General features: G+C 46.3%; 4 protein-coding genes across 11 annotated transcripts; 2 read left to right on the forward strand and 2 right to left on the reverse strand.

Moving 5' to 3' along the window:
- The first annotated feature begins 1,521 nt into the window (after window positions 1-1,521).
- On the forward strand, window positions 1,522-27,873 carry LDHB (lactate dehydrogenase B). Of its 6 annotated transcripts, none has more exons than XM_083402329.1 (11): window positions 1,522-1,613; window positions 4,313-4,386; window positions 9,460-9,659; window positions 10,401-10,481; window positions 14,807-14,938; window positions 18,016-18,133; window positions 20,306-20,479; window positions 21,698-21,871; window positions 24,325-24,442; window positions 25,501-25,624; window positions 27,474-27,873. In XM_083402329.1, exons 3-11 carry the CDS (start codon window positions 9,546-9,548, stop codon window positions 27,639-27,641), a joined length of 1,203 nt encoding a protein of 400 aa, XP_083258455.1. In that variant the 5' UTR covers window positions 1,522-1,613; window positions 4,313-4,386; window positions 9,460-9,545; the 3' UTR covers window positions 27,642-27,873. The 6 variants fall into 6 exon arrangements, with proteins under 6 accessions (XP_083258455.1, XP_083258456.1, XP_083258457.1 ...); XM_083402330.1 differs by having other exon boundaries at window positions 9,581-9,659; XM_083402332.1 differs by lacking the exon at window positions 1,522-1,613 and adding an exon at window positions 3,763-3,908 and having other exon boundaries at window positions 9,581-9,659.
- Window positions 27,874-30,728: 2,855 nt separating this feature from the next.
- LOC310659234 (uncharacterized protein) lies at window positions 30,729-33,812 on the reverse strand. Its single transcript, XM_083402490.1, has 2 exons — window positions 33,570-33,812; window positions 30,729-31,582 (listed from the first exon to the last, which is right to left on the reverse strand). Exons 1-2 carry the CDS (start codon window positions 33,760-33,762, stop codon window positions 31,236-31,238), a joined length of 540 nt encoding a protein of 179 aa, XP_083258616.1. The 5' UTR covers window positions 33,763-33,812; the 3' UTR covers window positions 30,729-31,235.
- Window positions 33,813-45,233: 11,421 nt separating this feature from the next.
- GYS2 (glycogen synthase 2) lies at window positions 45,234-101,358 on the forward strand. Of its 2 annotated transcripts, XM_083402040.1 has the most exons (17): window positions 45,234-45,494; window positions 45,579-45,825; window positions 55,897-56,078; window positions 58,220-58,411; window positions 59,330-59,515; window positions 77,421-77,565; window positions 82,157-82,274; window positions 85,932-86,052; window positions 87,426-87,532; window positions 91,032-91,091; window positions 91,376-91,454; window positions 92,003-92,116; window positions 94,120-94,246; window positions 95,695-95,790; window positions 96,983-97,146; window positions 99,057-99,137; window positions 100,751-101,358. In XM_083402040.1, the coding sequence occupies exons 2-17, from the start codon at window positions 45,705-45,707 to the stop codon at window positions 100,970-100,972; spliced, it is 2,115 nt and encodes a 704-aa protein (XP_083258166.1). In that variant the 5' UTR covers window positions 45,234-45,494; window positions 45,579-45,704; the 3' UTR covers window positions 100,973-101,358. The 2 variants fall into 2 exon arrangements, with proteins under 2 accessions (XP_083258166.1, XP_083258165.1); XM_083402039.1 differs by having other exon boundaries at window positions 45,234-45,825; window positions 92,003-92,119; window positions 94,123-94,246.
- A 5,263-nt stretch (window positions 101,359-106,621) lies between these two features.
- On the reverse strand, window positions 106,622-115,793 carry SPX (spexin hormone). 2 transcript variants are annotated; one of them, XM_083402546.1, is made up of 6 exons: window positions 115,666-115,793; window positions 112,750-112,830; window positions 112,068-112,125; window positions 109,028-109,090; window positions 108,815-108,901; window positions 106,622-107,473 (listed from the first exon to the last, which is right to left on the reverse strand). In XM_083402546.1, the coding sequence occupies exons 1-6, from the start codon at window positions 115,669-115,671 to the stop codon at window positions 107,415-107,417; spliced, it is 354 nt and encodes a 117-aa protein (XP_083258672.1). In that variant the 5' UTR covers window positions 115,672-115,793; the 3' UTR covers window positions 106,622-107,414. The 2 variants fall into 2 exon arrangements, with proteins under 2 accessions (XP_083258672.1, XP_083258671.1); XM_083402545.1 differs by having other exon boundaries at window positions 106,622-107,476.
- Between the last annotated feature and the right edge of the window lie 9,673 nt (window positions 115,794-125,466).

The raw sequence follows: 125,466 nt of genomic DNA on the forward strand, positions 1-125,466 counted from the left end.
TGGACTGCAAGAAGAGCAAACCTATCCATTCTGAAGGAAATCAGCCCTGAGTGCTCACTGGAGGGACAGATCCTGAAGCTGAGGCTCCAATACTTTGGCCACCTCATGAGAAGAGAGGACTCCCTGGAAAAGACCCTGATGTTGGGAAGGAGAAGGGGTGACAGATGGTTGGATAGTGTTCGCGAAGCTAACAGCATGAGTTTGACCAAACTGCAGGAGGCAGTGGAAGACAGGTGTGCCTGGCATGCTCTGGTCCATGGGGTAACGAAGAGTCGGACACGACTAAACACTAAACAACGACAAGTTTCCGAGCACAATTCAAAGTGTTGGTGCTAACCTTTAAAGTCCTAAACGGCCTTGATCCAGTATACCTGAAAGAGCATTACCACCCCATTGTTCCACCCAGACACTGAGGTCCAGCTCCGAGGGTCTTCTGCCAGTTCCCTCACAGTGAGAAGTGAGGTTACAGGGAACAAGGCAGAGGGCCTTCTCGGCAGTGTTGCCCGCCCTGTGGAATGCCCTCCTATTAGATGTCAAGGAGATAAACAACTATTTGACTTTTATAAGACATTTGAAGGCAGCCCTGTATAGGGAAGTTGTTAATGTTTGATGTTTTATTGTGTTTTTAATAATTAGTTGAGTGGCTGGGGGAACCCCATCAGATGGGTGGCAGTTCCCGGTATGCTCCACAAAGGACCTTACAGTCCATAAATAGCAACACTCTAGAGGTCCCAGGCCCTAAGGAAGTTAGATTGGCTTCAACCAGAGCCAGGGCCTTTTCAACACTGGCTCCGGCCTGGTGGAACGCTCTCCCATAAGACCAGGGCCCTCCGGGATCTGATTTCTTTCCACAGGGCCTGTAAGACAGAGCTGTTCCGCCTGGCCTTTGGCTTAGAATCAATTTGATTCCCTCCCCCTCTTTCTTTTTTCCTTTCTCCTCCTGTGAAGAGGCTGCATTTTAATATTTTAATGTTGTATTTTAATGTTGTTTTTTAAGTTGTATTTTAATCAACTTGTATTTATTATTGGTTGTTAGCCGCCCTGAGCCCGGTCTTGGCTGGGGAGGGCGGGGTATAAATAAAAATTATTATTATTATATTATATACTAAAAATATTATTATTAGTAGCAGCAGTAGTCTAAAACAAGATACTGAACTAGACAGACTATATTGCTAAGGCCACTTCAAGTGATTCTTATACTTATGATTCATAAAAAGCATTCAGCTTGGCTTGTTTTCTCCTAATTTGGACCAATATCCAAGTGAAACCTGGCTAGCAGAATTGGTTGGTAGCAGTGTAGCACTGCTAGGAATTCCACCACAAGTGGGGTCACCAAGCTTTGCATGCCCCCAGATTTCCCATGGGTGACGCAGAACACGGGTTTGGATTTTGCTCAGAATCTGGTTCATCACCTTGTTTGTCACCAGGAAGGAATTTCCCCCCTTACAGTCAGATTGCTTAATGACTCGGCACTGCCTTCACGGAAATTCTTGCTTGAGTCATCTACATGCATCTTGCTTCAAGGCACCGTACTGATTCTTGCTCTCTGCTTGCAGCACACACCAGGGCTGGACAGACCACCATGCCAAGGACTCTGCAGAGCACATAGTGGTGTAAGTAAAACAAAAGGTCAAAAGCTCTTGCAGGTCCTGTTGGCCTTGAAGTTATCTCCACCTAACCAGCTGTCTTAAGCATGCGGAATATATATTTCCAGTTGAATGCGGTATTGTGTTCTCAGTTGTTTTCTGGGTTTTCCTTCCCATTGAACCTGTGTTTTGTTTTTTTCTAGTTCTATAAGCATTTTTATCTGTTACACATCACTTTTGCTATCTTTTCTGTGTGTTCATATCAATAAAAAATTAAAAATATACGAGGAAGTGCAATAAAGGAAAGGACATCTGGGCTTGTGCAGAGTGCTTCTGCTGCAGCACTGAACATCTGCCATATGTCACCTACACACCTGGACGCGAGGCACAGAGAAAATGATAGGTGTCTCCCAAATTCGGGAATCTTAACTTTTTCAGAATCAAGCTCTGCCTGCTCAACCTCTCATGACAGCATTCTTAAGAAAAGTATAAAAAAGGATTAAAAACAAAGCAAAATCCACCCAAAACGGTTGAAAGCCTTTGGAGATACTCCCAAATCGATTGCCTACGTAGATGTGCCATACCTGCTCCGAGTTTTGCTGTTGTGAGCAAAGACTCCAGCCAAACTGGAACATGAACTAGTTTTGCAGTGCGAAATTTGTGCCCGCTGGGGTTCTTGCAGTGGTGTTTATTCTCTCGAAGAATTCCCTGCATCCTGACGGCTGGTGCCAGGATTCTAATTTGAAGGACATTTGGGATACTTAGCAGTGCGGCTCCTCTGGGTAACAGGATACTTATCCCCTGTATTGTAGATCGCCAAGAGGCTGGGCAGCTGGGTGGGGGTCAGCCAGGCTTGGGGGAGAAACTTGCACAAGTTTTCCCTCTGCATATCATCTGTTTTCTTACTGCATGAAATATTGGCATATAAGAATGGGGGGGGGGAGGACTGAAACAGAACTGTGTACAATACCAGTTTGGTGGCACATGATTCAGTGGAAGAGCTCCCACGCATATTAAAAGTCCCAACTTCAGTCTCAAACAACTAACTTTCATAGGTGCAACCTTTTTCTCTGACTTGCTTTGATGTCAAGACACCTGTTGATTTCAATCTGTTGCATAGATATTAAAAAGGCCCACTTTCCCCCAAAAGGCCCTAGATCTGGAAGGTTGCAGAGGGGCATGTGGAAACAGGCATGTACAGCAGGGACTGGTAACTTTTTTCAGCCAGGTGGTTGGATCCTGGGTTCCTTTGCCTCCCCCCCATGCCAACCTGTCAGTCACCTGGCATCACCTTGGCTTCAGGTAGCCCGTTTTCCTTTACAGCATGCCTTGCGTTCCAGCCAAGCTGCAAAGGGAAGGCCCAAGCTGATCCAAGCAGTGGTTAAAAGTTACCACCAATCAGCTGATCAGCGTGGACTTTTAGTTTGGATTACCGCACTACACTCTGCGTGGTGCTCCCCTTGTAAACAACTTGAAAATTTCAACTGGTGCAAAATGCTGCTGCCAGATTAGCGGCTAGCATTTAATTTAGAACTCGTACAACCCGTTTGTTCCTGGACTCAATTCAAGGTGCTCACACTGAATAAATAAGCCCGTTGTAGCACAAATGGAAGACTCCAGTGTGGTGTAGTGGTTAAGAGTGGTGGACTTGTAATCTGGGGAACTGGGTTCGCGTCTCCGCTCCTCCACATGCAGCTGCTGGGTGACCTTGGGCCAGTCACACTTCTTTGAAGTCTCTCAGCCCCACTCACCTCACAGAGTGTTTGTTGTGGGGGAGGAAGGGAAAGTAGATTGTTAGCCGCTTTGAGACTCCTTCGGGTAGTGATAAAGCGGGATATCAAATCCAAGCTCCTCCTCTTCTTCTTCTTGTGGCATCTTAAAGATTTATTGCCACGAAAGTTTCTGTATCCTTCAAAGCTCAAGCTATAGCAAAAAGCTGCTAAATAGTATTTTAAACTGCCACAAGACTCTTCCTAGTTCCTACCTCCAGAGGGACTAGCTGCATTGTTAGACTAGTTTCTGCAAAAGCGACGTGAAGCGGGAGTCCTGTAGCATCTCTGAAGCCCGCAGCCTTATTATGGCGCTCCATGTGGGAACTGTAGATCTGGGATGTCTGCGCCCTTAGGAAACTACATTTCCCATGATTCCCCACTGCTAAAGCAGTACTGCACAATATTGCTGCAACTATATGGCGCAGGCGAGTTCATGAGACGCAGCCTGCGAAAACCGACGTCATAAATTAAGGCGTCTTAAGGCACACACAAGATGTTTGTCTGCAACAGCCGCAGGCGGAGATCTTGCAGGCCGCTTCTGGCTTTGCCGGTGAGAAAAGGCCGGAATAAATAAAAATGAGCCAGAACAACAAGCTGCATTGTATGATCTGATAGGGGGGTGCTGATGGCGTGAGCAGAGGCCCGATGACCTCCCCGTCCTCCTGGGTGCAAACACCCACGTGGTCGTTTCTCTCCTCTTTTTGGGGGGCAAGGCGCAGGTGGAAGAAAGGAAGGAATTTGGAGGAAGGAGGAGGAGGAGGGCCGAGGCTGCGCGCACCAGCTTCACCCTTGGCGCGCCGTCCTTGAAGAGGATTGCGCGAGCCGAGGGGGCGGGCGGGGCTCTGGTTTCCAATCACAAAAGCGTAACCCGAGGAAAGCGACGCGGAGCGGCTCCGGATCCGCCTCCTTCCCCTTGCCCGGCTGACATTGTCTTCTTTCCCCTCCTCCATCCAGGCTGTGCCTCAGCTGCGCTCCTCGTCTTCTTGCTGCTGCTAAGCCGGTCCTAGGCGCACAAACAAACCCCGGAGGTGGGTATCACATAGCAAACGCACCGATCCTCTGTTTTGTTGGTTTTTTTTGGTGGGGGGGAGGGGTGGCCCTCCATCCCCCCCCCATCCCCCCAAAAGCCTTTGGTAATGGAAGATGGACTCGAGCGCTTCAAATGGGTGGGGAGGGATCGGTTAGGGGAGATCTTTCCTGCGCATCGTGGCCTGGCGCTCGCGTGTGCGTGTATGCATGTGAGAAAGGGGGGTTGGAGGTAGATCTCTTGCCCTCCGGGGTCTTGAGCCACCTCCCCCTCCCCATCTTTTCCTCCCGCTTTGCATCGTGCGTCCCCCTCATTTCTAAAGGTCAATGCGGTTGCAAAAATATATATAGCCCTTATCTCCCCAGAACGCATCAAGGACTTACAAAAAGCAAAAATGATTGATGCAAAGTAAAAAGCGAGTAGTTTTTTCCTTTGCGTTGGAAAGAGGCTCCGGGTGGACTATCTTGCCCTGCCTTTTCTTTCCGCCCAGAGGAGCGGTGGCCTAGTGGTTAGAGGCGCAATCTACCCACCTCCCACTCCGCCTTTTCCTTTTGATCCCCGAGACAGGCTTGTTGCATTTTAAAGGTTTGCGAATTGCATTTTTAATTCTTCCTGATAGAGGATTTCGGGCCGGCCTTGGCTCAGCGGAGGAGGAGGAAGGGAGGCCGGGCCACAGATGCAACCATCGCGGAAGACGCGGGGGAGGAAAAGAAAACTTGTTGCGCATCGCGGCGCCTCCCCCCCCCCCTTTCCTCGTGCCTTCGCATGTGCTCTGCCAAAGAGTTGCAACAGCAGAATCTCCCTGGGTGCTCGAAATGGCCCTGCCAACTTGGGGTGGGATGCGCGCGTTCAAAACGGGGAGCATCCGCTATGGGAGGCTGCTCATCCCTTTTTGCAAGAGGGAAGAAGCCCCCCAAAAAATGAAGGAGCGCAAAGGCATCACGTGCCTAGGCAGGAGGGCAGCGAAATGCGCACACCCCCTGCCTTTTCTTAGCAGAATCGGGTGAGGCAGGCGAGGAAAACGCTTCCCGCTCAGCGCCCGGGCCGGGCCGCATCCTGCCCGACTTGCCCAGGCCAGGATCAGGATTCTGCGCGCCCTGGAGCCTGCGCGATGCAGCCTGCAAGGCGCGCGCGTCCTGTGAGAACGGGTGGCCACGTGAATCTGGAACGAAGCTGCGTGTTGTGGCTACCATAGGTCCTGAAACAAGTAGCTGGGATAGAGCCCAACTGCGCTGTCCTTCTGTCCATGATTCTGCTAGTTTTGCAGCCTGAATGGAGGTTTATCTTATACTGGGGGGGGGGGGGTGGAGGATTTTTGGGGGGTATATATGACCCCTGTACATTTGTAGTACGGTCCAGAGTTCTATAACTCAGAGCAAGGGATGTCAATGTGGTGCCCTCCAGATTATTATTATTATTATTATTCATTTATTTATTTCTACCCTGCCTCCCTCCCATAGGGACTCCAGGCAGCTTACAGATAAAAATAAGAGCAGCTAAAAAAACACAGTCATATGTGGATCGAATTAAAACTATGCAATCTATTAAAAACATACAGATAATTTCAGAAAAAACAGCATGGCGCAATCCCGTTGGTTAAGATCAGTCTGTTCCCAAAAGCCGGTTGGAGTAAAACGTTTTCCACTCCCTGCAAGAAAACGGCAAGGGGGGAGCTGGCAAGATTTTTACTCTGCTGGCTGGGGCTGTTGGGGGGTGGAGTAGAAATGCACAAAAACAGGGAAGGGGATAAGAGAGGTGGGAAATGATGCAGGAATAATACTTATTGTTATCGAGCATAAAACTTAGGAATGAGGAAGGAACGAGAGCCGCTAGACGAGAGGAAGATAAGGAATGAGGCATCCCTTTGAGGCCTAGTTATTTTCACCTGGCTGAGAGAGACCCTAGGCAGTGGCTGTCAGTGGCTACTAGCAACAATGGCTGCTCTCTCCTGTCCCAGTAATAATAATAATAATAATAATAATAATAATTTTTATTTATATCCCGCCCTCCACAGCCGAAGCCGGGCTCAGGGTGGCTAACAACACTAAAATAGTGCAACATTATAAAACATAAAAAATTAATTAAAATCAAATTCAAAATTGATGGCAACCATAAACTAAAGTTTTGTAAAGATTGCCAAAGGAGGGAGTCAGGCTGCACCCTGACCAAAGGCCTGGTGGAACAGATCTGTCTTGCAGGCCCTGCGGAAAGATGTCAAGTCCTGCAGGGCCCTTGTCTCTTGTGACAGAGCGTTCCACCAGGTTGGAGCTGCAGCCGAAAAAGCCCTGGCTCTAGTTGAGGCCAGCCTAACCTCTCTGTGGCCAGGGACCATCAAGATGTTTTTATTTGAAGACCGTAAGTTTCTCTGTGGGGCATACCAGGAGAGGCGGTCCCGTGGGTACGAGGGTCCTAGGCCGTATAGGGCTTTGAAGGTTAAAACCAGCACCTTAAACCTGATCCTGTACTCCACCGGGAGCCAGTGCAGCTGCTATAGCACCGGGTGAATGTGATCTCGCAGCGAAGATCCCGTAAGGAGTCTCGCCGTGGCATTCTGCACCCGCTGGAGTTTCTGGGTCAGTCTCAAGGGCAGCCCCACGTAGAGCGAGTTACAATAATCCAGTCTGGAGGTGACCGTCACGTGGATCACAGTGGCTAGGTCAGGGCGAGAGAGGTAAGGAGCCAACTGCTTAGCTTGGCGGAGATGAAAAAATGCCGCCTTTTTGGTGGCAGTACTGCTTTTGAATACCTTAGAGACACGTGCGCATCATCCTGTACTCCTCATTCCTCATGTGTCGGCCGCTGGCTGCCTTACCTTGAGTCCTGCCATTGGCCCGTCTCGTTCAGAGCTGCCTATACCAGCCCGTCTCAGCCTTGGGCCCTTGGATGTTCTTGGACTACAAATCCCATCATCCCTAGCTAGCAGGACCCCAGTGGTCAGGGATGATGGGAGTTGTAGTCCAATTCCTGCACGGGCGGGCGTTGAACTAGATGACCCTCAGGGTCCCTACAATTCTATGAAAAAAGCTGGTGTGCACCGTTGGATTTCAACTGGTGGGTCTTGGACCAAGAGATGGGACCTCCATCTCTGGGTTAAGGGGAATACTGTTTCTGCAAAGGCTGAAGACTACCAGCCTATGCCAAGGGCAGACATGGGGGAGGGGGGCAATTCGGTTTCCGAGCACAATTCAAAGTGTTGGTGCTGACCTTGAAAGCCCTAAACGGCCTCGGTCCTGTATACCTGAAGGAGCGTCTCCACCCCCATCGTTCTGCCCAGACACTGAGATCCAGTGCCAAGGGCCTTCTGGCGGTTCCCTCACTGCGAGAAGCCAAGTTATAGGGAGGCAGACAGAGGGCCTTCTCGGTAGTGGCACCCGCCCTGTGGAACGCCCTCCCACCAGATGTCAAGGAGATAAACAACTATCTGACTTTTAGAAGACACCTGAAGGCAGCCTTGTTTAGGGAAACTTTTAATGTTTAATAGGTTATTGTATTTTAATATTCTGTTGGAAGCCGCCCAGAGTGGCTGGGGAAACCCAGCCAGATGGGCAGGGTATAACTAATAAATTATTATTATTATTATTATTTACAGCCTATGGGGTACATTCGCTCATAGGCAATCTTCAGAGGGCTGCTTGCCAGTGGTGGAGGGGAACAGAGGGGGGAAATTGGGTGGATCAACAAAGGCCGCCGTTTGTACAGCAGGCCACATCCCACCCATGCAAAAATTAGAGCAGGCTTCTTCAACCTCGGCCCTCCAGCTATTTTGAGACTACAATTCCCATCATCCCTGACCACTGGTCCTGCTAGCTAGGGATGATGGGAGTTGTAGGCCAGAAACATCTGGAGGGCCGAGGTTGAGGAAGCCTGAATTTGACGGTTCTACACAAGCACAGATCTCCACCAAGCCAAGAGGGATGGCTCTCTGCCATGGATGCTATAGTTGAGATTCCTGCATTGCAGGGGGTTGGACTAGATGACCCTAGGGTCCCTTCCAACCCTACAATTCTGACACAGTTCAGGGACACATCCCAGTCAGGCAGAAACATTCGAGGAGGGTGCATGGCCGGGCTGCTGAGAGGGGTGGCCTGTGGGAGAAGGGGGTGGGTCCTGAGGGCCAGACAGAGATGCTTGGAGGGCCACATTTAAGAATAATTTGGCCCCTAGGCTGAGGTTCCCCCACCATTGCTCTCCACTGGCTGGCAGTGGTTCTCCAGGGTTTGGGATGAGGGTCTTAACCTGGAGATGCTGGGGGTCAAACCTATGAGTTTGAATGCAAAATACGTGCTCTACCATTGAGTTCCACCCCCTGGTCATAGTTTCCAGGACCACCCCCCCTTCCCACCCCCCTGAGAGCCTCTGAACTGCATCCTATGCAACATGGAGATCAGAAATCGGCCTGGCTAGTTCAGCTGGTCAGAGCATGGTGTTGATAATGGCAAGGTTGCAGGTTCGATCCCCATTTGATACAGCAATAATAATAATAATAATAATAATAATAATTTATTATTTATACCCACCCATCTGGCTGGGTTGCCACAGCCACTCTGGGCGGCTTCCAACGCACATAAAAATAATAATAAAACATCAAAAAATTAATAGTAACAATCAGATCCTACATAAAAAGCCACAATGGCTTTAAAATAAACAACTTATATCAAATAAAGCAATACTCAACAATCCATTAGGATCCAATACGAAACAGTAAAATTAAACATCAATTAATAATCTAGCCGTTTACACTTATCAATTACAATAAAGAATTACTAATCTATAATCAATAAAATAACAGCAGATCACAATGCACAAATGCCACAAAAGATACAAAATCATGCAAAAGGGTCAAGTTGAGCAACAAGGACACACAACTTATAAAATTATTTTTTTTAAAAAGAATGGAAGTCAGCATATTCTAGGGGGGCGGGTTGGACTAGATGACCCGCAGGGTCTCTTCCAACTATTGCTTGGGTTCACGGGGGGCTCCCTTCCTGCTGCCTGTGGTGGAAAGCGTGCAGGAGATATACGCAGCCTTTGACTTCTCCCCCCTTCCCCGTTCCTGTTTTGTCTGTTATTGTAGACTGTAAGCCTTTCTGGGCAGGGACCTTGTCAGCTGCTTATGTTGCCAGCATGTCTTTGGTGCGTTAGAGCCAGTGGCAGTTCAGTATGAGTGACTTCACTTGCTTTCTTTACGTGTTCAGCACGTATAGCAACGGCAGCGGCAGTGATAGTGACAGCGACGGCAACAGTTGGCCTCCGTATCGGAGCCCTCAAGAGAAGGTAAGCAGGAGGGCAGAGCAGCTTTGTAGTTGCCGTATTTCTCGCTCCATAAGACGCACCTAGTTTTTAGAGGAGGAAAACAAGAAAAAAAATATGTTCTGAATGAAACAGTGGGTGTATGATTTTTGTGGTTCACGCTGTGGCCACAGACATGGTATGTGATTTGACGGTGAGTTGGGGGTAGCCCAATGCAAAAATCCTGAGGATCCACGTGGATCCGTGGTTTCTAACCACGTTTTTGCCCCACGAAACAGTGGATGCTTGATTTTTTTGGTAGAGGCTGTAAGCCATAAACATACTATGTGATCTGATGGTGAATTTGGGGTGACCCAGTGCAAAAATCCTGAGGATCCATGTGGATCCGTGCTTTGTAACCACATTTTTGCACCATTGCGGCCCCACTAAACAGTGGATGCGTGATTTTTTTGGTGCAGGCTGTAGCCATGGACAAGCTATGTGATCTGATGGTGAATTTGGGGTGACCCAGTGCAAAAATCCTGAGGATCCATGTGCTTTTACCCCCCCCCCCCCCGGCAGCCTCCTTTATCTCTGGAGTCCCTTATCTCCCTCCCTGATCGCTTGCCGATCAGGTGCTCAGCGGCTTTGTTTCAACACCCCCTTCCATATATATATATAGAGAGAGAGAGAGGGCACAATCTGCTTTTTGCCCCTGGGCAATTCAGTTCCAGGGACCACGCATTCACTCCAGAAGATGCACAGACATTTCCCCTTACTTTTTAGGAGGAAAAAATCAGGGCCACAGGAGAGGAAGCTCCTCCTACTCAGCACTCTGCCCGCCCTCTGCCAGATCGCAGCGGAATAGTAAGTTTGTTTGCAGACTAGTAACATTCGGGGGCTGATTTGTAATGCTGATGCAACTTTTTAAAAAGCAATCTTTACTGAACAGCATAGGTCTATTTAGTTAGTTTAATTAATTTATGTGCTGCTTCATATTTCAACAAATATATACCCCAAGGACTGCCTCTCACCATATGAACTAACCCAGATTCTGTGTTCATCCTCTGAGGCCCTTTCTTGTGTGCCGCCTTCACGAGAGGTCCGGAGGGTGGCAACACGAGAACGGGCCTTTTTTGTGGTGGCTCCCTGATTGTGGAATGCTCTCCCCAGGGAGGTTTCGCCTGGTACCTTCCTTACATATTTATAGGCGCCAGGCGAAAACGTTCCTCTTCTACCAGGCCATTGGCCTTTAACTAACGTATTTTTTGCTCTATAAGACGCACCCGACCATAAGATGCACCTAGTTTTTGGAGGAGGAAAACAAGAAAAAAAATATTCTGAATCCCAGAAGCCAGAACACTGCGCAACGATCCCTCTTGCTGTTCTGGCTTCAGCAATAGCTGCGCAGCCTGCATTCGCTCCATAAGACGCACACACATTTCCCCTTACTTTTTAGGAGGGGGAAAGTGCATCTTATAGAGGGAAAAATATGGTATTTATTCCTGTATTGCAGGGGGTTGGACTAGATGGCTCTTGGGGTCCCTTCCAACTCTACAATTCTATCAGTGGCCTTTTAGAAGTGGGTGGGAAGGGTTTGATTTATTCCCCCCTCCCAATGTATTTATATGGGCTTTGTGTGTTTGTTTTTGCTTGGTTGTTAGTAAGTCACTTTGGGTTGCCTTGGGCAAGATAAAGCGACTAGCAGTTAAATATGACAGAATTTGAATGAATGAATGAATGAATGAATTTTATTATTTCGGTCACAGACCAGTTCCAGCCCACATACAAAATCAAGGAAGTCATAAAACACGATAGGGATACATTTGAATTTGCAATTAGGTATAACAAGGACAATACAGATATAGCAACAGTTTAAATATATATAAATTAAAACATAGTCACTAACATATAACCTAAAATTATCATTTAAAACCTTTATGATAGCACAGCTTGTTCCCTCAGTTTTATGGCAATCGCACAGAATTTGGCTACCCTTAACGTGATCTCAGGATCCTTGTCCTCTACCAGGGATTTTAGACGCTGAAGTTCAGATTCATTTGGAGATTTTTGCATAGCAGGGGTAATAAATCCCGAGCTTATATCCCCGTAGAAACGGCAGCGTAACAAGGTATGAGAGACCGTTTCTACCTTATGACAGAATTTATGCAACCAAACCTCTGAAAAGCAATAAAAGTGGTGGAAGAGAATGGAAAACAAAAAAAAATGAGCTGGTTAAGTCTGGATATAATGGGCTAAGGACTTGGGCCATTTTATCGATACGGCAGCGTGGGAAAAGCTGTGGAAAGTAGATTTGAAAATTATGGCGTGTTATACATTAAAGGAAAACTACATGAAAATGATATATGGGTGATACCTAACTCCGAGTAAATTAGCCAAGATGTATAAGACCAGGTTTCCTCAACCTCGGCCCTCCAGATGTTTTTGGCCTACAACTCCCATGATCCCTAGCTAGCAGGACCAGTGGTCAGGGATGATGGGAATTGTAGTCTCAAAACATCTGGAGGGCCGAGCTTGAGGAAGCCTGTATAAGACTGTCAAATAAATTCTGGAAGTGGCAGCAGGCAGAAAGGACCTTTTTTAAAAAATATGCAGCGGACTTGTAAAAAAGCAACTGGCTTTTGGGAAATGATACATAATGAATTTTAAAAGATGTTTAAAATTGTTATTCCCCAAGAAAGCCTGAAGCATTCTTAACAGGAAAAGTAGGATGAGAGGTCCCCCCAAAAGATGGTCAAATTGTTTATGTGTGTGACCACAGCAGCCAGAGTTCTGTACATGCAGAAATGGGAAGAAAACGAGGTTCAAAGAAAAGAGGACCGGATTTTGAAGAACTATGTGGAGGTGGAGAGATTGACGGTGAAAATAGGAGACCAAAACGAAGAAAGGTGTATGGAAGAATGGAAATTCCTTTCGGACTATTTAAAACAGTATTCTAGCCAAATGAACGGCGAAAATAAGAGATCAAAACAAAGAAAGGTGTATGTCCCACGGAGGACCTTGCGGTCTTCAAATAAAAACATCTTGGAGATCCCCGGGCCACAGGGAGGTTAGGCTGGCCTCAACCAGAGCCAGGGCTTTTTCGGCTGTGGCCCCAATCTGGTGAAATGCTCTGTCACAAGAGACTAGGGCCCTGTGGGACTTGACATCTTTCCGCAGGGCCTGCAAGACAGAGCTGTTCCACCAGGCCTTTGGCCAAGGCACAGTCTAACCCCCTCTCTCCTTCTGTAATCCTCATAGAACTCTAGCCCAATGGTTGCCATTAATTTGATTCTGAATTGATTTTAGAATGTATTTCAATTAATTGACTGTGATTTTATGTAAACTGTGCTATTTTTATTGTTGTTAGCCGCTCTGTGCCCGGCTTATTATTATTATTGTTATTATTATGGAAGAATGGAAATTCCTTTCGGACTATTTAAAACAGTATTCTAGCCAAATCAAATTGTGAGCAGGTCTTGAAGTACAGTGGTGCCATGGAAGCTGAACGGAATCCGTTCTGGAAGTCCGTTTGACTTCCAAAATGTCTGGGAACCAAGGCGCAGCTTCCAATTGGCTGCAGGAAGTTCCTGCAGCCAATCGGAAGCCATGGAAGTCGCGTCGGATGTTCGGGTTCCAAAGAACGTTTGGAAACCAGAACAATCGCTTCCGGTTTTCAATCGTTTGGGCGCCAAAACGTTCGACTCCCAAGGCGTTTGAAAACCAAGGTACGACTGTATAAGCAAGGGAAGAATACTCAGGATGCAATGCCACTGTATTCTGCTCTGGTCAGACCTCACCTGGAGTACTGTGTCCAGTTCTGGGCACCACAGTTCAAGAAGGACACTGACAATCTGGAACGTGTCCAGAGGAGGGCAACCAAAATGGTCAAAGGCCTGGAAATGATGCCTTATGAGGAACGGCTAAGGGAGCTGGGCATGTTTAGCCTGGAGAAGAGGAGGTTAAGGGGTGATATGATAGCCATGTTGAAATATATAAAAGGATGTCATATAGAGGAGGGAGAAAGGTTGTTTTCTGCTGCTCCAGAGAAGCGGACACGGAGCAATGGATCCAAACTACAAGAAAGAAGATTCCACCTAAACATTAGGAAGAACTTCCTGACAGTAAGAGCTGTTCGACAGTGGAATTTGCTGCCAAGGAGTGTGGTGGAGTCTCCTTCTTTGGAGGTCTTTAAGCAGAGGCTTGACAACCATATGTCAGGAGTGCTCTGATGGTGTTTCCTGCTTGGCAGGGGGTTGGACTCGATGGCCCTTGTGGTCTCTTCCAACTCTATGATTCTAAGTACCGTGTATAAGGCAGCAGGAAATTGTCAGTGGAGAAACATGACTGTAAGGATGGGAAGCCGAATTGCTAAGGAAAGGGTGTAAATTAGATTGTGTGGTGTGCTAGCCTGCCTCCTTCCCTAGTAATTTCTTGGAGAAGTTTTAAAACATTCCTTATTTGTACAGGCATTAAATGGGTGAAGGTTTCTGTCCAAGGCAACCCTGAAATTATTAGTTTGAGAGCAGGTGGTTGCTTTCAGGAGTTGTAAACTTTTTGTTTTTTTATAGAAGTTTTAATTGTGTTGATAGGTTTACCACCTTGGGCTCCTTGAGGAAGTTGTGAGTTTTAAATCAAATTAATAGTTGTGTAATTAAGGCTTTGCATCTCCTAATGCCTTTTAAGCACCTCTGTACCGGTGCAAATTAATGGCAATGCCTCGAAGAAGTATTTGGTGGGCAAAAAAAAAAAAAAAAAATCCATGGGCCAGCCATCATCTCTCACCCTGACCTACCTTACAGTGTCATCATGAGAATAAAATGGATCGAGGGAAGAAGACCTGTGCAGAACACTGACCTTGACGGGAAGACAGAACTGAAATGAAATGGGGAGGTACTTAAATGAAAAGGAACAGCTGAGACTCCACAATTTGTGGCGTTTTGCAGCCGCACGTTGAGAAACTGCTGGCAGGTGTTGCAGATTAGTAGGGCAAACGTAAATGGGTAGAAATGAATTAGTCTGGAGGCCACGTGCTGTGTTTTGTCAGTCTCAAGCTAATCCTGTTTATTTCTCCACTGCATTTTGGTAGGAGCTGGAGTCTTCTTTTGAAAGCACTCGAGGACCTTGCTTTGGTTGTTTTGAAGAAGCTGGAAATTGACCTTTGTTCTATCTGGTTTCTCCTTTTTTTGCAGCAAAAAATGGCTTCGCTCAAGGACAAACTGATCACACCCGTGACGCAGCCGGCCACCAAGCCAAACAACAAAGTCACCGTGGTAGGAGTCGGTCAAGTTGGGATGGCTTGTGCCATCAGTGTCCTGGAAAAGGTCAGTGTGTGTGTGTGTGTGTGTGTGTGTATGTGTATGTGTGTCTGTGTTTGGGTGGCATAAATGACCAGACCTAAGTGCAATTAGGGACATGGGTGGTGTTGTGGGTTGAACCACAGAGCCTAGGACATGCTGATCAGAAGGTCGGCGGTTCAAATCCCCGTGACGGGGTGAGCTCCCGTTGCTCGGTCCCATCTCCTGCCAACCTAGCAGTTCGAAAGCAAGTCAAAGTGCAAGTAGATAAATAGGTACCGCTCTGGCGGGAAGGTAAACGGCGTTTCCGTGCGCTGCTCTGGTTCGCCAGAAGCGGCTTAGTCATGCTGGCCACATGACCCGGAAGCTGTACACCGGCTCCCTCGGCCAATAAAGCGAGATGAGCGCCGCAACCCTAGAGTCACGACTGGACCTAATGGTCAGGGGTCCCTTTACCTTTTTAAGTGCAATTAGGACTCCCCCACCAAAAAAATAATAATAATCTGGTTAATAGGTTCTTCCATGCAAGTGGTACCCATGGGCAGAGGGATGATGGAAACGGTCCTCCAGGAACATCTAGAGGAGGAAGATGCAGGTTCTCCGGTTAGGAATGCAGGCAGCTGCTTTGTGCAGAGTTGGACCATGGGTTCATCTAGTTCATTTGCACTGTCGGCAGCAGCCTTCCAGGATCTCAGATGAGGACCATTCCCAGTCCTACCTGGAGAATCTTGGGACCATGCAAAACAGACGCTCCATCATCTTCCCTTTAAGTCAACTTCATTGTAAGAGACAAATGCAGGGGTCAGCAAACTTTTTCAGCAGTGGGGCCGGTCCACTGTCCCTCAGACCTTGTGGGGAGCCGGACTATATTTTGAAAAAAAATATATGAACGAATTCCTATGCACCACAAATAACCCAGAGATGCATTTTAAATAAAAGGACACATTCTACTCATGTAAAAACATGCTGATTCCAGGACTATCCGTGGGCCAGATTTAGAAGGCGTTTGGGCTGGATCCGGCCCCCGGGCCTTAGTTTGCCTACCCATGGAGTATTGGTTAGTCAAAGAGGGCTGACATGGTGACATCTAGGCGTTGGCAGGCTCCCGGCTCCCACCAGCTCCAGCAAGCATGACCAATGGTTAGGGAAGATTGGAGCGGGGAGTCCAGAACCATCTGGTTACTCTGTTACCCTGTTGCAGCAAAAGGGGAATGTGATGGATGGGCTTCTTTAGCGATATAACAGACAGTGTGAAGAACATGCGGGTTCCTCCTGTTGCAGCTCGACTACAACTCCCATCGTCCTTGGTGGCTGGGCTCTGATGGGAGTTGTGGCGCCCCATCCTTGGCTTTGTAAGCTCCAAGGGCTAGAATCCACATGATTCGATTCCAGGACTTGGGATAGCTCAGTTGGTAGAGCACGAGAGTCTCGGGGTCGTGAGTTAAATCCCCATGTTGGGCAAAAGATTCCTGCATTATTGCAGTGGGTTGCAGTATATGACCCTTGTGGTCCCAATTCTGTGACTCTATGAATATATACAGTGGTACCTCACAAGACGAATCCTCGCAAGACGAAAAACTCGCAAGACGAAAGAGTTTTTTTGTTTTTTGAGTTGCTTCGCAAGACGAATTTCCCTATGGGCTTGCTTCGCAAGACGAAAACGTCTTGCGCCTTTTTCTTAAAACCGTCAATGCATTCCTATGGGAAACCGTCAATGCATTTCCTATGGGAAACCGTGCTTCGCAAGACGAAAAAATTCACAAGACGAAAAAACTCGCAGAACGAATTAATTTCGTCTTGCGAGGCACCACTGTATAGAGATGCATGAAGTCTATTCTCTTGGTGCTATTTTTTTTTTGTAATTAAAACATTCAGTTGGACAACTCAGTGGGCTACCAAATTTGCACAAATTTGACCAGGCTGAGAAGAGGCTCTGTTCTGTACGGCTCCTTCCCTGATGATCATATGTGCACGGAGTCCCTTTTCACGTTAGCTGACCAAGGTGTCAAGGGCAGCAGTCATGGGCATCTGCGGCAGGAGAGCAAACCCTGGATTTAACTTAGCCTAAAGGGAATCAGGTCAGGACTGGTACCACTTTTTTGCTGGTACAATATTACATTACATTATATTACAGTCATACAGACAGGTTACAGACGCTTCAGGTTGTGTTTTTTCAGGTTACGGACCGCCGAAACCCGGAAGTACTAGAACGGGTTACTTCTGGGTTTCGGTGCTCATGCATGCACATAAGCACTAAATCACGCTTTGCGTATACGCAGAAGCGCCAAATCTCAACCCATGCATGCGCAGGCGCGGGTTGCGAACGCATATCCCGCATGGATCACGTTTGCAACCTGAGCATCCACTGTATAAATATTTCTCCTCTCTATAACGCAAGAAGGCTTGGGTGCTGTTTGGCTGCAGGATGGACTTACTCTAGACCTGTGATTAGAAATATTGGAAGCGCACAAACACTGTCCCTTGCGTGAGATAAATAATTATACAGTGGTGCCTCGCAAGACGAAAAGAATCCGTTCCGCGAGTCTCTTCGTCTTGCGGTTTTTTTCGTCTTGCGAAGCAAGCCCATTAGCGGATTAGCACTATTAGCGGTTTAGCGGCTATTAGCGGCTATTAAAGGCTTAAGGGATTAGCGGATTAGCTGCTAAAAGGCTATTAGCGGCTTAGATCAGCTGATAAGCGGCTTAGATCAGCTGTTAAGCGGCTTAGCGAACAGCTGTTAAGCGGCTTAGGGGCTTGGGGAAAATGGGGGGAAGGGGAAAAAAAACCCAGGAATCGCAAGACATTTTCGTCTTGCGAAGCAAGCCCATAGCAAATTCATTTTGCGAAGCACCTCCAAAACGGAAAACCCATTCGTCTAGCGGGTTTTCCATCTTGCGAGGCATTCGTCTTGCGGGGCACCACTGTACAACCTTGCATAAATATCTGAAGGCAGTCCAAGGGAAGGATCGGACACTTTAAATGTATGATGTTCCGCTGTGGTGTTGTGTTTCTGTATATTATGTTGGGAGTCTCCCAGAGCGGGTGGGGTACATCATCATTCATATACTTAACACTTGTGGTTTTTCCCCCACCTTCCCTGCCAGGGTCTCTGTGATGAGCTTGCATTGGTTGATGTCCTGGAAGACAAACTGAAGGGAGAAATGATGGATCTTCAGCATGGAAGCTTATTTCTTAAGACACATAAGATCATAGCGGGCAAGGGTAGGTTTTATATTATATCTTACTGCCTTGTGAGCCCGGTGGGGGAGAGCCAGACTTATGTCCTTGCTCAACAGGTCACATTGGGAAACAGATGTTTGAAATCCGCTTTCCCTGAGCTACTGAAGAGTGGAAGGCCACAACTTGCCTGGTAGCCATAGGTGATCAGAAATTCCACGCAGGCGAGCGAGGAGGAACAGACCACTGTCCTCCAACAGTCTCCTTCATGGAAGGCAGGGTTGTTGTTTTTAACTACCTCCTAAGAGGCTAGCAACTTGTGTTTCTATGCCGGTTTCAGAGGAGGGGGCTGGCTCCCCATCCCTCGAGACCAGCAATGCAGAACTTCTGTGAACTTGTTTGTAAGCTGATACAGGGACTATGAATCTCAACGTACAGGCGACCTTTGTCTATAGCCAGGACATGCAGTTATGCAGTCCATTATAACATTCATTATTCTTGTGGGTGGAAAGGAGGGCCTCAGACCTTTCAACGCCTGTTCGCCTGCTTCTTTTATATCCTGGGCAAGCTCCTGCACAGAGTCCAGGCTGATGTATGTAGAGTCTCCCTGCTGTCTTCTGTATCCTGTCAGCAACCTGGTGAAGTAGCTTGAGAGATAGCAAAGGCGTCTGTTTTTCCACAGGCTTTCCCCGGTGCACAAGACTGGACTGTTTGTAGTTTTCATTTGCTCGAAAACCCTGCTTTTATATGCTTTTATACCACTGCTTGCCTGGTTTTCAATATAAACGACCGAGGCCACAAAGATCTTGAAGACCGCTTCTTTCCTTATGGTCGCTCCTGGGTGTTAAGATCAGGAGATGGATGACGAGGCCTGCTCGTCTTTTTGGAATGAGACAGTCTCTCACCAGGTTAGCTTGAAAGGATCTCACACACCAAGATGGATTTTGAAGGGATCTCACACAGCCTCCAAAGCTGTTGCCCGCCTTTATTGTTGTGTTCAGCAAAAGTATACAACAATGTATCAGAAGCAAACAAAGAAAGTACAGTACATCACGCCACTCTCAGACCATGTTACGTGGACCAATCGCTACATTAGCATGGACTGTTCACGCGTTGTCCATGCTTTAAGCAGCATCTTGCTTTGCCCTGTAATAAACTTTTGCCCATGCGCTTATGCATAAGCAACCATTTTCCCACAGATGGAGCCACCTTCATCCGCTGGGATGTGGAATTCCCACCCCCATAGAGGTGCGCCCGGCACCTTAATTGTGTAACTTCTGGCATATGCAGAAGACACACCTGTTTACTCTGCCCTTTGACACTCAAGATGTGTGTTTTTAGGGCTCCACCTATTCCTGGAACTGCAGCATATTCAAACTTTTTAAATTTAATGATAACCCACCTTGGGACCTACTGGTAAAGGGCCGATAATAAATGTAATGATAACACATGTTTATTATTTTTATTTTGTACGCACTTCGATTAATTTTTTTAGTATTTACCTGTAAAGTGGTTTATAAATGCTTGTAAATAAATAGTGTTTGTTGTGGGGGAGGAAGGGAAAGGAGAATGTTAGCCGCTTTGAGACTTCTTCGGGTAGCGATAAAGCAGGATATCAAATCCAAACTCTTAAGGGACGCGGGTGGCGCTGTGGGTTAAACCACAGAGCCTAGGACTTGCCGATCAGAAGGTCGGCGGTTCGAATCCCCGCGACGGGGTGAGCTCCCGTTGCTCAGTCCCAGCTCCTGCCAACCTAGCAGTTCGAAAGCACGTCAAAGTGCAAGTAAATAAATAGGTACCGCTCCAGCGGGAAGGTAAACGGCGTTTCCGTGTGCTGCTCTGGTTTGCCAGAAGTGGCTTAGTCATGCTGGCCACATGATCTGGAAGCTGTACGCCGGCTCCCTCGGCCAGTAAAGCAAGATGAGCGCCGCAACCCCAGAGTCGGCACGACTGGACCTGACGGTGAGCGGTCCCTTTACCTTTAAATAAATAGTGGCTTGTCCCAAAGTGTCCTAATGAACTTCAGGGCTGAGTGGGAATTTCAACCTGCCTTCCCCTTGGTTCCCATTTGACACCCAGCTGTTGGGCCTCCAGATGTTGTTGAACTCCATCTCCCATCAGTTGGGGATGATGGGAGCTGTCATCTGACAGCTTCTGGAAGGCCGCAGAACTTTGCCCTGCCTCCTGATAACTTCTCGGTTACATTTTTGCCTGCAGATTACGCGGTCACTGCTAATTCCAAGGTTGTCGTGGTGACCGCCGGAGTCCGCCAGCAGGAAGGGGAGTCCCGCCTCGACTTGGTCCAGAGGAACGTGAATGTCTTCAAGTTCATTATCCCACAGGTTGTGAAACATAGTCCGGACTGCATCATCCTGGTGGTTTCGAACCCAGGTAAATTGGGCTAGCAGTTAGCGCAGCCCCCGTAGCTAGATCATGGCCTTTTCTATGTCTGAAATGTTTCTTGCACTCACTGCCAGTCTAGTTCCAGAGCCTGGTTGCAATCCAGACAAATCCAGATGCCGCTTCAGTAAACAAGAAATAAATTTGGATCCTGGCATCTTTGCTTAAGCCAGCCTTCCCTCACCTCGTGCTCTGCTGGTTTTTTGTGTTACAACTCCCCATCAATTTGCGGCAAACGTGGAAGGGGCAAGGTTGTGGTGGAAGGCTTGCTTAAAATTCTTTGCGTTGATTATCGACAGGAGTGGCGCTGTGGTCTAAACCACTGAGCCTCTTGGGCTAGCCAATCAGAAGGTTGGTGGTTTGAATCCCCGTGACGGGGTGAGCTCCCTTTGCTCTGTTCCAGCTCCTGCCAACCTAGCAGTTCGAAAGCACACCAGTGCAAGTAGATAAATAGGTATTGCTGTGGCAGGAAGGTGAATGGCATTTCCGTGCACTCTGGTTTCCGTCACTGTGTGCCGTTGTGCCAGAAGCGATTTACTCATGCTGGCCACATGACCTGGAAAGCTGTCTGTGGACAAACGCCAGCTCCCTCGGCCTGAAAGCGAGATGAGTACTGCACCCCATAGTCGCCTTTGACTGGACTTAACCATCCAGGGGTCCTTTACCTTTTACCTTTTTATGAGAGTGTGGCACTGGCTCGTTCCTGGGACATTCCGCATCTTGAGCATCAGTGAAGGCAAGGGAAGTCACCTAACCACTCTTGGCACCCTTAGCAAACTACAGCTTCCAGGATTAGAATCATAGAGTTGGAAGAGACCACAAGGGCCATCGAGTCCAACCCCCTGCCAAGCAGGAAACACCATCAGAGCACTCCTGACATATGGTTGTCAAGCCTCTGCTTAAAGACCTCCAAAGAAGGAGACTCCACCACACTCCTTGGCAGCAAATTCCACTGTCGAACAGCTCTTACTGTCAGGAAGTTCTTCCTAATGTTTAGGTGGAATCTTCTTTCTTGTAGTTTGGATCCATTGCTCCGTGTCCGCTTCTCTGGAGCAGCAGAAAACAACCTTTCTCCCTCCTCTTTCTTTGTGGGAAGCCGTATCTGTTTAAAGTGGTCTCATAGCGCTTTAAACGTGCAGTGCAGATGGGGCCAGAGAGTTGACTCTTGAGTGCACCAGCCCCTCATCCTCTCTCTCCTCCTTTCCCCAGTGGATATCCTCACCTATGTGACGTGGAAACTGAGCGGCCTGCCTAAGCACCGCGTCATCGGCAGCGGTTGCAACCTCGATTCGGCTCGGTTCCGTTTCCTGATGGCCGAAAAGCTGGGCGTCCATCCCACCAGCTGTCACGGTTGGATCCTGGGAGAACACGGCGATTCCAGCGGTGAGCAGCGTTGTCCAAAACCTGCAGTGATCCCGTAGGGCAGCATTCTGCAACCTTGGGTCCCCAAGTGTGGGGGACTACAACTCCCATCACCCACAACCTGTTTGGCCCAGTGATCAGGGATAATGGGAGTTGTAGTCCAACAGCAGCATCCGGCAACCCAAGAAAAGAAGAACACTGCTGGGTTGGGGGACATTTGAAGCTGCTGTATATGGAGTCATAGAATCATAGAGTTGGAAGAGACCACAAGGGCCATCGAGTCCAACCCCCTGCCAAGTCTTTCTAGACTAGCTCTGTACTCCCAGCTGCTTTGGGAGGGGAAGAGAGGTGGTCCATCTTTGTGACTTGTTCCAACCTTTCTCAACCTGTGGGTCCCCAGATGTCTTGGGACTACAACTCCCATCGCCCCTAGCTAGCAAGGCCAGAGCTCAGGGATGATGGGAGTTGTAGTCCAACAACATCTGGGGACCCGCAGGTTGAGAACCACTGTGTTAACACAGTTCACAGAGGGTTGGAAACTAGAGCTTCAGGCTATATTGAAGTCGAGGCTCCATCCCTTCCTGGTTCTGGCCCTGATCCAAGCAGGCGATTTCACAAGCTCGCCCCCTCCTCCGAGGTACAGTCATGTGTGGCTAATTGGCACTCCTGAAAGCTTTCTCCTGACTGCTCTTGCAGGCGATGGGGGCAAAAGGTGAGATCCAGCCAGGAAATCAGTAAACAAGTGTGGAGTCCTCCAGCCTTGTGGCTACCATATCTTGAGACCTCGTGGTCACTGGTTTTGTGAGGGGCTTCCAGAAGAGGGTCCCACTTCCCCTGCCGCAAGGAGACCTCAAAGGTCCAGGCAAGGCTGAAATCCTTTAACAAGAAGTGCCAGAGATTTAAAGCGTGTCCCCCCCTTAATTTTTTATTTCATGCGGAAAGGCCATAGCTCAGTGTTTGAGGAGGTCCCGGTTTCATTCCTTAGCATCTCCTGTTAAACGTTGCCAGGTGATGCGAAGGACTCTTCCCTGGCGAGCTGTTGCGAATCACGGGAGACGATAGCTGAGCTTATAAATCATACTTTCCTGTGCTTATTTATGGAGCAGATCTGCACATCTCTCCTTTCCTGCCCAAAGCAGTTAACATGGAGCAAGGAAAGCAAACAACCCCATTGTTGAAAATAGTTCAAACACGGCTGTGAGAGATGAAATCAACTATAGCGGGGGAAGCGTTCTACTCAGGAGCGGAGATCCCTTTCTAAGGAAGTTTTTTTTCCTAGTTGGCCTTCTTGAGTTCCCGGTCCCTTCTGTCTTGTACAGACACACATGCGTGCCTTTGGACAGCAGCCAGAATGAATAAAGTATTGTTTATTTGAATGGTACAGAACATAGGAAGATGGCATTGAAGTCAGAGCGTTGACCTTAGCTCAGCATTGCCTCGCTGTGTGGCTGTGGCTCTACAGGATTACAAACACGGCATTCCCAGTCCTACCTGGGATCTTCTGGATGCAAAGCAGAGGCTCCGCCTCTGAGCTATAAGCCCCAGTATATGTGAACATAGGAAGGGAGCTGTCTTATAGTGAGTCAGACCATTGGTCTGTCTAGCCCAGGGGCTTTAGACGGGACATACCCAGCCCAATAGGATATAGAACCGTAGAATTGTAGGGTTGGAAGGGACCCCGAGGGTCATCTAGTCCAACCCCCTGCAATGCAGGAATCTCATCCATGGCAGATGGCCACCCAATCTCTGCTTGAAAACCTCCAAGGAAGGAGAGTCCACCACCTCACGAGGAGACCGTTCCACTGTCAAAACAGGTCTTGCTGTCAAAAAGTTCTTCCTGGCGTATAGCCAGGATCTTCTTTCTCGTAACTTGCATCCGTTGGTTTGGGTCCTACCTTCTGGAGCAGAAGAAAACAAGCTTGCTCCCTCTTCCATGCGACAGACCTTGAGATATTTGAAGATGGCTATCGTATCTCGCAGTGTCTTCCCCAGCCATTCTGGGCGGCTTCCAACAAAATATTAAAATACAATAGTCTGTTAAACAATAAAAGTTTCCCTAAACAGGGAACCTGGGACGTGGGTGGCGCTGTGGGTTAAACCACTGAGCCTAGGACTTGCAGATCAGAAGGTTGGTGGTTCGAATCCCCGCGATGGGGTGAGCTCCCGTTGCTCGGTCTCAGCTCCTGCCAACCTAGCAGTTCGAAAGCACGTCAAAAATGCAAGTAGATAAATAGGTACCACTCCGGCGGGAAGGTAAACGGCATTTCCGTGCGCTGCTCTGGTTCACCAGAAGCGGCTTAGTAATGCTGGCCACATGACCTGGAAGCTGTATGCCGGCTCCCTCGGCCAATAAAGCAAGATGAGCGCCGCAACCCCAGAGTCGGCCATGACTGGACCTAATGGTCAGGGGTCCCTTTACCTTTAAACAGGGAACCTACCACCTATCATAACCTGGGCTCTTCTTGTCGTTGCAGTGGCTGTCTGGAGTGGGGTTAACGTCGCAGGTGTTTCTCTCCAGCAGCTAAACCCTGACATGGGGACTGACCAAGATCCAGAGGGCTGGAAGAAAGTTCACAAGGAGGTGGTTGACAGGTATGGTGCGTTGGGGATGACCGAGGTTGGCAGATCAGTCTTTATGAGGGTTGCCTTCTTGAACATCTGTGTATGAGGGATCTGGGTAAAATACAGCCTCAGCAAACTTGAAACTTCCTAAATCTATGGTCAGTACATTTATCACCAAAACTGTGAGCGGTTGTTGACTTCTCTGGAGTACATAATCAGGCAAAATTGTTAATTCAGAGTGATACCTCCTGGTTCCCCCGGCATGGAGAGAAGCAGTACGGGTTGTCTGGGAATGACTGCTTAGTTGTTGCTTTGCAATGAGTTTTTAAAGGGGTGGTGGTCAGGATAGAGACTCTGTAGATGTTGGTGGTGCCCAAGACTGTCACCTGCTAGCTCCAGGCCTGATACGAAGTGGGTTCTGAGCCTGGTTGGAATGAGGCCACATGTTTCTAGTGGAGATTTGGTTGTTCATATTTCAGACATGCACCATTCAAAATTTCGTGCCTACTAATGCATTTAAATCTGGAGTTTCATGCACATACATACCCCACACCTTCAATTAGAGCAGAGGTGGATCTGGAGCTGGGCAGCGGGCTGAATCTTTTTATCTCCCCCACCCTCCTGCCACTAGAGAGAGGAGTTGCCCAGCTGCCAGTCACCTGACATCCTAACAACGCCCTCAAAATGTGCAGGCAGAGACACTGTGCTTTGCAAGCCCTGCCAACCAGCTGATTGTCGGGGTTTGCAAAGCACTTTCAGGTGGAAGCCCCCTTATAGCCCTACCTCCTCTTTACCTGCCCTTCACAGGTGAGGAGCAGGTGGCTGTGGCTTGGCCAAAACAGCCTTGCAAGCCAGACGGGGAGAACTGACAAGCCTAATTTGTTTCATAGGACAGAGGTTCCAACCTCTGTACTAGAGTGTCTCCTCCTTTAGCAGGAATTTTCCTGGTGCTAGTTCCCCCCAGAATTAGAAATGCCATCATTTCTCTTTCTTCTTTCTTGCCATGACCACGCTTCGCTGTTTCCTTGCTATCTTTTGCAACCACTTTACGTGGTCTAACTGGGCTTTCTGCGATGTGTTTTTGGTAGTGCCTATGAAGTGATCAAGCTGAAAGGCTACACCAACTGGGCCATTGGCTTGAGTGTTGCTGACCTACTGGAGACTATCTTCGGGAACCTTTGCCGAGTTCATCCAGTGTCCACCATGGTAAAGGTAAGGAACGTTAATAGCTTGGTTGTGTTTCTGCCCTTTGCTATATTTCGTCCCTGCTTCCAGATGGGAAATAGAGAAATGGGGATGAACAGTTCCCCCTCCTCCTTTTCATTCCTGGGTGCTCAGTGCAGTAGATTTGGAGAATGCAAGACTGTGTTTGCAGAACAGTGTAGGTCGTAACAGCTGCGTCACTTGCAGGGCAAGCAAGGTTAGGTTCACCAGGGGCAAGGATTGGGTATACTCAGTAGATGGGAGTGGTGGTCCTGAATGCATCCCTTTGCCCTCTTCCATATTACTTCTGTATCAGTTTGTTGGAGGGAAGCGCCGTGGGCTTGTTAGAGGCAGAGGAACGGTGGGGACAATCAGCTGGGGAAACCCCAAAGGAAGACGGCTCTGAGCCCAGGGAGTGGTGGTGGGACCACAATGAGTGGTCAGAGGGGAAAAAGGGAGAAGGCTGGGAAGAGGACGTGTCGGAAGCTGAAAAGGTAACAGGGCTTAGTGAGGTGGGAGAGTCTGTGGCAGAGAGAAGTCCAGAATCGGAGGCAGAAGCTGAAGCAGTAGGGTGGCCAGGAGACAGAGATGAGTCAGGTTGGTGAAGAGTCATGGGTGCCCTCAACCCTGTCCTCCCAGAACCAGAAGAGGGCTGAAATGAGTGGAACTGTAGCAGAATGCACACAGGCTCAGTCTCTGATTGCTTGGAGAAAGCCCTGGAGAGGACTTAGGTGGCCATGGGGAGGTGGGGACTTTCAGTCTAGTCAACCGATTCATGGGACCAGACCTACCAGGGATGAGCTGTTGTGCTCATTAGGGCTGACACTCCACCAAGTCCATGGCGATTGTTCTTTTGCTAATAGAGTTAACTCCAATTTTGAATGGTGCAATTTACTGCCGGCTCGCTCTTTGACAGGATGTCGCTAGTGCATGGATATGGGAAAGGGTTTGCGACAATCAACCGGTATATAAATGTGAAACAAACAAATGGAAGAAAGGTCTCTTAGCTTAGGGTCACAACTGCCATATCAGCCCAAGCTGATGAAAGCCGTTTCCGGCTACGGAAGCCACCTGAGCCTTCCCACTCAGGGCCAAGAGCAAAGGCTGCTCATGTTAAGAAGGATTTCCCAGTTTCCGTGCTCCACCTTAAGAGAAAATTTAGGAAAAATGAAGTACCGGAGGTATATTACCCCGGTTAAATTGAGCAATAAAGCCTGCTGGAAATGTAAATTAAAGGATGGGGATCTCTACCACAAGTGGTGGGAGTGTGAAAAGATGAAAAAGTTTTGGGATTTAATATATAATGAACTGAAGAAACTTTTAAAGTATGCATTCCCTAAAAAAACCGGAAGCTTTTCTATTAGGGATAATAGGGGAGGAGGTAAAAAAGGAGGATCGTAAACTATTTCAGTAGCAGCTAGGATCCTCGTGGCTCAAAAGTGGAAATTACAGGAGACCCCAACGGTAATGGAATAGCAGACTAAATTTTTTGAGTATACAGAATTAGCTAAAATGACTTATAAAATTCGAGACCAAAAAGGGACAAAGTTTGAAGAAGAGTGGGGTAAATTTGTTGCATACATAAGAATTAACTGTAGAAGTCTAAAAACTGTAGCAGGGTTAACATAAATCCTGTGATGTGTATAGAAGGTAAATAAGAATCTGCAAGAGAAGATATATACTAAGAAAACCGAAGCAGGGAAGGAAGTCTGGGGGTGAATTTACGCAGTGTAGATAAGATGACATAAAATGATGACTGTAAAAGATTAAGTTTTATTTATGTTTGTGAAAAAGCATTTTTTTTTTTTTAAAGAGGGATTTCCTAGTTTCCAACTTCTCTCTTAAATCTTCCTTGCAGGGCATGTATGGCATTGAAAACGAAGTCTTCCTGAGTCTGCCGTGTGTGCTGGGGTCTGTCGGCTTGACCAGCGTGATCAACCAGAAGCTGAAGGATGATGAGGTGGCCCAGCTCCAGAAGAGTGCCACCACGTTGTGGAACGTCCAGAAGGACATCAAGGACCTGTAGGCTTAGAAGGGCCACCTTCCCACCAGTAGCAGCAGCAGCAAGAATGATAACCAACGTTCAAAGTTGGACCCCGCAATTTTGCGCGAGCCTCTCTAGCATATCTCCGTAGCTGAGCTTCCAGTAATCAACCCCAAAACCGTACAAGTTTTCACCCACCACGGTTAAGATGTGTGCTTGGTGTAACGCAGACCTTTTCAAACTAAATAAAACCAGCTCTTTTGTGTGTGCTCTATTCTTGCAGTGGGTGCTCATTTTTTAAAAAATAATAATACAAAACCTCAGCATTCAGATTCTATGTATGTGATGACGGGGTTGGGGGATAGAATTCTCCAAACATCTACAATCTGCCAGCTTTGCATTTATTATTATTATTATTCGGATGATTAATATTACAAGAAGATGCTAATTTTCTGCTTTTCTATAGGGTTTTATGTGACTAACTCATATGAGTACAGTGGTACCTCTGGTTACGTACTTAATTTGTTCTGGAGGTCCATTCTTAACCTGAAACTGTTCTTAACACGAGGTACCACTTTAGCTAATGGGGGCTGCAGCTGCACTGCCACTGTGCAATTTCTGTTCTCATCCTAAAGCAAAGTTCTTAACCCGAGGTACTATTTCTGGGTTAGCAGAGTCTGTAACCTGAAGCGTCTGTAACCTGAGGTACCACTGTAGACCTGTTGAAATCAACAGACTTTGGTTAAGTTAATTGACATTTCTGAAAAAGATTACTTTGCATTCAGGGAATGTCCCTAATTCACCAAGAGTTTGAGGCCTGCTGGCTACTCTCACTTGGTTTAGCCGGCCAGTTTCTAGGAACCACAGGTGAGAACTGAGTTCAGGGTGGGGACCAAAGGTGGACAAACTGCCCCCAAAGGAACACAATGTGTCCCCCAGCAGAGGCGGCTCTCCCCTCTAACACCCCATAAAACCCACACCGTACAAAGCCCTAAACACCCTAGGCCAGGCACCCCCAAACTCGGCCCTCCAGCTGTTTTGGAACATCCCTGACCACGGGTCCTGTTAGCTAGGGATGATGGGAATTGTAGTCCCAAAACCGCTGGAGGGTCGAGTTTGGGGATGCCTGGCCTAGGACTAGCTTAAGTCAGGAAGAGGAGTAAGTTTAAAAAGTGAAGGACCATATTATCTCTTAAGGCACTGGCCAGATCACTGATCTTCTGGAGAAGCCCTACTCATTTGTTTAGTTTCCATGTGAACTCTGGGCACCAGTATTTCAGAACACTTACCCCATTGATAGCAAATCGGCACCTACAATTCTGCTGTTTCACTTCCTGCTGAAAACATGTGTTTCTCATGAGTTTTTAGAGAACTAATTTGATTCAGTGATGGTCATTTGCTTTGTATTTTATAATCCTGTGCTAATCTGATGGTTCCGTTATGCAGTGACCTATTTTTATGAGTTGGTGCTTTGTAAATTGTCTCAAAGATGAATCTTATTTCACTAAGATCCAGTAGCATATGAAGCAGAGAGGAAAACTTGACAGCCAGTGCATGTTAAGAAGTACAATCTGAGTCATTTCCTCCAGGATCTATAAATCCTCTCTCGGACCCTGTTTTGAAAAGGCCTGTCCGAACCTCAACAATGGTGAATTTCTGCCTTGTTCACTGCAGATAAAAGGGATTCACAAATACTTTATTAGCCAGTGACAAAACTCCTGGATAGATAAAACAGAATTGGCAGGTGGGGTGGGATACAGTTGTATTTACAAACTGGGAAAGAGGCTGTGGCTCAATAGTAGAGCATGTTTTGCATGCAAAAGTGCCCAGGTTCAGCACATCTCCAGATAGGGAGATGCCCGAAACCTTGGGAGAGCCAGCCAGAGTTTTGATTCCTGCATTGCAGGGTGTTGGACCTCATTCTGTATACAATGTGGACATGACTGAACCAGATGGGCCCATGGTCTGATTTGCTAAAGCATCCTTTTATGCTCCTGGAAGGAGGGCAAAAGTCTGAGGGAAGCAAGTGTACATCATGGTGAAACCAGTATTCCCACTTTGCCTCATTGTAGATGAAAATTAAGTCACAACACTGGCCATTTTCACACCCATATTTTGACACAGATACACATTTTATTGTCAGAAAACAAACGTGCAGCTTTTGTGCCATGTTAATAGCACACAAAAAAGCATTGTTGACGAGACGGCAAACTTGAACATTGGTTGTGCTGAGGCCTAGTTCCCACTGAGGGTAAATTTAAGTCTTGACTACGGGTCCATGGGGTCACGAAGAGTCGGACATGACTAAATGACTCAACAACAACAATGGCAATACAGTTTGAATCTTTCTCCTCCCAAAATAATGGCCTCCACACTGAATATTTGTTATCACAAAAGGGGTCCAGCTTAACTTTCCCCCCGACGTTCTCATTTTCTTACAGGAGGAACTGTTTTTGTTATGAGGAAGTTTTGACACATAAGCTTCCACAAGTGGTCTGACATTGTGCAGCCCGGACAAAGGTTTTTCACCTCAGTGAGAACTAAGCCTAAGTTACAAAAAATACAGTGAATACAAGTAAATTCAAATGCAGTCTTCTTGGGTTTACATGGTAAATGGTGGGGCTGGACTCTGCTCTCCAAACTTCTTGAGTTTTACTACCAGGCCTGAGACAAGGCCTTAGGGAGGGGTTTTCACTTTGGTTCTGCAATTGAACGCTACATAAATTTTATGAAATAAATAATTCACCAATGCTTAACAAATGCCATTTTTCTCTGCCGTCCTTTTTTGTGACGCTACTCACTGGTACGTTGTAATGGCACCTCTTTCTGCGCCTGTGGCACTTCTATCAAGGCATGGGGACTGGCACCTCATTTTTTAAATCAAAAAGGAGGCATAAAGGTATAGAATGAAGGGTCGCCATTTGTCCTGCTTTAGAGAAGACAGTTGTCCATCAACGACTTCTTTGAATAGAAATTCAGGACTTCTTACTATACTAGGAAATGTTACCTGTGTAACCTCACCTGTGTAACTTCTCACTTAAGTGAGAAGAATTGTATTTCTATTTAAATCACATTAATTCCCCCCCCCTTCTAATTTTGCACATATAAATTATATATAAATTAACCTATAATTTAACTCATTCAGATTTTGTGCATAGCTGTGGTGATGCATTTTCTCTCTCCTTTTTTGGTGGTGTATAAATAGCCACCCAAGCAGAGCATCCCCTTCAGGAAAAACAACACATACTCTGGAAGGTTTTGGTCTATTTTAAAAGCAGGACAATAGCCTCCTTCATAAAGAAAAGACACATGGCATGTAATTAGAAGGACTTCTAAGTCTTTTTACCTGACAAAAAAAAAATTGTTCCTTTTATGAGAAGAGGCACCGAAGCAGAAGCATATACATTTTTGAAAGCGGGGGATGTTTAATAACCTCAGCCAGGGCTGAATATATTCTGGATTATTCTTAGGGCCAGAATTTGTAGTTTGCCTGATTTGTTGGTTTCAACAGTGTGTTTTTTTGTTTTGTGTTTTTTTAAGGGCTCTTTGTGGGTGCCTGAAATCGTTTCCCGAACCCAGTTATTGATATCTGTGCTACAAATGCCTGGCCCCAGGAATGGATTTGCCTTGCAAAGCTTAACAATCTTCTCCCCACATCTCCCCACACAGCTCTATCATCCTGTCCAGTTTGGGTTTCAGCAGGGACTGCAGCATTTTGCTGCTGCTGCTGCTCTGGGTGCCCAGTCCCCTGGTATTGGCATCCAAGACACCCCCCTGCCGTTTCCCGAATCGCAGTCCGAAAGGGTTGAAATTGAATTTGCTCCTGGTGAAGCGGAGCCTGCAAGAGATCTGGCTCTCCGTATCGCTCTCTTGGATGAGGTAGCAAAGACTGGACGGGTCTGCCGGGTTGAGAACCTCAGGGCCTCGGGCAGCGTGATAAGAATTCCTCTTGGCTTGGAAATCGTTGGCTGGATCTGCTGCATCTAGGAGGAAACTCGGGAACAATTAGCCTGTAGTGGTATTAGTGGTTGAGTGGAATGACCCCAGTTTAGTAATTCCATGGTTGTAAGATCTGGACAAACAGTGGCGTAGCGTGGGTTGTCAGCACCCGGGGCAAGGCAAGTAATTTGCGCCCCCCCCCCCGCTGCACTGTCCCTCCCCCAGATAGTCCCTCGCTCTCTCTCCGCACCGCACGCCTGGCACCCTCCCCTCCACAGTGGGCGGCGACCCGGCGGCTCGGATTGGGTTCGCACAGCCAGCACTGCAGTGAGAGAGAGAGAGTGAGCCAGGTAGGGGCAGAGAGCTGCGAGTGCGAGCACGCACCCCCCAGATGTTGCGCCCGGTGCGGCCGGCCCCCCCTGCACCCCCCACGCTACGCCACTGCAAACAGAGGATCCACTTATGTGGTCTAGCTTGCCAAAAAGGTCCAGCCTTGTTAGGCAAAACAGTTGGCCAAGCACAGGTGACTTGGGGCATAGCGTGGGTTGCTGGCACCCGGGCTGGGGCAAGTGTTGTGCTCCCTGGTGGACTGGGCAGCAGTCAGTCCCTTCACCAGTCAGCGTCTAATGAAGGGAGTCTCTCCTTGCAAACTAGCCGCAACCTGGGATCACAGAATTGTGAAGCCAGGAGCGCTGTTGTGTCGGATCCTGTCTCTGCAGTGCAGCACCCTGGGCAACTCATGTGGCTCTGGCAGTGCTTTCCTGCCTTCCTCTTCCTCCCTCCTGGGTGGGCAGCGCTGGTGCCCTCCCCTCCCCCCTCTTGGACAGACCAGGGATGGGGTGGACATGGGTGTCCCTTTGCCAGGCATGAGGAGAAGGAGGCACCACTACTGGCCCAGTCCCAAAGGCCCAGGCGCAGCTTGTCTCCCCACAGCTCTGGCCTCGATGAGGGAGCCTATCAGGGGGCACACTACATGCTGCACCACTGACCATAGGAGCTAATAGCTGGGGAATGTTCCGGAAGGAGAGAATGGATTCCAATTTGGGCAAACCCACTCATCTCTAAAAGTAAAGGTAAAGGGGACCCCTAACCATTAGGTCCAGTCGTGACTGACTCTGGGGTTGCGGTGCTCATCTCGCTTTATTGGCCAAGGGAGCCGGCATACAGCTTCCGGGCCATGTGGCCAGCATGACTAAGCCGCTTCTGGAAAACCAGAGCAGCGCACAGAAATGTTGTTTGCCTTCCCGCCGGAGCGGTACCTATTTATCTACTTGCACTTTGACGTGCTTTCGAACTGCTAGGTTGGCAGGAGCTGGGACTGAGCAACAGGAGCTCACCCCGTTGCGGGGATTCGAACCGCCGACCTTCTGATCTTCAAGTCCTAGGCTCTGTGGTTTAACCCACAGCGCCACCCGCATCCTAGTCCCACATTTAAGATGGCTGCCCAGCGCGTGACCAGCTTGCCATGACCTGAACTGGCAAGAGATCAGAATAAGCTGACTTTTGTCTAGAAGCTGCTATGCCCTTAGGGTTAGGGTTAGATCAGGCACCCCCAAACCTCGGCCCTCCAGATTTTTGGACTACAATTCCCATCACCCCTGACCACTGGTCCTGTTAGCAAGGGATCATGGGAGTTGTAGGGATCATGGGAGTTGTAGGCCAAAACATCTGAAAGGCCACAGGTTGGGGGTGCCTGAGTTAGATGGTCGAGAGAATAGAAACACCTAAACATTAGGAAGAATTTCCTGACAGTAAGAGCTGTTCGACAGTGGAATTTGCTGCCAAGGAGTGTGGTGGAGTCTCCTTCTTTGGAGGTCTTTAAGCAGAGGCTTGACAACCATATGTCAGGAGTGCTCTGATGGTGTTTCCTGCTTGGCAGGGGGTTGGACTCGATGGCCCTTGTGGTCTCTTCCAACTCTATGATTCTATGATTCTATGATTCTAGAACAACCACAACCCGGGAATAAAAGAACCAGCGGAGAGACAAGGTAGGCAGAACAGACAGGTGGATAAATAAGATGAAAGCCATACCTGAAAAATCAACCTGCAGGATGGACCTGATGTCCCCGTGAACAGGTTTTCCCCAAGTCCCATTCTGACCGATGACTGCCAGCAGGAACGACAAAAGCAAAAGCCTGATCATGTCACAGTCCTGATTCGTAAGGGTCGGCGGAGTGAGGAAAGGCGAGAAGACAGAAGGCGAGTTAGTGACAAGCCTCTTCATCTTACCGCATTTTGCAAAGGAGAAGAGTCGCGGCTCAGTGGTGGGTCATCGGCTCTGTCAGTCAATCCCTGGCATCTCCAGTTAAGGCTGGGAAAGACTACCTCCGTGAAACTCTGCAGAGATGCTGCCAGCCAGAGCAAACAATACTGACCCAGATGGACCAATGATCTGACTTGGTAGAAGGCAGCTTCCTGGGTTCCTCTGGGTTCTGATCTTTAACCAAGGAACTCAGAGCCATGTACAGGGAGAATCTGGGTATACACCATGGTATTCTCACAATGATTCTGTGCTATAGGTCAATCTGGCAAAAGCTTGTTTTTGTTTTGTTTTTGTTACAGTTAGTATTATTTATACATGATGTCTTTGTTTTTATTTTATTTTATTGCATTCCATTCTTTTTCCTCCCTTCCCCTCCCTTACCTTTGTTTGTTAACATTGCAAAAAAGGGTTTTTTTAAAAAAACAACAACAACAACTGGCAGACATTCTATGAGTTCACAGCTAAGCAAAGATTTGAACCGGAGTCTGTTATATATTATACTCTTTTCACTATACTGGTCTGGTGCTCATAAGTTTTCAAAACTTTCCCAGTCTTACTTAATTGTCATCTGGAAAGTAGCTAATTCCAACGAACCATTAAGACACCTTGAATTCTCTCTCTGTTGTGTGTGTGTTTGAGTAGTTTTGGAAAGGCAGGTTATAGACCATAACAAATAAATAGCAATGCTCAGTGCTTTTTTCCCCTCTAAAAAAATGTTTAGGGGTACTCTCCATTTTCCTACTTATATTGAAATACTGCCCCTCAATGAGGCCAAACTTAGATTTGCAAAATGTTTAGGGGTATGCGTCCCCCCAGAAAAAGCACTGGCAATGCTTACAGACCTTTATCATGAAAAATGCTTTTCCCGCCGCATCTATCTCATTCATATCTGCAGTCATTCATTCTCATTATGTCTTTAGTTTTTGCATTTTACAAGCGGCAAACAGATCGTGAAATGCTAGACAAGGTACACACAAGTAAAGTGATGCATTACTGTATTTCTCTGACAGAACTTTTCCTAAAGCTCTTTCTAACTGACTCGGGTGTGAATTTGAATGAATGAATGAAAACAAATAAATAAAGCTAGGGAAAAGGGCAAGAAAGAATGGGAGAAATAGACAGAAAGGTTGCACTACAATGGTAAACAAAGTGCAATGAGAAAATCTCGAGGAAGGAAAGAAAAGGTTTTGACAGAATGGACTGCAACAGAAAGTCTGGCAGAAAGGGAAGTTCTAGTAAAGTTAGAAAATGCAAGAGACGTGAAATGTTATAGAATATATGCAATTTCAGGACTGGCACCTTGCCTCTGGAGTCATTCTATAAACTCCTCTGGAGATCTCAGCGAATGCATGAAATAACATTCAGGAACTAATTCTGCCTTGAGAATTTTTGCAGTTGGTCCTTATGGATGCCAGATTCTTAGCCCTTCAGAGTACAAAGAACTCACCTTAGTCAACGAGTATCTGCCTCTCTCCGCTTCTCTCTCTCGAAGCAGCAGCCCTCTGTGAAGAAGACTGTTTTGCCCATCCTCTTTTTGTAGGCTCCATGAAGCTGTGAGGTTCACACCAACCATGATTTAATAGCAAGAATAAAGTGGAACCCTCTTTTGCTCCCACAAAACAATCCAGAAACTGATCATCATCATAACAACAGTGCCGCCTGCTGAACAGTGTTTGCAGTGCAGTAAAACTCTGGCCGTGTTCTCGGGCTCAGCTGAGAATTCAGCTATAAGTTTGAACAGAACAGGACCAGGACCCTCATCCTAGAGAGGGCCAGTGTGGTGTAGTGGTTAAGAGCGGTAGTCACGTAATCTGGGGAACCGGGTTCGTGTCTCCACTCCTCCACATGCAGCTGCTGGGTGACCTTGGGCCAGTCACACTTCTTTGAAGTCTCTCAGCCCCACTCACCTCACAGAGTGTTTGTTGTGGGGGAGGAAGGGAAAAGGAGATTGTTAGCCGCTTTGAGACTCCTGAAGGGGAGTGAAAGGCGGGATATCAAATCCAAACTCCTCCTCCTCCTCCTCTTCTTCTTCTTCTTCTTCTTCTTCTTCTTCTTCTTCTTCTTCTATGCAAACTTATTGTCCATGCTTAAACTCATGTGTAGACGCATCTCCTCCTCCTCCTCCTCCTCCTCCTTGTCTTCCATAAACACGGTTTTAACAATGAGTCCATAAGTGACTGTGGAGGCCAATTCTGGATCCACACGTCCTTCCACAGTGGGGACATTGGTTCCCCTATCAAAAATGACCTTGTGACGTACCAGCACACATTGGATAAGGGGCATATTTTGAAGCTAGCAGGGACTGAAGGACCCTGTTCTGCCCGCTGACTTGTTCCTGCACAAGCTATCAAAGGGCTCATGGACACATATATTCTTTTCTTTTTTTAAAATTCATTTTCACTTTTAGCATTTATCATCATACATAAATCATAATCATTTTACAAATAGGATTCTCAGAATCTCCAAACTTCCCTCCTTGGTTTCCCCAGATATTCTTTTCAAACTGCATCGTTGTCATATTCTCCATATTTTCCGAAAACTCAATTTTTATCATCGTTCTCTCTTCATTGCAAGTGTTTTCAAAATCCTGCCCATGTTTTCAATTGTTTAAAGTGTTCTTTTAAGTCTTTTTTAAAATTCGCCATTCTTTGTCAAATTTATTGTCCTCTTAATCTCTGATTTTCCCAGTCATTTTCGCCAATTTGGCATAGTCCATCATCTTTACCTGCCATCCTTCTTTTGTAGGTAGATTGTCCTCATTCCATCTTTGGGCAAGTAGCATCCACACAGCTGTTGTAGCATACATAAATAGTCTCTTCTGATCCTTAGGTATTTCTGGACCTAATATTCCTAGTAAGAAAGCTGCAGGTGTTGTTGTTTTTTACAAAAGTAATTTTAAACATTTTTTCCAACTCATTATAAATCATTTCCCAATATACCTTTGCTTTTTTACATCTCCACCACATGTGGCAAAATGTGCCTTCTTTCTCTTTATACTTCCAACATGTATCTGTAGCGGTTCTATACATTTTAGCTAGTTTAGTAGGAGTTAGGTACCAGCGATACATCGTTTTCCTATACTTCTCTTTCAGCGTACAGATAAAGGTAAAGGGACCCCTGAACATTAGGTCCAGTCGTGACCGACTCTGGGGTTGCGACGCTCATCTCGCTTTATTGGCCGAGGGAGCCGGCGTACAGCTTCCAGGTCATGTGGCCAGCATGACTAAGCCGCTTCTGGCGAACCAGAGCAGCGCACGGAAACACCATTTACCTTCCCGCTGGAGCGGTACCTATTTATCTACTTGTACTTTGCCGTGCTTTTGAACTGCTAGGTTGGCAGGAGCAGGGACCAAGCAACGGGAGCTCACCCCGTCGCGGGGATTTGAACCGCCGACCTTCTGACCGGCAAGTTCTAGGCTCTGTGGTTTAACCCACAGCGCCACCCGCGTCCCGTGCTTTCAGCGTACAACATGCTGTGAATTTTAAATCTTCCCTCCATAACTTTTCCCATGATGCCAATTGTATAGTATATCCAATATCCCTTGCCCACATGGACACATATAGTCTCACCCTTCAGCATCATTAAATAGGACCTGAATGCACCTGCAGACAGAAGGTCCCAGGATCATTTCCCAGTGTCTCCAGGTAGAGCTTGGAATGGACCCAGCCTGGAATCCTGAGAGCCACTGCCAGTCAATGTAGGTGGTGTTGAGATTTCTATTCCACCTTAAGGAGCAGAGGTGTGGAACTGTTGCATGTCACATGTCTGTTTACATTCCAGCACAGTATGCTGAGAACTTCCATTGTGTGTATGTTGTTGTTTAGTCATTTAGTCATGTCCGACTCTTCGTGACCCCATGGACCAGAGCACGCCAGGCAGGCCTGTCTTCCACTGCCTCCCGCAGTTTGGTCAGACTCATGTTGGTAGCTTCAAGAACACTGTCCAACCATCTCATCCTCTGTCGTCCCCTTCTCCTTGTGCCCTCCATCTTGCCCAACATCAGGGTCTTTTCCAGGGAGTCTTCTCTTCTCATGAGGTGGCCAAAGTATCGGAGCCTCAGCTTCAGGATCTGTCCTTCCAGTGAGCACTCAGGGCTGATTTCCTTCGGAATGGATAGGTTTGATCTTCTTGCAGTCCATGGTGCTCAAGAGTCTCCTCCAGCACCATAATTCAAAAGCATCAATTCTTCGGCGATCAGCCTTATTCATGGTCCAGCTCTCACTTCCATACATCACTACTGGGAAAACCATAGCTTTAACATTGTGTGTATAGCTTTTGTTTTTCCTGTCCCTCTGAGAAGACATAGAGAGAGACGACGCGTTTCTTTGTCCTGATTTATGATTAATAAATCTGTAGTTGTAGTATGCATTCACAAGCCTCACGCCTATTCTGTGTGCGCAGCTCAATCTGCTGATAGTGTGCCCTGGCTTTGAAGCCCAGGTCGCTGATTTACGTCGGAGCAGAGGCCAGTGGGTCTTCACAGCGGGACGGCTGGAAGGAAATGACTCAGCTGGGGCTAGCCAGCTGGCCTTGCGACCCTCCGCATGCCGACAGGTGGTCCTGAACTGAGTGGACTAATGGTCTGGATCGGTCCAAGGCAGCATCCTTTGTTCCTAAGGTTTGATCGCAGTTCAGAGTGTTTCTGCAAAAGAACCCTTCTCCCCTGTTTCTCGGTTCATCTTCTTGCAGACGACACCTGCCAGGACACTGTCAAGGAAGTTTTGGTCCAGAATGCACCATTAGCATTTAATAAAAAAAATCCTTTGTATCCATCTCTAGCTTTCCCCCTCCTTCTCCCTTCCCTGGTTTCTTGTTTGATGTCCTGCCAGAAGAATTGCCCCAGATATCTCAAAACCTTGCTCACCTTTTTGTGACGTATTCATTGGTGCCAACATTTTGCCCTATTGTGGCTTTTGAACGTTCTCTCTCTCTCTCTCTTTCTCTAGTGAATCAACATGGATGGCTACTTATGGTTTTTTTGTGCTTCGTGATGAAATTGCTGCCACAGATCTTCTAAAAGTCCTGTTCCTATCAGAGAATTCCATAGGAAAGTCATCACCGATGGCGCTAGATGCACGTGGGTGATGTAAAAGGAATGCAACTTGGGAGTGGTGAAAGGGAGAGAATTAGGCTGACATCGAAAGCGGCTTGGTATAAATCTGTAGAAGTCGTTTTTTCTGCCAGCCATCCTCCTGCAGCACGTATCTCAAGGCTCATAGGAACATCGGAATAAGATGCTTGGTCCATCTACACTGACTGGCAGAAGAAATTCTCCATGATTTTGGCCCTCCCTGGAGAGGTCAGGAATTGACTCTGGAAGTCTCTGCATGCAAAGCTGCGACCCTATCACTGAGCTACACCTGATCCTTCCCCTATAATTCAGGACTAGAGAGGTTGCAAAACTCCAGTGGTAAGGCAATAGGTTTAAATGGGTGTGTAGTGACCTCTGCTGGTATGCCGAGGCAATGAAAACCCTTGATGTGTTTTCTTGTTTTTATTTCTTTATTTCTTTTTTTTCCCCTTTAAAAAATTTATTAATGTTCTTATGTCACATATGTATATATTTGTTGTTGTTGTTTAGTCGTTCAGTCGTGTCCGACTCTTCGTGACCCCATGGACCAGAGCACGCCAGGCACTCCTGTCTTCCACTGCCTCCCACAGTTTGGTCAAACTCATGTTGGTAGCTTCGAGAACACTGTCTAACCATCTCGTCCTCTGTCATCCCCTTCTCCTTGTGCCCTCCATCTTTCCCAACATCAGGGTCTTTTCCAGTGAGTCTTCTCTTCTCATGAGGTGGCCAAAGTATTGGAGCCTCAGCTTCACGATCTGTCCTTCCAGTGAGCACTCAGGGCTGATTTCCTTAAGAATGGATGCATTTGATCTTCTTGCAGTCCATGGGACTCTCAAGAATTTCCTCCAGCAGCATAATTCAAAAGCGTCAATTCTTCGGCGATCAGCCTTCTTTATGGTCCAATGTATATATTATCATATTACATTACAGGGCATATTATAATATAATTTCCAACATGTATACAAAGTTTATATACCAAATTTATGTACCTAAAGAAAGAACAAAGAAAAAACAAAGACAGAAAGCCATTTCAAAATAATATTTGTACCAACACTACGGACTTCCTATCAATCTCATTGTATATTCCTTTTTTACAAATGAACGTACTCTTATTATTGTATATTTCTTTACATTTTATCTAATACATTCCTATATCAATATGTACCCTTAATCTTGTTTCTTAATCTTGTTTCTTGAGTTGAGTTGATGTGTTTTCTTATGAATTTTGCATCAAGGGTACTTGTGTGACCTCCTTTATAGTGAGGATGGTAATATGGCACACTGAGCAAGGACAAAATTGGTGCCCCCCCCCCACTTGGAGTAGATACCTACATAAATAAATATAGGTTGCATTATTATTATTATTAGCCCTGTGCGGGGCAACCGCTTGCACCACCCTAAAACTGGAGTGGGCTGTCTGGCCTAAGAGGAAGAATAACCCCAAAAAGGGAGGCCGAGGGCATAAATAATAAATAAGATTATGATGATTATTATTATTGATGTCTGCTTGGGCTTTTCCCACCAGTATAACCATCCTTGGGAGGGGAGGGGAGAGAGCCAGGTAGCTAATACTATACATCTTCCCCCTGCCCCAACCAACATGGATGATAGCATCTTCATGTAGGGAATTTTCTTGATGGAAATGCTATGGGACCCTGTGTAGCCTAGTGGTTAGAGTGTTGGGCTCGGAGCTGGGAGACCAGGGCTTGAATTCCCACTCGGCCATAAAGCTCATGGGGTGGCCTTGGACCAGTCACAGTCTCTCAGCCTAACCTACCCCGCAGGGTTGTTGTGAGGGAAAATAATAATAATAATAATAATAATAATAATAATAATAATAATAATAATTATTATTATTATTATTATTATTATTATTATTATTATTATTTTATTATACCGCCCTACACCCGGAGGTCTCAGGGTGGTTCACAGAAAAGATCAACATAAAAACCACAAAATATATAATCAAAATAAAAACAACAACCCAATACCCCCCCCCCCGAGCCACATTTTCATAGAATCATAGAATCATAGAGTTGGAAGAGACCACAAGGGCCATCGAGTCCAACCCCCTGCCAAGCAGGAAACACCATCAGAGCACTCCTGACATATAGTTGTCAAGCCTCTGCTTAAAGACCTCCAAAGAAGGAGACTCCACCACACTCCTTGGCAGCAAATTCCACTGTCCAACAGCTCTTACTGTCAGGAAGCTCTTCCTAATGTTTAGGTGGAATCTTCTTTCTTGTAGTTTGGATCCATTGTTCCGTGTCCGCTTCTCTGGAGCAGCAGAAAACAACCTTTCTCCCTCCTCTATGTGACATCCTTTTATATATTTGAAGATGGCTATCATATCACCCCTTAACCTCCTCTCCAGGCTAAACATGCCCAGCTCCCTTAGCCGTTCCTCATAAGGCATCGTTTCCAGGCCTTTGACCATTTTGGTTGCTCTCCTCTGGACATGTTCCAGTTTGTCAGTGTCCTTCTTGAACTGTGGTGCCCAGAACTGGACACAGTACTCCAGGTGAGGTCTGACCAGAGCAGAATACAGTGGCACTATTACTTCCCTTGATCTAGATGCTATACTCTTATTGATCCTATTGATTTTAAAAGGGTGTAGGATCTCAATCAGGTCAACCAAAGGCCTGGTTAAAAAGGAACGATTTTGCCTGGTGCCTAAAACTGTATATTGAAGGCGCCAGGTGAACTTCCCTGGGGAGAGCATTCCACAGACAGGGAGCCACTGCAGAGAAGGCCCTGTTCTCGTTTTGCCACCCTCTGGACCTCTCGAGGAGGAGGCACATGAAGAAGGGCCTCAGAAGATTATCTCAGGGTCTGGGTAGGTTCATATGGAAAGAGGTGGTCCTTGAGGTATTGTGGTCCTGAGTCATTTAAGGCTTTATAGATCAAAACCAACACTTTGAATTGGGCCCGGAAACTAACTGGTAGCCAGTGCAGCTGGACCAGGATCGGTGTAATATGCTCAAACCGTCTTGCTCCAGTGAGCAACCCAACTGCTAAATTTTGCACTATCTGAAGTTTCCAAACTGTCTTCAGAGGAAATGAGAAGGAGGAGATCCATATTTGCTATCTTGTGTTTTTAAAAAAATAATATTTATTAAATATTTTATAATTATAAAAGGAAAGACAATAAAGAAAAACAATACATAGATTCAACAAACAATACGTCAACAATAAAAAAGAATACAATACAACAATACAACATAAAGAAAACAAAAACATTTAAACACACATCCAAATTTCATATCTATATCTTTCATTTGCTTATTTCCTCGACTTCCTTGCACCTCCCTTTTTTGTATTCTAGTTCAAATTTGCTAATTCAACAAATCCTTTCCCTCTTCTTCAATTTTTGTTCTATTATTTATCCTAACACAATTTAACCTTAACTTTTCCACTTTAACACATTAACAATTAATATTCATATAATTCTTAATAACACTTCTGCTAAAACCATATAACTTCATTCCAATATTCTCATATTTGCTATCTTGAGCTCCTTGGGTAATAAATACATAAAAGAAAATAGAAAGAAAGGTTTAGCCCCACAGACCCAACGTCATTTACCAAATCCAGTCCAATCCTCTCCCTCTCCTCTCACCTCTTCATATGTTTTTATTTATTTATTATTGAGGATCAGGAGATACAGTCATTGATTTCTAATTTGTGTCCTAAATATATGCACACTTAAAAACAAAACAAAAAACTATACTATGTTGAGAGTCAAAGAAAATATTATTTTACACCCATAGTCCGCTAGAGGGACCCCTCTTCATTTAGCTTGCGAGTTGTGGATGATCTAAGATAGGGTTGCCAAATTTCAAAAAGTGAAAATCTGGACACAAAGGTTTTTGAGCTTTTTGTGCATAATCTCAAAAAAGAGAGAAGTTTTTGAACTATTTTAAAGGAAATTCACCAAAATCTACACCTGGATTTTCCTGGACATTCTAGTGATTCCCACCCGGACACTGCTTCCGACGGCCGGATCCTGGCAATGTATGGCAATGTATCTAAGATGGCTTTTGCCAACCTGGTTTCCTCCAGATGTTGTAGACGACAACTCCTATCAGTCTGAATTGTAGTACAAAACATCTGGAGGGAACCAAGGCTGGTGAAGACTTGGTTTCAGAGATGGTACTCTTCCATCTCAGTTTTATTCCGGCTCTCACTGTCTGTGTCATACCTTTCTGTGTGTCCTGATCTCCAGACAACAACGGGACTGTTTCCTGTTGCAGTGGTTTACAAGAAAACTGTGTCCAGTTCTGGGCACCACAGTTCAAGAAGGACACTGACAAACTGGAACGTGTCCAGGGGAGGGCAACCAAAATGGTCAAAGGCCTGGAAACGATGCCTTATGAGGAATGGCTAAGGGAGCTGGGCATGTTTAGCCTGGAGAAGAAGAGGTTAAGGGGTGATATGATAGCCATGTTCAAATATATAAAAGGATGTCACGTAGAGGAGGGAGAAAGGTTGTTTTCTGCTGCTCCAGAGAAGCGGACACGGAGCAATGGATCCAAACTACAAGAAAGAAGATTCCACCTAAACATTAGGAAGAACTTCCTGACAGTAAGAGCTGTTGGACAGTGGAATTTGCTGCCAAGGAGTGTGGTGGAGTCTCCTTCTTTGGAGGTCTTTAAGCAGAGGCTTGACAACCATATGTCAGGAGTGCTCTGATGGTGTTTCCTGCTTGGCAGGGGGTTGGACTCGATGGCCCTTGTGGTCTCTTCCAACTCTATGATTCTATGATTCTATTCTATGATTCTATGAAAACACTGTATCTATGATGTTAGCTCCTTTGCACCCTGATAAACATGCTGTAATTCATTGCACACCCTCCAACATTCCTCAGATGAAAATTAGGACATTTCTCACTCACTCCCTACTGACCATCCTCGATCCCCTATTTTTTTCCCATCCTCCCACCATGCAGAGAACATTTCCTATCAAAAAAAGGGACGAGTGCCACCATCACGACATCAATGAGATACAGCAAACACACCCTCCACCGTCCTGAGAAAAATCCCTAAATCCTGATTTTATTTTATTCTTCAGTAGATTTACAAAAAGAAAAGCACACAAAATTGGCGCCCCCTAAGCACACACCAATAAATACACTTTAGAAAGGGGTAAGCTTAGATGGGGATGCACAAAGCATTAAAAAAAAAAAGGAGACTCCTTGTGTTCCACTTTCCTCTCCCTTTCTTCTCGCGCAGGGAGGCCCTGTGCCCCAGGGCTGGTGTGTCACGCGGGGCTGTTTCTCGCGGTCCGCAGCCTCTCCTCCTCACCTGTTCTCCAGTAGCCTTGTCTTTTGCTCCATGCTATGTCTACCATGGGACGCGGGTGGCGTTGTGGTCTAAACCACAGAGCCTAGGGCTTGCCGATCAGAAGGTCGGCGGTTCGAATCCCCGCAATGGGGTGAACTCCTGTTGCTCGGTCCCAGCTCTTGCCAACCTAGCAGTTTGAAAGCACATCAAAGCGCAAGTAGATAAATAGGTACCACTCTGGCGGGAAGGTAAACGGCGTTTCCATGCACTGCTCTGGTTCGCCAGAAGTTGCTTAGTCATTCTGGTCACATGACCCGGAAGCTCGGCCAGTAAAGCGAGATGAGCGCCACAACCCCAGAGTCATCCGCGACTGGACCTAAGGGTCAGGGGTGCCTTTACCTTTACCTATATCTACCATAAGCAGGATAAATCATGCCAAGATGGCAAATATATTTGTATCAGCTTGATTTGCAAAATGCATGCAAATCCTGCTTGCCTCAGCTTGAGATGTAGGTTTACCTTTGATGGCTGAAGTGCAGACGAAAACAAAGAAAGTAATACAATAATTTGGAACTGTGTGTGAAAAAATAGTAGAAATAGTAGAAATAATAATACAATGAGTCTAATCGGAAGTCAAATGTGTTTATTTTGTTTTGTTTCCCCCCCTTTCTTTCTTTTTTCCTTTCCCTCCCCTTTTTCTTCTTCCTTTTCTCTTTTTTTTTTTTTGTGTGCCTCCTTTCTTGGTCTTCCTCTTTTTGATTTGTTAAGAAGGAGATAAAGAGATAAAAGTGTAATATGAAAACTTCAGTAAGTCAAAAGTGATGGTGTGTAATTTTTCTATTACTATTTATATATTGTTAAAATCGGTGAATTGTAATGAATTGATGTAACAATTGCTGTGGTTTTCCCCTTTGCTATTGTTGAATTCTAAATAAAGTATTATTCTTCTCTTAAAAAAATAAAAAATAAAAAAATGGTCGCTGAAGTGCAGAACATCCACACCTCTGGGAAGAGTTTCGATCTGGGATTTCTCCACGTGCCTCTCTGGAAATTTGGGCAGGGCTCCAACTGGGTGGCTTGAAGGCAGGCACTTCCCCCCCAAGGGATTGGCTTAAGGCAATTCACAGCCCTTTGGCTTATTCCTGAGTCTGGGGGCTTTCAGGAATGCTGAGCGATGAGTCCGGTGGCAATTCTTTACTCCTGATCTGGGGCCTATTCTTGCCCTCGCCGGACAGCTTGGATTTCCCCCCCTCCCCCTTCCAGCCAGCAATAACAGCAGCAGAAGCAGAAGCCTCTTCGGACAAGCCTGGGGGATTTTGCTGAGCCAATTTAAAGGCTGGTGGGTCAGGCCATTTTCATTAGCCGTCAAGCTCTCTGGGCAAGTTTCGCTTCTTCTTGAAACCTCTTTGGGCTTTGTTTTCAGGCGGTGCTAAACAAGGAGATCCTCCCAGCAGCAGGAGGAAAATATCATCATTTTTAAAAAAGAGGCATAAAGGCTGTAAGGACTGAGTTGTGCCGTGTAACCCAAGCAATAGCCACAGCATCACCAATGCCTCTGGTACGATCGCTCTCCGTCACCTCTCTCAATGGGCTTCCTCAGTGGGAAGACGAAGATCTCCCAGTGGAGGATTTATTACTTTTCGAAGTGGCTTGGGAAGTGACTAATAAAGGTTTGTACTCCTCCTCTTCTTCTTCATCTACCTGTGAGCTACAGGTAATTTTACTTCTGGTTGCCTTAGTGCTGGAATCCGGGGAGGTAGAATTGGGGTTCCAATCTTTATTTGCTTGTCTTTAAAAAGGGTCCCAGACCTCATTGTTACCTATCCAATGATGGACAATATAGTATCACGAAACCATGAAAATTAAACCCAAACTGCCAAATAGAATGCATAAATCAACAAGAGCATTTCAAACACCGTGGTTAAAAGCACAGCGCAGCAGAGCAGAAACCTTTCAGATTCCAGCTTGAAGCCTCATCCTCATATGCTTTTAATTAAGGTATTGGAAAAACAAAGTTTATATATTCCGGGCTGAAGCTGCAACCCTACATGTTATAAATTAAGGGTTGGAGAAACACAGTTAAAATGTTAATTAAGGTTTTTATTCATTAGGAACTGGAGAAGCCAAATGTTATTTTAAGAGTAGTCCGTCCTTTCGTAAAGATAAGAAGTCAAGGAACAGGTGTGTATTTATTTGAAGAGAGCGTGACATGAGATGGGCACATGTAACTAACTGTACGTGGTGCCCACTGTGAATCGCTATGTGTTGCAGTTTTTGCAAGCAGGTTAGAGCTTTAACCCGCTTGAACATTCTCGCTCAATCCATGAGATTCTCAGCAGAAATATATTTCGTTCATTCCCAGAGTGTAGCAGAGCTGGTAAATTTTGAACAAATTGGAGTACGAATTGGAAATCACCACCATTTAAAAGAAAGAAAGAAACTGAGAACATTGCAGACGCCTTCCCTGAAATTTTACCTTCTAGATGTTTGTGGACATACCTTGAAACAATTTCCCATCTTGGTGATCCATTTTCAAGTAATAAGTATCGAATGCATTACTTTAGTGTTTATTCCCTTCCTTCACTTATATGAAAAGGAACCACATTGCCCATGATTGGGAAGACTAGAAAACATTCAAATCTGGTGAATATTTTACTGAGGCTCCTGCCTTCCTCCATTCCCCAATTTGTTTCAATTCTAGCACAAAGGTAACTTTCTACTCTGCTTGTGTGGGATGCTAGAATTTGGAAACAGGTTCAGATGCTGGTTGCTTTTGATACTGTTAAGATCTGCTATTAACATAGAAGTATATGTCTGTTAGGAGTCTGACTGCACTTATTTTGTCCTCCTAAATTTATTTGGCTAGATTTCCACTGTTAACACGATTGCTTTCACTGTGTCGCCACATTAAGACACTTACCTATTTGCATCCATTAATCCGTGTCTGCATTTCAGAGTTGGAGTGATTGTTGAATTTGAAATGGTGGGGAGAACCAGTTCAGACAACCATTTGTTATGCAGCAAGGTCCGCTTCAGGGTGACTTTTCAGTTAAAACTTTGGCACGGAAAGTAGGGATGGGGGAAGAAATCCAATTTGGGTTGCGTTTAAAGGTGAACCTCCCCGATTTGCACGTTCCGAAACACTACAAAAAAACTGAAGCCTGATGATCCTTGGACATTTGCACTTCTTATTTGTAATATGTAATGTGAACAAAAGGAGCTTGTGCAAAAAAAAAAAAAAAATGTATATATTCGTGAACACAGTATAGAAAAATGCATTATATTAGGGGGAATTGCTTTGCAGAAATGTGTAAATTGCATACAAAAATGTGTCTCTTAGGAGTGAAATCACACTAAAATGACAATGAATTTTCGTGAGGATTTTTTGGGGGGTGAAATGGGATGTGGGAATGTGGAGAACAGAAGAGTGGGGAAATGAGAAACTAAGAGGAACCGAAATTGACAGGTATGCGCATCCCTCGTGGCAAGCGGGTCTTTGGAATTGCCATATATAGGAACTCTCTGTGACTCACCATATTTCAAAGGTTTTCAGAGAAGCAATGATCCACAATTCTTACATGTGCTAGAGAATTTGCATAGCAACCTAACCAAAAATTCAGTGTAAGCCTTTACTATGATTAGAAAAAGATGTGCAATTTGTGCCCTTCGAATAGTTGCTAAGCTTAAAAACGATGTTCTCTTGAAGCATTTCCCTTCTTTCTGAAGGATAAAAGTAGCTGCTCCCAATCTTGCCATCATCTACAATTCTGCTTTGCCACTTAATCTCATTTTTCTTGGATGCTTAGAATTAGAAGTGAAACAAATTTATTCCCCCAATTTTCCCAAATTTGTTTCCCTGATTTCTCCTGTTTCCCAAAATGTTTTGTGCTGCTAAACCTCCATATTTCCCCTGAATATTTCACATTTTGGGGCATATCATTTGATACCTATAGTATTTGGCATTGTATTTTACTTCAAAAATTGAGAACATTGGAGAACAGTCATATAGGTTCTGACAGATGACATGCAACTGTATTTAATATTTCACCACAGATGGCCAGGGAGCTGCATGCAATACAACCACAAGGATTTGAATTTATAAACTCCAAACTCAGAATGGCAAAAATTGCAAGTGTTGGCGAGCTTAGAATATTCGCAAATGATAATTTCAGCACTAGTTTGAATGGGTTTGGCCTCCGGGTTGCTAATGGGTGATGAAGGGTAAGTTTGAAGGGCTTGTTTTTGCTTCAACCTTTGAGTGAATCAAACCTGGTTTTGCATCCTAGAGAGACACCCAAATTATATCACACTCGAGACACGCAAGCTGAATTTTGCATCGTCTCAGTACAATTGGGTTGCCTCTATCTTTTTTTCCTGGTGGAGACCTGTGTTCTTTTTTTAAATGTAACAGATGCTACTAGGAGCCATTCTGGTGCAGCATACTGGGCAGAGACCCGAGTTCAAATCCGTGCTGTGACACAAAAGCGTAATAGGTAAACCCTGGGCTGTGAGAATAAATGATGGGCTCCATGGGCATTTCTTCCAGCTCCTTAGAAAGGTTATAAAGAAATGTGCTCTTTATGATGTAGCTGCATGTTTCAAAGGCCAGGGCATTGTTTGTATTCCACAAAACATGCAGAGCCCAGCTGGGGAACGACCCCCCCTCCAATGGTGTAGTGTAAATGAGTTACAATGAGTAAATGATTGACCTCCCCTCTTGTTCTCTGTGTGTGGCTAAAGGTAAAGATTTCAGCTGAGAGAGTCATTTGTAAAAACTGAAATCTTAACCCGCAGGAGGACAAATATTAGGCTGGTCTCTGAAAACACATTGTCGAGGGTTGAAATTCTTCTCAGTAGTGCTGGAGACCGAAAAACAACATGAAAACGTATTGGGGACTTACGATGCTCTTTGTGATCATAGAATCATTGAACTGTAGAATTCATCTCATCCAACCCCCTGAAATGCAGGAATATAAGTGTTAATATATAGATAATAAGTGGCAATATATATTGGTTGAGCAGGTAACGATCAAGCACACAGGCAACTTGACAGCAGTGCAGTAAGCCTGCAATTTTCACTCATTTAACTTGCGCTCATTCAGCTTTACGTACTTGGCGATTTTTAAAAAATCAGAGTGGGTGGAAAGGGTCAGGCATCTGTGGCGGGAAGACATTAGCAATCTCACCTCCCATTGCACCCAATGTGTTTTGACTATAGGCAATTTTCGCTTCAGGCGTGACCGCTGAGCAAGTTGCGGGCTTACTGTACATACTGTATGTTGAGCAAAAGCAACAAGCCATGTATATAAGGAAAAAACGAGAGGTTGGACTTACCCATGTTATATGTAGGAGAAGAGGAGCAGAATTTGTTTACCTGATCAGGAATCAGTGAATCTGCCATCGCTATGAACTGCGCCATTGGCATAGACATGTTTGGGATCGAGCTTACTTGATGGTGGATTTTGGTGGTTTCCTTTTAAACTTGCCATAAATGAGAGGCCTTTAGCAGCATTGGTGGGTGTCTCCCATTAAATCACTGAGCTGAATGGGGCTTGTGGGTATGTTATAGAGGCTGCAGTGGGGCACTGTAAAATGCTGGTGAATTTTCATGAGGACTTGCTTTTTTTAAGTGATGCATAATTTAGGACAACTGGAAAGAGCTCTCCTAATTTCTGCATCACTTTTTTTTAAAAAAAGCAAGTCCTCATGAAAATCCATCAGCATTTTATAGTGTGGAGTTCTCCTAAATCACACATCTTTGTATTCAACTTTTACCCTAGATGCACATCTTTGTGAAGCAATTTTTCCTTACACGATGCATTTTTGCACGCTGTTTTCACCAACCTGTGCATTTCTTTCTGCACACTTTACCCTAGTATATCCATTTTTGTGGCCTGTTACTTCCTCAGCAATTTGACTTCACCCTGGAGGCATACTCCATTGTCTCACATTTAAAGGAGAACGTACCAAATTCACTCTTTCCAGAACAATTCACAACCGAAATACATCCTTGGAAATTCAGTTTTCTGAATTTTGCTGTGCGGTTCCTCAGCCAAGTAGTGTGCACCAAAAAAGACATAGATTGTGGAAAAGTGTGCATTAAAATGTATATAACTAATGAAGATGACATCCAAAAATGTGTTGTGTTGGGGAAAGTCTGCTTTGTATATTTATCATGGCCTTTTAGCCAAGAAGGCTTTCAGAGTGGCTTGCAAAAATCACTTCTGCAGGCTCACCTGCAGACACAGCACATGAGGAAAAAAGCAACAGGAGGGAGGAGGATAAAGCAAGCTCAAATTCATAACGTTACACTTGCTTAATGCTACGCTGATGTCCTTGGTCGTTCTGGCTGCCACAATCAACAACATTCCCCCTGCCCCAAGGCCAATACAATAATATTTACTTTAAAAGGTGCCTACCGATTTCCAAATGCCATGAACTACAAATAGAGGGGCAGAAGTGATTTTGCAGGGATAAGTTTCAAGAAACAGGAACTATTGCTTTGGGAAGAATAAGGGCAGCTGAGGCTCGTGAGATTCCTTCCCAGTCTCATTTCTGGGCATTCCACGTGCTGGGATGACCAAGGCCGGTTTTATCATCTTAGGGATGCTGAGCTCTGGGGCTGCATTTGGATTACTAACCCTGGCTGGGCACATGGGCTATATAAGACGACAGAAGCTGATCCACCAGGCACAGCGGGTGTGGAATGCGTCAGCAGAAAAATCATGGCGAGAGGAGCAAGGAGACATAACTGTTTGCCTGACCTGCTCTGCATTGCCACACGCCAGGCTTTGGGAGGGCGGTGGTTTAAATCATCTCGCTTCACGATATCCGTGGATGTTAGCTGTGGTAGCTAAATGGAACATCCAGGTTAAGGGGCACTTGTGTTGTTTAGTCGTGTCCGACTCTTCGTGACCCCATGGACCAGAGCATGCCAGGCACTCCTGTCTTCCACTGCCTCCCGCAGTTTGGTCAAACTCATGCTGGTAGCTTCAAGAACACTATCCAACCATCTCGTCCTCTGTCGTCCCCTTCTCCTTGTGCCCTCCATCTTTCCCAACATCAGGGTCTTTTCCAGGGAGTCTTCTCTTCTCATGAGGTGGCCAAAGTATTGGAGCCACAGCTTCACAATCTGTCCTTTCAGTGAGCGCTCAGGGCTGATTTCCTTCAGAATGGATAGGTGTGATCTTCTTGCAGTTCACAGGACTCTCAAGAGTCTCCTCCAGCACCATAATTCAAAAGCATCAATTCTTCGGCGATCAGCCTTCTTTATAGTCCAGCTCTCACTTCCATACATCACTACTGGGAAAACCATAGCTTTAACTATACAGACCTTTGTTGGCAAGGTGATGTCTCTGCTTTTTAAGATGCTGTCTAGGTTTGTCATTGCTTCATGGAGGTAGACCACTGGAAATGAGCTGCCCTGCTCATTAGGCCTGACACTCAGCCAAGTCTGTGGAGGTTATGTTTAGTTAACTTCATCTTTGAACTGTGTGATTACTGGCTGGTACATTACTGTGTGATTACTGGCTGGTGCAATAGAATGGCTGGGGCAGGTTTCACAGGGGGGGATGTATTGGGACACCCAATCTCAGTGATCACGGGCAGGAGGAGGAGTTACGCTAAGACCAGACCATGTCATTACCGTGGAGGCAGGTTTAGTCGTTATTTGAGGACTATCCCTGCCTCCAGGTCTGGTCCTGACCGGAAGGATACTGGAATCAGCAAGGGAAACCCACATGACCTGAAAGTGTTGCTGTGCAATGCCAGGTCAATGATGAATAAAACCACTGCTATCCACGACCTGATTGTGGATGGAGGATTTGACCTGGCATGTGTGACAGAGACCTGGTTGGATGAAGCAGATGGGCCTGTCCTTGCCACTGCTTGCCCACCGGGTTTCTCTTACGCACAGCAACCCAGGTCATGTGGGTGGGGAGGGGGGGTTGCAGTGATTTTTAGGAAGTCATTAGTCTGCAGCAGGCGTCCTATTGGGAAGACCCAGTTCTCTGAGTGCATGTTCTGGAAGTTGGGCAATAGGGGCAGTACAGGATTCCTATTGGTGTACCGACCTCCCCGCTGCACCAAGGATTCCCTGCCCGAGCTGCTTCAGGTCGTGGCGGATTTTCTCCTGGAGACATCTAGCTTGGTTGTCCTGGGGCATTTTAACATCCATGCCGACACAACCTTACAAGGGGCCGCTCGGGACTTCGTGGAAAGCATGGCCTCCATGGGGCTGTCCCTGAATAAGTTTGGCCCAACTCATAGCAACGGACATGCTTTAGACTTGGTGTTTACCTCTACGGATGTTGGTGATCTGATATTAACTAAAAGCGAAACAAAAGAAGTGCCACGGTCAGATCACTTCCTGGTGCAACTGGACTTCTCCGCGACCCTTCCCCTCTGCAGGGAGGTGGGACCGATTCGGATGGTCTGCCCCCACCACTTAATGGATCCAATTGGCTTCCAGAGAGTGGTAGGGGATGTTTTATCCTAAGTTGATGGCCTTTCAGCTGATTCCCTGGTGGCCCGCTAGAATGCGGCGTTAACCAGGGCTATTGAGTGTCTGGCTCCGAAGCGCCCACTCCGATTGCATGGAGCCCGGACAGCCCCGTGGTTTTCCCCGGAGCTGAGGGCGATGAAACAATCGTTGAGACGGCTAGAGAGCCAGTGGCGGAAAACTCATTCTGAATCAGACTGGACACGGGCTAGAGCTCAACGTCGAGCCTACCAAGTGGCAATGGCGACGGCGAATAGGGCCTTCTTTGCCGCGTCCATTGCATCTGCAGAAAACAGCAGCAAGAGACTTTTTCAGGTGGTTCATAATCTATCGGAACCACCTGCACCACCGGGGCCTGGTAGGGACCCCAAGATCTCCTGCAATGCTTTTGCAAAGTTTTTTGCTGATAAAGTCGCTCAGATTCAGAAGGAGGTAGACTCCACCGTGGGAGCAGGGCCAGGGCGGGAGAGTGCTAGAGTTCTGTCTAGTCCTGTTGTTGTTGTTGTTGTTTTAGTCATTTAGTCGTGTCCGACTCTTCATGACCCCATGGACTAGAGCACGCCAGGCACTCCTGTCTTCCACTGCCTCCTGCAGTTTGGTCAAACTCAAGCTGGTAGCTTCAAGAACACTATCCAGCCATCTCGTCCTCTGTCGTCCCCTTCTCCTTGTGCCCTCCATCTTTCCCAACATCAGGGTCTTTTCCAGGGAGTCTTCTCTTCTCATGAGGTGGCCAAAGTATTGGAGCCTCAGCTTCAGGATCTGTCCTTCCAGTGAGCACTCAGGGCTGATTTACTTAAGAATGGATGCGTTTGATCTTCTTACAGTCCATGGGACTCTCAAGAGTCTCCTCCAGCACCATAATTCAAAAGCATCAATTCTTCGGCGATCAGCCTTCTTTATGGTCCAGCTCTCACTTCCATACATCACTACTGGGAAAACCATAGCTTTTACTATACGGACCTTTGTTGGCAAGGTGACGTCTCTGCTTTTTACATGGGATCAATTCCAATCTGTTACCTCCGAGGATGTGGACAGGCTGCTTGGACAAGTGAAACCGACCACCTGTCTCCTTGATCCTTGCCCATCCTGGCTAATAAAAGCGAGCCGGGAAGGGCTGGGCGATAGGCTTTGCAGGGTCGTGAATGCTTCCCTCTGTGAGGGAGCCTTCCCAGACTAGCTGGCTGTCATTAAACCGCTTCTTAAAAAACATCTTTAGACCCAACCAATTTGGCCAACTATCGCCCAGTCTCAAATTTACCATTCTTGGGCAACGTGATTGAGCGGTGGTTGCCAAACAACTCCAAGCACGCCTGGAGGATGCGGAACATTTGGATCCCTTCCAATCAGGATTCAGGCCTCACCATGGGACTGAAACTGCCTTGGTCGTGCTGGTTGATGATCTCTGGCGGGCTAGGGACAAAGGTGAGAGCTGTTTCCTAGTTCTGCTGGATCTCTCACCTTGACACCATCGACCATAACATCCTTCTGGACCGTCTAGAGGGGCTGCGAGCTGGGGGCACTGTTATACGGTGGTTCCGCTCCTTTCTCCTGGGCCGTGTCCAGACAGTGGTGGGGGGGATGAGTGTTCAGACCCCTGGGCTCTCACTTGTGGGGTGCCTCAGGGTTCCGTCCTCTCCCCCATGCTTTTTAATATCTATATGAAGCCGCTGGGAGAGATCATCAGGGGGTTTGGGCTGGGTGTTCATCAGTATGCAGATGACACCCAGCTCTACCTCTCCTTTAAATCAGAACCAGTGAAGCCGGTGAAGGTCCTGTGTGAGTGCCTGGAGGCTGTTGGAGGATGGATGGTGGCTAACAGATTGAGGTTGAATCCTGACAAGACAGAAGTACTGTTTTTGGGGGACAGGGGGGGCGGGTGTGGGGGATTCCCTGGTCCTGAATGGGGTAACTGTGCCCCTGAAGGACCAGGTGCGCAGCCTGGGAGTCATTTTGGACTCACAACTGTCCATGGAGGCACAGGTTAATTCTGTGTCCAGGACAGCTGTCTATCAGCTCCACCTGGTACGCAGGCTAAGACCCTACCTGCCCGCAGACTGTCTTGCATGGTGGTGCAAGCTCTGGTTATCTCCCGTTTGGACTACGGCAACACGCTCTACGTGGGGCTACCTTTGAAGGTGACCCAGAAACTTCAATTAATCCAGAATGCGGCAGCTAGACTGGTGACTGGGAGTGGCCGCCGGGACCACATAACACCGGTTCTGAGAGATCTGCATTGGCTCCCAGTACGTTTCCGAGCACAATTCAAAGTGTTGGTGCTGACCTTTAAAGCCCTAAACGGCCTCAGTCCTGTATACCTGAAGGAGTGTCTCCACCCCCATCGTTCAGCCCGGACACTGAGATCCAGTGCCGAGGGCCTTCTGGCGGTTCCCTCATTGCGAGAAGTAAGGTTACAGGGAACCAGACAGAGGGCCTTCTCGGTAGTGGCGCCTGCCCTGTGGAACGCCCTCCCAGCAGATGTCAAGGCAATAAACAACTTTTAAAAGACAACTCAAGGCAGCCCTCTTTAGGGAAGTTTTTAATGTCTGATGCTGTACTGTTTTTAATATTCAGTTGGAAGCTGTCCAGAGTGGCTGGGGAAACCCAGCCAGATGGGCGGGGTATAAATAAATTATTATTATTATTATTATTATTATTATTATTATTATTCCTACGACAATTGCTTTGCTGGAGAACTGCATTGCCAAACTCACGAGTAGTGTGAATTTAAAGGATATCCGTCTTTTAGCTGACATATAGTTTTGGAATGTGCAAATTTGGTAGCTTCGACTTTAAATGCAAATTGAATTGAATTTCTCCCCTGTCCCTACATGCTGTGCCCAAGTTTAAACTGGAAAGTCACCCCCCAGGCAGACCTGGGCACATAATACATGGTTGTCTGAACTGGATCTCCCAACGATGGCAAATGGAATCATCATTCCAACTCTGCAGGAAAGGATTAGTCGGTGCAAATAGGATGCAAAAGCAATAGTGTTAACAAAGGAAATCTGGCCAGATATAATTAGGACAATGTAAGTATAGTCTCACCCATAACAGGCCGCTTAGACCTGCGGGAGGTGAATGTGAGGGCTACTCCTTTCAGAACATAAAACTATAGAATTCTGGAGTTGGAAGGGACCCTGAGGGTCATCTAGTCCAACCCCCTGCAATGCAGGAATCTCAGCTAAAGCATCCATGACAGATGGCCGTCCAACCAATATAAGCTTTGCTTCTCCTCTCACAGTTGGTGGCATCTACACCGTGATCCAGACAAAAGCCAAAATCACGTTGGACGAATGGGGGGAAAACTACTTCCTCATCGGCCCTTATTTTGAGCACAACGTGAAGACCCAGGTGGAAGTCTGCGAACCTCCCAACGGAGCCGTGAAAAAGGCAATGGAATCCATGAGGACCAGCGGGTGCCAGGTAAACGGGATTTCTCTCCTTTTGTTTCCTGAGGCAACTAAGCTGACTCACTTGGAGATTAGCTGGTTCCACTAATGCTCTTGTCTTTCTGCCTGACATACTGGTCTCGGTCAAAGTCGATTCATTCCAGGTTATTTTTGAGAAAGGGACCCGTTTATCCAATTACACGTTTTAAGAGTGCATTTATCTGGAAGTCTGCTTAATGGGATTTCGGCCTTTGGCTTTCCAGTCCCCAAATAATGCAGTCAGATTTCTGTAGACACAAAATGACCTTATCTATGCCTGGCTGGATAAGCATGTAATTCTATCTGTCTATCATCTATCTATCTATCTATCTATCTAATCTATCATCTATCTATCTATCATCAGTAACTTTTTAAATTTAAAAATCTTCATAGTGTAAAATAAATTAGAAAAGTCGAGAAGGTACATGCAGTTTCATTTTAATGATCTCTTTCAATGAAATTATAAAATGTGCTTAATTGCAATTATTGCTGAAGTGTTAACATCTTGCCTTCTAATAATATTTTAAAGAGCTTAATATATTATATGAAGCATAATGTATATTTATGTGCGTGCATGCAATTTTCTCAATAAAAAAATTTAAAGGTACGTTTTTATGCAATCTAAGAAAGATATCCTTGGAAGTCATGAGGCAGAAGGAGGTATGCAAACATAATGGATAAATAAATTGTTAAACTGAGCAGGGAAGGTTGGGCTGGAATTACTTGCCGTTGTTCACCACCCAGTAAACTTCGTGGCTCAGCCTTGGTGTGAACAGTAAGGCATTAAAGACAAAGCGAGTTTATTCAATCCACATAAATAAATGCGAGGGCCTCTCACACTGCAGGAGAGTTGCAACAGCAGTGTGTTAACCCAGGGGAGTTGCCAGGCATTGTACGGCTGCCTTTTGTGATTGTGTAATCGTGGCAAAGGGATCGAAGAGTAGACCTGAAATTTGTTCCAGTGTGGTGCTTGTTTTGCTCATATGAGCCAAACTTCTAAGGAGCATAGTTCCCAAAGGCATGTTTTTATGGCTGCGCCAATGGTGTTTGCAATCCATTGAGGGCAGAGTTGAGCATTCGTATTGCAGTTGCTGCATCCATGCTGTTCGTAGTATATTTGTGGGCAGCGTTCCACTGATCAGTAATGACATATTGCAAACCAGGGGCTAATTCTAACAGGACAGCATATAGCTCAGCAGTAGAGAGTACATACTTCAGGATGCATTAAAAAAAACTCCAATTCAACCCCCTTTTTCTCCAGGGAAAAGGTATCAAGGAAACAAGCCTAATACAAAGGAGAGCCAGTGTGGCTTAGTGGCTAGTGTGCTAGACTGCGGCATGGGAGACCAGGGTTCGAATTCCCAATTCAGCCACGGAGCTCACTGAGCTACCACCATGTTCACTAACTTGAGCTTTTCTCTGTTATCTACACTATCCCCCTGACAACTGCACACTTTCAGTGCCAAGTTAAACCCTGCAGAGGTGCCTAGGCAGTTGAAATCTCGGGGGGGGGGGGTGGCTTGCAAATTATCTCCTAATACACTTTGGATTTTAGGTAAAGGTAAAGTACCCCTGACCGTCAGCTCCAGTCGTGGCCGACTCTGGGGTTGTGCGCTCATCTCACTTTTCTGGCCGAGGGAGCCGGCGTACAGCTTCCAGGTCATGTGGCCAGCATGGCTAAGCCGCTTCTGGCGAACCAGAGCGGCGCACGGAAACGCTGTTTACCTTCCCGCCAGAGTGGTACCTATTTATCTACTTGCACTTGACGTGCTTTCGAACTGCTAGGTGGGCAGGAGCAGAGACCGAACAATGGGAGCTCAGTCCGTCGCGAGGATTCAAACCGCTGACCTTCCGATCGGCAAGTCCTAGGCTCAGTGTTTTAGACCACAGCTCCACCCGCGTCCCTATTTTGGATTTTACCAACCAATAATTTAAATCCACCAATTTCATTGCACAAGATCAAAACAATATTATTTTGATCTGCGTTTGCGGAGCCCCTAAAAGACATGGGGCCCATAGACTTGTGCCTACTCTGCCTATTTAATGGTAATCTGGCACTTCACACTTTCTTTTTATTTTACATTTATGTGCCAACATGGTGGGTTAACCCTAACATTTATTTCTCCCTCTTATCAGGTGTATTTTGGCAGGTGGCTGATAGAAGGGAGTCCGTATGTGGTGCTGTTTGATATAGGATCAGCGGCTTGGAATTTGGATAGGTGGAAAGGGGAGTTCTGGGACGCCAGCCAGATTGGAATTCCTTACCACGACCGAGAAGCGAATGATGTGCTTATCTTTGGGTCGCTAACTGCCTGGTTCTTCAAAGAGGTACTGTACTAAGGTTCACACATTGCACCATGTACATCATATGCCAATAATAATAATAATAATAATAATAATAATAATAATAATTTATTATTTATACCCTGACCATCTGGCTGGGTTTCCCCAGCCACTCTGGGCGGCTTCTAACAAAATATTAAAATACTGTGGTCTGTTAAATATTAAAAGCTTCCCTAAACAGGGCTTCCTTCAGATGTCTTCTAAAAGTCTGGTAGTTGTTCTTCTCTTTGACATCTGGTGGGAGGGCGTTCCATAGGGCAGGTGCCACTACCAAGAAGGCCCTTGGCTTCTTGCAGTGAGGGAACCGCCAGAAGGCCCTCAGAACTGGACCTCAATGTCCGGGCAGAATGATGGGAGTGGAGATGCTCCTTCATTCAGATTTGTAGCTGTTGGAGACATACGTCTCCAACAAAATGTCAAGCTTCAGTGTTGCATCCAACTAAGTTATACTCAAATTAGACCCAGTGAAATTCGGGGACCTAAATTAGCCTTGCCCATTCATTTTAATGGGTCTCCTCTAAGTATGTCTAGTATTTGATACAACCCCATTACTTTGAAGTACAGTCGTACCTCGGAAGTGGAACGTCTTGCGAGATGAACGTTTTAGCTCCTGAATGCTGCAAACCCGGAAGTGAGAGTTCTGGTTTGCAAACGTATCCATCACGGCTTCTGCGGCTTCTGACTGGCTGCAGGAGCTTCCTGCAGCCAATCAGAAGCCGCGCTTTGGTTCCTGATCGTTTTGGATGTTGAACGGACTTCCAGAACGGATTCCGTTCGCCTTCCGAGGTACGACTGTAATCACATAGCTCTCCTTCGTGACTTTAATAAAACAGGTGTGCTTTTGAATGTCCTTCATTCTTTAAACATGGCTCAAATACCACTTTACTTTCTATCTCTTTCCAGCTCTCCGATCAATTTGAAGACAAGCCCAACATCATTGCCCACTTCCATGAATGGCAAGCAGGGCCTGGGCTGATCCTCTGTAGATCCAGGAAGATCCCAGTCGCAACCATTTTCACAACTCATGCAACCTTGCTGGGAAGGTACCTGTGTGCGGCGAGTATAGATTTCTACAACCACCTGGACCAGGTAAGGAAGATAACATTGTCTTGCATTCCCTTCTGACCACAAGTCACTGTTGGTTTTGCCAGCTGTCTTAGGGTGGAAATTACCTGATCACGGGGCCTAGAACAACACCCTCATAAGCCTAGGTTACATTATATTATTACTATGGCAAAGCAACATCCGAAACCTTAATTAATCGTATTATATAAAATCTTCTGTCCCTGTACCAAATTAGCATTAGCACTTCACACTGAATATTTTCCAAAGCTATGACTCAGTTCCAGGAACCACTCTATGGAATCTACTGTCTCTGTAATTTCCTTCCCCAAACTCTTTAGATTGTCAACTTGTATGTTAAAGTTCCAATTTTTTGCATTTCCATTCCTCTCAAGTTGGTAGATAATTTTTCTGCTGACTGCCTATCATTATTGAACATAGAACTGCATATATCATAGCAAGGCAATGATAGGTAACTGTTCCATATGCCACAATTTATTTGTGAGGCAAAAAAAAAAAAAAAAAAGAAGGCACATTTCTGTTATTTTTGTACTGCATCAGTAAATATTTTAATAGTTCCACAAACTCTTTTGTATCTCCAACACTGGTTGACTTTCTCTGTGAAGACCAAAAAGAAAGTCTCCTTTCTATTTAAAAGAGGGACAGCTTTACCTGTGATGAGGCTGTATTTTAATGTTTCAATATTTAAGTGTTGTATTTTAATCTTGTTTTAAAGTTGTATTCATTCAATTTGTTTTTATTATTGCTTGTTAGCTGCCCTGAGCCTGGCCTTGGCTGGGGAGGGCAGGGAATAAATATAAATATAAATTATTATTATTATTATTATTATTATTATTATTATTATTACCATTATGCAAAGCGAAGCTGCTGCCTATCCAGTAGAGGGTGGTTGTTTTTTTTAGGAGTAGCAGAAAGGTTTTGGAGGACAGTGTGCCAAACAGCCTGCCTTGCACCCCCTAAGCTTGCTTTCTCCCATGTCAGATGGTGGAGTCTGCTACTCTACAAGTATTGCAATAAGATTCATTTTTCCTTTGGCACATGAAATTGCAGAGGATGTCATTTTGTGCTTTGTCTATCTTGGATAGAAAACTCTGTTAGGATAGCAAAATCAGTTGCATCTTTGCATCAGGAGCTGTCGTGGCAGTAGCACAGCTCTGGGGAAGACAATTCCAGGGCTTATTTCAAAGCAGGAGAGATTATGGGGTGCCAGAGGGGTTGTCAGATCTCCCCTGCTCTGGGTAGTGAAAATGAGGTGTCATTCAGGTTTTCTTGCAACAGATTAGTTCAGAGGAAGTGTGGGAATGAGGGAAATTAGCAAGGAGAGTCTGGGTCCTTCTTTCCTTTTCTTTGATGGGGTTCCCGATTCAGACTAGCAGTTTAATGGTAACATTTCTTTGCAAGATTGTTTGCCTTTATAATTAGAAACCAAAGGTTGCATTTCAGCTAGCTGAAGATCTCTTGTTGAAGTTTTACCAGTTGCATCCATGCAGTCAAAAGAAAGCACCACTAAGTTCAGTTACTTCCAGGAAACTATACGTAGGATTGCAGCTATGCTTGTCCTTATACATTGCATGTATATACTGCTACTCTTTGGTGTGAGGGTTATAGGGTAGAACACAATGAGTTACTGCACTTCAGAAAAATCACTGCCACACCACTGATAGGGAATAACTAATGGTCCAACCACAATGCAGAAACATGGCAGAATTTTGCGTATCCAGCATGTGCTGATTTGAAGGATGTCAGAGGAGTGTTACATCATAGAGGAACAGGCGTTTTTGATTCACAGGAAGCTCATGCAGGTCATTTCCTTCCAACTCGTCCTTCACCAACATTGTGCCCTCCAGATGTCTTGGGCCATAGATGCCAACTCCCTGGGTGCCGAGCGCCCAAAAAATTCCCCATAAAGGGGCTGAGCACCCACAAATTTCAGTACCGGGCCATGCACGCTGCATGGCACCCACAGGCCTGGGCACCCACAGTCACAGAGCCATGCTGGCACTCCTGTCTTGGACTATAGTTCCCATCAGCCCTAGCCAACACAGCGCTGATGGGAGTTGTAGTCCCAAACATCTGGGAAAAATCAGATTGGAGAAGCCTGTGCTGACTGTGATCTGATGGCACACAGCTTTGGAATATTCAGTCTGGAGAACTGCAAAGCCTCCAAGAATTCCAAAAGTGCCCAAATATTCCCAATATTAAACTGCATGTTAGTGATCAAGTCGAAAGTCCTCTAACTGTGGGGGGCTAATGGGATTCTACAGATCGTGGACGGCATCTACATGAACGGCTGACATTTAAAGGGTATTAATGCAGGAAATGTTGCCAGTTTGATTCCCACCCCCTTCCTCATAGCTCTTCCACAGATACTTACAGCGCACTAAAGCTCTTTCCGACAAATGCTAACATTTCGTAAGAGATCAGCTGTCTTAATGAGGGCGTCTTTGGCTGTGAAAAGGTCACCGAGGCCCAAAAGCTCAAGGAGAGGGTGGGGGTGGGAGGGTGGAAGCAGAAGGCTTGATCTCCAAACAGTGGCGTAGCGTGGGGGGTGCAGGGGGGCCGGCCGCACCGGGCGCAACATCTGGGGGGTAGGGTTAGGGGGCGCAAATCCACAGGTTAGGGGGCACAAATCCACGGGTTAGGGGGCGCAAATTACTTGCCTTGCCCTGGGTGCTGACAACCCACGCTACGCCACTGTCTCCAAAACACTCATGAAAAAAGACAATGCAGATGGGCAGGTTCGTAGGAGATTTCCTTACCGCTGCCTCTTGGTAAAAGACCATTAAGGTCAAGTGAGTGATTTGTCCATTACTAAAAGACTCCTGGTCCCCAGGGCATGATAGTTTGCTCTGACCTTTTTTTTGGGGGGGGGGAACAGACATTTCTCGAAAGGCTTCTTCTCGATTTCCCGCTTCTGAACTGCAGACGCGTTGCTATGGGCCTCGCCGCTTGTCTTTTTAAAGACGTACTAGGAAGCAGGGTGTTTGATTTGCTTAAACAAATGCCTGCTTTCTCCAACTGCTCTCAGAAGGGGTCAACGGAGGCAAGCTAGGAAGGTGGTGGTATCGATCGCCAGAGTATTTTGGTGGTGGGGAGGGAGGGAGGGTCACAGGCCAAACACACTGAAAGCCTCACACATAAGAACAGTCTACTGGATCAGGCCAGTTTCCCATCTAGTCCAGCATCCTGTTCACATAGTGATCAACCAGATGTTGCAAAGGGATATTTGATTCGAGCACCAGTTGTTGTTGTTGTTGTTGTTTAGTCGTTCAGTCATGTCCGACTCTTCGTGACCCCATGGACCAGAGCACGCCAGGCACTCCTGTCTTCCACTGCCACCCGCAGTTTGGTCAGATTCATGTTTGTAGCTTCGAGAACACTGTCCAACCATCTCGTCCTCTGTCGTCCCCTTCTCCTTGTGCCCTCCATCTTTCCCAACATCAGGGTTTTTTCCTGGGAGTCTTCTCTTCTCATGAGGTGGCCAAAGTATTGGAGCCTCAGCTTCAGGATCTGTCCTTCCAGTGAGCACTCAGGGCTGATTTCCTTCAGAATGGAGAGGTTTGATCTTCTTGCAGTCCATGGGACTCTCAAGAGTCTCCTCCAGCACCATAATTCAAAAGCATCAATTCTTCGGCGATCAGCCTTCATTATGGTCCAGCTCTCACGTCCACACATCACTACTGGGAAAACCATGGCTTTTACTATACGGACCTTTGTTGGCAAGGTGATGTCTCTACTTATTAAAACGCTGTCTAGGTTTGCCATTGCTTTCCTCCCAAGAAGCAGGCGTCTCTTAATTTCGTGGCTGCTGTCACCATCTGCAGTGATCGAGCACCGGTAGGGTTGCCATATTCCAAAAAGTAAAAACCAGCATACCCTGAAAGTTATTGAGCTTCTTTTTAGGAAGACCCCAGAACAGTTGAGCTTTTTTTTATTTTAGGAAAACCCGAAAGTTGTTGAGCTTTCTTTTATGAAAGCGCCAAAAAATATATATGCAATTTTTCAGTTTGCTTGCCTAAGATCCAGGACAAACTGGTATGCCCCGTGGAGGACCTTAAAGTCCACAAATAACAACGCTTTGGAGGTCCCGAGCCTCAAGGAGGTTAGATTGGTCTCAACTAGGGCCAGGGCCTTTTCAGTACTGGCCCCAATGTGGTGGAACGCTCTGTCACAAGAGACTAGGGCCCTGCGGGACTTGACATCTTTCCGCAGGGCCTGCAAGACAGAGCTGTTCCGCCTGGCCTTTTGTTTGGACTCGGTCTGACCCTTATGTTTCCCTCCCCTTATGGTCTTAATTTATCAGCTATTTTAAAATGAGGCTGCATTTTAAATGGCATTTTAACCTGTATTTTAAATTGGTTTTTTCCCCTCCCTCTCTTTCCCCCCTATTATGTTTTTACTGTGATTTTATTTTATTGGTGTTAGCTGCCCTGAGCCCAGCTCTGGCTGGGGAGGGCAGGGTATAAATAAAATTTATTATTATTATTTATTATTAAACTGCCACCTTCCGAGAATTCCCCCCGGACATCACTTCCGCCTTTGAAATCCTGGTAATGTCTGGGAAAATCCAGACATATAGCAACCCTACGGCCCAGCAGCACTCTCCCCTTCTTGTGGCTGGTATTCAAAAGCAATGTTGCCTCCAGCTGTGGAGGCAAAACAGAGCCCCCATGGCTAATAGCCTTTGATAGCCCTCTTCTCCACGAATTTGCCTAATCATCTTTCAAAACCATCTAGGTTGGTGGTTATCACTGCCTCCTGTGGGAGAGTTCCATAGTTTAACCATGTGTTGCTTGAAGAAGTACAGTGGTACCTCAGATTAAGTGCTTATTTGTTCCAGAGGTCCATACTTAACCTGAAACTGTTCTTAACCTGAAGCACCACTTTAGCTAATGGGGCCTCCTGCTGCGGCGGCGCCTCCAAAGCCCGATTTCTGTTCTTATCCTGAAGCAAAGTTCTTAACCTGAAGCACTATTTCTGGGTTAGCGGAGTCTGTAACCTGAAGCGTATGCAACCTGAAGCGTATGTAACTTGAGGTACCCCTGTACTTCAATTTATCTGACCTGGAACTCCCACCACAATTGGCAGAAGACTCTATCAAATCTTCTCCACATGTTCAGTGAATGGGAGGATTCACATTGGAAACACACCTGACCTTTGGGTGAGGAGCATGTTTTGATTTATGGGAATGGAGTTGAGAGAGGACCTAACCTGGTGAGAGAACAGCAAAGACCTGATGAAGAGAGCACAGCAGAGGTTATATTTTCTGAGAATCCTCCGGGAAAATAATCTCTCAAAGGACCTGTTGATGACATTTTACCATTGTACTGTTGAGAGTGTATTAACTTATGGTCTGTGTGTGTGGTTTGGGAGCTGCAATGGTCAGGGGAAAAACAATGCTGTCCAAGGTTGTAAAGACTGTGGAGAAAATAATTGGGTGCACTCTTCCCACCTTGGATCAAATCTATGCTTCCAGGTGCCATAAGAAAGCTGCAGAGATAGTGCAGGATAGTGCGCACCCCGGAAATGATCTCTTTTGGCTTCTGCCTTCTGGAAGAAGGTACACGGTTATAAAAACCAGGACTAGCCGCCTGAGAAACAGTTTCTATCCAAATGCGATTTTGGTTTTAAACACAGTGCAAGGTAGTCTCTATGTGAGTATATTGTATTCAATTATGGGGTATCAAAGTTTTTAGGGGCTAACCAGGCTGGGATAGCTGGGATAGCAAGCTTGTTGGTTTTTGAATGTCTGATGTAGATTTTTTCAATTTCGTTGTTCTGTATGGGACAATGACAATAAAGATTATCACATCATATTGTATCGTATTGTATTGTATCGTATCGTATCGTATTAGGTCTAAACAAGGGGCTCCTACCCACACATAGCTGCTGGTGCACAGGTGTCCTAAAGCCAGTGTTCTTCCCCCATGATTCCCCGATGTTGCAGGACTACAACTCCCATCACCCATGACTCTTGGCTAAGATAGCCATGTTCAAATATATAAAAGGATGTCATATAGAGGAGGGAGAAAGGTTGTTTTCTGCTGTTCCAGAGAAGCGGACACGGAGCAATTGATCCAAACTACAAGAAAGAAGATTCCACCTAAACATTAGGAAGAACTTCCTGACAGTAAGAGCTGTTCGACAGTGGAATTTGCTGCCAAGGAGTGTGGTGGAGTCTCCTTCTTTGGAGGTCTTTAAGCAGAGGCTTGACAACCATACGTCAGGAGTGCTCTGATGGTGTTTCCTGCTTGGCAGGGGGTTGGACTCGATGGCCCTTGTGGTCTCTTCCAACTCTATGATTCTATGGCAGAGGATGATGGGATTTGTAGCCTGGCAACATCTGGGAGCCCAAGGTTGAAGGACACTGTCTAAGCAATTAGAACCTTCTGTGCCGTTGAGGATCCTGGGACCATATGGAGCAGGCGCACTCCTAGACCTATGGCAAACATCCCTTTTCAGTCATTTGGACTTGACATATGCAGGTGACAGGCAGGCAGGGCCAGTGTGGCACTCAGCATCAAGGGAAAGGAGTCAACACACAAAGCGGTAATTCCCTCTCCTGCACACATTCAAAGTACCTGGTGGGAAAGGTCTAGAAGGGGCTAGATAGACTCATGTACAGGAGCTTCTTGTGGACTTCCCCACTTCAGGTTGCAGCTGGGGGTGACAATGTCAATAGAAAAAAGACAGTCACGGAACTGAGAAATTGCACAATACAAATGAAATACCGTGATATTTAGAGTTGAGTCCTCAACCCTTTATTACTGTGCTTTGCTTTCTTCAAGTTGGGCTTTGTTTAAAACTTGCCATTTAGGTTTTCAAACCTTTTTTGTAAATTCAGTATTAGAAACTGTACTTTTCAGTCCTCAATCCTTTATTACTGTGCTTTGCTTTAACTAGGTTGAGCTAGGATTATAATACTTCAGATTTGGGGGGGGGTTTCTACCCCCATTTTTGAATTTTGGTCATTTAAAGTTTATGATTTTTCTATTTCCCTCTGAGGGAACCGAATAGTTCAGTGAAACAAGGTTTGCAGCCGGCATCCCGTTAAGGCTTTGTTCAATTTTAGGTTTTTCTAATTTTTTTCCTTAAGCTTTTTGATTTTAAATTATTTAGTTTATTTCCACAATATTTCTAGTCGATTACTTCTCGTTTCGGGGGTGACAATGCGGCTGAATTCAGACAGCCCCTCTGGTTGAACTTGACAAAGACCTTTCTCTTCCACTAAGCATTTTTAAGAATCTTTCTGTTTTTATGATAAATGCATGCTTTTTATAGAGTTCATGTGTGGCATTTTTTGCAACTTAGTCAATTAAGCAGCATATAAATATCTGATGTGTGTGTGTGTGTGTGTGTGTGTGTGTGTGTGTGTGTTGGGAGCAACTCTCTAGGCAGGCTGAGGGTGCTGCATTCATTTTTTATTTTTCTTAAGCGAGGGTTTTTAAAAGCCTCCTTAGAATTATTCTGTAGCGCAGCTCAGGGGGTCTAGTAATTGGATCATAAGCCTTTCACTTCTAGGTCAGCAGTTCAGAGCTGTTAAAGACCTAAAGCCCATTAGAGGTTGAGAGAGCTATTTAGTGGCATATGTTGGATCGCTCCATTTCTTTTTTGCTGCCCTGCCCCCTGCAACCAAGAGTGAAGATTCGTTTCTCTTCCAAATGACAACTTACTAAGGAGGAGCTTGTAGGAGGAATGCGGAAAGCGAGCAGTGAATGATTAGACAGTGTCTGCCGACCTGTGTTGCTGTTAGCCAGTACAGTGCTATCTCTGGTTACGAACTTAATTCGTTCCGGAGGTCCGTTCTTAAGCTGAAACCGTTCTTATCCTGAGGTACCACTTTAGCTAATGGGGCCTCCCGCTGTGCGCACACCTCGGGCGCTCGATTTCCGTTCACACCCTGGGGCAAAGTTCACAACCAGGAGCAGCTACATCAGGGTTAGCTAGTAACCTGAAGTGTTCGTAACCAGAGGTACCACTGCATTGTGTAACAGAGGCCTGGAATAAACAATGAGGGGAAACAATGTCCTGCTTATCAGCTTCCCAGAGCATTTTGCTGGCTGCGATTGCTCAGAGAATGAAATAATAATAATAATAATAATAATAATAATAATAACAACAACAACAACAACAACAACAACAACAACAACAACAACAACAACAACAAATTATTTATTATTTATTATTATTTATACCCCGCCCATCTGGCTGGGTTTCCCCAGCCACTCTGGGCGGCTTCTGACAAAATATTAAAATACAACAGTCTATTAAACATTAAAAGCTTCCCTAAAGAGGGCTGCCTTCAGGTGTCTTCTACAAGTCTGGTACAGTGGTACCTCGGGTTAAGTACTTAATTCGTTCTGGAAGTCCGTTCTTAACCTGAAGCACCACTTTAGCTAATGGGGCCTCCCACTGCTGCTGCGCCACCACCATTTGATTTCTGTTCTCATCCTGAAGCAAAGTTCTTAACCCGAGGTACTATTTCTGGGTTAGCGGAGTCTGTAACCTGAAGCGTCTGTAACCTGAAGCATACATAACCCGAGGTACCACTGTAGTTGTTTCTCTCTTTGACATCAGGTGGGAGGGCATTCCATAAGGCGGGTGCCACTACCGAGAAGGCCCTCTCCCTGGTTCCCTGCAACTTGGCTTCTCGCAGCGAGGGAACCGCCAGAAGGCCCTCAGGGTCGGCAAACTTTTCCACTGGTGGGCCGGCTCGCACACACGCATGCACGCCGCTCTTTCCCCGCTGGCTTTCGGAGGCATCGCGGGGAGGGAGGAGGCGCCTGCTGCTTCCTATTGGAGCTTCCTGCAGCCAATAGGAAGCCGTGGCTGTGTCCTGGAAGTCAGTCCCCACACGAAGCAACTGGCGCAGCACGCCGGTTTAGCTCCACGCAGGGACTGACCAAGCAGGCGGCAAGGGCCGGGGGCCAGTTTAACGACCCCCTCAGGCCGTATCCAGCCCACGGGCTGTAGTTTGCTGACCCCTGAAATAGATGGAGCTTTCATATTCTTGACAGGATAGGGTTGCCATATTTCAAAAAGTGAAAATCCAGACACAAAACACAAAGTTTATTTAGTTTTGCCCAAAATTGTTGAGGTTTCTCCCCCCCCAAAAAAAAGTCTCTTTGAAAAAGGAAGAGTTTTTCAGCTGTTTTTAATTAAATTCACCCCCCCAAAAAATTGGACACTGTTTACGAGGGCAGACTACCGGCTATGTCCAGGAAATTTCAGACATATGGCAATCCTACGACAGGTGGGCTCAAGCCTGTGGCAGGTCTTGAACCAGCAATCTGAGCTGGGAGTTTAAGGCTGTGTACTTCCAACCATCTCTGGCCAAAGGATAGCACTGCAAGGAGACTTAACCACTCTGTAAACCCTCTTTCACTAATAGTCTAGGTCGAGTCAGATGCTCCTCCCTCCCTCATATAAACATTCCTCACTTGGTTTGAGAAACCAGGAGAATGGTGGCTGATAAGCCAATGAACTACTTTGCCTTCTCTGCAAAAGAGTGGGTCTCTGACATATTTTTTACATGTAGGGTAGCTGTTGCTTAAGCACAGCAGAGTTTTGTTTTTTTAAAAGAATATTTATTAGAGGTTTGGAAATTACAGAAAGAAAAAAAAGAATAAAAGGAAACAATATAAAGTTAACAGAACATACAATACAATTGCAATAAAAAAAACCACTACAACAATACAATTTTTTTTAAAAAAATACATTAAACACACACATCCAATATTCCATATCTTTACCTTTCATTAACTTGATTCATCGACCTCCTCACACCTCCCTTTTTTGTATTCTATTTCAATTAACTATTTCAGCAAATTCTTTCCATCTTGCTCAATCTTTGTTCTATAATTTATCTTAACAGTCTAACCTTAAATTTTCCATTTTATCCCGTTATCAATCCATTTTTACTTAAGTCTTAATTACATTTCTGCTAAAACCATATAACTTCATTCCAGCATCCTTCTAACATTCATTAATTTTACAATGTTTTTGTAGATAGGCTTTAAATTTTTTCCAGTCTTCTTCCACCGGCTCTTCTCCCTGGTCTCGGATTCTGCTAGTCATTTCCGCCAGTTCCATGTAAAGCACAGCAGAATTTGCCTCCAGTCATCTAGCTAGACTGATAGCGCCTTGGTTCAGATACAGGATCTTTGCCTGTTCTTCACTTTAGGGGGGAAAGTGATCATGTCAAAGCTGATCAACTGGCTCTTCAGCGCCGGCTCAAGCAGTCTGTGTTAAAAGTTAGCAGCCAGAGAGGGTAAGCACACAGCCAACCAAGAGATAAAAATGCGTGACAGAATTGTCACAATATGGCAGGACATTGTTGCAAGCGGTGTTCAAAACTCCCATTGTTGTAGGCTCATTTTGTGACAGGGAATTGCTTGATTTCATAAAATTTATGCACCCCTTGATTGCAAAACAACAACGAGGTTTACAGAAAGATAGAACAATAAAATGGAGAGAGAGAAATCATAACCATATTTTAAAACATACAAAAAAAATACTAGAACTGATTAAAATCACCTTAACTTTCTAAGCATCTGGTTAGGCTTGTCTAAACACGAATGTTTTTAGCAGCCGCCGAAGGAAAGGCGCCTGCTTGATTTCAATAGGCAGGGAGTTCCACAGTGGTACCTCGGGTTAAGAACTTAATTCGTTCTGGAGGTCCGTTCTTAACCTGAAACTGTTCTTAACCTGAGGCACCACTTTAGCTAATGGGGCCTCCCGCCGTTGCCACGTGATTTCTGTTCTCATGCTGAGGTAAAGTTCTTAACCCAAGGTACTATTTCTGGGTTAGCGGAGTCTGTAACCTGACGCATATGTAACCTGTATTGTATTATGTAGCACCTGCAGTAGTAATATAATGATGTTTAAATTCATTGTAAGTTGCCTAGACCAGGGGTCAGCAACCCACGGCTCCGGAGCCGCATGTGGCTCTTTTACACCTTTGCCGCGGCTCCGGGGAGGATACTAGCGAGGGGAGGAGGCGCATTGTGCGCCCCGACACCCCCCACTGTGGCGGGCGCTGTACTGGCTGTGACGTTGCATGGGGGCGGTGTGTGCATTAGTCACGCACCGTCCCAACGTCACCTTCCCGCCCGCTGTCAGATCGCGGCTCCGGAGATATATTTGTTTTAAATGTCGAAATGATTTTGCGGCTCCCAGTTGTTTTTTCTTCGGAAACGGGTCCAAATGGCTCTTTTTGTCTTAAAGGTTGCAGACCCCTGGCCTAGACACTGCTTGATGTTAGGTGATAGAACAACAACAACTCCCAAGGGCATGAAGGACAGGAGCACTCAGTATAGTCACAGGCTGGAATCAAGCGATGGAGTGAGTCATCAGAAAAGTCTAACCCAGGGGTTGGCCAGGTTTATCTTGCCTGGGCCGGATCGGTCCTGTGGAGCCACTATTTACTGTTGGATGTGGTTCTCCTAAAAGTCCCAAGGAAGAACTAGCCAGCAAAGAGGACCTGCACCTCATTGGCAGATCTGAGAGAGTCACAAAAGGAATACCACCCAAGAGGAGTTTGCTAACTCAGCTGTTGCATGTATAGCTGTAGTTAACAACTCAAACCAGGTTCTTTTTTTCCCCAATATAATTTTTATTCAGTTTACAAATAAAACCAATTAATACAATTCATACAGTTTTTTAACATCCATTCTCTTTTTTTTTTGACTTCCCTCAGCTTGGCTGGTACTCCTTCCCTTCTCAATTTCCTACACATTTTTGAAATCTCATCTAATTATTTATAAATTGAATCTTGTTTCACTCAAGTTTCAACCTTTCTTTTTTACAAAGCTTCATTAAAGATTACAAGCGTTATTTGTTTTTCACTTAAATTATGCATATATTCTGAAAACTTTTCCCATTCTTCAGTAAATCTCTGATCTCGTCGATTTCGAATTCTTCCTGTCAGTCTGTCAAGTTCTGCAAAGTCCATCATCTTCATTCTCCATTCTTCCAATGTTGGTAACTCTTCTTGCTTCCATTTCTGAGCTATCAATATTCTCGCTGCTGTTACTGCATATAAGAATAATTTCCTATCCTTCTTATTTATCTCATTCCCTACAATACCAAGTAAGAGTGCTTCTGGTTTCTTAACAAAGGTATATTTAAACATTTTTTTCAATTCGTTATATATCATTTCCCAGTAACTTTTTACTCTCTTGCACTCCCACCACATATGGTAAAATGTACCTTCTTTATCTTTACATTTCCAGCATTTGTTACATCCCTTGTACATCTTTGCTAGTTTCACAGGTGTTAAATACCATCGATACATCATTTTCATCACATTTTATTTTATAGTTGTACATGCAGTGAATCTTAAACCTTCTTTCCACAACAACTCAAACCAGGTTCAAGGTTTGCCCACCTGGAGGTTGCAGGGCGCAACACAATTCTCCCTAACCAAGGTAAAGCAGAAGCTCTAGTTCCTTGGAAGACAGGTAACCAGAGGTTTGAACTGGTGGATCCAGTTGCAGGTAGTTCCAAAGATGGAGCTGGGACAACAGGGGTTTGTTATGTGTATAACGACATTTGTTTCTCTCTCTTGATGCTGCACTTGTTTACGCATCTAGTGTTACCTCAAATGGGGGAGGATGTTGGGATTTTAGTTCCCACCAGCTGCGAGGAAGCAGCACATTGTTGACATCATGTGATGTCTCTGAGCATGAGACAGGAAGTCTCAGCCAGTTCCCAGTGTAACTGGAGAAGTACTTTCACTTCTGAGGTAGAAGTTGGGAGCTGAGCCGTAGCTGCTCAGGAGACCAGACATGCTTGTAATAGCTCCGTGTACAGTCTTAATAAAGTAGTGTGTTAGACTCTACGGACTGTCTTTTTCTTCTGTCATGGAATGACAGAAGCTGAGTGTGCTCCTCTCAGGAGGGAGGGGTCGCTTATTACCGGTCTCTCTGGACTGAGGGAGGATTCCAGCCAGAGAGTGACCACCAGAGAGAGGCCCCGGTGCAGTGGCGTAGCGTGGGTTGTCAGCACCCGGGGCAGGGCAAGTAATTTGCCCCCCTAACCCGTGGATTTTAGCACTCAGAGAGCTGCGAGTGCGAGCGCCCCCCCAGATGTTGCGGCCGGCCCCCCCTGCACCCCCCACACCACGCCACTGCCCCGGTGTCTGGGGAAGGTGGCACCCTTCCCAGGGGCATTTTTCCAACAGACACGAGCACGTGAGCACGCGCCACCACGATTTCCAGCACCGCGGAAGCAAGTCCCCATGCTGCACTGGTTTAGCGCAGTGGGTGAGCGGGCAACTCAGTTTGGGGGCAGCTCGTGGGCCGTTCAAATGACCTCTGCGGGCTGTTTCCAGCCCATTGGCCTTAGGTTGGTGACCCCTGGTCTACCCTGTTGTACTGTCTCATCAGATAAATTCCAATCAACCTGTCCTTCAACTCACCATAAGGCTATTAGAACCCAAGGCTGCCAAGAGGGAGACAATGAGATTTCTCTCACAACCTTGCAGAGCGAGGTCAAAGGCTAGACATCATGTATGGCCTTGGCAAAGGGTCATCGCTGGAATTCATAGGGGAGGCAAATAAAGGGAGGAGAGGGAATTGTCTGGTCTATAAATGGAGACCTGTCTTCTACGGATAAATAGGATTATAATGGTGCGCCTTGATGCCTAAGTCTGCTCAGAAGAAGCAACTGGCCCCCAGGATTAGGGGTGATTGATAAATTCGATTTCTGTTAATTCCAGCGTGAACTGACCTGGTCTGCACCTCCTGCGCTAACAGGCAGACCGGAACCTGCCGCCTTCACACTACTATGGATTTTGTGGTTCCATTGTGGGCTCAAAAGGCAGAGCAAAGTGCATTGGGACACATATTTTAGGATGGAACGTGTTTAGAACTGTGTACAGTGGTACCTCGGATTACATACGCTTCAGGTTACATATGCTTCAGGTTACACACTCAGCTAACCAAGAAATAGTACCTCGGATTAAGAACTTTGCTTCAGGATGAGAACATAAATCGTGCTCCAGCGGCGCGGCAGCAGCAGGAAGCCCCGCTATCTAAAGTGGTGCTTCAGGTTAAGAACAGTTTCAGGTTAAGAACGGACCTCCAGAATGAATTAAGTTCTTAACCCAAGGCACCACTGTATACAGAGAAGTTGAAATGTGCATTTTCTGATAAAATACTGATCCATCCCTAACAAAACATGAGCCTTTTTGTGTGGCTTTGGGGTGCTCCCAAGCCACATACCCTCTCTCAGTGGCGTAGCGTGGGGGGTGCAGGGGGGGGCAGCCGCACCGGGTGCAACATCTGGCGGGGGGGGGGGCGCTCGCACTCACAGCTCTCTGCCCCTACCTGGCTCACTCACTCTCTCTCACTGCAGTGCTGGCTGTGCAAATCCGATCCGAGCTGCCGGGTCGCCACCCACTGTGGAGGGGAGGGTGCCAGGCGTGCGGTGCGGTGTGGAGAGAGAGCGAGGGACTATCTGGGGGAGGGACAGTGGAGCGGGGGGGTGCAAATTACTTGCCTTGCCCCGGGTGCTGACAACCCACGCTACGCCACTGCCCTCTCTGCAAGCCATGCCCCCTCCCCGACCTCCCCCCTCCCCGCCTTGAGTAATTTTGCCAAGCTGGAATGTGTCCTGGAATTGTGTTAATGGTCTTTGCTTGCCTGGTGTGGAGAGAGAGAGAGAGAGAGAGAGAGAGATTTAACACCACAGTGGCAAGACTCCTGTCCATCGCTCTTTCTAACCCCCCCCCCCCCCATGTTGGTTGCCCATGTTGCAATGCGGGAGTCTGAAAAAGGTCCCCCACCCTGATTTTTTATTATTATGACGATTTTTTAAAATGAGAATATTTCAACTGAACAAAATAAAGGGGGGGGGGAGAAAGGGGGAAAGGTATATTAAAGGTAAAGGGACCCCTGACCATTAGGTCCAGTCGTGGCTGACTCTGGGGTTGCGGCGCTCATCTCGCTTTATTGGCTGAGGGAGCCGGCGGACAGCTTCCGGGTCATGTGCCCAGCATGACTAAGCCGCTTCTGGAAAACCAGAGCAGTGCACGGAAACGCCGTTTACCTTCCCGCTGGAGCAGTACCTATTTATCTACTTGCACTTTGACGTGCTTTCGAACTGCTAGGTTGGCAGGAGCAGGGACCGAGCAACGGGAGCTCACCCCATTGCGGGGATTTGAACCGCCGACCTTCTGATCAGCAAGTCCTAGGCTCTGTGGTTTAACCCACAGCGCCACCTGCGTCCCTATAAGGTATATTATATCACTGTACATGCCAAGAACTACAATTCCACATATGCTTGTCTAGTATATAGGTATATAAATGTTATTAAATGCATTCCAAATATCACTATACTTGTCCATACAGCGTCTATGTCTGCAAGCAATCCATTCATAAGTTGCGAGTGTTGCCATATCTGCAATCCATTGACTAAAGGGAGCCATAGGTTTATCTTTCCAGTGCATCAATATAAGTCTTTTGGCCATAGCAGGGGCACAAAAGAATCCCATTTACGTTGTCCAGTTGTCAGATTCCATACAGTAGGTACGTAATTCAAAAGAATATTTTGAAAATGTCAACTATTTCCACACAGTCATGTTTATACAAACCGATACCTTCGCCCAAAATGTAGCAAGTGAAGCAAGCACGTTATAAAAACAGGAGTTTCAAAAAAGCATTATCCTTATTACCCCACCACCCCTGCTTTAATCAACTGTCTGTAATTTTATAATTGCTTCCCTGGGGGGGGGGGGGGGTAAGCTTACATAGATTTTGCATCAGATGTCATATGGCATTGGAGAAATTGAAGATCCTCTCCAGTCTCAATCTTCAAGCTGGATATTAATGTCCTGGATAGGAGAGTTGTGGTCTGGAACATCCAGTGGCGTAGCATGGGTTGTCAGCACCCGGGGCAAGGCAAGCAATTTGCGCCCCCTAAGCCGGGGCAAGGCAAGTAATTTGAGCGCCCCCCCCCGCTGCACTGTCCCTCCCCCAGATAGTCGCGCGCTCTCTCCCCGCACTGCACCGCACGCCTGACACCCTCCCCTCCACAGTGGGCGGCAACCCGGCGGCTCGGATCAGATTCGCACAGCCAGCACTGCAGTGAGAGAGAGTGAGTGAGCCAGGCAGGGGCAGAGAGCTGTGAGTGCGAGCGCCCCCCCCCCCAGATGTTGCGCCCGGTGCGGCCGGCCCCCCCTGCACCTCCCACGCTACGCCACTGGGAACATCTCCCTGACCTTGACTTTGAGGGAACCACCCATGGTCTCCCAGCCATAAAGGATTACTTAAGACTAAGAAGATTGCAATTCAACTGTAATCATCGACACCTTATTAGAGTTAAGAATTGGTTAACATTGTGGAGATTTGGCTTTTGCGGGTGGAAAACGGGTGATGACCATTTGAACTCTTAATCGAGTGCTCCGACATCTCTGTTGGGGTTCCACCACGTCTAATCTCCATGCCCTGACACTTCCCTTTCCCCTTTGAACTTTCTGTGTCAACGCAATAGACTCGCCCAAGCACTTGTTGACCTCATTTCTAAGATACCCTTGAGATGTTGGGCGACTTGGTGAATTAGAATTCGTCCAGAAAGCTCACATATTGGAGGTCAGGCATACCATCTCAGCTGGAGGCACCACTTCTGGTTCAGAGATTTTCCTTTAAATGTTGTGACCCCCCCCAAAAAAAAACAACAACAACACCCCAGCACTCTGGCTGAATAACTTGCCTGGACACTTAGGCCGTTTGTGGAGGTACGCCCACCATCTGACAAAACGCTTTCTCCCTAGCAGAGAGCACGTGTTGCGGTGGGGGATACAAGCCACCCCAGTGTTGCTGGGCGGATTTGCGGAGTGACCCAGGCAGTGAATTGGTTAATTGGGTCGCTGGGGAGAATTGCTTGTTGCCAATTTTGTTTTTGTTTTTTTTAAAATGATATTTTATTAGGTTTTACAATCAATAAACAACAAAGAAACACAATACAGATAAACAAACAATACAAAAAAGACAATACAACAACATGTATACACAATACGACAAAAAATGTTAAAAGAAAAAAAAACATAAAAAGAAAATTAAAAACAATCATTGTGTCCTTATATTTTTTACATTAACTTATTTCTGCGACTTCCCCAGACCTTCCCTCTCTGTATTCCAGATCTTATATTCTGACAGTAAATTCCTTCCCTCTGTCATATCTTAAATTCATCATAATCTTAGTGCTTGTTGCCAATTTTGAAGGAGGGGTCAGAGGTTTTAAATATTGGTCGCCCAACTTTGGGTGTCCTCTTGGCTGCTTGCACCGGATCACCCGCCCACCCTCCCTGTATTGGGGGGGGGGGGGTTGTTCGCCTGACCTTGCTATGCCTGTCATGGGGTTGTCTGCTTTGAGGCAGGGGCCTGGCAGGAATTTTGTCCATTTGGCTGATTGGCTGGTGCCATTTGGTTTTTGCCGACTGCGTAGCAAATCGTCACAACTTGTAATGTTGGCGGTTAGGCATTGTTTCAAATTGGTTGGTGGAAGGGTAAGTGCCTACCCCTCCAGTGGTGGTGCGGAAAGGGAATTCCGTTAAAGGAATCCAGGGGCTTGGCATTCTTTTCGTCCTTGTCCCTGGCATCGGACTTGGGCCATGCAAGCCACCAGGAACATGAGGGTGAGAAGTGAGGGACTGAGGCCCAGCTTCATTTTCTCCCCAAAATTGTTTCCCTCACTGGCTTCTGGAAATCAGTTCTGTCCCTCGGCAAGGACAGATAGTCAGAACCAATGCCTAAGCAACCACTCACTTGTGTGTATTTAAATAAAGTTGTGGCCAAAATCATGTCAAAAACCGAAACCAAAATTGATGTGTGATGTGTGAATTATTGCGGGGTGGCTTGGGGACCTCGACACGCAAGTAATTCTTGTTCTCCTTTTTGCTGTCCAACAGTTTGACATAGATAAAGAAGCAGGCGAGAGGCAGATATATCACCGGTACTGTATGGAGCGGGCCTCGGTGCATTGTGCCCACGTCTTCACCACAGTCTCTCAGATAACAGCCATAGAAGCAGAGCACATGCTCAAGAGAACAGCTGGTAAGATCAAGATGTCGGAGGGGAACTGGTGCCGAGCGCTTGCCAAGAGTCGGCAAATTGAGAAAGGCTCTAGTTTTGCCACATCCTCTTCCCCGCTGAGTCTTAGAAGGGCAAGGAGGTTGGCAGGCAGTAACAACTCTCAGAGTGGCCTACTGAAGTTGGGGGGGGGGAATGCCCTGTTGGCCTTGATGGACCACCTTCTCACTGAGTCGGAAACTGACAGTATTCTCTGTTTAAAAGCACTGGTTGAATGAAGTCTTTGCACAAGGTTGAGCCCAGGTATATGGTGGTATTTCGTGAAGACGGAGAGGTAAAAAGGTAAAAGGTAAAGGACCCTGGATGGTTAAGTCCAGTCAAAATCAACAATGGGGTACGGCTCTCATCTCACTTTTCAGGCCGAGGGAGCCGGCGTTTGTCCACAGACAGCTTTCCAGATCATGTGGCCAGCATGACTAAACCGCTTCTGGTGTAATGGGGCACTGTGACGGAAAGCAGAGCACACGGAAACGCCATTTACCTTCCTGTTGCAGTACCTATTTATCTACTTGCACTGGTGTGATTTCAAACTGCTAGGTAGTAATAATAATAATAATAATAATAATAATAATAATAATTTATTATTTATACCCAACCCATCTGGCGGGTTCCCCCAGCCACTTTGGGCGGCTTCCAACAGAATATTAAAATACAATAGTCTAGTAAACATTAAAAGCTTCCCTAAACAGGGCTGCCTTCAGATGTCTTCTAAAAGTCTGGTAGTTGTTTTTCTCTTTGACATCTGGTGGGAGGGTGTTCCACAGAGTGGGTGCCACTACCGAGAAGGCCCTCTGCCTGGTTCCCTGTAACTTGGCTTCTCGGAGCGAGGGAACCGCCAGAAGGCCCTCGGCGCTGGACCTCAGTGTCCGGGCAGAACAATGGGGGTGGAGACGCTCCTTCAGGTATACTGGACCGAGGCCGTTTAGGGCTTTAAAGGTCAGCACCAACACTTTGAATTGGCAGGTTGGCAGGAGCTGGGCCAGAGTGATGGGAGCTCACCCCGTTGTGGGGATTTAAACTGCCGACCTTACAACCGGCAAGCCCAAGAAGCTCTGTGGTTTAGACCATAGCGCCACCTCTAACCTTAAACAAGATGAGGTTATTCTGTAAATAAGGATGGTTTTTGCCTGACGTTGCCCACCTCCGCAGCAGTGGTTGGTGGGAGAGGGCTGATCACCTGACCTCCATCACCCGCATCACTGCTGCTTAGCAGGAGGGGTAGCCGCAACGCCACCGCAGTGCAAACACTGCAGGAGTAGCACCAGTTTGCACCACACCAGCCTCCCCATTTGTCTCCCTCTACCTACCTCCCTCCCTCTACCTACTGGTAGGGACGCGGGTGGCGCTGTGGGTTAAAGCCTCAGTGCCTAGGGCTTGCCGATCGAAAGGTCGGCGGTTCGAATCCCCGCGGTGGGGTGCGCTCCCGTCGTTCGGTCCCAGCGCCTGCCAACCTAGCAGTTCGAAAGCACCCCCGGGTGCAAGTAGATAAATAGGGACCGCTTACTAGCAGGAAGGTAAACGGCGTTCCGTGTGCTGCGCTGGCTCGCCAGATGCAGCTTGTCACGCTGGCCACGTGACCCGGAAGTGTCTGCGGACAGCGCTGGCCCCCGGCCTCTAGAGTGAGATGGGCGCACAACCCTAGAGTCTGTCAAGACTGGCCCGTATGGGCAGGAGTACCTTTACCTTACCTACTGGTAAGCAGCATCAGTAAGGGCTGTAGAAAGTCAAGTGAGAGCTGGTGCTACTGCACTCCTAGATTAATCTAACTACAGGTGAGGCTGACTCAAGCTTACAGACCTACAGAGGACCCCTGTGTCAGAGATGCATGTCATTCTGCAAAGTTGCGAAATTTGGCTGTTGGTCAAAGGAGGGGTTGATGATCTCTGCCGTAGTAGATCATTAAGCCTGAAGTCTACACAAGGGCATTACGAGCAAAACAGCTTGTGATTTGCAGAGTTGGGAGAACCGTAGCTAGAGGTACAGGGGTACATCTGGTTACTAACTTAATTCATTCTGGAGGTCCATTTTTAATAATAATAATAATAATAATAATTAATAATAATAATATTTTATTTATACCCCACCCTTCCCGGTTCAAAAACTGGGCTCAGGGTGGCTAACAACAAATTTAAAACACTTTAAAACACTTAATTATAAAAGCAGAATAAAATACAGTATAAAAACATGAATAACAATTAAAAAAAAAATCAATTAGATAATCCCCAGGACTGGCTGGCTGAATTGCTCCTATTTGGGCCAGCGAGGAGGCCAGGGGAGAATTAGCTGTGGGGTCTCAGAGCTGGTGATCGTCATAAAAGGGGAGGGGGAAGGAAGAGAAGGGAAATAAAAGATCGGGCTGAATTCAAATTAAAGGCCAGGCGGAATAGCTCTGTCTTACAGGCCTGACAGAAGGAGGTTAAATCCTGAAGGGCCCTAGTCTTATGGGACAGAGCATTCCACCAGGTCAGAGCCATCACTGAAAAGGCCCTGGCCCTGGTGGAGGATAATCTGACTTCCTTAGGGCCCGGGACCTCTAAGGTCCTCTGTGGGGCATACCAGGAGAGGCAGTCCCGTAAATACGAGGGCCCTAAGCCGAAACCGCTTGTAGCATGAGGTGCACTTTTGCTAAACCCACTGTTTTTTTTTTTGGCTTTGAGGTGCGCTTTTGCCAAACCCACTGTTATAGGAATTCTAAGGTCTTATATATGTCAGGGAACTGCCATTGGCTCAGGGGTGAGAGGGGGAAAGCCGGATGGATTACAGAGAGCCCCCAAAGATCGTGGGAAGCAGCACCTCCTCAGCGGAGGAGAGTAGCCACACCTCCAGTGGAGAGGAGCTTCAGGGCTCGGAGGAGGCGAGGCGGTGCCAGGACACCTTGCCTGGGCAAAGCGGGGAGGAGAGAGGTCCTCCATTACCCACGCCCTCCCTGCGCAGTAGGCTTCCGCGCCGAGAGTCGAGGCGCAGATTGGGCATCAACAAACTACTCTGCTGGGGAAGGTTTAATGACAGATTCTGCCAGTGAATGAGCGAGCCACGGAATAGTGGCGCTCTGCATGGTGAAGGGTTTTTGGCAGCAATAACGAGGCTTTACAGCTGACCAGGGAGGCATTTACCTGATTGCTCTCGAGTAACCCCCTGATATCCTTACAATATATATAAATAAATGTTCATAAATGTACAAGGCAACACACATTGTGTCTAAAACAGTACAGGAGAGCAATCCTGAAGCCATTTTGTCTCTCCCAAATTGACCTCAAATATTTCCCTGCAAGGAGGAAGGAAATGGGGAAAGTTTTCCAATTGTCTTTGGACCGTAGGGGCTTACACCTCCCTTTAAATATAGTCTGGCAAGTATCTGTTAAGCTGAGCACACTATCAATATGCATAAGAGATTCAGGAACTAAATATTTACCATCTCAAAGGAATGGCCAGGCTACTCAGAAAAGGCAATCAGATAAGGCATTATCACGTATTGGCTTTGAGTCCTTTGTTCCTGCACTCTTAATGAGCGTCAAGTTCTGGGGGAAGGGGGGTAGGAAATACTCTCCAGTGACAATATGTCAGCTGGCTCTCCTGCTTCTATCTCCCCTCCTCCTTCTCCTAACACTTCCCAACTCTTCTGTTCGCCTGTCCCTGAGCTGTGAACTTCTCAAAACCCTGCTATAAATCAATGCTGCCTTCCTCTTCTCCATAAACACACAAGGCGTAACCGGCTGTACTTTTGAAAAAATAAATATTCATTGTATCGAATTATAGATTTCAACAGAAGTCTCATAAAGTTCAACGAAAAATGCAGAAGACCCGGTGGATCAGTTCATTCTCTAGTCAGTTCATGCATGAGGTCCACACATGTATCTATTCCACCTGTCTGGTCATAGAGTCCAATAATCCACCTGAAGGGTTGGTACAGTTCCACAGAATCCTTTCACAGAGTCTAAGGCAAGGATTTCCGGAATATTAGCCTTGTTTTGCCATCCTAGGCTTCATCAGTAGAACAGGCTCATATGTAATATTACAGGATAGTGGATCTTATAGCACAGTAGTGGCGAAACAAGGTTAATATTCTAGAAATCCTTGTCTTAGACTCTGTGAAAGGATTCTGCGGAACTGTAATAACCCTTCATGTGGATTATTGGACTCTATGACCAGACAGGTGGAATAGATATTCATACATGTATGGACCTTTTGCATGAACTGACTAGAGAATGAACTGATCCGCTAGGTCGTCTGCTTTTTTCGTTGAACTTTATGAGACTTCTGTTGAAATCTATAATTCGATACAATGAATATTATACCTTAATTATTCAAAAGTACAACCGGTTACGTCTTGTGTGTTTACTGAGTATGTTTCACATAACCATAGGTTTGTTGTTGTTTTGCCTTCCTCTTCTCCTGCAGTGTCAGGAGAACGGGGTGGCCTCCATCATTCCTCCTCCATCTCTCCCCCTTGAGTCCAATCCCTGACACTCGCCAAGAAAGGAGGGCAACCCTGTTCCTTCCACGCCTTTCAGATCTATCTACTCAGCTGCCGCTGCTTTCCCTTTTCTTTTGCCAGATGTCGTCACTCCCAACGGGCTGAACATTAAGAAATTCTCTGCTATGCACGAATTTCAGAATCTGCACGCCACCTGCAAAGCTAGGATCCAAGAGTTTGTTCGAGGCCATTTCTACGGGTACGATGTCCTGTTCAAAAAAGGGACAGTTGGGTTATTCCAAAATGTTAGGGTAGACCTTGCCCCAGACACCCAAAACCCCATTCACAGTTTATCTGTGGGACTGGGAAATAGCCTTGCTGACAGAGGCGCCAACTTGGAGGAGTGACATCACGCGTGTGACATCAGGACGTCGAGGGGGAGCTGGGGGCGGAGCCTAATGGCTCAATGGCAGTGGCTCCTCCTTCACTTCCTCTTGGTGTTGCCACAGGCGGGAGGCCACTTCGACCCGCCTTCCCCTCCATGGCAGGGAGGAGAAGGAGCTGGCTGCTGGAGGCATGTTTCACTTGGCTCCGTACTTTTGGGTCATTGGGGGCCCCAGCCCCTAACCCAAAAATATAGGGAGGGGGCCAAAAGGGTTTGGCCCCTAGGTACTGGCACCCCTGCTGGCAGGATTGCCAATGTTTGACTTCAAAGATCCTGAGATCTGCAGAAGGGTGAGGGTGGAATGTGAGGTGGGCCAAGGGGTGAACTTGATTAGGCCTACTGATTGGGGGGAAGGGATTCAATCCAGTTAACATTTAAAGGCAAATGCACCTAATTCACACTTTCCAACACAATTGTTGTCATTTAGTCGTTTAGTCGTGTCCAACTCTTCGTGACCCCATGGACCAGAGCACACCAGGCACTCCTGTCTTCCACTGCCTCCCGCAGTTTGGTCAAACTCACATTCGTAGCTTCGAGAACACTGTCCAACCATCTCGTCCTCTGTCATCTCCTTCTCCTTGTGCCCTCCATCTTTCCCAACATCAGGGTCTTTTCCAGGGAGTCTTCTCTTCTCATGAGGTGGCCAAAGTATTGGAGCCTCAGCTTCAGGATCTGTCCTTCCAGTGAGCACTCAGGGCTGATTTCCTTCAGAATGGAGAGGTTTGATCTTCTTGCAGTCCATGGGACTCTCAAGAGTCTCCTCCAGCACCATAATTCAAAAGCACAATTCTTCGGCAATCAGCCTTCTTTATGGTCCAGCTCTCACTTCCATATATCACTACTGGGAAAACCATAGCTTTAACTATACAGACCTTTGTCGGCAAGGTGATGTCTTTGCTTTTTAAGATGCTGTCTAGGTTTGTCATTGCTTTTCTCCCAAGAAGCAGGCGTCTTTTAATTTCATGACTGCTGTCACCATCTGCAGTGATCATGGAGCCCAAGAAAGTAAAAGCTCTCACTGCCTCCATTTCTTCCCCTTCTTTTTGCCAGGAGGTGATGGGACCAGTGGCCATGATCTTCGTTTTTTTGATATTAAGCTTCAGACCATATTTTGCGCTCTCCTCTTTCACCCTCATTAAAAGGTTCTTTAATTCCTCCTCACTTTCTGCCATCAAGGTTGTGTCATCTGCATATCTGATGCTGTTGATATATCTTCCGGCAATCTTAATTCCAGTTTGGGATTCATCCAACCCAGCCTTTTGCATGATGAAGTCTGCATATAAGTTAAATAAGCAGGGAGACAATATACAGCCTTGTCGTAATCCTTTCCCAATTTTGAACCAATCAGTTGTTCCGTATCCAGTTCTAACTGTAGCTTCTTGTCCCACATAGACATTTCTCAGGAGACAGATGACGTGATCAGGCACTCCCATTTCTTTAAGAACTTGCCATAGTTTGCTGTGGTCGACACAGTCAAAGGCTTTTGCATAGTCAATGAAGCAGAAGTAGATATTTTTCTGGAACTCTCTAGCTTTCTCCATAATCCAGCACATATTTGCAATTTGGTCTCTGGTTCCTCTGCCCCTTCGAAATCCAGCTTGCACTTCTGGGAGTTCTTGGTCCACATACTGCTTAAGCCTGCCTTGTAGAATTTTAAGCATAACCTTGCTAGAGTGTGAAATGAGTGCAATTGCGTGGTAGTTGGAGCATTCTTTGGCACTGCCCTTCTTTGGGATTGGGATGTAGACTGATCTTCTCCAATCCTCTGACCACTGCTGAGTTTTCAAAACTTGCTGGCATATTGAGTGTAGCACCTTAACAGCATCATCTTTTAAAATTTTAAATAGTTCAGCTGGAATATCATCGCTTCCACTGGCCTTGTTATTAGCAGTGCTTTCTAAGGCCCATTTGACTTCACTCTCCAGGATGTCTGGCTCAAGGTCAGCAACCACACTACCTGGGGTGTATGAGACATCCATATATTTCTGGTATAATTCCTCTGTGTATTCTTGCCACCTCTTCCTGATGTCTTCTGCTTCTGTTAGGTCCTTACCACTTTTGTCCTTTATTATGGTAATCTTTGTACAAAATGTTCCTTCATTATCTCCAATTTTCTTGAACAGATCTCTGGTATTTCCCATTCTGTTGTTTTCCTCTATAGGAACTGAAACACAGCCATCGTCCAAAGTTCACACTTCTCCAAATTTTACAATGCAGTTGTCCAGCCAAGTGTACAAAAAGGATTCATGAGGGCAAAGTGTGCCTTAAAATGCACAGATTAGTGAAAATAGTATACTAGGGAAAATTGCTTGCAAAGTTTTGCCGATGAGTTTCTTAAGAGAAATATTCACTAAAATTCTAAGAATTTTTTTAAAAAATTGTAAACTGCTGTGGAAATGTAGAAAACAGAATTTAAGATGGAAAAAAAATGAGGAACTGAGAGGACCACAACAGACAGAATCATCTTTTGCTCTCATTTTTCCAAAGAGCAGAGAAACGATATGCAGCTTTAGTTACTGGGATAGAGGATTTCCCAGCCTGCACTGGGGTCGCTGGCAATCCAGGAGGAACCAGCTTTGGCCAGATTTATAAACAGATACAGAAAACTTACTGTTTCATCAGGCTTAGATTTTGCTACATTAAGCGCTACAGAATATAGAACAATAAATAGCAGCAACAGAGTGCTGTGAACGGATTGGGTATAGATGGCGTGCGATATGGAGGACCACAGTTGACTCATGAGAGCCAGTGTGGTGTAGTGGTTAATAGCGGTGGACTCGTAATCTGGTGAACCGGGTTTGCTTCCCCGCTCCTCCACATGCAGCTGCTGGCTGACCTTGGGCTAGTCACACTTCTCTGAAGTCTCTCAGCCCCACTCACCTCACAGAGTGTTTGTTGTGGGGGAGGAAGGGAAAGGAGAATGTTAGCCGCCTTGAGACTCCTTAGGGTTGTGATAAAGCGGGATATCAAATCCAAACTCTTCTTCTTCTCTTCTTCATCATCTGGGCTTTATGTTCTTATTGTTAACAACGGCTATTATTATCTGATTAACAGTCTAGTTTCATGCTTTAATGGCTTCTAAGCAGTGCACAGTTTTAAATAAACAATGAAACAGTTCCATCCAAATGCTAAAAGCACCCATATTTATAATACACAATAAAGTAAGGGAATTTAAAAGCATTACAATTCATAAGTAAACAAACAGTTAAAAAAACCATCAAGTTCAGGGGGCTGCTTGCCCAAACAGGTGTGTCTCCAAGAGCCGGCAGAATGCCAATGAAGATGGTGGCACTCATATTTCAGCCAGGAGGGCATTCCACTGGTGCCATTGCTGTGTGTGTTGCTTAGTCAAGATTCACGAAGATGAGAGGTAGAACAGGAAACCTGCAGTGTTATTGCTGTGTCAATGACCTTCAGTCGGCAGCACAGTTTACCAGGACCCATTTTACGTTTGTTTGCCCTTGCTTTCAGACACCTTGATTTCAACCTTGAAAGGACTTTGTTTTTCTTCATTGCTGGGAGATACGAGTTTTCAAACAAAGGAGCCGACATGTTTTTAGAGGCCTTATCAAGACTGAACTTCCTCTTGAGGGTAAGAAAGAATGCAAATCCATATGAGGCTGCCTTAGTCTGTTTCCCTCTCCTGCTCTGACTGGCAGCTGTCCTCCGGGTCCCAGAGAGAGAGCACGAGTTGGATCGAGTTGGCATCTGTCTGTGTCAAGAGGCAATGGAAGAGTGCAACTACCGTATTTTTCGCTCTATAAGACCCACTTTCCCCCCCTTCAAAAATTAAGGGGAAATGTGTGTGCGTCCTATGGAGCGAATGCAGGCTCCTTGGCTTCAGCGATAGCAACGCGAAGCCTCCAAAGCACAGAGGGAGAGCTCTCCCTTGCTCCGGAGGCTTCGTGTTGCTTTCGCTGAAGCCGCCTGAAGCCCCCGGAGTGCAGCGGGAACTCCCGCTGCACTCCGGGGGCTTCAGGCAGCTATCCGCAAGCCTTCGGAGCACAGCAGGAGTTCCCGCTGCGCTCTGAAGGCTTGCTGATAGCCGCCTGAAGCCTGGAGAGCGAGAGGGGTCGGTGCACACCAATCCCTCTTGCTCTCCAGGCTTCGCTTCGCTGGAGAGGCGCTGCACAGTTTTCCCTCTCTGCGCAGCACCCCTTCAAGGAAGCAGGAGGAGAAATGGAAGGGACTCCGTTTCTCCTGCCACTTCGCTGAAGGGGCGCTGAGCAGAGAGGGGGAGAATGTTTTTTTCCTGTTCTCCCCCTCCTATGGTCTGGTGTGTCCTATGGTCCGGTGCGTCCTATAGAGCAAAAAATACGATACATTGCATGTGAGAATGACCAAATACTTTAACAGGAGATGCTGGGGCCTGCCACTGAGATGTTATGCATGTACTTTATGGCCGCAGCCTCTTCCCAAAGCTCAACAAGGGTATAATACAGACTCCCATATGTATAGTGCAATGGATTTCCGTAGTCTTTGCCACTTGGCTGTCTCAGATGCAGCACACACATAGCCAAATCTGAAATGGATGGCCTAGGGGTAGACTCATAGTGCAATGGAACAGCATCCAATTTTTGCATTGGGGCTATCCTTAGGCCACACCTCCTATTCCTAGGCCGCACCCCTCACCAGCTCTGCTTTACATCCTCCATGAGAGTGTTTTTGCCTGGCTGGAATGTGCCTTTGAACTCTGATAATCCTTCTTGCTTGCATGGATGAATATTCTTTGCTCCGCCCACTTTGGCCCCTTGCAACAGCAAACAGTGTCATGTGGCCCCTAGGAAGTTGACCAATGAGGCCCTTGGTCTGAAAAAACGGTTTCCCAACCCTGGTGTCAGTGGTCTTTCGGATAACGTGGTTCCAAACCATTTAGGTCTTTAAAGGTCAAGCAAGATGAACAATGAGGGGAGGACATTGCAAAAAATCTCTCCCTGTTTTGACAGCCATCTTTTCTTCATTCAGGTGCACAGGAGCGATGTCACCGTCGTGGTGTTCTTCATAATGCCAGCAAATACCAACAATTTCAACGTGGAAACCCTGAAAGGCCAGGCAGTCCGGAAGCAGCTATGGTAAACCTCTTTCTTTCTCTTTCGGCGTGGCAAAGCAAAAGAGTTAATGGCAGGAGCGAGCCAGCAGTAAATCACACAGGGCAAGTTGAAGTTAACTCTTTATTAGCAAAAACAGGATCTGCACAGGAGTGTCAGGCCTAATGAGTAGAGCAACTCATCTCTGACAGGTCCCTCCCCCTTGAAGCAGGAGCAGAGACTGAAGGTCCCTGTCTCCCCTCAGTCGCCTAAACCCCCTCCTCTCCCAGATCCCCTCCAAGCAATCTGAGACTCTGCCGGCGAACATGTTTCATACTCTCCAACATTTCTCCAATGAAAATAGGGACGCCCCATTCCATAATGATAATTTTACTATTTATACCCCACACATCTTACTCCAACCACTCTGGGCAGCTTCCAACATATATAAAGACATAATAAAACATTAAACTTTTTTAAAAAAACAACAACAACACTTCCCTATACGGGATTGCCTTCAGACGGCTCAGGAGTCGAATAACTCAATACCCCACAACATTTCTCCAATGAAAATGGGGACGTCCTACGGAAAAGTGGGACATTCCGGGATCAAATCAGAAACCAAGATGGCTTCTCTAAATCAGGGACATCCCTAGAAAATAGGGACACTTGGAGAGGCTGCTGTCTCTGCTCCTCCCTCTTCATGCCTCTCCTGGTTCTGGGAGACCAAGGGGGGAGTGGAGCTTGTTGCAGCAGGAGGGGGAGGAGGCATCCATGAATTTTACCAGCCGCACTCATCTCTGCATCCCTCCTCTCCTGCTTCTGAGTCTGGGCTTCCCTCTGCCACTTACTCCCCCAGCTCACTAAGCCCTGTTACCTCTTCAGCTTCCGACACCTCCGCCTTCCAGTCTTCTCCCTCTTCTCCCTCTGACCGCTCCGCATTGTCCCACCACCAATCCCCTGGCTCTGAGTCTTCTTCCTTTGGGGGTTCCCTGCTAGTTCCTCCCACCATTCCTCTGTGTCCAACCAGTCCGTGACAGTCAGTGACTGACTGGTTGATTCATGACAGTCCATGACTGATTGATCGACTGATTCTGGTGTGTGAAACAGCTGGTGGGTTTCATGTTTGCCCAAAGGGTGAACCTGACCAAATTAGGTCCATTGATTTCAGGAGGTCCGCTCTAAGTAAAATATAGTTGCACATCACCCAATTTATTCTATGAAATATCTGGAAGCTGACCCAGGACTTGCTCAGGCTGTGGTTCCCAGCTTACACTTATCAAATTGTGTCAATGCCCACACACCTTGTTCAAGACCCGGATCTGATGCTCAGTTTGCAAAACGAGGGTGAACCCCGCTGTGCCTGCAATCATTAGGCAGGAAGGGGAATTTTGGCAGGAGGAGAATTGAAAGGGAGAAAAAAAGTTAAGAGAAAGAATGAAACAGGAAGGAATTTGTGATGGCCTGGGAATCCGATTCAGAGGCTGATCCGGAGGAATCCCAGCCTGCACAGGAGTCCCCACCTCCAGGGCCGGCTGAACTGGGGCAGGGCCTTGGATCTGAAGCACCTGCACCTGTGCCGGATCCTCAGGAGCAGGCACCAGGTGAATCCTCTCTGGCTCCGGAGGTGATGGAGGACCCATTGCCTGCAGGTGCGCCTCTCCCAGCCCTGTCAGGGGAAGGTGAGTCTCCCCCTGGGTCCATTAACCCTCCAGCCTCTCCTGAGCTGCAGAGGCTCAGGGCAGAGAGGCGGAGGGAACTGGTTTCTCCCAGGAGGAGTGCTTGCCTTAAGGCCAGGAGAGGCGGGTCTCCTGGGGGCTGAGACCGCCCCTGGCCTCAGAGAAGATAAAGGCGAGTCAGCCCGGTGCCAGGTTGCGGGAGCAACGTCGTTGAAGAGCTGTTTCAGCCAGCACCCTGTCCTGTTCCTCGAGAGTTCCTGTCCTTGCCCTGCTCCTCGCCCTGGACTCCGCTTCACCCATGGAGGATTGTCTGCCGACCCTCGACTCAGGTCCTGGACCTCGCCCCACGGTAACCTCCCCCTGGGACCAGCACAGAATTTGGCAAGAGGCTGTTTTGCTTCTGCATCACAGTAACTCTTGCTGTTTCTGGACCGTGTATCCGACTTGCACTAGGTGTTTTTGAGACTGCCGCCTTGTGGTCTGATAAAGTAACCACATCCTTCTCTTTTAAAGGTGTTCCAAATGAAACACAAATCTGTGTGTCCTATGCCCAATATCTCCTTGGGGACCTGCAGTTGTATGGTGTTTCCTCAGCGGGAGAGATACAGAGATCTCTCCGTAATAGGAAATACATTTTCTTCCCTGCCCCACAGCTAATGTCCTTGTGCAGCGTGAAACTGCAATTCTGGAAGGGCCACACATGCATATGCGAACTTTATATGCACAGGTACAAGCTTAGAAATAGTTATTCAAATTAAATAGAAAAGCAATACCTGTCAACACAGAGGGACGCGGGTGGCGCTGTGGGTTAAACAACAGAACCTAGGACTTGCCGATCAGAAGGTCGGCAGTTCGAATCCCCGCGACGGGGTGAGCTCCCGTTGTTCGGTGCCTGCTCCTGCCAACCTAGCAGTTCGAAAGCAAATCAAAGTGCAAGTAGATAAATAGGTACCACTCCGGCAGGAAGGCAAACGGTGTTTCCGTGCGCTGCTCTGGTTCGCCAGAAGCGGCTTAGTCATGCTGGCCACATGACCTGGAAGGTGTACGCTGGCTCCCTCGGCCTATAAAGCGAGATGAACGCCGCAACCCCAGAGTCAGCCATGACTGGACCTAATGGTCAGGGGTCCCTTTACCTGTCAACACAGCAGGGAAAGCTGCAGCCAGGTGGATCGGTATGCCTTCTTAGTCCGCTGCCCTGGTCTCACTGTCAATGGGGAACTTCAGAGCCTCTCCTGTTTTTCCTTCTTCTGGTCTGTTATCTTTAAACTAGACCTCGAGTAGAGGACTGTCATCTGTAAAGCATGACACAGCCGCCTTAGAGAGGTCCAGGGAGTGAGCTGAAGGCTGGCAGGATCTTGAGATACCTTGCAGTAGGTGATTTGGGGGACAGTGGATATGTGACCTGCTAGGACTGCTCGTGTTTGCTTACCTCCACCTGTGATCTTCTATTGGCATATTTGTAAATAAAGCAAGTATGACAATAGGGATGTGGAGCCTGTGTCCCTTGCTGGACTTCAGTTCCTCTCATCCTTGACCACTGGCCATGTTGTCATAGATCTCTAGTGTTCTCTTCCTTGCAAAGGAAGCCAAACCCAGGCACTGCTGCCCTTCGAACATTTCTGCAAACAACTTTGTTCACCCAAATGTCATTAGATTCCTCCTCCCATCAGCCCCAACCAGCCTGGCCAATGGTCAGGGTTGATGGGAGTTGTAGTCCAGCGTATGAAGAACACCAAGTCAGGGGATGCTGGCAAGAAAAAGAAGAAGCAGAGATCAACACGATTCACATGGGAGACATTCGCATGGGAAAAAGTGGATCGGAAGCCTTTAACGATGATCTGTTTCTTTCTCTCTCTCTCTCTTAGGGACACAGCGCATCTGCTCAAGGAAAAATTTGGCAAAAAGCTCTATGATGCTCTATTAAGGTGAGCTCTCATTCACAGAATCATAGAATTGGAAGGGACCCGAAGGTCATCTAGTCCAACCCCCTACAATACAGGAATCTCAGCTAAAGCATCCATGACAGATGGATGCAGGTGTCTCATATTTCACTGTAGAGTTATGTATTTGCGTATGAAGCTCTGGGTTAGTTAAACAATCCCAGTGTTGTGGGCCAGAGAGAGATCCTGCTTCATAAATTTTAAATGATTATTTTGGAAAATGCTTCCCTTCTTTTCACAAAAAAAGATCTTCCCTATTGCACCCACAGAGGAGAAATCCCTGATATGAGCAAGATCATAGATCGTGATGACCTCACCATCATAAAACGGGCCATCTATTCAACTCAGGTTAGAGGCTCTTTTTTCTGATTATTTAATGGAAAGCATAAAATTTGTCTTATGGTCTAGCTCTCACTAGAGTAGTAAATCTACATACCGTCAATATCATTCTTTTTAAAAAGTTGCTTATTTTCTTTAAATGCTATGGGTTGTATCCTGTTCTAGGCCTACCCAGAGAAGACCCATTGATGTTAATGAGCACAACTATTAATTTCTACTCTGTATAACTAAGTATTAATTTCTACTACCCCAAGGCCCATTAAGGCCCGCTGTGTGGCTTACAATAAAGAAAAACACAGCAAAAATAAGATATAAATAGAAACTTTTTTAAAAAAACAACAACAACCCACCCTTGAAACCTTAAAAGAGCATGAAACGAGTTTCCTAAAAGTAACCACAGAGATGGTCAACTTCCTTCTGAATTCAGAAGGTTCCAAATAAAGTGGGGCCACTTCAAAAAGGCTATGCTGGTGTTTAGACCCCATTGGCTACAAACTTGCCTTTTTTGTCTGTTTATTTGAAACATGTCCCCAAATGCACATCTTGTTCTGTTGCAGCGACAGGGACTTCCACCAGTGACAACCCATAACATGATCGATGATTCCACCGACCCGATCCTCAGCACCATTAGACGCATCGGCCTTTTCAACAACCGGACAGATCGAGTGAAGGTGCAGCTCTCAGGGCTTTAAAAAATGTATAATTCCCTGTCTCCTCTGCCTTAAAAAACCTGGAACAGCTGGTACACAGAGTTTTGTCATTGTTTAGTCGTTTAATCGTGTCCGACTCTTCGTGAACCCATGGACCAGAGCACGCCAGGCACTCCTGTCTTCCACTGCCTCCCACAGTTTGGTCAAACTCATGCTGGTAGCTTCGAGAACACTGTCCAACCATCTCGTCCTCTGTCGTTCCTTTCTCTTTGTGCCCTCCATCTTTCCCAACATCAGGGTCTTTTCCAGGGAGTCTTCTCTTCTCATGAGGTGGCCAAAGTATTGGAGCCTCAGCTTCAGGATCTGTCCTTCCAGTGAGCACTCAGGGCTGATTTCCTTCAGAATGGATAGGTTTGATCTTCTTGCAGTCCATGGGACTCTCAAGAGTCTCCTCCAGCAGCAGAGTACAAAGATGCATTCTTTTCAGAAGGCAGGAGGGAATACATAAGGTAAAGGTAAAGGTACCCCTGCCCGTACGGGCCAGTCTTGACAGACTCTAGGGTTGTGCGCCCATCTCACTTAAGAGGCCGAGGGCCAGCGCTGTCCGGAGACACTTCCGGGTCACGTGGCCAGCGTGACAAAGCCACATCTGGCGAGCCAGCGCAGCACACGGAAACGCCGTTTACCTTCCCGCCAGTAAGCGGTTCCTATTTATCTACTTGCACCCGGGGGTGCTTTCGAACTGCTAGGTTGGCAGGCGCTGGGACCGAACGACCGGAGCGCACCCCGCCACGGGGATTCGAACAGCCGACCTTTCAATCGGCAAGCCCTAGGTGCTGAGGCTTTAACCCACAGCGCCACCCGCGTCCCCGAGGGAATACATGACACTGTCCTAATCCAAGCCAGGTCATTGGTCTTTCTCTCCTAGTACTATTGCATCTACGCGAGTTCCTTTTAACCAAACCAGCCATTCCCACCCTTGAACCCCCAGACGGCAACCAAGGCAGCCAGTTTTAAAATAGGGGTTATATGAGGTCTAAACTAAACCCCAGCCAGGAATCCTTTAGATGCCAGAAGAGTCTTCAGTTTTTGCTGCAACAGGCTTATTTATTTAGTGTGAGCACCTTGAATTGAGTCCAGGAACAAATGGGTTATATGAGTTCTAAATTAAATGCTAGCCAGTAATCTGAGTGCTGCATTTTGTACCAATTGAAATTTCCAAGTCGTCTTCAATGGGAAAGCCCCATGCAGAGCGCATTGCAGTAATCCAATTTGGAAGTTCCTTATAGACGTCAGCCATCCCACATAGATCAATTATGCTGTCCTCCTGGTTCCTGTGTGTGAAGAACAGCTGTCACTCATGTTGCAGGGCTGGATTTAGGTTTAATGAGGACCTCAGCTACTGAAGGTAATGGGGCCCTTTATATGTCCAGCTGTCCTTTGTCAACAACAAATTGTCCCTGTTTTTTGCGATTAATATATGCTATGTGGTAATTTATGGACCTAATAGGTATCTAAAGCCATTTGCACATAACAAAATATGTATTTTATCAAAGTAATAGTTGAACTGAAATACAGTTAAGAAGAAGTATATTAATAGTGAAATACAATTAAGAAGAAGTATATTACATGCAGAATGTAGGCACCCTATATATAGAAATGAGCAAACCAGTGATATTTTAGGGAGCAGGCTAGCAGGCGGGGCCCATTACTTACATCATAGGAGCCTACACAACACAAAACACTGTAGTTGTATGTAGGTTTTATTTTATTTGTTTTTTATCTTATATTTTGGCAATGTACATTTAGGTTTTTTCCCCTTTAATTTTTTTGGGGGCCCCCAAGAGAGTGAGGCCCTAAGCTATAGCTTGTTTAGCTCATACGTAAATCTGGCTCTGCTCATGTGGGTTGTGTCTCTGCTGGACACAGCAAGGGACTGCTAGATTTGAAAACTCCCCCTTTTTAAATTATACCTCTAAAGGCAATGTTTATGTGGGTTTTCTTCTTCTCATTCAACTCTCCAGATAATCTTGCACCCTGAATTCCTTTCTTCAACGAGTCCCTTATTGCCAATGGACTACGAAGAGTTTGTCAGAGGCTGCCATCTTGGGGTATTCCCATCATACTATGAACCCTGGGGTTACACTCCCGGTAAGCAAATGACAGACTCACTGGCTTTTATTGTAAGTCGCTCTACGCGGGGCTGCCCTTGAAGCTGACCCAGAAACTCCAGCGGGTGCAGAATGCAGCAGCAAGGCTCCTTACAGGGTCCTTGCCATGGGATCACATTCATCCAGTGCTTTACCAACTGCACTGACTCCCGGTGGAGTACAGGATCAGGTTTAAGGTGCTGGTTTTGACCTTTAAAGCCCTTTGCAGCGTAGGACCCATGTACCTATGGGACCGCCTCTCCTGGTATGCCCCGAGGAGGACCTTAAGGTCCACAAATGACAACACCTTGGAGGTCCCAAGTCACAAGGTGGTTAGATTGGTCTCAACTAGGGCCAGGGCCTTTTCAGTACTGGAACTGACTTGGTGGAATGCTCTGTCACAAGAGACTAGGGCCCTGCGGGACTTGACATCTTTCCGCATGGCCTGCAAGACAGAGCTGTTCCACCAGGCCTTTGCTTTGGACTCAGTCTGACCCTTATGTTTCCCTCCCCTTATGGTCTTGATGTATCGGCTATTTTAAAACGAGGTTGCATTTTAAATTGCATTTTAACCTGTATTTTAAATTGTGTTCCCCCCGCCCCTCTTTTTCCCCTATTATGTTTTTACTGTGATTTTATTGGTGTTACCCGCCCTGAGCCCAGCTCTGGCCGGGGAAGGCGGGGTATAAATAAATTTATTATTAGAATAGAATCATAGAATCATAGAGTTGGAAGAGACCACAAGGGCCATCGAGTCCAACCCCCTGCCAAGCAGGAAATACCATCAGAGCACTCCTGACATATGGTTGTCAAGCCTCTGCTTAAAGACCTCCAAAGAAGGAGACTCCACCACACTCCTTGGCAGCAAATTCCACTGTTGAACAGCTCTTACTGTCAGGAAGTTCTTCCTAATGTTTAGGTGGAATCTTCTTTCTTGTAGTTTGCATCCATTGCTCCGTGTCCACTTCTCTGGAGCCACAGAAAACAACCTTTCTCCCTCCTCTAGGTGACATCCTTTTATATATTTGAACATGGCTATCATATCACCCCTTAACCTCCTCTTCTCCAGGCTAAACATGCCCAGCTCCCTTAGCCGTTCCTCATAAGGCATCGTTTCCAGGCCTTTGACCATTTTGGTTGCCCTCCTCTGTACACGTTCTAGTTTGTCAGTGTCCTTCTTGAACTGTGGTGCCCAGAACTGGACACAGTACTCCAGGTGAGGTCTGACCAGAGCAGAATACAGTGGCACTATTACTTCCCTTGATCTAGATGCTATACTCCTATTGATGCAGCCCAGAATTGCATTGGCTTTTTTAGCTGCCGCGTCACGCTGTTGGCTTATTATTATTACAGATGGGGGGCGCACAGTTTCAATGCAGCCTGCTTCTGGTGTGACCCTGCAAAGTTGCACATCACTGTGGGAGTTAAACCTTCTTTGTCTTTTGGCAGCTGAGTGCACCGTCATGGGGATTCCCAGCGTGACCACAAATCTCTCCGGATTTGGCTGTTTCATGCAGGAGCATGTGGCTGACCCAGCTGCCTATGGTAAGGACATTGCAGCCATGGAACAGATTATTAATGTGCTAGGGGTTTTAGCCAGCACAGCGCATTTTCCACATGCATTTTCCCAACTTTGAGAGATTGGGTTGATTTGGTTGCAGGCTTTTGTGCTGCATTTTTGGTTAATATTTTGGTTATAGACTAAAAGGAGAATTCTCTGGATGCCTAGATCCATGTTTGGGGCAATCACTCTTTGGTGAGAGAGCCCTAGCAGAGATCTAAAATCACAAAACATGTAGCAAAGTAAATCACGGAAATATAGGCAGTTAGGCCTTTAAAATATCCCCTTCTAAGTCACAATGGAACATCGGGTTATGTACCTTCCTCCTTAAGAACGCTTTGGATAATGAGCTCCGCTAACCCAGAAGTAGGTCTCCTGGTAGCAAACTTTGCCCTAGGATGCGAGCAGAAGTCGTGCGCCGGTGGCATGGCAGCAGCGGGAGGCCCCATTAGCAAAAGCACATCTCATGTTAAGAACGGTTTCGGGTTAAGAACGGACCTCTGGAACGAATTAAGTTTGTCACCAGAGGTACCCCTGTATTTCCTAAGTTTCCCACTTAGCATAGAAAAAGACCACACCTTTGGTGAGTTAAAAATGGTTTACTTACAAACTCTTCAAAGGCCAGATTCATGTGCTTTTCCATATTTCAGCAAGACAAGATAGGCAGGATGACTTCGTTTCAAAAATGGTAATTTTCTAAATTATTTGCATAGAAACACAAAGATGGCTTGCTGAAGCCACACGGTCTAAGCTTGGAGCCTCTAGCTCAGATATCTTTACTGGAAGGGTTCACATGATGGCAGGATGGAGGAAAGTCAGAGAACAAAGAGTTTGGTAGTCCTTCCTGCCAAGGTTAGGGGATGTGACTTAGCTAAGCCTGGCAGAACGAATTACTCTATGGTCTTAACCCCTCCATGCATTAATTAGAGGTTGGTTCTATGAGGCTGGATATATCCCACATTTTGGACCTTCCAAAGTTCCTCTCCAGTGTAAAAAGAGAGTGGGAGAAGAGAAGAGTACAGATTGGCTATACAAAGCACAAGCGTCTCCACTTGATGAGGAACAGGATTTTGCAAAGGTCATTATCATGCATAATGACAGATGCAACAGAAGCCTTCAAAGGCCAAAGAGCACCTGCAAACTCTTTTCTTTCCAACCTGGGTTTGTCTCCTGCAGGTATTTACATTGTGGACAGGAGATTCCGCTCCCCAGATGAGTCCTGTAACCAGCTGACGCAGTTCCTGTATGGATTCTGCCAGCAGTCACGTCGGCAAAGGATCGTCCAGAGAAACCGAACGGAGAGGCTCTCGGACTTGCTGGACTGGCGATATCTAGGCAGGGTACGCTGAACGATTGCATGTGTATCTCGCTCCCTGTTGCTTGAGATCAGGGGTTGGTGACTTCGGCCTAGAGGCTGAATGCAGCCTTCCGGGCCTCTCTTATCTGGCCCTTAGGATTTTCCACAGGCCACACTGCCAACCCTGGCCACACCTTTCATCAGCTCTAACCTCTCCTCAGGTGGTTTTTGCCTTGCTGAAATGTATCCTTGAACTGCAATGCCTGACTGGGAGATGGAGGCATGTGTCTGTGTATTAATCTCTGACTTCTGCTTGGCTGAAATGTTTCCTAATGTGCAAGGCGAGAGCAACATCCATTGCTATGCCCGCTTTTAATAATAATAATTTATTATTTATATCCCGCCCATCTGGCTGGGTTTCCCCAGCCACTCGGGGCGGCTTCCAACAAAACACTAAAATGTATACAATACAATATAAACATTAAAAGCTTCCCTAAACCGGGCTGTCTTTAGATGTCTTCTAAAAGTTTGGTAGTTATTTTTCTCTTTGACATCTGGTGGGAGGGCGTTCCTCAGGGCGGGCGCCACTACCGAGAAGGCCCTCTGCCTGGTTCCCTGTAACTTGGCTTCTCGCAGCGAGGTAACTGCCAGAAGGCCCTCGGGGCTGGACCTCAGTGTCTGGGCAGAACGATGGGGGTGGAGACGCTCCTTCAGGTATACTGGACCGAGGCCATTTAGGGCTTTAAAGGTCAGCACCAACACTTTGAATTGTGCTCGGAAACGTACTGGGAACCAGTGTAGGTCTTTCAAGACTGGTGTTATTTTTCATCTGGTCCTGCCCACCACTAGTGCGTGCGCACACCCGCCCTCAGAAGATTGCTTATAAGGGAACACAACCCTCAGGCTGAAAAAGATTCCCAACTCCCACTTGGGATTATTTGCTAAGTAGCTTTTGGATATATCAGTACGTGATGATCAGGGGTCTGGAAACCAAGCCTTATGAGCAACGGTTGAGGGAGTTGGGTGTTTAGCCTGGAAAAGAGGAGACTGAGAGGAGATGTGATAGGTAAAGGTAAAGGTAAAGGTACCCCTGCCCGTACGGGCCAGTCTTGACAGACTCTAGGGTTGTGCGCCCATCTCACTCAAAGAGGCCGGGGGCCAGCACTGTCCAGAGACACTTCTGGGTCACGTAGCCAGCGTGACATCGCTGCTCTGGCGAGCCAGAGCCGCACACGGAAACGCTGTTTACCTTCCCGCTAGTAAGCGGTCCCTATTTATCTACTTGCACCCGAGGGTGCTTTCGAACTGCTAGGTTGGCAGGCGCTGGGACCGAACAGCGGGAGCGCACCCCGCCGCGGGGATTCGAACCGCCAACCTTTCGATCGGCAAGCCCTAGGCGCTGAGGCTTTAACCCACAGCGCCACCCGCGTCCAGGAGATGTGATAGGCATCTTCAAATATCTAAAGGCCCACCACATGAAAGACAGAGCAAGCCCATTTGTTTCTGCTCTGGAGGGTAGGACTCGAACCAATGGCTTCAGGTTACAAGAGAGGAGATTCCAACTAAACATTAGGAAGAACTTTCTCATGACACAAGCTGTTTGACAGTGGAATGGACACCCCCCGGAAGGTGGTGGACTCTCCTTCCTTGGAGGTTTCTAAGCAGAGGTTGGATGGCTATCTGTCATGGATGGTTTAGTTGAGATTCCTGCATTGTGGGGGGGTTCGACTTGATGACCCTTGGGGTCCCTTCCAACTCTACAATTCCACGATTCTGTGATTGACTGCGTGAAGTCATGGTCATAGAAGTCATTGAGTTGTAACAAGGACACCATGGTAAGGCATGGACCTTCTCACACAGCTGTGATCATGAGAGGGTGAATGCCTGGGCACATCTTACATCTCTCTCTCTCTCTCTCTCTCTCTCTCTCTCTCTCTCTCTCTGTCCTTACAGTTTTATATGCACGCTAGGCACCTGGCCCTTAGTCGGACATTTCCTGAAAAATTCGTGCTGGAACCAAATGCTCCACCAAAGGTAACTCCTCCTACATCCTATCGTAAAACCTTTATTGGCATCACATACAACATCCAAAACAAATCAGTACAGAATTACCACTTCCCCATTGGCACAAAACATTTGCTAAAGGAAAGGAGGCAGAGCAGTCTATCGTCATATCTCTAGGTCTCCAGGGAGATCAGACGTCTGCAGTGTATTTTGGCGACAAAAAAACAAATAGAGATATTTAGCCACTAACTTGGTGAGCTCCTGATCATTCCCCAGTAATAGGAAATGGAAACTCTGGTTTCCATTTAGGAATACAGAGTTGTTCCAGAAATTACTGGCAGAGATCAGCATATAGTTTACAATTGAAAACCATATGTGTAAGGGTTTCCACCAGGTGGTCTTCACATGGGCAAGTTCTTTCTCCTTCCACCCTGCCTGAGAACCTTCCCCAAAAGAGGTTTGATGGATTTGAATTAAACCTGGCCAGCGAGAATGCCCTTCTTTCTTGAGGGCTAAGCAGAAATTCAAGGTAATTATGGTTACCGTATTTTCCCCTCCATAAGACGCACTTTTTCCCTCCTAAAAAGTAAGGGGAAATGTGTGGGTGTCTTATGGAGCGAATGCAGGCGGGAGGCTCTGCTCAGCGCTCCCTTTAAAGAGCCGCGTGGAGTGTGTCCCTTCTCTCTCCTCGGGGAAAAGCCCCCAAGAACCGCACACACGCTCCACGTGGCTCTTTAAAGGGAGCGCGGCTCTTGCTGGCTTTTGCGGGGGGTGGGGGAAGGGACAGAGGGCAACCCCTCAGAGCCTGGCATGCATACAGGCTCTGCTCAGCGCTCCCTTTAAATAATACTTTTTTCCTTGCACTCCCCCTCTAAAAACTAGGTGTGTCTTATGGTCAGGTGCCTCTTATGGAGCGAAAAATACGTTAGTTTCATGTGCCCGAGAAAGTTGAAAATAAAGAGGGGAATATGTTTTCTCTGCTGCTACTGTTAGTTCTTGGCGTTCAATATCCCACAACCTAGTTTTTATTATAGCCTTGGCAGATGGTAGGGACGTCGATCACAAAAGTTCCACTGACAGCCCGAGTTGCTGTACGTTCTTGTTAAACTGTTGTAGCCCTGGGAAAAGAAACTCTTCCTACATGTTATGCTTCAAGGGGCATAAGTCAGACATGACCACGTCACCATTGGTCTGAGAAACAGATGTTTCAATAATAATAATAATAATAAATTTTGTTATTTATACCCCACCCATCTGGCCGGGTTTCCCCAGCCACTCTGGGCGGCTTCCAACAGAATACTAAAATACAATAGTCTACAACAGCCTATTACACATTAAAAGCTTCCCTAAACAGGGCTGCCTTCAGATGTCTTCTAAAATCTGGTGGTAGTTTTTCTCTTTGACATCTGGTGGGAGGGCGTTCCACAGGGCGGGGGCCACCACCGAGAAGGCCCTCTGCCTGGTTCCCTGTAACTTCACTTCTCGCAGTGAGGGAACCGCCAGAAGGCCCTCGGAGCTGGACCTCAGTGTACATTTTTAAATTAATGAAAAATATTTTGGGTGGCACGGGGAGGAAGGACACGTTTTTACATCAAGGGCCCTTCCTGCATCGTATTTATCCCTCGCTTCCATTTCTCCTGCAGACTGAAGGATTTCGGTACCCGCGCCCATCATCGGTGCCCCCCTCGCCCTCCGTCTCTCAGCACAACAGCCCCCACCAAAGCGACGAAGAGCTGGACGAGGAGGACGAAAGATACGACGAGGACGAAGAGGCTGAGAGGGACAGGCAGAACATAAAGGCCCCTTTCTCCCTCAGCGCTGTGCCGGATGGGAAAAAGAAGCAGCACGGAGAATATAGGAACTGATGCAGCTTGGGGCCAAATGGTTACTGCCAATCCGGCTTGTACACGTTACCTTAAAGTTGGGTACGACCTGATGTAAGGGAAGTGTGGATGATTCGGGTGGGAACTAGATGTCTGAAATACCTCGAATCCCCTGCCCTCTTTCCTCCATTATAAATAGTTCTGATGGTGCATCTCCCCCTTACTTCATTCTCTTCCCCCCTTTGGCAGTAGAAGAAATAATTTAGAAGTATGTGTCAAAAACCAGGACTGTATGCTGGCTTTTTTTTATAATCCCTAACCCTAATATGGATGTGGGTGGTGCTGTGGGTTAAACCACAGAGCCTAGGACTTGCCAGTCAGAAGGTTGGCGGTTTGAATGCCCGCCACAGGGTGAGCTCCCGTTGCTCCTGCCCACCTAGCAGTTCGAAAGCACATCAAAGTGCAAGTACAGTGGTGCCTCGCAAGACGAAAAGAATCCGTTCATCTTGCAAAGCAACCCCATTAGCGGATTAGCGCTATTAGCGGTTTAGCGGCTATTAGCGGCTATTAAAGGCTTAAGGGATTAGCGGATTAGCTGCTAAAAGGCTATTAGCAGCTTAGTGCCTTAGAAAAAGGGGGTGGGGAGCGGAAAAAAATCGCAGCAACTCGCAAGACATTTTCGTCTTGCGAAGCAAGCCCATAGGAAATTCGTTTTGCGAAGCACCTCCAAAACGGAAAACCCTTTCGTCTAGCGGGTTTTCCGTCTTGCGAGGCATTCGTCTTGCTGGGCACCACTGTATATAAATAGCTACTGCTCCGGCGGGAAGGTAAATGGCGTTTCTGTGCACTGCTCTGGTTCGCCAGAAGCGGCTTAGTCATGCTGGCCACATGACCCGGAAGCTGTACGCCGGCTCCCTCAGCCAATAAAGCGAGATGAGCGCCGCAACCCCAGAGTCGGCCACAACTGGACCTAATGGTCAGGGGTCCCTTTACTCTTTACCTTTAACCCTAATATCTTGGCACTAAGAAGGAGGATCAAAGTGCTACCTATTGCCTGCAAATTTGGCAGGGAAAGAACAGCTACTTTCTTAGAGCTGCTACTCAGCCTGCTGCTATTTTTAAATTTGATGTGATGCAAGTAAATCCGGTTTCTCTCCTTCAGCTGTGGATACAGGGCCGGCCCTTTCATTGGGCAAAGTGAAGCAGCAGTTGCTAGAGAGAAAGGGATTAGGGGCAAAGCTTTGGCTAGAGCTGTGTGTCCCACATGGCCTGGTCTGCTCCTTCCAAATTTATCTTTCTGTCTCATTGATGGGACATTGAAGTAAGATTTGACTGCTAGTCTGGCCAGGTCCTGTACATGGAATTTGGGGGAGCAGAAAACATCTTGTTCTTCGCCTCCGTCAGTCAAATGCCTTGGAAAGGCCATTCACAGGTTAAAAACCCCAACCTTCCCCCATAAGTCCAAAGCTGGTTCAAATATCTTTTTGAGCTCTAGTCCCTGTTATCAGAGAAGACTTCAAGCACTCTTGAAGGTCAATTTTCAGACTTCTTGCAATGAAGAAATTTTCGGCTTTCTGTCTGTTGTGGAACTACCTTAAGAACTTTGAGACTCTCATCTGTAAGTCGGAGAGCTAAGCATCATTATGTACATATAATACATTCTTTTCACCAGCATACAGCATTATTAAACATAAAGATTATGACTTACTAGCTGTTTCCCAGCTCCCCAAGACCAGGTTGTATCCAGCTAAGTCATACTCAAAGTAGAACCACTGGAATAAACACACTTTGCTAATTTCATTGATTTCAACGGGTTTACTCTGAGTATGGCTTAGTTGGATACAGCCCCATGTCTTTGTCTCATTTACTTGCTTTTGATGTAATGGGTTATAGGATGAGCAATATTTTCTTCCCAACAGTGGGGGGGGGGATTAGTGCTTATAATAATTCAGAAATGATTGCTTACATTTGTGAATGACTGCTGCTCCGGAGAGCAGGATCCAAGCCAGTAGGTTCAGATTACAGAAAAGGAGATTTTCTGAGTAAATATTAGCGAGAACTTTATGACGGTAAGAGCTGTTCGACAGCGGAATGGGCCGCCTTGGAAAGTGGTAGACTCTCCTTCATTGGACAGACTTTTAAGCAGAGGTTGGATGGCCATCTGTCAGGGATTTTTGAGCTCTGATTTCTGCATTCCAGGGGGTTGGACTAGATGGCCATTGGGTACCCCTCTACAATTCTACGGCTCAGAACTGAAGCACCCGATCCCAAGAGATGCTTAAGCAGAAACTTCCTTTCTTCTGCATTTCCTATACATCCTTTTCCCACAGCTTCTCCATCTTAGAACCACGATCTAGAAATATTTGAAGAATCTCTTCCACAGCTAGAGATCCGTAAACGGAAATTTATTTAAGCTAAAATGTTTTGGTGGTGGTGGTGGGGAGTCGCTGCTTATAATCGTACTGCTTATCCTGTATTCCAAAGAACGATCATTTTCCGCCACCTTTAAAACAACCAGTCTAGAATTACTTTGAATAATTTGCTGTCAACCAGCAAACATCTTATTATTCAGTGCTTGCATACAGTTCCTGGCCATAATATGTCGCCTGTCTGAACTTGTGCAGATTCACAATAAACCACAAACTATTACTACTTTCTGATTTCTGTGAGAATTGAATGAACCGAAAGGGTCAGCGGCGTAGCTGATGCTATTGCAGATTTGTTTATGGGGTCTGTCTATGGAAAGGGCAGTAGATGCCAGTTTTATCCTCCAAACTCATCTATTTATGTTTACAATTCACTGGGAAGATTCAGAGCGGGGGGGGAGGGATTGGGAAGAGGGTGGAAAGAAAACAAATGCAGATGTTGTAGATCTTATCAGCCCCAGACAGAAAGGCACAATGGGAGTTGTAGTCATGCAACATTTGAAGGGGCACAGGGCTTATTAAACAGGGCTTTGTCAATCTGGGCATAGAGGGTGGGAAAAGGATGGTTAACTCAAAGGGAACATGCAGGAGATGGGAGCAGGGGGTGGAAATCCCCTTCAACCTTATCTCCCTGCGATTTGCTGCTTTAGGATACTTGCCTGACCACAGTACAGTGGTACCTCAGGTTAAATACTTAATTCGTTCCGGAGGTCCGTTCTTACCCTGAAACTGTTCTTAACCTGAAGCACCACTTTAGCAAATGGGGCCTCCTGCTGCCGCCGCGCTGCCGGAGCACGATTTCTGTTCTCATCCTGAAGCAAAGTTCTTAACCTGAAGCACTATTTCTGGGTTAGCGGAGTGTGTAACCTGAAGCGTATGTAACCTGAAGCGTATGTAACCTGAAGCGTATGTAACCTGAGGTACCACTGTATCAGAAATGGGAAAACATTTTGAAGCATTGAAGGAAGGGGTGGAAAAATCTGTCAGTTTTGATTTCCGTTTCTCATTAAGTTCTTTTTTTAATTATTCAGTCCACGTGAAAATTCATACATTTCCTCCCCCACAACATAACACATATTTCTGCAAGCATTATTTCCCCCTACCAGAATGCATTTTTGTACATTATCTTAATGAGTATAATTATTTCTGTTCCGAGGTTTTTATTAGTATTATTATTATTTTGTGTGGTTATTTTTGGGTTGAAGAACTGCATTGCAAAATTCAAATACATGTGAATCTCAATGGATGGTTGCATTTCAGCTTTCTGTTTGGTTCGGGAAGCATGAAATGTGTTGTTGTTGTTTAGTCATTAGTCATGTCCGACTCTTCGTGACCCCATGGACCCGAGCACGCCAGGCATTTCTGTCTTCCACTGCCTCCCGCAGTTTGGTCAGACTCCAGTTTGTAGTTTCGAGAACACTGTCCAACCATCTCGTCCTCTGTGCCCTCCATCTTTCCCAACATCAGGGTCTTTTCCAGGGAGTCTTCTCTTCTCATGAGGTGGCCAAAGTATTGGAGCCTCAGCTTCAGGATCTGTCCTTCCAGTGAGCACTCAGGGCTGATTTCCTTAAGAATGGATGCGTTTGATCTTCTTACAGTCCATGGGACTCTCAAGAGTCTCCTCCAGCACCATAATTCAAAAGCATCCATTCTTCGGCGATCAGCCTTCTTTATGGTCCAGCTCTCACTTCCATACATCACTACTGGGAAAACCATGGCTTTAACTATACGGACCTTTGTTGGCAAGGTGATGTCTCTGCTTTTTAAGATGCTGTCTAGAAATGTGTTAGGATGAAATGTGTTAGGTTCACAATAAAATGTGAACCAAATGAATTGCCCCCCCCCCCCATCCCTATCAATGGCTACTAGTCATGGTTGGAGGCAGTAATTCAGGCTTCTTCAACCTTGGCCCTCCAGATGCTTTTGGCCTACAACGCCCATGATCCCTAGCTAGCAGGACCAGTGGTCAGGGATGATGGAAATTGTAGTCTCAAAACATCTGGAGGGCTAAGGTTGAGGAGGCCTGCAGTAATTCAAAGGCTTCTGGATCCCAGTTGCTGGAAGGGAGAGGGCTCTTGTGCTCAGATCTGATTGGTCACTGTGAGAACAGGATGCTGGACATTGACATGATCTAGCAAGCTCTTCATAGGTTCTTAAGATGGTGGAATTGGGGGTGGGCAATTTTCACTTGTCTCTGCATTCTCTCTTACCTCTAGAAAGTTACCCCACCTCCATTTTATAGCTGAACTAGTGAGATTGTGGACCCAGCTACATTTGTCAAGAAAGAGCGTTTTGATGAATGCATTACAAACCTGCAACTCCAGATGGCGCCAGAGAGCAAAGAAAAATTCTAAGCAATTTTCCATAGCAATTTTTTTTTTGTTATAAGAATTTAATTTCTGACTTATTTATAGTGTCCCCCCCCTCCGTGTGTAGATCCACCCTCTGTTTATTAAGCATGCATTCATCTGGTTTCGCCATTAGAAGTATTATTAAATGATGCTTAATCTGAGCTTATGCTTTTAGCTTTTTAATTGCTTTGTCTTAGGCTTCCGGTTAGGGCGAAGTTTGAGGCCAAAGGAACAGGTGAAGTTGTTTCCAAATTTTTATTAAATGATTCTTCAGTACAGATGCAATAATAATCATAAATACCGGTAGGCGCGATATTGATTCTCCCCCCACCCCGGTCTGAAGGAGTAGGTTACAGTTTAGCTGGAATGGATGTATTCCGTAATAGCGCTGAAAAGCTTACTGAACTGAGGAGTAACAAAATGCAAAACAGAAACCCAGAAATATGGAGGAAGCATGAATCGTGCGGAACAATTACAGGCTAAACACCAGTTTCAATGCATTGTATTCCACAGCAAGTGGATGAGACTTAAAGTCAGCAAGGAAGGGAGGGAGTGTGCACTGATGTGGACAGGCATCCAAAATATTTTAAAAGTCTCTGAACTCTTTGCCAAACCCATAACCTGCAAGGATGGACAAGAAGGGAAACCGCTTGACCACTTCCTCATGTGTTAGAGTTATCTGAATCCACTCAGTGCCTCCCACGTTCTCCTCACATAGATCTGTAGGCGCATAAGATCCCTTCACATTACCACTCGATGTGCAGCTACTGGGGCAGGGAGGGGAACATGTTTAGCAGGTAAGATCTTGATACCTTCATTGAATTCATGGGGGAGCATTTGCAGGGGGCTCTTGTGGCCATGAGTTCCACAAGCCGATTATGCATTGGTGTGAAAAAGGACTCGTTTTTGCTTACCTACTCCAGAATCCACAGCACAGATATACACCCTGTAAGGTCAATGCTGTGGTGGGGTGTGTGTGTGTGTGTGTCTACACACAGAGACACAAACACACATATTCATACACTTGAGGGCTTTATTTGGTTTAACAGTCATTCTCTCAGCCCAGAGAACCTTGGGAACTGTAGTTTTATAAGGCGGGCAAGGGATCTCTAACGGAGAACGCTTAGCGCACACACCAAACCACACTTCCCACCATTCTTTGGGAGACGCCATGGCAATTGAATTTGTATAAACCAAGCCTACACATGTTGTGTAGACACAAGCCTGCGCCATCCAAAATTGGCAACTACTGGAGAGGAAATAAGAGCTAACTAGGCAACTGACCCCTAGGGATGAAATACTATTTTGTTACAAATATCCAGCTTTCATCACTTCCATTTCCGTGTCTTACTTACCTAGACACGTGTGACCAAGTCATTTTCAGTTTTTATCCTTCAGATATTTGCGAAACCAAAGAGTGGGGGCGGATAGGGGAGGAAATACATGACGCATACAGAAGGCCCATGATATATATAGTATGAGCTGAACATTATAATAACAAATGCATGTAAAAAATAGGTTTCTAAGCTGGAAACTGCCCTTTAATTGTTTAGCATTTATGCCACAGGGCGATTCAGAGGGCAGCTGAGGCCAGGCAGGCGGACGAGATGAATGGGAAAAGTTGAGTTTTCTTCTTCTTCTATGGAAGATATTTTCTTTTTTTTAAGTACATGCAATAGGACGTTTTCATCTAAGCTCGAGCACCTTTCACCAGTTCAGCAGCCCGTCAGCAACGTAGCCAGGCTTCTCCTCAGCATCCTCTTCACCTGCTAGAACAAGAAGAAGAAGAAGAAGAGAAGAGTTTGGATTTGATATCCCGCCTTTCACTCCCTTTAAGGAGTCTCAAAGCGGCTAACAATCTCCTTTCCCTTCCTCCCCCACAACAAACACTCTGTGAGGTGAGTGGGGCTGAGAGACTTCAAAGAAGCGTGACTAGCCCAAGGTCACCCAGCAGCTGCATGTGGAGGAGCAGGGAAGCGAACCCGGTTCACCAGATTACGAGTCCACCGCTCTTAACCACTACACCACACTGGCACAAACAGTGGTAGTGTTCAGGAGAGCTCTGCAGGATGGCCTAGTACTGACTTTTAGTATTTTTGAAAATGCATGCCTCTGTGCAGGGCCGGATTTAGGTTTGATGAGGCCCTAAGCTACTGAAGGTAATGGGGCCCTTTATATGTCCAGCTGTCCTTTGTCAACAACAAATTGCCGCTGGTTTTTTGTGTTGAATATATGCTATATGGTAATTTATGGACCTAATAAGTATCTAAAGCCATAATGGGATCAAAATAAATTGTGTATTACATGAAATCAATCAGATGCTCTTCTACTGAATTTTGGTCTTTCCCAAATAGAAACATGAGACTCCTTAGATGGAGTCAGCAACGTCAGCACTGACTGGCAGCCATTCTACATTGATTTCATTGGCATTTACCAGACGATAATGGAGTACTTAGGGACACGGGTGGCACTGTGGGTTAAACCACAGAGCCTAGGATTTGCCGATCAGAAGATCGGCAGCTCGAATCCCCGTGACAGGGTGAGCTCCCGTTGTTCGGTCCCAGCTCCTGCCAACCTAGCAGTTTGAAAGCATGTCAGAGTGCAAGTAGATAAATAGGTACCGCTCCGGCGGGAAGGTGAACTGCATTTCCGTGTGGTGCTCTGGTTCGCCGGAAGCGGCTTAGTCATGCTGGCCACATGACCTGGAAGCTGTACGCCGGCTCCCTCGGCCAATAAAGCGAGATGAGCACCATAACCCCAGAGTCAGCCACGACTGGACCTAATGGTCAGGGGTCCCTTTATCTTTACCTTTAATGGAGTACTGAGTTGTGTCCTTAGCATATATGTTTTTAAAAGCTGTCTTGGGACATTATCCAAGAGACAAATGGCTGTTTACATTTTCCGACTCACACATATCACTGGGTGGTTTTTAATCTCATGACAATGGGCACACATGCATTTTATGGCTACAGCAGTAATAAAACCCAATGGATCGCAGTGAAGGAACTGCACAAGAAATGGGCCTTGCAAATGACAAAGGAGCAGCAAGTTGGTCTCGATTAGCAATAATCTGCAAAAGGAACTCCTGGAGCGAAATGAGATGTTACCTTCCTCATGCGCTTTTTGCAAGGAGGACAGAAACAACGCCACAGCTTCCGGAAGGGTCAGAGGGTTTGTGTTTTGGCTCCGTGTTTCTGCAAAGACAAACGTATTTTCAATACACATTAGGATCCATTTTTACTAGGCAGAGGCACTTACATCTTTTCTAAAAGTGGTGGTGGTCTCCAATTTCAGTGTCCTTCACACACAGCCTTGCTTACCTAGCTGCAGCCTGTCATACAGATCCTTCCTCTGGCTCTCCTCTGAGATGAACCGACGGCCTTCTGAAATGCAAAGACAATAAGCTGAAATAGCAGGTGGTAATTCTTGGGCAACATTTGCAGTCCTGGGGCTCTTTCCAAAGCTATTCTCTTTATTGTGCATCCAGGATGGTATTGGGCTGGCTATACACAGGGCTAACAGGGACGTGGATGGCGCTGTGGTCTAAACCACAAAGCCTAGGGCTTGCCAATCAGAAGGTCGGCGGTTTGAATCTCCGCGACGGGGTGAGCTCCTGTTGTTCGGTCCCAGCTCCTGCCCACCTAGCAGTTTGAAAGCACGTGAAAGTGCAAGTAGATAAATAGGTACCGCTCCGGCGGGAAGGTAAACGTCGTTTCCGTGCGCTGCTCTGCTTCGCCAGAAGCGGCTTAGTCATGCTGGCCACATGACCTGGAAGCTGTCTGTGGACAAGCACCGGCTCCCTCAGCCTATAGAGCGAGATGAGCGCGCAACCCCAGAGTCGTCCATGACTGGACTTAACGGTCAGGGGTCCCTTTACCTTTACCTTTATACACAGAGCTAATTTTCTAGCAAAAAAAGGTACCAGAACTCACCATGAACGCCTCCCTGGTTCTTATAATAGCAATAACACCCACCTGAATTCCGGCTGAAAAGAAGCCCTGAGCCAGAATTCTGTTGGTGCCTACAAATGTTTTGGGCCAGACATCCTGCTTCATTTCCAATCAGCGCATGGCCCATAACCTCCCGATGGAATCCTGTCATTTTTAATACCACAAATGTTCTAAGGCTGTTGCTGTTCCATTACGTCGCAAGGGAACCCCTCCAGAGTGTCATAATGTGGTCACTGTTAGGGAACAATCTCAGGACAATAAGCAGAACAGTGTGTCTGAATCCATCACGAATGCCCTATTGTTGCATCTACATCTCACAGAAGAGACCTGCAAATAAATGCACCAGAACTGAGAGCCCCCAAGAGTCTCCTGCAGTGTCAAAGAGTTTGGGAGGTGGGGAGTAAGAGGTAGGGGAAAGTGGGGCGGGGGGTAATCTTTGGGGAGGTTTGGGAGAAAATCACATTGTTAAGAGATTCTTTGTTTTAGGAGAGGTGACTGGCACTAAGCAAAGGAGCTCAAAAAAAGTATCATAACTTTGTAAAGCAAGGGATTCAAAAGATTTTGGAAGGCTGTGACATCCTGCTAACCTCTGTTATCTGGGAGTAAACCTCATTGAATTCAATACAATTTACTTCCTGGGCTGCTAGACTTCCAACGCCAATGCTGGATACTAGCTTGTCAGGATTCTCCCCCACCCCACCCTCGGCCATAGATAAGCAGAACAAAGCGAAAGAAGTCTCTTACCAGGTAGAAATTTAAAAGATCTCAGTGAGAGAACAAAGAATCCATTCCCAGGAATGGCAGTGCTCCCAATTAAGGGCTTCACTCACCTAGTCATCCATGTCACTACCATGTCTTGTAACCTGATCTTGCAACCACTGTACTTTCTGTGCTGCCACCTTATCTGCTCTCCTTGACCTTGGGCTCAGTGGATGGATGCTTTCCAGTGACAGTGAGTCTGTTAACTATCTCTCTCTCCCAGTTCTCCTCCTCCTAGCTGTTCCCCACCCAGTACTTCCTAGCTTCTGCCTTCTTAACTATGTCCCTCTGCAAACCACTATTCCAAATCTATATTACTTCCCTGCTCCTGGGAAGATTCGGGATCCTGATCAGGATCCCACCATTCCTCCTCAGTGCAGCTCTCCTCAGCACAGTCCCTGACAATACTCCAAAGACCCTAGCAAGGATGTCGCAGTGGAGTGCATGAAAACACAACTGCGTGCAGGAATCTTTGCACATTTTAGAAGAGATGTGTTTGACGTGGTGGAATTCAATGGTATGAAGTAACTCCAGGTGAGGTGGAGCAGCTGCCAACAGACTGTCTTGCCAGAGTGGTGCATGCTCTATTTATCTCCCGCTTGGACTGCTACAATGCGCTCTGTGTGGGGCTACCTTTGAAGGTGACTCGGAAACTGCAATTAATCCAGTATGCAGCAGCTAGACTGGTGACTGGGAGTGGCTGCCAAGACCATATAACATCGGTCCTGAAAGATCGTCATTGGCTCCCAGTACATTTCTGAGCACAATTCAAACTGCTGGTGCTGACCTTTAAAGTCCTAAATGGCCTCAGTCCTGTATACCTGAAGAAGCGTTTCCACCCCCATCATTCAGCCTGGACACTGAGGTCCAGCACCGAGGGCCTTCTGTTGGTTCCCTCGCTGCGAAAAGTGAGGTTACAGGGAACCAGGCAGTGGGCCTTCTTGGTAGTGGTGCCTGTCCAGCAGATGTCAAGGCAATAAACAACTATTTTACTTTTAAAAGACAACTGTTTGGGGAAGATTTTAATGTGTGATGCTGTATTGTTTTTAATATTTGGTTGGAAGCTGCCCAGAGTGGCTGGGGAAACCCAGCCACAAGGGCGGGGTATGAATAATAAATTAATTATTATTATTATTATTAGGAACCACTGAGGCCCTAGAGAAAGGCAGAGGAGAGGCCCTTGTGGCAGAAGCAACAAACAGGATTCCTTCAGCTGCAATACCCCAGTCCTGGAGGGTCAAGATGGCCAGTGGGTCTGTGGACCCCTGAGAGCACCTCGGCCCTTAGCCAGCACCCCACCCCACTCTCTAGAGAGCCAAGCCTATCTGTTGTTCCCAATTGCCTGATCCATCCCATTGAAGTTGGTCCAGTGTATTGGACCCACAAAAAGAATTATTATTAAAGGTGTATACTGCTCTTAATCCAAAGATCCCAGTTCACAACGTAAGAACGCAGAATGAGAACACAAAGAAACGAAAACAAACTAATAACGCCCCTTCCACAAACACTATTATTATGGAGAAATAGAAACACTCCCTTTCTCCACACACACACACACACACACACACACACACAAATAGGATTCCTAGGGAAAAAGGACTCACTCCAAACAAACTCCTTCCCAGGAGGATAAATTGGAATCAAGACTTACGTGCGCCCTTTAAATAGAGCATTGCTTGTGGAGTCCAGTTTCTTCTTTGGAAGTGATCCTTTGGAACAAAAGAAGAAAGGGGTGGTAAGGGGAGGGATTATTATTATTATTATTATTATTATTATTATTATTATTATTATTACACACATGTTAGGATATAGTTCCGTTCCACCTTAAAAAGGCACAGGCATGACTGTTGTGTGTCACATGCCTGTTTACTTCCAGCGCTTGCTGGGAACATCCGTTTGTATATTGCTTTTGCATTATGGCTGTTTTGCTGGAGACGAAGGGAAGCAGACATGTTTTCCTTTGTTCCTCAACTATGCTGAATAAAACACTGTACATTATGCTTACACATTTCTCTGTCCGCCTCTTCTGCTGTGGGGAGATTTACGCACTCTGCTGATAGAGCGTGCACGGGACTCTAAACGTATCTGAGGCTCATGTCACTGATTGCTGCTGTTCCAAGGGAGACCGGTGATCGGCCGGCTGCCGGCCGGCGGCTGGAGCCAGCTGGGGGCCTGCCTGATGCCCCCATCTCCCCAACAGTGTACTGCATCCAGAATGTGGGCCTCAGACTGAAAAGGGTTCTTCCCCTTAGATCATGCGCAGTGAACTGTGGGCACCTGCCTACGTTTCACTCTGTACAACTGAGCCAATACAAACCCAGAGCTGCCTTTACCTGAGGAGCAGTCCTGGAAAAAGTGATGAAACAAGCAGAGAGCAGCAAGGCCAGGGCAGTGGCCGTCCCCCGGTGGAGTCCCTGGAGCGGGCAAAAGAGGCCAAGAGGACATGGTGGCGTTATTTGTTTGTTATTTTATTGAGTTTATTTTTTATTTATTAAATTTGCATACCACCCGCTATTCAAAGACCGCAGGGCGGTTTGCAACAGAATGATACAAAAGGAAAACACAAAATACAGCATAAAGCAAAAGGAAAACAACTCGATAATGCCCCCCCAGGTCGAGACACATTTAAAAGGCCATGGAATATTTGTCAGCCTGGTTGAAGAGAAATGTCTTCGCCCTAAAGAGACGTAATGATGGCGCCAGGTGAGCCTCCCTGGGGAGAGCGTCTCGCAAACAAGGAGCCACCACAGAAAAGGCCCTTTCTCCCTCCAGACCTCACGTGGAGGAGACATACAAAGAAGGGCCTCAGATTATGACTGCAGGGTCTGGGTCAGTTCATTTGGGGACAGGTGGTCCTTAAGTTATTGTGGTCCTGGGCCATTTAAGGCTTTATAGGGACGCGGGTGGTGCTGTGGTCTAAACCACAGAGCCTAGGGCTTGCCGATCAGAAGGTTGGCGGTTCGAATGCCCGCAATGGGGTGAGCTCCTGTTACTCAGTCCCTGCTCCTGCCAACCTAGCAGTTCGAAAGCACGTCAAAGTGCAAGTAGATAAATAGGTACCGCTCCGGCGGGAAGGTAAACAGTGTTTCCATGCGCTGCTCTGGTTCGCCAGAAGCGGCTTAGTTATGCTGGCCACATGACCCGGAAGCTGTACGCTGGCTCCCTTGGCCAGTAAAGTGAGATGAGCGCCTTTACCTTTACCTTAGGTCTAAAACAGCACTTTGACTTGAGCCTAGAAATCAACCAGCAGCCAGTACAGTCAAGCCAAGACTGGTGTAACATATCATCCAACTTTTTCAGATAAAAAAATTGGGATTTGTGTCAAAGTGAATAAAATATGGGGGGGGGGGACAGATAAACTCTGCCCCACATGATCGACAGCAAGACACGGAGTACAAACACCATTTGAATGGCAATGCGCATCGACTTTGGGGGGAGCCCAGCACCCTCAAATCGTCTACCGGAGGAGGTGACCTCAGCCCCTAGGAGTTGGTTCCCATGTTTCTAAACAAAAATGCTTTTTGCGGGCACCAGAAACAGTACAATGAAGGTTCCTGCCTATTATCAAGAGGCATGGAGTTCCGCAGATTTGGTGCCACCACACTAAAACATCAATTCCTTGCAAGTGAGGAATGAATGTTAAGTGGCACTTGTAAAATGAACCAGTATTGAAATGAAGTCTGATTGCAAGCATAAGGTATATCAGAGGTTGGAGAGATGGAGAAATGGCAGCTTGTCTTCCCTAGAGTATCTCGGAGTGAGTATCGTTGTGCGACTCTTGTCTCCCTCCCTCTATGACAGCTCTAATAACATCTGTAAACATAAGTCAAGCAAGTTGCCCAGATCCAAATTGCACGGATGAGATCACTCCTTTGGGAAGGCTTGTCTAGATAAAAGGGTTTGCAATAGGTTTGAGTTAATAACAGTGTAAACAGTTTATTAGCAATGCAATGCAATCGATGTTTACTTGGAAGTAAGTACCACTGTGTTCAAAGAGGCTTGTTGTTGTTTAGTCGTTTAGTCGTGTCTGACTCTTCGTGACTCCATGGACCAGAGCACACCACACACTCCTGTCTTCCACTGCCTCCCGCAGTTTGGTCAGACTCATGTTCATAAATGTATATTTCAAACTGAGTTTGGCCAACCTTGCACAGGCTAGTTTGACCAGTCATTGAAGGTGCCTACCTGTCATTCACCTGTTATCACATGACCAATTCATTATGCAGTTATTAATGCAGATTTTCAGGTGATGTCAAGTGGTTTTAAACTTTAGGGGGAAATTCTTCCTTCACAGCCACAGCTTTAATAATAATAATAATAGATTGGACAGCAAAGACCCACTATACAGAATCTCAGCCAAAGAAACTTTGACATCTTTCAAAGGTGCCCCTCATTCATAGGACAGTAGATTTTAAAAATCACATTGAGAAGAGTGTTCTACAAAAATCATGGATGGCAGAGGCTATCTCAAAATTCTTCCACAGCAGGGAATACCTACCATGAGGTGTGGGTGTACGCATCACCCCCAAAACAAACTCTGGCTTTTAGTTATTTGAAAACATGCATATTTAATTGAGTGAAAATCATGGGATTGATCAACTAAGACTTCAGTAAATGGATTACCAACCTAATATATAGGTATAATTCTACACACGCATCTATATCCAAATCTACATGTGCCTGTACATTATACCCTTCCTGGACACAATAAAGCCAAATTTTACGTCTAACTAATTTTAGTGGGAGAGACATGCTTCTTATACCTGCCTACTCAGAAGTCAAACCCATTAAGTTAAGTGGTGCTTACTTCCAGGTAAAAGACTGCAGCCTTAAGAACCGGGACTTTGCGATCCTAATCATCTTCACTTCGTCGACACTTCAGCGATCTGAAAGAATCTAACCTCCTGTTACATTTCCCCCCTCCTCCCAAAGTCTTCTGAAGTTTATTTTTATAATCAAATCAGACAACATTCAATTGAAAGAATTATTGGAGCCATCCTATTGGCACACAGACACTAAAAGCAATTATAAGGGGGATGGGATGAGAATCTCCACATTTCATTGGGGTTTCTAAACACAGCCCTAAGATCACTGTGTGCTGCTACGGAAGATTTATGAGTTTTCTATACATGATCAATTGCTCTGGCATTTTGAACTGTGAGAATAGGGCATGGCATCCCTTGCCATTCTTAGCAGCTATAAGGAGATCAGCTCAAAACCAAGAAGAAATGATTGCCGTTCCCACTTACCTTCATGCTCAGCTCTCCTGATGTGCCAAAGCCTTTGGTAGCTGTGGAATGCCTTCCATGCAACGTACAATGTGCTCATCATGTAGGAATCCCTATTTAAGTCTTCTGTACAGAGATGCCCTCCCCTTTCGGAGGCAGGGAACAGCATTCAAAAAAGGACCACTTGTCAAGCCCAGACAGGAAGATATGGAAACGACTGACGTCTTCAGGAGATGGGGTGGGTGGGTGGGAGGATGTTTACAAAGCTTGAGGGGAAGTCACCCCAAAATGAACGAATCTGATGGACAAATCTGACATATATACACTTGCCATGCTATGTGAATATATCAGCATCGATACCCAGCAACAAAGACATCACCCTTCTGGCCGAAGGATCAAGACCCTCGCAGGCAAGGCAGGTATAAATGATTGACCATAACATGGGAATTTTCCTTCTGTGATAAAAGGAGGTGACCCTGCGACAAGGTAGCAATTTATCCCCATCATGACCTTAGTCAAGAGCGCCTGGTTTTAAGCAGAGCGGTTGTCGTTTTGCAAGGAACACTGCAATCCTCTCTTCCAACAATCAAGAATCAGTGAAACATCTCCTTCTAACTATACTGTGGGCAGCCAATGTGGCATCCTCCAGATTTCGCTGGACTACAGATCCCATCATCCCTGACCGTTGGCCTTGATGGCCAAGGATGATGGGAGTCAGAGTCCCAAAATATCCTGCTGGCCACAAGTCCCCTATCCCTGAACTATCCGGAAGGCATCACATTCGCTACTGCTGAGTGACGCTCAGATCCAATCCCTGCTAATGAAGCTCTCACAAAGTTTGGTCGTTCACCTGTACAGTCATACCTCGGGTTGAATGCACTTCGGGTTGAGCGCGTTCGACTTGCGCTCCGTGGCAACCTGGAAGTAACGGAGCGTGTTACTTCCGGGTTTCGCAGCTTGTGCATGCGCAGACGCTCAAAATGACATCACGGGCATACGCAGAAGCGGCGAAAAATGACACGCGCATATGCAGACGTGCCGTCGCTAGTTACGTTTGCTTCTGGATGCGAACGGGGCTCCGGAACGGATCCCATTCGTATCCAGAGGTACCACTGTAGTGGTTAACTGCTGAAATAATAAATAATAATAAATAATAATAATAATAATAATAATAATAATAATAATAATAATAATTATTCTTTCAGGTATACTGGGCCAGGGCCATTTAGGGCTTTAAAGGTCAGCACCAGTAGTTTGAATTGTGCTCGGAAACGTACTGGGAGTCAATGTAGGTCTTTCAGGACTGGTGTTATATGATCTTGGCGGTACCAAGAGGTACTAGGGCTTATAGATAATACCAATTTCTGGAAGCCACAGCAGTCCAAATTCTATTTGTGGGTTTTCCACAGGCACAGGTCGGCTGCTGTGAGAACACGATGCTGGACTAGATATATAATTAATAAAATCATCATCATCATCATCATCATCATTATTTATTATTTATACCCTGCCCATCTGGCTGGGTTTCCCCAGCCACTCTGGGCAGCTTCTAACACAATATTAAAATACAATAGTCTATTAAACATTCAAAGCTTCCCTAAACAGGGCTTCCTTCAGATGTCTTCTAAAAGTCTGGTAGTTGTTTTTCTGTATGACATCTGGTGGGAGGGCATTCCCCAGGGCGGGTGCCACTACCGAGAAGGCCCTCTGCCTGGTTCTCTATAACTTGGAACACGGCCCTCAAAATATACACCAGGGGACTTAGTATGGTCAGAATCAAGTACAGTGGTACCTCGGGTTAAGTACTTAATTCGTTCTGGAGGTACGTTCTTAACCTGAAACTGTTCTTAACCTGAAGCACCACTTTAGCTAATGGGGCCTCCTGCTGCTGCCGCGCTGCCGGAGCACGATTTCTGTTCTCATCCTGAAGCAAAGTTCTTAACCTGAAGCACTATTTCTGAGTTAGCGGAGTCTGTAACCTGAAGCCTATGTAACCCGAGGTACCACTGTACGGTATATACTTCCAGAGTTAACGCTTAATACATTACTTCTGGTAAATGAGCCACCATAGCTGCTAGTATTATTATTATTAATTGCAAACTATAAAAATGTAGTCCTAATCATTCAATCATCTCGCTTTCCTCGCACCCAGCACATCTTTTCATCCTCTCAATTTTCACGTCAACACAACTTGCAGACATTCAACAACCAATAATCATGGGTTGAAAAGCATTTCTTCCAATTTGTTAGAGTTCTTATCTACCCTTCACCATAAGGTCCCAGGGTGGGTTACACCAATTAAAACAAAATCTTAAAAACAGCAACAGTCAAGAGGATAGGGTGGCTTCTAAAAGTCTTTATATATCAGGTGTCAAAGGTCAAGGCAAAGAGGTGCGTCTTCGGAATACGACAAAGGTTACAGACTGAAAGATGTGTACCTTCGACGGGGCTTGTGGGATACTTGCCCCAAAGCTTAGCTGGCGATGAAAAAATTGCCCCCAAAGTTCAGCTACAGCAGTTGGGACTCTGCGATGGGCCATGTCAAGTCAGACTGAGTGCTGCCCTTTCAAAGGTCTTTCAGTCCGAGCAAAGCACCCTTGGAGTTTCCTCTAACAAGAGGTCCTGCTGATCTGGTGATCTTCTCTTCTCAAGGCTGACTCTACAATATCGATTATGTGGCAAAACTGATGTCTCGTCTATGTCCAGTCAAACAGGAAATGGCAGCTTTTAGGTCATGCCTTCCCTTGGACCAGAACTCGTCAACGGGAGCTGTCGGAAGGGAAGGGAACATGTTAATTTCCTTTCGAAATGTTGGAAGGTTGTTCTGAACAAAGATCATTTCCCACCCTCACTCGAGACATGTGCCCATATACAGTGGTACCTCAGGTTAAGTACTTAATTCGTTCCGGAGGTCCGTTCTTAACCTGAAACTGTTCTTAACCTGAAGCACCACTTTAGCGAATGGGGCCTCCCGCTGCTGCCGCGCCGCCGGAGCACGATTTCTGTTCTCATCCTGAAGCAAAGTTCTTAACCTGAAGCACTATTTCTGGGTTAGCGGAGTCTGTAACCTGAAGCGTATGTAACCTGAGGTACCACTGTATGCCCAAATAATAGCTTGATCTGGTCTTTTCAAGATCTCGATAGGAAACAAGGCATTGGTAAGAGACAATACGATGATTGTCCCATTGGTGTAAGAACTTGTGCATGGCACTTCCTTTCTTCTCCCCGCACACCCCTGTTCCCCCACATCTGGAGGGCTGAGAGAAAACCAAGAATGGATTAGGGAGCAGAGTGTGTGTGAGAGGGGGATAGAGGGAAAGGAAGTTCTGTCACGCAAGAAGTCCTTAAGAACTTTGAGACTGCTGGATCAGGTCAACAATCCATCTAGGTCCAGCGCCAAGGGCCTTCTGGCGGTTCCCTCACTGCGAGAAGCCAAGTTACAGGGAACCAGGCAGAGGGCCTTCTCGGTAGTGGTGCCAGCCCTGTGGAACGCCTTCCCACCAGATGTCAAAGAGAAAAACAACTACCAGACTTTTAGAAGACATCTGAAGGCAGCCCTGTTCAGGGAAGTTTTTAATGTGTGACATTTTAATGGTGCCTCGCAAGACGAAAAGAATCCGTTCCGCGAGTCTCTTCGTCTTGCGGTTTTTTTCGTCTTGCGAAGCAAGCCCATTAGCGGATTAGCGCTATTAGCACTATTAGCGGTTTAGCGGCTATTAGCGGCTTAAGGGATTAGCGGCTTAGCTGCTAAAAGGCTATTAGCGGCTATTAAAGGCTTAAGGGATTAGCGGATTAGCTGCTAAAAGGCTATTAGCGGCTTAGATCAGCTGATAAGTGGCTTAGATCAGCTGTTAAGCAGCTTAGGGGCTTGGGAAAAAGGGGGGAAGGGGGGAAAAAACCCCAGGAATCGCAAGACATTTTCGTCTTGCGAAGCAAGCCCATAGCAAATTCGTTTTGCGAAGCACCTCCAAAACGGAAAACCCTTTCGTCTAGCGGGTTTTCCGTCTTGCGAGGCATTCGTCTTGCGAGGCACCACTGTATTTTTAATCTTTGTTGGAAGATGATGATTATTATTATTATATTGTGTCCCGGGCTTTTAAGACTCGTCTACTCATGTACTATCGGACACCAAAGGGCTGCATTGTTTGCCAGATGTGAAATATATTGACATTCTTTTCAGCTCTCCTCCCCCACTATGAAAGGCATACAGCCTCTGGGCTGTGAAGGTTGAACATATTAGCCATCATGCCTAGTGCTGGGCACAGTGGCGGAGGAAGCCAATCGGGCACTGGGGCAGCATACCCAGGAGAGATGCATGGCTTGGGTGCATTGCAGGCCCCGCAGTGAGTGCCGTCCGGCATTTTGTCACCCCCCTCAGTGGTGACACCTGGGGCGGCCCATACCCCCATTCTTCCGCCCCGGCTGGGCATTGCAGTGGGGTGAGGAGACCCCAAATCAGAAATTAAGGCTTTCTGGGAGATGATATATAATGAAATGAAAAAGGTATTTAAATATACCTTTCTGAAGAAACCAGAGGCCTTCCTCCTGGGCATGGTCGGCCATTTGGTGTTAAAAAAGGACAGAACTTTCTTTATATATGCCACAACAGCAGCAAGAATACTTATTGCGAAGTATTGGAAGACACAAGATCTACCCACCCGGGAAGAATGGTAGATGAAACTGATGGACTATATGGAATTGGCGGAAATGACCGGCAGAATCCGAGACCAGGAAGAAGAGTTGGTGGAAGAAGATTGGAAGAAGTTTAAAGACTACTTACAGAAATATTGCAAAATTCATGAATGTTAGAATGATGTTGGATTGAGGTTAAGTGGTTTTTAGTAATAATGTTATGAAGGAATATGTAAAAATGGACTGTTAACAGGTGAAAATTCAAAGTTACAATATATTAAGATCAAAGATAAGGATAAAAGTAAAGAGGGAAAGGATTTGCTGAATAAATAAATTGAACTGGAATACAAAAAAGCGAGGTGAGAGGAGGTCTGGGAAACAAGCAAATGCAAGAGAAGTTATGAAAGATTGAATTGTTTTTAATTGTCTTTTATTTTTGTATTTTTATTTTTTTCCTTTTTGTAATGTTCTGAAAATCTTAATAAATATTTTATATATAAAAAAAGAGACCCCAAATCAGGTGTGGAGAACCTTTGACCCTCCAGGAGTTACTGAACTACAACTCCCATCATCCCTGACCATTGGGCATGCTTGCTGGGGCTGATGGGGCTTGTAGTCCAGCAACGTCGGGCAGACCAAAGGTTCCCCACATTTCCCCTAGATGAAGGAGTTTCATGTGTCCCCTGGAACACACAAACAGAGGCATGTTTCCCTCTCCTTTCCCCCCCTTCTGACTTCATTCCTGCAATGGCAGATTCCCTTGAGGCGAGCGCGTTATCTGACCTTCTCTCCTGCCTCAGTGAACCTGGCAGAGCAAAGAGTTGTCCCCACCATCGAGGGCACAGCAGCCTCAAGGGGACATGCATGAGGCCTCAGCGCTGAGCCGCTCCGTTAAATGGCACCGGCATCATGTGGCCTCATCTTCCAGTCAAGAAATGAGCCATGCGACAGAGCGAGCTGTCATATGTGCTTGGAAACAAAATGGTGAACCCAAGCTAAGGTGAGTTCTTCAGACCCTTCCATTCCATCAATAGGCAGACATTTGTTTTCAGAAAGCATCATACAACTTCAATGTTACAGAAAGAGCCCATGGCATCTGGGAGACCACCAGATGTTTTGCGCCAGGCGTTTTCACAGGCAGTGCTGCATTTCAGTGATCGGGAGTCTGTCTGGAGAGCCACAGCTTCCTCATCTGTTTTCTACAGTGGTACCTTGGTTCTCAAACTTAATCCGTTTCGGAAGTCTGTTCCAAAACCAAAGCGTTCCAAAACCAAAGCGCGCTTTCCCATAGAAAGCAATGCAAAACAGATTAATCTGTTCCGGACTTTTAAAAACAACCCCTAATACAGCAATTTAACGTGGATTTTACTATCTAACGAGACCACTGATCCATAAAGGGAAAGCAATAAACAATGTCCTGCAGTCACACAGTCAATCAATCAGCAGCTGAACTGGGTTCCACACAGTCACAAAAACAAAACAAAAAGAGCTGCAAAAACAAAAACGCAAAAAAGATAGCAAAAACAGACAGACCTCAGCATAACACTCAAAACGGAAGTATGGCACTCAAATCTGAAGCGTAACACTCAAAATGGAGCATGTTCGGCTTCTGAAGAAAGTTCGCAAACTGGAACACTTACTTCCAGGTTTGCAGTGTTTGGGTTCCAAGGTGTTTGAGTACCAAGGTGTTTGAGAACCAAGGTACCACTGTATAATGATACCTCGGGTTAAGAACTTAATTCGTTCCAGAGGTCCGTTTTTAACTTGAAACTGTTCTTAACCTGAAGCACCACTTTAGCTAACGGGGCCTCCTGCTGCCGCCGGAGCCCGATTTCTGTTCTTATCCTGAAGCAAAGTTCTTAAGCTGAGGTAATATTTCTGGGTTAGCAGAGTCTGTAACCTGAAGCGGATGTAACCTGAAGCGTATGTAACCCGAGGTACCACTGTATTTTAATCCAGTGCTACATTACCTTCAGCACAATCTTCTGGGGGCCACACGCGAGGGATGATCAGGGCCAGAAGCAAAAGTGGGAGGGGCAATGAATGTAAATTTTACCTTTGTACAGCAGAGTCGTTTCTCCCCAGACCCCTCTCAATCCTTCCCGATCACATTTACGGCAACCAGACAGACCTTCATGGATGGAACCCGGTTCTCAAAGCGTCCCAAGGAAAATGTAATCAGGCGCACTGTTGCCCCTTAAAAATGAATAAAGTTGCCTCCATGCATCTGGCAAGTTGTGGGTCAACATATCAGACGACACAGCGATTCTTCAAACAGCTCTTGTTTATTCACAGGCCAGAACAGAACTGAACTGAAGGGTTCAGCCAACCTGCTTATATAGAGCTCAACTACAAAATAACAGTAACAACTTTCTGTAACTATCCAATCACTGAATGCCACTTTCAATTCCTTATTTGCATATGTGGACCTGAGTGAAAACTATCTACAGTATCCCCCTGCTGGCCCAGGGTGAGAACTTCAGGACATAACAGCCCCTGAGCTTTTGGCAAAACTCTCTACAGGCATAAAATTCAACAGGTGAAGCCTGCCCCCCTGCAGCAAAGACAAAAGCTTCTCCTGCTGAATTTCAACCTGCCACACAGCCATTCAAAGTACAGGAAGAAATCTAGCAGCATAATCCACCCCAGTTGGTTAGGAGGCAGATAACTGAAACAGCAGGGTCCTTTCCAAAAGCTAGTTTCAGTAGTAAATATACCCATATTTTCATTAAGCAGCCCTTGTAAGTACATGTTTTCCCTTTGTGATAAGGGCATCGATCCTATCAGAGGACAATAGCAGGGAATAAATATACCGCATCTCCTTTCCCCCTGCCCCAATGCCTTCAACGGTTATGTGAGCTGACAGGCAGAAAGGCAACAGATATAGCTTTTCAACTTGCCTGTTGAATTCCGGCCTGCAGATATTCACAGCATAGCACTAAGAAGGGGATTGCTGGCTTATGCACTCGAAGCGTGGCTTGCTGCTGTTTGAGTAAGGCTAAAACAATGCTATGATGATTCTGGGTTTGCAGACAACTTGGCACAACTTGGTTCTCCAGGGTGATCTAAGACAAATTTGCAGGCTCTGGGAACTGCCCGGATCTCGCATTAAATGATAATCTCTCTCGTTAGTGCCACAGAAGGCACTCGGAGGATAACAAACCAATGCAGAGAGGAGGAAGGGGAAAGATTCATGGGCAGAGGATAATAATAGCTGGCAACGGTTGCTTATTAAACCACCCAACACATTGCAGGTGTTTCTGGTCAGGTGATTTTTCACAGCTGGGGCGGCCGTGACTTTAGTTGAAGCCCCCCTCCCGGAGTTCACTGCCAGAAAAAAAGCAAACGAGAATAAGCCCTGCCACCTTTTGGCTGAGAGAAACTTAAAAGTGTTTTCTTTCTCTCCTGAAATTTGTTTTATTTGTTTTACTTAATTTAAAGGAGAAAGTTTGACAAGGGGTGGGGAAGTCTCCCTTCTGTGCTATTTTAGGGATGAAGTTAAAGAGAACCAAAGCTCACTCTCATATGTAATCTTTCCTGTTGTGATCTGAAAGGTTTGTGTTATTTCTTTTTTCTGGTCTGGATTATGGTATAAGGAAGTTATATTGGTTGGGCCACCAAACTTATTTGAGATTTAGTTTTATACCTCTTAAAGTATCTTAACGTTGTTGCAAGCATGTTCTCTGAATTACCCCATATATATATATATATATATATATATATATATATATATTCCAACTGCCCTAATTTAGCCAACAGAGATTGTGTGGTTTTTTTGGTTTGATAAATCACCCTCTCTAGTTTGCTTTGTCTTTGGAAGATTCCTCGTTAAAATATTTATTACTGTGTGTTAGTTGAGAAAGCTGTTTTTATCTCTTGCAGTTACTTATTGAGAATAAATGTAAAACTAGGATGGGAGAGATTTTAGGTTCAGCCATGAAGCTTATTGATGGCCTTGGGGGGCTGACCTACCTCACAGGGTTGTTGTGAGAATTAAAAGAGGGGGTGAAGCGCTGCTTTCACTACGTTGAGTTCTTTGCAGGGAAAGCAGGGTGTAAATAATTCCTTAAAGGAGAAAGAGGCAGAGTAGGTTTTGCTACAAATACTCTGGATGCCTTGATTTTTAAGTAAATGGTATTTTTGACTCTTGGTTTCCAGTGTAAATGAAAGGCCTTTCTGAAACGATTTTCTTTATATAAAAATGGTATGTTTTAAAACAAATTAATAATATATTATTGAAACGTATATTCCATCTCTGGCAGTAAAATCGCTGTCTAGCGCAGGGTCTCCCGAACTTGGATCTTCACCTGTTTTTCTGGACTACAATTCCCATCATCCCTGACCACTGCTAGCTAGGGATGATGGGAGCCGTAGTCCAAAAAACAGCTAGAGACCCAAATTTGGGAAACCCTGGTCTAGTAGGATGAAGACTGCTTCTTTCTGATGTATGTAGGAAATGTAAATGTAAGGAGACTGACTCCTTGTCCATTTCCCCCATATGGGCAACTCTGATTGGCAGTGGCTCTCCAAGGTAGGAAGCAATTAATGGATGAAATAAATAACAATAAATTAAACCAGTGTTCTCCTGCTTGGACTACTGCAACACGCTCTACGTGGGGCTACCTTTGAAGGTGACCCGGAAACTGCAATTAATCCAGAATGCAGCAGCTAGACTGGTGACTGGGAGTGGCCGCCAGGACCACATAACACTGGTCCTGAGAGATCTGCATTGGCTCCCAGTACGTTTCCGAGCACAATTCAAAGTGTTGGTGATGACCTTTAAAGCCCTAAACGGCATCAAAAGCCCGGTATACCTGAAGGAGCGTCTCCACCCCCATCGTTCAGCCCGGACACTGAGGTCCAGCGCCGAGGGCCTTCCGGCGGTTCCCTCATTGTGAGAAGTAAGGTTACAGGGAACCAGACAGAGGGCCTTCTTGGTAGTGGCGCCTGCCCTGTGGAACGCCCTCCCAGCAGATGTCAAAGCAATAAACAACTATTTTACTTTTAAAAGACAACTGAAGGCAGCCCTCTTTAGGGAAGTTTTTAATGTCTGATGCTGTACTGCTTTTAATATTCAGTTGGAAGCTGCCCAGAGTGGCTGGGGAAACCCAGCCAGATGGGCGGGGTATAAATAATAAATTATTATTATTATTATTATTATTATTATTATTATTATTATTATATTATATT

Source organism: Podarcis tiliguerta, assembly GCF_965153285.1.
Source record: "Podarcis tiliguerta genome assembly, chromosome: 10".
In the NCBI taxonomy this organism is placed as follows: domain Eukaryota; kingdom Metazoa; phylum Chordata; class Lepidosauria; order Squamata; family Lacertidae; genus Podarcis; species Podarcis tiliguerta.

Coding starts and splice junctions, on each gene's coding strand:
- LDHB (XM_083402329.1), top strand. CDS start 9,546: ATGAGTGACTTCACTTGCTTTCTTTACGTGTTCAGCACGTATAGCAAC. Junction 9,660..10,400: donor ATCGGAGCCCTCAAGAGAAG/GTAAGCAGGAGG, acceptor CTTACTTTTTAG/GAGGAAAAAATCAGGGCCAC. Junction 18,134..20,305: donor TAAGATCATAGCGGGCAAGG/GTAGGTTTTATA, acceptor TTTTGCCTGCAG/ATTACGCGGTCACTGCTAAT.
- LOC310659234 (XM_083402490.1), bottom strand. CDS start 33,762: ATGAAGAGGCTTGTCACTAACTCGCCTTCTGTCTTCTCGCCTTTCCTC. Junction 31,583..33,569: donor CCTGCAGGTTGATTTTTCAG/GTATGGCTTTCA, acceptor GTTTCCTCCTAG/ATGCAGCAGATCCAGCCAAC.
- GYS2 (XM_083402039.1), top strand. CDS start 45,705: ATGCCTCTGGTACGATCGCTCTCCGTCACCTCTCTCAATGGGCTTCCT. Junction 58,412..59,329: donor CTGCCTGGTTCTTCAAAGAG/GTACTGTACTAA, acceptor ATCTCTTTCCAG/CTCTCCGATCAATTTGAAGA. Junction 77,566..82,156: donor CATGCTCAAGAGAACAGCTG/GTAAGATCAAGA, acceptor TTCTTTTGCCAG/ATGTCGTCACTCCCAACGGG.
- SPX (XM_083402545.1), bottom strand. Junction 109,091..112,067: donor GCTCTATTTAAAGGGCGCAC/GTAAGTCTTGAT, acceptor TTTGCATTTCAG/AAGGCCGTCGGTTCATCTCA. Junction 107,477..108,814: donor GCAAAAAGCGCATGAGGAAG/GTAACATCTCAT, acceptor TTCTTGTTCTAG/CAGGTGAAGAGGATGCTGAG.